The following is a 144,179-nucleotide window of genomic DNA, read 5'->3' on the forward strand; positions in this document are numbered from 1 at the left end:
AGGGGGTTTAGGGTTAGGGTTAGGGTTTTGGTTAGGGTTAGTATTTTTTTTGGTTAAGGGTTAGAGTTTAGGGTTAGTTAGAGTTTAGGGTTAGGGTTTGGGTTAGGGTTAGTAGGGTTTGGTTAAGGGTTAGGGTTAGTATGGTTTGGTTAAGGGTTCGGGTCAGGGTTAGGGTTAGTAGGGTTTGGTTAAGGGTTAGGGTTAGTATGGTTTGGTTAAGGGTTAGGGTTAGGGTTAGAATGGTTTGGTTAAGGGTTAGGGTTAGGGTATGGTTTGGTTAAGGGTTAGGGTTAGGGTTAGTAAATACATGGCTTGGGTTAGTGTGAGGGGCCAACTAATGTTGGAAAAAACGCAAACGCGGTAAAAACGCACTAAAAACGCATACAAATGCATAAAAACGCTGCATTTTTTTCATGCATGAGCATAAAAATGCTTGAAAAAAATGCAGCATTTGTATGCGTTTTTTCCATGGATGGTTAGAATGCCCTTCAAAACCCTTGTGCAAGTATGTTGGCACAGCTGAAAACAGTGTGGCTGATTAGAGAAGCTATAAACCTGAACTTCCTTTGAACTAGTTGAGAATCTGGAGCATTACATTTGTTGGTTCCTTGAAACTCTCAAAATGGCCAGAAAAAAAGATCTTTCATGTGAAACTCGACAGTCTATTCTTGTTCTTAGAAATGAAGGCTATTCCATATGAGAGATTGACAAGAAATTTAAGATTTCCTACAATGGTGTACTACTCCCTTCAGAGGAGAGCACAAACAGGCTCTAACCAGAGTGGAAAGAGAAATGGGATGCCACGCTGCACAACTGAGCAACAAGACAAGTACATTAGAGTCTGTGGTTCGAGAAATCGACGCCTCACAGGTCCTCAACTGGCAGCTTCATTAAATAGTACACGCAAAACGCCAGTGTCAATGTCTACAGTGAAGAGGCGACTCCGGGATGCTGGCCTTCAGGGCAGAGTGGCAAAAAAAAAAAATAATATATCTGAGACTGGCTAATAACAGGAAAAGATTAATATGGGAAAAAGAACACAGACATTGGAGAGAGGAAGATTGGAAAAAAGTGTTATGGACAGACGAATCCAAGTTTGAGGTGTTTGCATCACACAGAAGAACATTTGTGAGACACAGAACAACTGAAAAGATGCTGGAAGAGTGCCTGATGCCATCTGTCAAGCATGGTGGAGGTAATGTGATGGTCTGGGGTTGCTTTGGTGCTGGTAAAGTGGGAGATTTGTACAAGGTAAAAGGGATTCTGAATAAAGAATGCTATCACTCCATTTTGCAACGCCATGCCATACCCATTGGACAGCGCTTGAATGGAGCCAATTTCATCCTACAACAGGTCAATGACCCAAAGCACACCTCCAAATTATGCAAGAACTATTTAGGGAAGAAGCAGGCAGCTGGTATTCTATCCGTAATGGAGTGACCAGCGCAGTCACCAGATCTCAACCCTATTGCGCTGTTGTGGGAGCAGCTTGACCGTATGGTACGCAAAAAGTGCCCATCAAGCCAAACCAACTTGTGGGAGGGGCTTCTGGAAGCATGGGGTGAAATTTCTCCAGATTACCTCAGCAAATTAACTTCTAGAATGCCAAAGGTCTGCAATGCTGTAATTGCTGCAAAGGGAGCATTCTTTGATGAAAGCAAAGTTTGAAGGAGAAAATTATTATTTCAAACAAAAATCTTTTTTTCGAACCTTGTCAATGTCTGGACTAGATTTTAAACTCATTTGGCAACTCATTTGATTAATAAAAGTATGAGTTTTCTGGAAAACACAAAATTGTCTGGGTGACCCCAAACTTTTGAACGGTAGTGTATATTTATATTTCATATGGATCTAGATAGCAGAATAGGTTAAAATTCAATTGTCGGCATCTGTAAAATCATTACAGAACCCAACAGGATATGAGACATGGTTTACATACAGTAAACCATTGAAAAACCCTTTATTTTTTTATATGTCCCTCACTAATAATGTTAGTAGTGTGTGTGTGTGTGTGTGTGTGTGTGTGTGTGTGTGTGTGTGTGTGTGTAAAATTTTGGAGCTGTAGGTGTTAATTTAAAAGATTAATTCACGGAAAAAACTAGCGTGGGCTCCCGCCCAGTTTTCTCTGCCAGAGAGGGTAAGCCAGTGACTGAGGGCAGATAGTAATAGCCCCCCTGGCTAAAAAAAATCTGCCCCCAGCCACCCCAGAAAAGGTGCATCTCTAAGATGAGCCAATTCTTGCACTTACCCGCTTTCTTCCCAGTGCCATGTAGATGTGGCATATGGGGTAATAAGGGGTTAGTGTCACCTTGCTATTGTAAGGTGACATTAAGCCTGGTTAATAATGGAGAGGTGTCAATAAGACACCTTTCCATTATTAATCCACTAGTCAGAAAGGGGTTAAAAAAACACTCACACATTAAGAAAATAGACTTTTAATGAAATAAAAGTCTAAATTTTCTAGATTTTCCATCTTTATTACACTTCCAATCCATTTGAAGCCATTGTTCTCCTGAAAAAAATACAAAATAAAAAAGCAAAATTATCCATACCTGTCCGCCGTACAGTCATGTCCCACACCACAATCCATCTGAAGGGGTTAAATAGTTTACAATCGGGAGCGGTCACCAATGCGACCGGCCCGGCTGTAAACCATGGAGGAATGATAGAGAAGCTGCCTGTGCAGCCTCTCCGCCTGACCGGAGATGAACTGATTAGCGTGAGAAAGTTTCTGAACATTTTCCCACGCTGTCAGTTCACTGCAGGTCAGGCGGGGATTCTACGCAGCCTCAGTGACTACTGCAGACATCAGCGCCTGAGCACCTGCAAGCTAATCCACACATGACTTTGTCAGAATTCAGGGAGGAGGTGCGTATTAGGGAGCAGGAGCAGGGGACTGCAGCCTAGGCAGCGATGGTCCGGAGCCGCGAAGTACCCACCCCGAACTAGGAAGAGCCAGAGTGGTCCCGCGAATTACGGCAGGGAATGCTGAAAACGAGGGCAGAAATCAAGAGCCTGAAGGAAGCCCTTGCTGCTACCATTGAGTCCAGGTCCATATCTCAGGGTAACTTATGGCAAGGAATTAAAGAAGCTTGAGGAGAGATGCGGAGCATCCGAAGATCTTCAGCAGCAGCCCCAAGACTTAATCCCATATCGTGGGGTGAAGAGCGATTGCAGAGGGGATATGCCTCCCGTGAAGGACAGCGATGCAGACAGAAGCATCCACCAGATAGGCGCAGAAGTGAGTGCTTGACGTGTAGAAGAATGGGACACCTGTCAAGAAGTTTCCCTAAGAGAGACAGCCGATGGCGGAGATTCGCTCACCCTTCCGAAGGTTATGCCCATTGGAGGGAGCTCTGCACCTGGAGGAAATGGTATGGTGAGCAGAGGGGAGCCGCACCCAGAGCCAGACAGAGCCATGATGTTGGACGCCGAGAAGAGAAGGAGAAGATGTCGACTGTCTACAGTGAGAAGTCTGCACTGTTCCGTCGCATGGAGGCGAATCAGCTGGAACGCCAAATTGGATCCAATGATCCCGTCTGTGATATTCAACCACAAGGAGGGGAGAAAGTGTCAAGTGTCCCTGAAATGCTCACTCCCATGGTTCCTGACGGTGATAAGGAAGAATCCATTGCCCCGTTCTCTGAAGTGGATAATTCGCCGCCCGCTAGTGCAAATAAAGTACATAGGCCTGAAACTCCAGAGATAGCTGCTCCGTTGAACCTGGATGTACTCCCATCCCCTGTGTCACGTGTCCCGTCCTGTGTGTCACGGCCTGCAGGCTGGTAACTGAAACAACAGGACACGGCACGTGTAATAGCCCAGTGTGATGCGGCCCGCAGGCCGGTAACTAATACAACCAGACAAAGGGGATAGGGAAACATTTACAACGGAGGGCCCTGCAATAGGGAACGGGGAACGTGGAGACCTCCTGCACTCCCCTGAGTCAGTGTCCCTAACGCTCCTAGCATTCCCTATGCCGGTTCCGCACCGGGCGCCACTCAGGAACCTGTAGCCCTGGAACATCCCTTGCTAGGGAGCTGGGTGGCGCAGGCACTGGCCCCACCGCTGCACTAACACCAACATGAGGAAAAGTGACAAACAGGGAAACACTTAGCTTTGGGCTTGTACAGGACTGTGGCTCGCACCCTGTCAGCCACTGCAGCATATGGATTAGGGGCTCAGCAGAAGGTACCGGAGACCTATCACTGCTGCAAGAAGATGAGGCATTGTTGTCTACAGGATCCCACTGGAAAATACACCATGCCTGCCGTTGTCAGCGCTATTGACTTCATAGTCTGAGAAGATACTGACTCTCTAGCCAGAATTCAACAGAACTGCCGTTACTCTATCCATTGCTCTTTATCCCTGAATATCCTTTACAAGCTGTACTGTTTATTCCCCTGTTTAATCCATTACCTCTCTGCGTGGAGTATTCCCTATTAAGTAAAACTGTTAACCCTTGCTGTGCCTCCTGTCCATCACTGCATCCAGCAACCTGCTTACACTATCTTCAATTAGATGCTCATATTATTAGGGTTAGAAATAGTGCTGACTACTGGGTTGCCACTCTGTTAGATCCATGGTACAAGAGTAAATTTAGACAGATGGAAAGTGGTGCGCGCATGCTGAAGTATCCAAACACGTTTGTAGAAAATCTTGTTTTACCCAAGACAGCAGTGAGGTACATAGTGGGCATCCCCATTCCAGGCATCCAACCCCGGGAATGTCAAGGTGTCATTGCAAAAACATTAGCATTAGCAGCAACAGTGTCAATGGCATAAACAATTTCTATGAGTCGTTTCACACATTTTTTAGACCAGCCCGTGCACCAGTAGAACAAAGTACAAGTCTGACACGTTGTGTATGACTGGAGAGGATGGTGCAGGAATATCTGGGGCTCAATATCAATGCTATCAGGGGGCGTTTGGACCATTTTGCATTTTGGTCATTAAAAATGAAAGCGTGGCCTGAGCTCTCCTGTCACGACTTTGCCATGCCCAGCAGCCAGCGTTCTCTCAGAAAGTGTCTTCAGCGCTGTTGGTGGTCTCCTGATGGATAAGAGCATGCGGCTATCCCCTGAAAGTGTAGACCAGCTTACCTTCATCAAAATGAACAAGTAATGGATCTCCAATGACTTTTGCACCCCAGTTGCAGACTGGGCATACTAGACGACGGTGTCGATTTTAGAGTCATGCATTGATCTTGGGTTATGTTATTGCAGTCTGTACCATCTTTGTGGTGTCTTCTGAGCCTGCTGCTGCTACTGCTGCTGATGCTACAAACATTGTGGAGACACCAAGTTGGGTCTCCATCTGGTGGCCTGTAGTGGAAGGTGTGTCATATACCTATCACACTGTTTCTACTCTGTGGAAATTGATGCCACTATAGTGGTGAGTGACATTATTTTTTTGAAATGTGAAGAATTCAAGTTGGGTCTCCATCTGAGGGGTTGCTTGTAGTGGAAGGTTTGTCAGAGGCCTATCATACTGTTTCTACTCTGTGGAAATTGATACCATTATAGTGGTGAATGACAATAGTTTTTTGAAATGTGGAGAATCCAAGTTAGGTCTAATTCATGTGTGTTGCTTGTAGAAGTAGGGCTCCAGACAGGCAAGCCTGCACTTAATTTCACTCAACTACCTGTGTTACTTTCCTTATATTTTTCTGGCTGGGAAAAAAGGAGCTGCATGAGGTATCAGGGCTCCCAACAAAGAAGATTTACACTCCTGCCTTAACCACCAGATCATCATTGAAACTTCAATTCCAAGCTGTAAATGTTGGGCCAGACTCAGATATATCATGCCTGGCCCATGGGTGACTGCTTCTGTGCCATTATAAAATGTTCTACAGTGGGTCAATTGATCAGTCAACAACCTGTGTTACTTTCCTAACATTTTTCTACCAATATTACTGTATGAAACTGATGTTTGTGCCATCTGAATGTGGTTGAAAAAAAAACAATAAACTGAGAGGTGTTGCATGAGGTATTGGGGTGCTCAGTAAAAAGGCTTACACCGCTCCTTTAACCCCCAGGTCCTCATTGAAACTTCAATTTCAAGCTGTAAATGCTGGACTAGTCCCTGACACCTCAGGCATGGCCCATGGCTGACTGTTGCTGTGCCATTTGCAAATTATGGGTCACTTTTCATGGTGTCTGCCCCTAATTTTAGCTGTTTGGGAAGATTTTTGAAACCCCTTAAGGTGTTGTGCATACGTTTGGTTTGGCCTTCCATTGAATCTAATGGGGTTTGGGTACATTTGTCGAACCATTTGGTGAATCAAACAGAACTGAACCTTGAAAGATTAAAACATAATTTAATTTCTTGTTAAGAAGTTAGAAGGGTTAAGATTTGATCAGCAGTTTCTCAATTCTCCCACAAATAGTTACAAAACCAATTTTTGTAGGGACAACATCACATTTGAAGTGACTTTAAGGGGTTTATATGACAGAAAATAGCCAAAATTGACACCATTTTAAAAACTGCACCCCTCAAAGTAAACAAAACCACATTCAAGAAGTTTATTAACCCTTCAGGTGATTCATATAAATTAAAACAATGTTTTTCCCTCAAAAATATTGACATTTTGCATTTTCACAAGGGCAACAGGAGAAAATGGACCATACAATTTGTTTTGCAATTTCTCCTGAGTATGCAGATCCCCAAAATGTGATGGAATACTACTGTTTGGGTGCAAGGCAGGGCGCCCTATATGCCTTAACAGTAAAAACTTTCCTCAAATGACTCCATTTTGGAAAAATATACCCCTCAAGCAACTTGTCTAGAAGTGTGGCAAGCCCTTTGCATTCACAGTTGCTTCACAGAATTTTATAACAATGAGCCAAAAAAATGAAGAAATACATTTGGGCCATACAATTTATTGTGCAGTTTCTCCTGAGTATCCCGATACCCCATGTGTGCTGGAAAACTACTGTATGTGCGCATAGGAAGGAGCGCCAACTAAATTCTGGAGCTCCATTTTGGCTAGAATAGATTTCAGATGTCATGTTGCATTTGAAGATGCCCTGACATGCCCACACTGCATCAACCCCAACTAATGACCCCTATTAGGAAACTGCAACTCTTGAGGAATTCATCTAGGTGTGTAGAGAGAATTTTTAACTTTCAAGCGATTCACAGAATTGTATAACATTAGGCTGAATAAATGGAAATTTATATTTTTTTCCAAAAAAATGATGCTTTGGCCCCAAGTTTTCATGTTCCATTTGAATTACGTATTTCAGAGATTTACATGGAAACCCTGATGAAAGCACTGTGCAGTAGAAATGTGAGCCGAGCCTTACTGCGATCTTTGGTTGGAAGAATAAAAAAATAAACAGCAGGGGAAGAATTGGTTTTATTTTTTTACGTCAATCTTCTTGTGGTATAAGTGATTAGACAACTTTATTCTTCGGGTTGGTGCGATTCCATCTATACCAAATTTATATGTATTTTTTTTGTTTGTCTGCTATTGCACACTAAAAATGCTTTTTTATGCAAAATAAAGTTTTTACATCGCAATATTTTGAGAGTTATAATTTTTCTATATTATAGCCTAAAGAGACAAGATGACATTTTTATTTGTACCTTTTTCAGGCACCTGACATTTTTTGATCGCTTTTTATTTAGATTTTTTGTGAGGCAGAATTAACAAGAACCAGCAATTCAGGATTTTTTTTGGGGGGGGGTATTTATTTTTAAAAAATATTTATACAATCTTTAAAAAAAAAAATTAAAACTTTTTGACTTAGTCACTTTATGGGACTTTCACGTTTTTTAGTGTGATCACTGGTATAATGCACTGCTATGCATCAGCATTGCAATGCATTATACCTGTCGGTGTTGCACTGACTGAAGCCTCTTAGACCATGCTCAAAGCATTGTCTAACAGTCTTGTCATAGCTGGATGACTCCCATGTCGTCATGATGACCTCAGATTGCCATGTCAACGATCGGGCCCCCGCGATAATGTCGCAATGGCGGTGATCAGAAGGGAGACGGAACACCCTCCCTGTCTCTGCCTTCTAAATGCTGCACTCACTATCAATCTTGGCATTTAGGGGGTGAAAATGCCCAGTGTGGGCACCACTCCTGGCAGCAACAGCCGAGGCTCGGCTTTCACTTAAGCCAAGCTCCTGGCCACGATAATACCCTCATGATTGCCATGATGTAAATTTGCATCATTCTAGAGTAACCCCTTCCCGACCAACACATAAACTTATGTCAAATGTCGCAAAGTGGCTAAAGGTCTTGAGAGTGTTATAGAGATGGAAATACTTTTTGTCATTTTTGCAATATTGGGTAAATGTGTGATTTTACTCTTTCAGGTAGTGAAATGTGGGCCTCCCATCCTAATGTTTTACCCTGAAGCCTCCACAGGTTATGATCCCACAATGAATACTAGTGAATATCTTTGTTTTCTAATGAATAACATGTTGGTAATATTGCTCTATAACATTTGAGATATAATAATAATTACTCATACAATTTTTACATTGTGCTAAAGCTAATGGAAACTTGAGTATGAAAATGAGAGAAATAAGAAAGCCTTTTTCAAGTTTTTGGTAGGCTGTGAGATTTATAGATAACTAATATATAAAATCTATTGCTCAGAGTTCTCATCTTGCTCAATTTGTCTTATCTTTCATAAATGTGCATTTTTCTGATGATATGGACAGCTAAAATGAGGGCACTTTCCTTTTATTGCTAAATAACTGTTTAGAGAGAGCAAACTGTAGACAAAGAAATATAGCTAGCCATGATAAGGCCACGAGTCTGTAAAATTTTTCTTTTTGGTTTAATAATGTCAAAATGGTCTTTTCTTTCAATAGTTCATTTACCACCTAATGATGCCAATTCATCCTTTGTCAGAAAAAATGATCTATCATTGCAATTTTCCTTTCATACGCTCTAACAGTTCTCTGACAAAAGTTTCGCTCTGTCTGAATGTACGGATGGCACTTCTTCTCTTCAGGGAAGCACCCAGACCAAATGTCTAAGACAGCTGGACAAAATCTCAAAAGCTTTTAACTGATGCTCTCTGACATTAAGAACTCTGTAACAGGATTACCATGAGGTATGGATGCGGCTTGCTATTAAGAATATGAGAAATGTCACTGGTGTATCAAATCTGGAAAACCCCCACATTCTGTGCTTGTTTCATATTTTACTGAAATGATGAGATCAAATTGAGGGTTTTACTTTCTTCACATTGAGACTAAAAGTCTTTGTTCACCATGGGCATTCGATATGTGTGTTTCAGAGGAATTATTTATAAATATACCTACCTACCGGTTACAACCATGGCCTATAAAGCAAATAAATCAATACACGCTGCTAAAGAGAACAAAGCAATTACCAAAAACCTTCATGGGCTTGTATTGGAATCCAAGAATCTGAGTTTTTATGTTCTCCTTGTGTCTGCGTAATACCATTCCACGCGCCCTAAAACATACCGATCGAGAAATAGAGTTACCTGAAACTGACCCTAATGTGTATGAGATAGGGCATGTAGATTGTGAAACCCTTTAATAACAGAGTCTGATGTGATATTAATTACAGTCAAAATAATTTGTATAAGATTCTTCAGCCCCAAAAAAAACAAAAAATCAAGGACAGCTTAAATTTGTCAGGAACACCGCACTGCACTTGCTCACTGAGCCAGAGTGCGTGTCCTGAGTACAAAGACTGTGCACAAAGATACCTGCGGAGCGGGCAGCAGTGGTGACAATGCATGCTCCAGGACCTGAAGCACGTGACTGCTGGGGGTGTGGCCTAAGCTCCACGGAGCTAGAAGCTGCAGGGAAACTCCTAGAAAGGTAACTACAGGACAATGTTACCAAGGGGCATAGACAGAGACAGAAACCAGATCAAGCCGAGGTCAAAGCACGAGATAGCAATACAGTACCAAAGGATTAGACAGAATAGATAGTCAGGACGTAGCAATAGATCAGAAAACCAGAACGGAAATTAGATAGTACAATAGGGGTAAACTGTAACGAGAAACAATAGCCAAGCCAGGAGGTCAGAACCAGAAAAGACAATGGTACCAAAACGAGAGACGGAGTACAGAGTGAAGGAACAAGCCGGGTCATACACGGGAAGCAAACAAACAACGCAGAGCACACGTACACCAGGGGGGTCAGAGACACCAGAACAGCAGTATAACTGACAGAGAATGCTAGTTTGGAGTGAGTATAAATACACCTCCCAGATCCAAAGAGAGGCAGGCAAAAGTTAACCCTGTGAGAACAGGACATTAACCATGTCCTAACCATGGCAAAAAATTTTCACAGACAATTCAAAAATGTGCCCAATTTTTATGGACTCTTCTGGAATTTCTAAATGGTTGTCAACCCTGACTTGGGCGCTGATGTCAAATTGATGTTTATGTACAGGAAATCCACTGTTTGGCACACAGACCTTATGGGTATGTGAAACAATCAGTATTGTGGCCTGTAAGAGCAGAACTAATTTATGCACTTTAAAAGGTTACCCAACCTTTTAAAATTAATGTCATATCTAGAGATGAATGAAGGAGAAAGAGTTTTCCAGCTCCAAAGTTTGGGTACTCACTGTTTTCCATAGGGTTCGGGTTCTGGAACAAATTTGGGTACAGTTCTGTTACCGAAAAAGACTTTGAACTAAAGTTAAGGTAGGGTACCAGAACCCGAGCTTCCACGGGTTTGCATATCCCTAGTCATATCCTACGGACAAGCCATGAATAGGTCTGTGGGGGTCTGATCATTATTACTTTCCAAAATCAGCACCCCCATGTTTTGTTCACACAGACATCACATCTTCAATTTTTCCAGGAGCCATTAAGTTTTGTCATACAGTATCTACAATGATGATTTATTATAATATCAACAGATCTCAATAACTTATAACAAATCCATTAGATTTCTGGTAAAAATGGATTCACTGGATTAAACAGTTCAGTTTCCATGTTACTCCCTATCAAAAGCAAGTATGAGAGTGGACACTGCTTCAGTTTGCACCTTTGGAAACCTTCTTACAGTAGACGCAACATGGAACCTTCTCCATTTGTACTTAGTGCTGCAGAAAAAAATATTTACAACAGTTAATTATCTTGACAAGTCTATTTTAGGCAATTCTTGGATTTCCCATAAAATAAAAATTATGAATAATTTTCTTTTAGGCCTCTTTGTTAGATCATTCCTAACAAAGAGGCCTATTTTTTTTTAATGTTCTTTGGTAGAATATATACTTCTGACATTTTTGCATATAGAGCTGTGGACAACCGTTTGGGCGTCCTTGAATATTAAAAATGACATCCCGACACTTGCATCATCTTAGTCTGGAGACTGCACACTGAGTGCCACATCTCTTCTGAACTCAGTCACTGGAGTTCTGTTTCTATGGTTCCATGACGCCTTTACTCAGTCACAGTCTTTCTGCACATGCGCACGGAGTGCCCTGTCTTGACATTCCCACCAAGTGATGTCATCTCGTCATTACATCAGAATACCACCAACTTCTCTCATTTTCTAATTGGTTTTCCACTCATTTCTGGGTAGCAGTGTAGTTACCTCCAGCCAGCATGCACTCTTATAGCGATGATTCTCCATGGCGGTGTGCACCACTTTCTGTTATCGTGCAACTATATACTGAATCTATATGCTGTGGCAATCTGGTGAAGATGTTATCATTATATCTTTCACTCACAATGCTTTATTTGTTTACTTACATGCTGTTTTTTCTTGGTACTTCCTTTGAAATCTTTTATAAATCTTTAGGTTTATGATATTCTTTGGAACTTATAGCTACATCATTACTGTATCACTTTAGGTCTTTATATATTGACTAATTCATAACTTATTTTTATAGTATAATACCTGTTAACAAGGTTTTTTTTAATTCTCTTTTTTTTGTTCACATTAGCTTGGAAATGCCAGCCAGCCTTTTATCATTTGTATATTATCTCTCTGATCGAGCACTCCGCTCTTCGCCATGTGGTGGATTTTAATTGCAACAGGGTCCTACCTATCCATAAAATCAGACTTGGAAGAGAGGTATTCACATCTACCCAGGAATTCAGACTTCAGTCTTAGGCCATGTGCACACATTGAGTATTTGGTGAATTTTTTTCCACTATATTTGTAAGCCAAAGCCAGGAGTGGAACGGTCAGAGGAAAAGCATAAGGCCGGGATCACACTACCGTGTGTGATGCGAGAAACTTGCACGAGTCTCTCGCATAAACACGCGGTGCTGCCGCCGGCATTCAGGACCGGAGCTGCGGCTGCATGTATTTCTAAGTTTTTCTATGCACCTGCAGCTCAGGTCCCGAGTGCCGGCAGCAGTGCCGGGTGTTGATGCAAGAGACTCGTGCGAGTTTCTAGCATCACACACAGTAGTGTGATCCCGGCCTAATAGAAACAGTTGCATCACTTCTCAATTTATCATTCACTTCTGGTTTTGGCTTACAAATACTGGGGTAAAAAACTCACCAAATACTGAATGTGTGCATGTGGCCTTGAGAGGTATTCACACTAGACACGTTAAGTCCCAGCAGTTTTGAGACCACCTTGTCGTTGGTTGTTGGGCATGCATGAATTGGCCAAATTATGTGCTAAACATCTCATCTTTTCCTCTCTTCATGTCATATTTGGATAAATCTAAAAATGATCTATTTCAGGCTTCCACCAATGTTTAGGATTGAGAATTTAGGATGGAGAAGAGCGTGACTTTATCATAATAAAAGAGTGACAATTCTAATGTTGGATATAAAGTAATTATCAGAAGATCATTCATACAATCAATGGATATTTCAGCTAATATCAGCATCTGGAGCTCCTATTCTTCCTGCCAAGCACAGGTTTTGTTCCGTAGAAAGTCGCACGTTTTTGTAAATCATTCCCTTTATATAAGCAAAATTGCCTAACTGTTGCTGTCAGCTTTCTTTGGTATATTGAGGACAGGAACCTATTAATCTATTCACAGGACTTTGCCGGCAACTGTAACAAAACAGTATTAAAATATTCTATATACAGAGGAGTGGGCTGCCGTGTGTTTGCTTCGTGACAGATTCATTTCTCAAATTTGACAGCTGCTTCTCATGAAATAGAAGGGTCATTAGTCCAAGTAAAATATTACTTTGGTTTGTTTGTAGCAAATAACTGCTACCACAAAGCGAGACTAAAGTTTATAAATGTCACCTTGTCTAAGTTACAGTGAAAGAACGCAGCGCGCTAACAGCACAATGTACTATCTGAACAGCATGGGATACTCGCTCTGCTTAACCAGTTCAAGACCAGGCCTTTACCTTCCATTCCTGACAAGGCACATTTTCAGGGTTTTTCTAAAGGTGGTTTAACCCCTTCATGAAGGGGATGATTTTCCATTTTTCTCTTTTCCCTCCCCTTCTTCCAAGAGCCATAACTTTTTTTTATTTTTCCTTCCACATAACTTCTATAAGGGCTTTTTTTCTGCAGAAAACCTATGGCAAGCATGCCAGAGGGGATACACAGACCCCTCCCGATGAGCACGTGGGCTCATCTCCTCAACACTAGCACCGCCACCACCCTCCTCAGCCAGCTCGCCATCTCTCTCATCATTGATGCCACGGCCACTTTCCTATACATGCGTGTTGTCCCATCAGACTGCACACGGGCTGAGGAGAGTGGCGGCGCTATTGCTGAGAAGATGGTGTGTGTGCCCACAGGTAGAACTATGATATATGAAGAGACCAGATCAGTTTCATGTGGGGCCATTATACTGTATGGAGTACTATGTGAGGCCTTTATACAATATGGAGCATCATGTGGGGCTATTGTACAATATGGGGCGTCATGTGGAGCCAGTATACAGTATGGAGATTGTGGGGCCATTATACAGTACGGAGATTGTGTGGGGCCATTATACAGTATGGAGACTGTGGGGCTATTATACAGTATGGATAGTATGTGGTGTTATTATACAGTATGTAGAATCATGTAGAGCCATTATACAGTATGGAGCACTATGTGAGGCCATTATACAGTATGGAGCACTATGTGTTGCCCATAATACTGTACGGAGCACTTTGTGAGGCCATTATACTATTATACTATAAGGAGCACTATGTGGTGCTATTATTCAGTACAGAACACGTGTGGCCATTATACTGTTTGGAGCACTATGTGATGCCTATTACACTGAATACTGTATGGTAAGCAATGCAGGGTCCTATTATACTGTATGGAGGACTATGTGGAGCCATTATACTGTATGGAGGACTATGTGGAGCCATTGTACCAAAAGGAGGACTTTATGCGCCTGTTATACTGTATGGAGAGCTTTGTTGGCATTACAGTTGGAGAATCATAAAGTGATGGTGTCACCAATCACCATTCTTTTTTGGGGGCATTGAAGGAGGGGGGTACAGTAGTGTCATCATACTGCCCGTGTGGAGGAAGTTACTGTGGGTGTACCATACTGTGTTTGGGAGCACTTTTGTTGGCATCAGACATAATAACCTGTTTTATTCAAGTTTTTTTATGCCTTTTTTTACACATTTAAATTAAGTCATGTGCTTTTTACTGCTCTTACATAGCATATTATAATATTCCACTTTTATTTCAAAAGTTAATCGTTTTATTTGATAAGGAAAAACTTCCTCAATTGTAGGCACTTTTTCACAAATATCAAGGTTGGTCCATGACTTGGTGCAAGCTTTTAACTTTCGCTCTCTGTGTATTGAAGGTTGTTATCCCTGGCTTAAAGGGTTTGTCTTCATCATGATAAAGGGTTACAATTGCAAAGAGGTTGTAAAAACAATCAACTTTGCAATTTTACTTTTAATTACAAATCCTCTCCATTCTCAAGAACAGACCTCCACTACAATTAGTGGCTAGTATCTTAGGCTTGGAGTGCAGCGCTTACAAGCTCTTGGCTATAGATTCTATAGGGTGCTGTTGTATGAGTTGTTTTTGCAATCTAAAACCTCAGTATTCAGGTTATATTGCAGTATTGGCACTTTGTGATAAATAAGTGGGTTTTGGATTGGAGTTTGGGCAAAGGTTCGCCATCACTGCCCTATACCCATATGTACATTTTGTTTCTGTCTTAGGTTTAATCCATTTTCTGAGACCTGTAAAGTTTTCAACTTTTGAAATATGGGGCTGTATGACTGCTTAGCTTTTGCACCCTGAGCTGATGTTTTTACATACCATTTTGGACTAGATATGATGTTTTAATTGCATTTTAATGCAATGTTGCACTGCCCAAAAAAACATAATTCTGAATTTTTTTATTTTTTTTTCTCTTTACGTCATTTACAGATTGGATTGATTTATTTTATATTTTGATAGATCTGACTTTTACGAACCCAGAAATACCAAATATGTGTATTTTGTATTGCTATATTTTTAATGGGGCAAAATGGTGGAGATTTGAACTTTTGTGTTCTATCTTTTTTCCTATTTTTAAAAATGTTTTAAACTTTTTACTGTATTTAATAGTCCCCTCAGGGGAATGGAAGCTTTGATCGTTTGATTGCTTGTACTATACAAAAGTGATCTACAGTATATCACAAAAGTGAGTACACCCCTCACATTTTTTGTAACTATTTCATTACATCTTTTCATAGGATAGCAAAGATATAATACTTTGACACAATTTTAAAAAGTCAGTATACAGCTTGTACAACAGTGTAAATTTGGTGTGCCCTCTAAATAACTCCACACAGCCATTAATGTCTAAACTTCTGGCAACAAAAGTGAGTACACCCCTAATAGAAAATGACCAAATTATGCCTAATTAGCCATTTTCCCTACTCAGTGTCATTTTACTCATTAGTGTTACAAGGTCTCAGGTGTGAATGGGGAGCAGGTGTGTTAAATTTTGGTGTCGCTCTCACACTCTCTCATATTGGTCACTGGAAATTCAACATGGTTAATTATGGCAAAGAACTCTCTGAGTATCTGAAAAAAAGAATTGTTGCAATACACAAAGATGGCCTAGGCTTTAAGAAGATTGCCAACAACCTGAAACTGCGCTACAACCAAGACCACACAGCGGTTTGACAACATAGGTCCCACTCACAGGGCCGCCAACAGGGCATGACTGCCCTGACTGGCATATGGGGCCCGATCAGCAGAGGGGGCCCGCATCGGGCCCTGTCACTTCTGCCCATCGGGCCCCACTGCCCCGGCGGCAGGTCTCTGCACTGTTTCAGTAGGATGGCTCACTGGACTGTGGGAGGAGGTGAGGACTCGGAGAGCAGTATAAGGGAGCACAAATGCACGCAGGGGGAATGGAACGGCAATGACCTGTGAGACTTCTCAATAATGAGTCATACACTTCTTATGATTGGCTGGTCTGTGTGTGGGGAGGTTGAGCTGGGTACGGTTCTGTCTGTGATAGGAGACAGAGAGTTTGACAGCAGGTGTCATGTGGCAGTCTGCCCATCTGAGGTCACTGGAGAGCGCCGATGGCAGTGATTATGTTACTGTCATTAGTGTCAGAGTGTTACATAACTGCCAGAGGTCAAGGTGACTCTGATTGGGCAGAGGTGACTGTCAGGTGACAGAGGGTGGGGCTACCTGGTCTGTCTGAATAAATACTGAGGTAAGCTTCCAGAAGCTTCAGTCAGCCAGGGGAGCTCACAGTTTAGGAGAGTCTGTCACACAAAGGAAACCCCTCAGAGACTTTGGACAGTGGAAACGGTCATGGGGGGTGACCCTATAGGACATTGGTCACAGGCAGAGATGGCCTGTGAGGACCTGGATTATTGGTGGACTTTGTAATGTGAAACGCCGTGGTGGATTGGCCTAGGGCAGTCACGGCGGATAAAGCCACGAAGTACGCCTGACGGAAAAAAAAGTGTACTATTGAAGGTACCCAGGCCTGTCTGCAGGAGGATAACAGTGTGAAACATCTGTCGTGTTTTGTTCTGGTCATCGTGAGGGCGCCCAATAAAAGCAAACCTGTTGAATACAATTCCTGCCTCTGTCTCGTGCCTGTCGACGTCAAGAAGTGGGTCGCCCCCCATTCCTGTGAGTACAGCACACCTCCGCCGCCTACCAGCCACACCACCTAAATACCACAGCACGCTAACCTCCTCCCCAGCCTGCCACCTGGACCCCTACATTTGGCGTAGTCGGCAGGATCCATTGCCACCAATACAACAACTCCAGCGGCAGGCCTGCCACCAAGGAGCAAAGGCCCCAAGCTGTGTGGGGTGAAGTACTGCTTTGTCTTGTTCCCTGTGGATTACAATTTGGAGAACTGGACTGTGGATTGCTGACTGTTAAAAAATGACTGTGGTGATTTGGGGCCCAAAGCAACAGGCACGGACACTGCTGTTTGCTCTGGATGGCTCGGGGCTTTATAGTATCCGCCCCTGGAGGGAGTGGTGTTCGTTGAAAGAGAACTGCACCCTCATGTTCCAAAATTTGGAAACCTGCCCAGGGAGTTTCCCTGTGGAGCTGTCGGGCCTGAAGGCCGGCCCTGCCGGACGGCGGGGTGAAGACTTATGGCTAAGAATGGAGCGATGGGAAAGTCTGCAGGGAGCAGCGGCGGCTGTAAAGGTGATGGTCCCGCCTGCAGCATTCCAGCCCAACCTGATTTCTACACTCCCAGCATCGGACAGACCACGGGGTCCCAACACTGGCCCTCAGCCTCCCCGCCCGACGCCTTGTGCTGTGATGACGGCTGTTCCGGATGACGGTGTGTCCCCTGCCAGACTGACAGCCGCTGTATCAGCCATGCTCCCAGCCCCAACTGAAACCGGACTTACGGTTGCAATGTCTGCAATACCAGAGAGCACGCCAACGTCGCTGCCAAAGCCGGCTGCAGCCTATACGACACCGGAGCCTGTGGCCACTTCTGCCTCGCCCATGACCTCGACTGCGGCCCGCCCACTGGACTCTGCGGCCTATGCCAGACCCTCCGCTTGGGTGGAGGAGATAATTGCAAAGAAAAAGGCCAGAGAGCGGGAGGTATGGGCACTGCTACATAAGGAAGGAGAGGCCGCCATGACTACCCCTCAATCATATGGGTAGCTTGTACATGCTAACACCACTATGGGTTCATCTGGGACCTCACCACTGGCCTCACCTCAATGTGACCCCCATCGGACATGGATGGGCTCTGCGGGAGGGAGACCCGGTCTCCTATTACAACGAATACTGCTCCTGCGGCTGCTATACGGTAGCGGTCATCACCTACCCTGAGGGGTATGAGCCTCCATAGAAAGAGACAAGGACTCCTGGATCTCGGGCATCAGGGACACTTGAGGCCCAGAGGTATTTTTAGCATCCTAGGGACTTCCCGGCTGTGGAGTTCCCTGCTAATTGGCTAAACATCGGCCGCCAGGAGGTGGCCTGGATAATCCTGCTAAATGAACTGCTAGGGACTGTCGTGCGCCGTTGCACGACCTGGGGACAGTTCGAAATCCTCAATTGGGTAATAAGTGCCCACTCTTGGTGTAGCGGGGATGCAAGCGGGGGAGTGCTCTCCTCAAAGGAAGGGGGAGCACTAGTGTCCTTGTTTGTTAAAAATTTAAAGATGTTACGCTTTATTTAAAAAAAAAAAAAATGCTTTGCATAATGATACTGGTAGATATAGGTAACAAAACTAGTGAGTAATTTAAGCATAGTATGGTACTTAATGTAGAATGTTGCAAAGAAGAGGGAAAATGTTGTACCCATCAAAAAGTAAAGTATGTCGAAGCTATGTGTAATATGTATAGTGAGTTAGAAATGTTATATAAAATGAAAATGTGTATTTAGCAGGTCCTGGGTACGTGGAATATGCCGACCCTATCGATATTAAGCTGAAAGAACGATGGGACAGAGAGAAGGCAAAATGGACCGTGTGCCTGAGCAAGAGAAGTCTGTGTGACACAGGAGATTGTGTGATGCAGAGAGGTCTGTGCGACCGGGAGACTGTGTGACGCAGGGAAGACTGTGTGACAAGAGGTTCTGTGTGACCAAGAGTTGTGTGACACAGAAGTTTGTATGATGCAGAGAGGTCTGTGCGACCAAGAGTTGTGTGACACAGGAGTTTGTGTGACTGAGGGTCTGTGTGACGGAAAGTATGTGTGACTCAGGTGACGACCAGGTTAGGTATTGACACCATGTTCATCCTCGGGACGCAAATTGTCGAGGACGACAATGGGCAAAGGAAGGAAGAATGTGGGGAGGTTGAGCTGGGTACGGTTCTCTCTGTGATAGGAGACAGAGAGTTTGACAGCAGGTGTCATGTGGCAGTCTGCCCATCAGAGGTCACTGGAGAGCGCCGATGGCAGTGATTATGTATGTCATTAGCATCAGAGTGTTACATAACTGCCAGAGGTCAAGGTGACTCTGATTGGGCAGAGGTGACTGTCAGGTGACAGAGGGTGGGGCTACCTGGTCTGTCTGAATACTGAGGTAAGCTTCCAGAAACTTCAGTCAGCCAGGGGAGCTCACAGGTTCGGAGAGTCTGTCACACAAAGGAGACCCCTCAGAGACTTTGGACAGTGGAAACGGTCACGGGGGTGACCCTATAGGAAATTGGTCACAGGCAGAGACGGCCTGTGAGGACCTGGATTATTGGTGGACTGTTATGATTGAGTCACCGAGGAGGAAAAAACAAAACACAAGCTCAGCCCAGAAAAACAGAGAGGTTGGAAACTAGCGGATTGCAGACCCCTAATCCTATCACACAACTAGCAGTAGCCGTGGAGTGTTCCTACGATGATCCTAGACACCTCTTCACAGCCGGAGATCTACATAAGCCTAAAGAGAGAAAAGGGAAAAACTGACTGCCCCAGAGCAGACCCCAAAGCAATAGGCAGCCCCCAACATATAATGATGGTGAAGCAAGATGAAAACACTAACACAGATAGAAAGATAGGTTGAGCAAACGATGGGGCCCAAGCTAACTAAAAAGGACAGGCTAGAAAAGCTGCTGTCTGCAATCCGAGAAAACCCCTGCTAAAAATATTACCAACACAACTGATAAGCAAAAAGGACCCTGAAGTCACTAGACTTCAAACCCTATATCAGCACTCAGAATATTCTGGAAGCAGAGCAAAAGAGAACACTGATCAAGGAAAAAGAATCCAGCACACCCCCAGCCGGGGATGGCTGAACTCCAAAAAACAAGGTAAACAAAACTAATAAGTTCAATAGCAGAGCAAAAACTTATCTTTGGGAAGCAGGAATCAGACTGGTCTCCAAGAATCCAGCAGAGAAATCAGCAGCGACTCAGAAGGGCGTCGGCTGCCTTATATCCAGTCAGAAGTTCCCGTTACCCAATCACCATCCACCTGATCAGGGTGTTTGGTAATCAGCCTCACTACCTTCCTTCACCAGAAGAGGGAGATCCTTGGACACAAAAGATGAATGAACAGATGAGCTCACAACAGTGGACTTTGTAAGGTGAAATGCCGTGGTGGATTGGCCTAGGGCAGCCACGGCGGATAGAGCCACAAAGTACGCCTGGCGGAAAAAAGAGTACAAGTGAAGGTACCCGGGCCTGTCTGCAGGAGGATAACAGTGTGAAACATCTGTCGTGTTTTGTTCTGGTCGTCGTGAGGGCGGCCAATAAAAGCAAACCTGTTGAATACAATTCCTGCCTCTGTCTCGTGCCTGTCGACGTCAAGAAGCGGGTCACCCCCCATTCCTGTGAGTAAAGCACATCTCCGCCGCCTACCAGCCACACCACCTAAATACCACAGCACGCTACCCTCCGCCCCAGCCTGCCACCCGGACCCCTACATGTGCACATGATCAGTGACATCATTAAGGTCCTTCAGTAAGTTGCTGATGTCAGTAAAGTGTAGGAGTCGCTCTCTGACAGTGCAGTGCACAGTCTGTCAGACAGGGTGAGAGGTGACAATGGGCAGGGGCAGGAGACGAGGCAGCCATATTACATAGACGATTTCTACCTGTCTGCTATCAACTTCTGTTGTTGCTGCCGTGTCTACTGTGGGTGAGGAATGCAAAGTGATCTGAGGCTGACTGTGCACAGATATAGGAATACCTTAAATAACTGTGGTCAGTCAGCAGTGAGTGTAAAACACATGGCTCCTACCTGAACTGGCAGTGTTTAACACCTTAATCCCTTCACCCGTGGGCGATTTTCCAATTTTCCTTTTTTGCTCCCCTTCTTCTAAAGCCATACCTTTTTTATTTTTCTGGCCTCATTGCTGTGTGAGGGCTTATTTTTAGCGGGACGAGTTGTACTTTTGAATGACTCCACAGATTCTACCACATAGTGTACGAGAGAACAGGAAAAAAAAATCAATGAAATTGCGAAAAAAGTGCAACTACATAAAAGTTTTTTTGGGTATTTTATTCACCATGTACACTGTATGGTAAATCTGACCTGATAATATGATTCCCCTGGTCAGTGCGAGATCGTAGATACTAAACATGTTTAGGTTTTTTTTTATTTCAGTGGTGAAAAAAAGAGAAGTTTGTCCTCAAAATGACATTTTTATTAATACCATTTTGGGGCAGATGCGATGTTTTGATCGCCTGTTATTGCATTTTATTGCGATGTTGCGGCAACCAAAAAAACTTAACTTTTGCATTTTCATTTTTTTACCTCATTACACCGGATACCAATCAGACTATCTTGTGATATATTTTGATCGGGTGTTTCTGAACATGGCATGTCGTACAGGAGTTAACCTTCTCTGCCTCGTTTTGGGTTCTGTGGGGCTATTTCAGTTTTCTGTGGCCTGTAGACCACTGTCAGTGATAGTTCAAGCTCCCAAGCTAGAGCAGCTGACCCCACGATACCGTGTGTTGTCCTCAGCCTATTTACTCTGATCCCATGACTTCCCTTTCCTGCCAACCTGCATGCCTTAGTGTTCACTCCCTGTGCTTTGACCTCTTGGTATGTGACCCAGCTTGTCTTCTGACCTGTTTTACTGTCTCATGTCTCTGTTATGTCTGTTCCCGTCTGGTTCTGACTTCTGGCTTGTATTTGACTACGTGTATTGCTGTGACCTCTGGTACTTTCTTCCCTCTCGGTTTCTGACTCGGCTCGTCTGACCTCTCTTTCGCCACCAGGTGGCACCTGTGCTGCTGCTCAGTGGTGCTGCGCTGGTGGAGGTTGCGCTGTACTTCACTGTATCACCATTACAACTTTGCTCAAGACAAGCAAACTAAGGACATGGATTATTGTAACCATGCCCTGTGGTCTGATTAGACCAAGATAAACTTATTTGTTTCAGATGGTGTCAAGCGTGTGCGGCAGCGATCAGGTGAGAACTACAAAGACAAGTGTGTCTTGCCTAGAGTCAAGTATGGTGATGGAAGTGTCATAGTTTGGGGCTGCATGAGTGCTTCCAGTTGTGGCGAGGTACAATTCATTGAGGGAACCATGAATGCCAACATATAATGTCACATACTGCAGCAGAGCATGATCTGATCCCTTCGGAAACTGGGCAGAGCAGTATTCCAACATGATAACGACCCCAAACACACCTTCAAGATGAGCATTGCCTTGTTAAAGAAATTGAGGATAAAGGTGCTGGACTGGCCAAGCATGTCTCCAGACCTAAACTCTATTGAGTATCTGTGGGTCATCCTAAATGTAACGAGGAGGAGCGCAAAGCCTCTAACAACCACCAGCTCCATGATGACGTCATGGAGGAGTGGAAGAGGATTCCAGTGGTAACCTGTGAAGATATAGTGAACTCAATGCCCAAGACAGTTAAGGCAGTGTATGAAAATAATGGTAGCCACACAAAATATTGACGCTTTAGGCACAATTTGGCCATTTTCACTTTGGGGTGTACTCACTTTTGCTGCCAACGGTTTAGACATTAATGGCTGTGAGTTGAGTTATTTAGCGGGCACACCAAATTTACACTGTTATATAAGCTGTACATGGACTCATTTACAAAGTGTCATATCTTCAGTGCTGTCTCATGAAATGATATAATCAAATATTTACCAAAATTTGAAGGTTGTACTCACTTTTGTTATATACTGTATGTATAGACAAACATTACACTCTAATAAAAAGCAGCAATAATACTGGCTTTCACAGGTGGATTGTCATGAAAGCAAGGAAATCTTCAGCAACCCTCGCTATCATGGCAACTAGAGTTGAGCGAATTTTGTTTTTTTAGGGTCACGTTTCGTTTCGTGAAACCCGACTTTTCCAAAAGTCGGGTCGAGCAAGATCGTCCGATTATAGGGAAAAGTCGGGGTCGTCTCGAAACACGAAACCCAATGTAAGTCAATGGGGAATTAAAGTCGGCAGTGAGAGGAGGACAGGAAACACACCTACAGTGCCCATTTGAATGCCAAAAGCATCAATTCTTCTTACTTAAGCTTGTCAACCTTAATTAACTTCATAATACAAGTTACGCACTGAAAAATGGGGGTTATTTGGCTACAGTTGTGGGGGGGGAGGGCTGGCTCCAGGTTTTCATGTGCCCTGGGAGAAAGAGCGCCCCTTTAACACATACCACAACTCATCATGCTCCGATACGGCAGAGAAATAGCAGTATAGTACAATGAAAAATACTTCACTTTTTACATCTCATGACGAGGCCCATCTATTTCTCCATACAGAATCATTGGTCCCATATAATGTTTGAAACAGTATATGATGAGCTCCACATAATGCTACAGTATATGTTGGTCCCCATGGATGAAGCTCCACTGTCTTATGGGCCCAAATAATGCTCCAAACATAATGGGCCCCATTTCTAATGCTCTAGTGTATAATGGGCCCTGTAAATGCTGCTCCAGTGTCTGATGTCCACCTTTGGAATGTTCCAGTGTATGGTGGGCCCCATCTATCATTCTCCAGAGTATAGTGCTCCCCAAAAATTGCTGTCCCAACATTGAAAACAATCAAATAAGTCTCCTCGCTAGGGAATCCCTGTACTTGTCTGGACTCCTCGTCGTCCCCATCTTCCCTCTCACTGCACAGTATTTCAACTTTGCAAGTGCTGTGATCCTGAGCAAGCAGGGGGGGGCCCACTCGTTGGCGACGGCACTGGCACAGGGCCCCTGATAGTACGGTGGTGTGTCTGATGGCGGGTGGGCCGAACCTGCACTTTCATCTGCAGCTTCCTCTTTGTCACCGTGTAAGATGGAACTGTATATGGGAAGGGTAACCTGAGTTTCATCAGGGTCAGATTCAGGCCGTGTAGCGTGCGAGGGGAATGTAATGGTCTGGGTCAATGTACCAGCAGATTCATGAGCAGTGGCTGGGCATCAGTGCACTTGTGTCGCCCCCAGGAGTACGGTCGCCACAGTGGCATTACCTTCCTCCTAGGGAGTGTGATGTCATGCTTGGGAGCAACGAACGATCTCTCTAGCAGGTTAACTGATTGGGCGGCGTTATTCCCACGAGTCATGACCCTCCAAACAGCGTTCATGAAGGCAAAGTGTTTGTTTTATGTGGGCAGTATGGTTGCAAAGCTGAATCTTAAAGGAATGTCCAGAAGGGCACCACCAGGAGTGGAGCCTATGGTTAAATTCGACTCCACCTGGGAAACCTCAAACATGCCAGCTACAGAACAGATGCACACATTGCAAGCTTAATTCCGTTAACGAACGAGACTCCATCATGCCCCGCGGTCCGAGTCCGGCTTACTAGAGGGACACGTGAGGCTCTGGCACATGAGATTGGCCACTAACTGGTGTGTCATTCCCTTACATGTCCGTGGCTGCATGTGCGCTACACTGAAAAGGCCAGCGTTTGTCGCGTACAGGTGCAGATAACCCGCTGAACAATGTTAGTGATGGGGATCACTGATTACAATTATTACCCGCGAACAATGATTTCCCAGTAAGTGCAGGTCAACCGCAGTTCCGGAATTAGGCCTAACCGTCATTCCTGAAAAAATGAAAAACTTACGTGTGCAAACCACAGGTGCTGTAGCTTGCTTAACAGCTCGCCAGCCGTTCTCACGCCCAGTATGGATTACACGTGATTGCACAAAGGTGAGAAAGGGTACCGTATCCCCAGATAAGATGTATGGATAGCGTACACATTCAAAATATATGTCTATACATCAGGAGGCAGGCTCAAACGGTGTCAGGCCCAGTATGGATTGCACGTGATTACACAAAGGTTAGAAAGGGTACCGTATCCCCGGATAACATGTATGGATAGCGTACACATTCAAAATATATGTCTATACATCAGGAGGCAGGCTCAGACGGTGTTAGGCCCAGTATGGATTGCACATGATTGCACAAAGGTTAGAAAGGGTACCGTATCCCCAGATAACATGTATGGATAGCGTACACATTCAAAATATATGTCTATACATCAGGAGGCAGGCTCAGACGGTGTTAGGCCTAGTATGGATTGCACGTGATTGCACAAAGGTTAGAAAGGGTACCGTATCCCCGGGTAACATGTATGGATAGCATAGTGTACACATTCAAAATATATGTCTATACATCAGGAGGCAGGCTCAGATGGTGTTAGGCCCAGTATGGATTGCACGTGATTGCACAAAGGTTAGAAAGGGTACCGTATCCCCGGATAACATGTATGGATAGCATAGTGTACACATTCAAAATATATGTCTATACGTCAGGAGGCAGGCTCAGACGGTGTAAGGCCCAGTATGGATTGCACGTGATTGCACAAAGGTTAGAAAGGGTACCGTATCCCCGGATAACATGTATGGATAGCGTACACATTCAAAATATATGTCTATACATCAGGAGGCAGGCTCAGACGGTGTTAGGCCCAGTATGGATTGCACATGATTGCACAAAGGTTAGAAAGGGTACCGTATCCCCGGATAACATGTATGGATAGCGTACACATTCAAAATGTATGTCTATACATCAGGAGGCAGGCTCAGACGGTGTTAGGCCCAGTATGGATTGCACATGATTGCACAAAGGTTAGAAAGGGTAGCGTATCCCCGGATAACATGTATGGATAGCGTACACATTCAAAATATATGTCTATACATCAGGAGGCAGGCTCAAACGGTGTCAGGCACAGTATGGATTTAACGGCCCAGACTACACAGCGGAGGAGCAGGGAGAGGTAAAGATTACAAATGCTGGGGCCCTGCCCAAGCAAGGGGGGCCTACTCGTGGGCGTCGGTACTGGCACTGGGCCCCTCATAGTACGGCGGTGTGTCTGACGGCGGGTGTGCACCACCACCGTCAGAGACACTTGATTGCACTATGAGGGACCCTGTGCCAGTGCCCGCGCCCAAGAGTCGGCCTACCCACCTGTCCAGGGCAACGGCACTCGCACGGTGTCGTGCGCTAGGTGGTGACCCCGGCCATAGGGGGGGGAGGCAGCACAGTTAGGGAGTTTTAGAAAGTGGCATATGTTGATGTTGGACATTCAGCTGATGCAAAAGGTGAAATAGGTCAAGTCCCAGGAAGAGGTGGACCAAAGCAAGCCATTTTTCTGTCACCCTATGTGTCATCAGGGGAAGGTGGGACAAAATCCTTGGAAACCCATGCGTGGTTCATTTTAATGAAGGTTAGATCATCCACATTTTGGGTTGACAGACGGGTCCTTTTTTCTGTCAGGATTGATCCAGCTGCACTGAAGACTCTTTCCGATAGCACACTTGCAGCTGGGCAAGCGAGCTCCTGTAAGGCATATTGTGCCAATTCAGGCCAGGTGTCCAGTTTAGCGGCCCAATAGTCAAAGGGGAATGACCTGTGTGGGAGAACATCGATATGGGAGGAAAAGTAGTTTGTAACCATAGTTGACAAATGCTGTTTCCTGTCACTTTCCATCGATGCAGTATTACCAGTTGTGTGAGCGGTAATTGAAAAATCAGTCCACAACATTGTCATGAAACCCCTGTCTCCAACGCCACTTCTGCTGTGTGCACCACGAACACCTCTGGCAAGCTGCCCCCAGCCCGTACGGCTCGTGTGAGAACCATCACCGCTGCTGTGTGCTGGGAATGCCTCAAGCAACCGATTTACCAGAGTTGCTTGTTTATTAGCCAATATTAGGTCAAGGTTCTCCTGTGGCATGATGTTTTGTAATTTGCCTTTATAGCGTGGATCCAGGATGCTGGCCAACCAGTAGTCGTCATCGTTCATCATTTTGGCAATGCGGGGGTCCCTTTTTAGGATCCGCAAGGCATAATCTGACATGTGGGCCAATGTTCCCGGTGTCAATGATGCACTGCGAGTGCTGGTTGGAGGAGCACTTTCTGGCAAATCCACATCCCTCCAGTCACGCACAAACTCTGTACCAGACCTTGCCACGCCAACATTTTCACTTGCCCCACGAGATGCATCCTCCTCCCCTAAGTAATCATCCCCATCATCCTCCTCCTCCTCCTCCTCCTCTTCTTCCTCCACCTCATCCAGGAGAGGTCCCTGAGCAGACAATGGCTGAATGTCATCAAGGATTCCCTCCTCCTCTTCCTCCTCATCAACATTGGCTGCAGAAGCCTGCTCCTTAAGGTGCGTCAAAGTTTGCATGAGCAGACGCATAAGTGGGATGCTCATGTTTAGGATGGTGTCGTCTGCGCTTACCAGCCGTGTGCATTCCTTAAAACACTGAAGGACTTTACAGAGGTCTTTCAGCTTCGACCACTGCACACCTGTCAACTCCATGTCTGCTCTCAAAGTGCCTGGCCGTGTATCCTCCCACAAATGCATTATGGCCTGCCTCTGCTCGCACAGCCGCTCCACCATGTGCAGGGTGGAGTTCCACCTTGTTGCAATGTCGATAATGAGGCGGTGGTTGGGAAGGTGGCGCAATCGCTGCAGCTTCTGCATACGAATGGAGTGTACAAGCGACCGGCGGATGTGCGCGCACAGTCTTCGCATCTTCTGGAGCAGGGCTGTTAACTCCGGATAATTTTTGAGGAAGCACTGCACCACCAGGTTCAAGGTGTGAGCCAAGCAAGGTATGTGGCTGAGTTTTGAAAGGGCTTTGGCTGCCACAAAATTACGGCCGTTATCACTAACTACCTTGCCTGCCTCAAGATGTACACTGCCCAGCCATGACTCAGTGTGTTGCTTCAAGTACTCGGCCAGCACCTCGGCGGTGTGTCTGTCGCCCAAACACATCATCGGCAACACAGCCTGCTGACGCTTTCCACTAGCTGCTCGATAGGGGGACACCCCGTGTGCAACAGTGGCAGCTGCAGATGGAGTGCTCGTACGACTGCGCTCTGTGGACGAGCTTTCGCTTCTGGAGGAGGAGGAGGAGGAGGAGGGTCGAACGCCTACAGCCAACTGTTTCCTATACCGTGGGCTAGGCAGCACTGTCCCACCACCGCTGTCCCCTGTGGACCCTGCATCCACCACACTAACCCAGTGCGCAGTGATGGACACGTAACTGCCCTGGCCATGCCGACTGGACCATGCATCAGTTGTGAGGTGCACCTTTCCGCTCACTGACTGCTTGAGTGCATGGACAATGCGGTCTTTCACATGATGGTGGAGGGCTGGGATGGCTTTGCGAGAGAAGAAGTGGCGACTGGCTAGGTCATAGCGTGGTACTGCATAGACCATGAGTTCGCGGAAAGCTGCGCTTTCCACCAACCGAAAGGGCATCATCTCAAACGAGATTAGTTTGGCAATGTGGGCGTTCAAACCCAGTGTACGCGCATGAGAGACTGAGTACTTTCTTGACCTACTCATAGTGTCTGGGAGGGTGAGCTGGACTTGAGAGCTGCATATGGTGGAAGTAGCGGTGGACAGGGCGGACTGAGAGAGGGTTGATGATGGTGATGGAGTTGTTGTTCTTTCTGATGGCCTAGAATCAGTCTTTCGTTGATATAAGAGTGGGATTCCCTGACTGCTGTGGCCTTGCAACGACACCTCAACATTTGCTGCTGTGCTAACCGGTGGGCTTACAGTGGGGGAAACAATGTAGCGTTGCTGACTACCTTCGTTGTGATCAGTTGCACATGTGGCACTTGAGGTTTGGTGTTGTGTCCACGCTTGCAAGTGCATGGTGTTTAAATGTCTAAGCATGCAACTGGTATTCAAATTTTTCAGATTTTTCCCTCGGCTAAAGGTCTTTGCGCACTTCTTACAGATAACCTTGGCCTGATCATGAGGATTTTGTTCAAAAAAGTGCCACACTGCACTCTTCCTACTTTGGCAGACATTTTGCGGCCTAGCACGCTGTGATCTTTTGACCCTCTGGACAAGCTGTCCAGCAACTCTTTTGATTTTTGGAACCTGTCTTTGGAGTGCTCCGGGCCTGCCAGATAACAGCTGTTGCGATGTCGATGTCTGCTGTGGATGCTCCTCATCTGAGCTATTGTAAGCAGCACCCTCTTCCCCCAATGGATGCCAATCTGAGTCAACAACTGGGTCATCCATCACCTCCTCTTCAATGTCATGTGCACCTTCCTCTGTGTCACCGTGTATGGTGGTATAGTGTGCGGGAAGGGGCACCTGAGTCTCATCAGGGTCAGAATCTGGCTCTGTACACTGCGAGGACAATGTAGTGCTCTGAGTGAATGTACCAGCAGAATCATCCATCAGCGGCTGTGCATCAGTGCACTCCAATGTCAGATTCATCTTGGCCTGGGTAATTCACCATTTGACTTGATAATCCAGGCATGGTATGTGAAAACAGCTCCATGGAGTAATCAGTAGTATGGCCTGCGTCATCCTTCAATCTTGGTTGGGGTGAAGGACACAAGGAAAGGTGTGGTTCATGAACATGAGCCTCCAATGACGACTCAGTGCTTTTACTTTTTACAACTGAAGAAGAGGAGGCGATAGAGCTGGAGGCTGAGTCAGCAATGTAAGACAAAACTTTTTCCTGATGCTCTGGCTTTAAAAGCGGTTTGCCAACTCCTAGAAAACTAAGCCTTCGAAGCCTTATGGAGCCAGACGATGACGCAGGCTCAACACCTCCTGCATTCGGTCCTATTTTGCTCTTGCCACTACCATCAGATCCAACACCATCATTACCAGCTGCCAACCCCCGCCCAATTCCACGGCCTCTTCCACCAGCCTTCCTCATTTTTGGTAGAAATGTAGACAAGTTCCAACAAACTATATAGTAATGTAAAACAAGGTACAAGGTGTCTATAGGACAGGGGAGATTTTGAATTTCTGCTCACACTAGTGGACACTGGACACTTTTGGATTGTGTGAGGCCCACTGAATATCTGAGCGCTATGTCACAGGCTCGATGGCACAGCTGTGACCAAAGTGACTAGAGGATAAGGGAGATTTTGAATTTCTGCAGACACTTGTGGACACTGGACACTTTTGGATTGTGTGAGGCCCACTGAATATCTGTGCGCTATGTCACAGGCTCGATGGCACAGCTGTGACCAAAGTGACTAGAGGATAAGTGAGATTTTGAATTTCTGCAGACACTGGACACTTTTGGATTGTGTGAGGCCCACTGAATATCTGAGCGCTATGTCACAGGCTCGATGGCACAGCTGTGACCAAAGTGACTAGAGGATAAGTGAGATTTTGAATTTCTGCAGACACTGGACACTTTTGGATTGTGTGAGGCCCACTGAATATCTGAGCGCTATGTCACAGGCTCGATGGCACAGCTGTGACCAAAGTGACTAGAGGATAAGGGAGATTTTGAATTTCTGCAGACACTTGTGGACACTGGACACCTTTGGATTGTGTGAGGCCCACTGAATATCTGAGCGCTATGTCACAGGCTCGATGGCACAGCTGTGACCAAAGTGACTAGAGGATAAGTGAGATTTTGAATTTCTGCAGACACTGGACACTTTTGGATTGTGTGAGGCACACTGAATATCTGAGCGCTATGTCACAGGCTCGATGGCACAGCTGTGACCAAAGTGACTAGAGGATAAGTGAGATTTTGAATTTCTGCAGACACTGGACACTTTTGGATTGTGTGAGGCCCACTGAATATCTGAGCGCTATGTCACAGGCTCGATGGCACAGCTGTGACCAAAGTGACTAGAGGATAAGTGAGACTTTGAATTTCTGCAGACACTGGACACTTTTGGATTGTTTGAGGCCCACTGAATATCTGAGCGCTATGTCACAGGCTCGATGGCACAGCTGTGACCAAAGTGACTAGAGGATAAGGGAGATTTTGAATTTCTGCAGACACTGGACACTTTTGGATTGTGTGAGGCCCACTGAATATCTGAGCGCTATGTCACAGGCTCGATGGCACAGCTGTGACCAAAGTGACTAGAGGATAAGGGAGATTTTGAATTTCTGCAGACACTTGTGGACACTGGACACTTTTGGATTGTGTGAGGCCCACTGAATATCACAGCGCTATGTCACAGGCAGAAATTGGCTAGTGTATCACAAACTACAAGGTGTATGTAGAATTGGGCAGAGTAGGAATCTCCCTAGAGTGCAGGTCTGTAAGAACGGAACATGTCCTCGACTTATTCGCACAAAGTGACACAGATAGCTTCACTGTGGCTGTGATAACAGCCGTTACACGGTACTGTGTGAGGAGCGTACACCGCTGTATGGTGTGAAAAAATGCACGCTCAGTACCTCAGCAGGACAAAAAAAAAAATTGGGATTGCTTTTAAAAAAGCAGTTTGCAGCTCAGTACCTCAGCAGGACAAAAAAAAAAAATTGGGATTGCTTTTAAAAAAGCAGTTTGCAGAGCAGTGGGTAAACAGCAATGCAGCTGTCAGGAAGCCTTAGAAGGCAGCCCAACAACCAACACCACTGATACACCACTATATAGCCTCCCCTTGCACTGCACACACAGTGACTTGTGTGTTGTACAGGCACAATCGCTAGCAGCAGAAGCAGTTTTTTTTTCTTCTTCCCTGCCTAACGCTCTCCCTACAGAATCAGCAGCAACCTCTCCCTATGCTAAGATCGGCAGAAGTAAGATGGCGGTCGGCGTGCACGCCCTTTTATACCCCCTGTGACGCCCACCAAAGCAAGCCAATCACTTGCATGCCCTTCTGAAAGATGTTCGTGACCCGTGCCTATGTCATCACGTTGCCCACAGTGTCCGTGGATCCTGATTGGCTGAAAAAGAGCGCAAAACAAACTTTTGAAACGCGACTTTGGCGCGTAAGTCGCCGACCTCGTGGCCGACCTCATCCTAGGGTCGGGTTTCGTTTCATGAAACCCGACTTTGCCAAAAGTCGGCGACTTTTGAAATTTTCGTTTCGCTCAACTCTAATGGCAACCCATCGGCCCCCTATGATCATTCGTTCTCCTAGGAGCTCTTGATCTCTCCCCACACCCAGCTGGGTCTAGAGGCGGATCTCTGCTTTCTCTATGGGGAGCTAAGCTATGGAAAGCTCAGCAGAATTGCCTTCTAACATAATGGTGAACCTTTTTTGCATTCAATATAAAGGAAGACCTCTCTATCATGATTACAAACCTTGGTATAGAAATGCTGGTACCAATCTCTATATTAAACACTGAGAAAAGTGTGGTGCTTCGTTAAACCTCCTTGGCCCTTATCTGCCTTGTCAGTGCCAATTAGATCTTTAGGTGAAGATCTGGGTAATTGGAGATAGTTTGGTGACATGCTGCCTAACAACCTAATTTAAAGAATGTAAATGCTAGGCAGTTTATCAATCAGTGTAACAGCCAGTTTTATCTTAAATGATTCAGCTGTTTCCTCCATTTATACAAGAATTTTAGAGGTTGGAAATTATTTTCCCAAGTATATGTGTACGTAAGTAGAACAATTACATAGAGATCTCATGAATTAATAAAAATAAATACATGTGGGGGAGCAAAGGGTCCCATTGCCTTACATTAATTACTATAACAATTAAAGACCTGTAGACCTGTACGGCTGTAGAACGCACTCACGGATGTGGTGCAAAAAGGGATAAAAAAAATAGAGATGGAAAAAAGTCCTTTCCAAAAATAAGGCCTGGTGCTATTCAGTGATGTACGTCTGATCAGCAGCTCGGCGGCAGAAGGACACACATGGAGTGGTGCCAAGGGTGGGAGGGGGGAAATAGTTACTGAAAAGCAAAAGTTTTGGAAAACAGCGAGCATGGACGTTGATCGGTGATATGTGTCACTGATTAATGCTAGGCGGCTGCAAGGTGCACGCATGGATGTGATGCAAAGGGAGGGGGGAGAAAATTGGACAGATATGAAAAAAGTCTTGGAAAACATTGAGCACGGTTATTGATCAGTGAAATGCATCACTGATCAGGGCTCAACTGCTGCAGGATGCATGAAAAAGTAAAAAACTACCAAAAAACAAGTGATCAAGTATTGATCAGCGCTCAGCGGCAGAGGTGGGTAGGGGGTTGAGTGGGGATGAGGAAGGAAAAGGGGAGAGAGCAGGATTAGGGTGGATTAGGGAGAGAGCAGGGAGGGATAAGGGAGGAATCAGGGAGGCATCAAGGAGGGATTAGGAACTCTTCTTTCTTCTTTCTTCTGCAGCAGCAGGAGCAGGAACACAGGCAAGCAGCAGCAGCGATCCACAGGGTTCTGTGGTACTGCAAGGCCCAGCGCAGTGCACAGACAAAGTGACTGCACTGTACAAATCTGAAGCTAGACTGAGGATGTACAGGGCGTTCACCTGCAGGTCACAGCGAGCCTGAGCATTCTGATTGGTGCGATCGATGTCATAGTCGATTGCACCAATCAGAGCTGGCCCTGGTGATTTCGTGATTGCCAGACACCAGCCTATGATTGGTGCTCTTGCAGCATCGATCCTAGGCTGTACATCAGTGTTTCAAGCGATTTGATTTCCTGAAACATTGAGAAACGCTGCGATTGACTGTTCAGGTTTGAACAGCCAATCACAGTGATCATACTTGGAGGGGACGCCGCCACCCCCTTCCTGGGACGAAGATGCCATGTTCCTGCCATGATCTCCACTCTGTTTCTGTCTATGTTAATTTGTGTAGAGGTTGTGCTGGGTTTGTGCTGCATCAGTTGTGTTCACTTTTCTTGATTAGTCTTCTACTTAAGCATGCTAGCTCCTTCACTCTGTCAATCGTGCACTTGCTGTTGCCTGTGGAACATTGACCCCTCTGTACTCTGTGCCTGACCCTGCTTGACTTGATTCTCTTCCTGGACTCAGACCCTTTGCTTGTGACCTGACTTTGCTTGTGCCTTCTCCCTGTAAACTGTGTTGTCTCGCTGGCTTTCCTGACCTTGGCTCGTGTATTGGATTTCGTCTCTGACTTGCCTTTGTCATACTGTGCCATTTCCTGGACCTGACCTCGGATTATTTGACCTCCCTTTACTTTCAATAAGTAATACATATTTTTATCTGTCATTGTAATTTTTTTCTTCTCCACTTCTGGGACTAATATTTACTATGGTGACTCGGGTCACAGTTCCCTCTGTGAGAAACAGCAGGAGCAATCATACGATCATCACGAGATTAATCGCGACGGTGGCTTGAATGGCATGATGTACATGTACTGCAGCGGTCGGGAAGTCCTTCATGATCATGATGTACATGTGCTACAAAAATCAAGAAGGGGTTAATGTGCATTGAACGATCTGGAACAGATCGCTCAGCACACATAGACTGCCATTGCTCTTGGCAGCACGAGATTACATATACCATGCGCTGCCAATGATCATCTTTTGTGATAACCAAAATATAATTTCACTTGCTGAATGACTGGTTTGCTCATTCATTGGGTCATTGGCAGCCTGCTTAGACTGCAAGGTTATGGCTAAACGAGCGTCTCTAGGAACGCTCATCCACAATATTCTTGTAGTGTAAATGTATTTTAACTAGCAATTTTGTGCTTCCATATAATGTGGCATCTGGGGGAAGCTGCCCACTTGGAATACCCCCACTTTGCGCCACTGAGATGAATGCATTCCTAATAGACCTAACACTATCAATGGGATGAAACTGAATGGGAGGAGACACAGATTAGATATTAGAAAAAACTTTTTGACAGAGTGATCAATGAGTGGAACAGGCTGCCACGAGAGGTGATGAGTTCTCCTTCAATGGAAGTCTTCAAACAGATGCTGGACAGACATCTGTCTGGGATGATTTAGCGAATCCTGCTTTGAGCAGGGGGTTGGACCAGATGGCCCAGGAGGTCCCTTCCAACTCTACCATTCTATGATTCTATGACTATTGTATAAGCCGATGGGCGCTTTCTTTACTGCCAGACTTAATTACGTGTGATTTACAGAAATGCAATATGATATAATTGGAAACTATGAGGACTTTAAGGGTCTCAGAAAGAAAACATTAGCATGAGCATTAAAAGAAAACTCTGGAATCATTTGGTTTCATTACGCAGAATGAAATCATTTTATTGTTCTACGGAACAAACAGATGGAACCATCAACCACTTTACAACAGGTTTCTCTCTCTTCATTAGGTGTCAGTATTTATGTACCATTGCTTTCTGCCCATTAAGCTCATTAAAAAGAGTGCAATAAATATATTGCTTGCTCTGTGTTTTATGTGTTATGAGGGCTGTCGGGTGACCTCCTTGTATGCAAGGCATGCCCTGACTTAGGTGACCTGCAAAATTCCCTTTGCTATTCTAGCAGGAAATTATATGCTGTCCCGAACCTTATTATACATGATTTATGAAGGCGAAAATCAAGGGGGAGATGTATAAAGCAAAATTGCATTTAATTTTTTTTTTCTAAAACATAACACATAGCGACTCTAAGAACATTCTGAGAATGAAAGCATTTCATCCGCTATTCCAAAGCCTCAGTAATGAAAGACGCATACTATGATTTTAGGTGTATAAATGTTGGTTATTCATCCTTGCGCTGCAGTAACAGCATTTTAATAGAACCCTAGTTTGGGCTCCCAATTCTCATTATATGTTTGACGTAGAAATGACAATACAGTTGGTGAATGCTTAGGTCATTTTCATACAGGAAAGATGTGTATCTTTGTTCCGTATTGTAAGGTATCAACCACTGAGGACTCTCAATTTGGAATAGTTTTTTAGGTAATTTTCATTACATTTTACATTTGCCCTCAAATGCACCCTATCTTATTTCATAAATCAGATACAAAACCCATACCTGGAAATGAAAAGCACTTGTAAAATAGGTCATCATACAAGCTAAGTAAACCAAAACTTATAAAGAATCTAATTCTAACTAGTGATGAGCGAGTATACTCGTTGTTCGGGTTTTCCCGAGCATGCTCGGTTGGTCTCCGAGTATTTTGGCGTGCTCGGAGATTTAGTTTTCGTCGTCTCAGCTCGAGTGATTTGTGACTGCTAGACAGCTTGAATACATGTGTGGATTGTCTGTTTGTTAGGGAATTCCCACATGTATTCAGCCTGTCTACAAGTCACAAATCATGCAGATAAGAGGATGAAAACTAAATCTCCGAGCACGCCAAAATACTCGGAGACCACTCGAGCGTGCTCGGCAAAACCCGAGCAACAATGCTACTTGCCCATCACTAATTCTAACCATTTAAATCAATATACACACTTAATTACAAATGATTTTTATCATCCCAAGGTTGGCATCAGCACCAGAAAAATGTGCCTACAATAAAGGAGTGTTGAGTAGAGATCAGTAGGGTAGACAATGAAGGACCACTGATTTTTCAAGCTTAGTTACACAATGCTCTTTTATCATACATTAATTTTATTATTTTTTCTCCCCATAGGTGATTACTGCTGCCTTTTATAAGGCAGGATCAGTTATGCACTTTTTTGATTCTGCTAATATGTCACCGCATTGTCCAAAGAAACTGGGGCATTTTAAAACATGAGGTGCCGCCAGGGATAAGCGAGTATACTCACCAGGAATCGGTACTCGGCGAGTAATGCGGTACTCGAAGCCTGGCGAGTATTTCACTACTCCCCCCCCCCCCAATTTTCGGCACAGTCCCTGCACAGCCCAGCACAGTCCCGCACAGCCCAGCACAGTCCCCACACAGCCCGGCACAGTCCCGCACAGGCCAGCACAGTCCCCGCACTGCCCAGCACAGTCCCCGCACAACCCTGCACAGTCCCGCACAGGCCAGCACAGTCCCCACACAGCCCGGGACAGTCCCGCACAGGCCAGCACAGTCCCTGCACAGCCCAGTACAGTCCCCGCACAGACCCCGCACAGCCCAGCACAGTACCTGCACAGCCCAGCACAATCACGCACAGTCCCGCACAGCCCGGCATAGTCCCTGCACAGTACTTGCACAGTCCACACAGGCCAGCACAGTCCCTGCACAGCTCGGCACAGTCCCCGCACAGACCCCACACAGCCCAGCACAGTCCCGCACAGTACCTGCACAGCCCAGCACAATCCCGCACAGGCCAGCACAGTCCCACACAGCCCGGCATAGTCCCTGCACAGTACTTGCACAGTCCGCACAGGCCAGCACAGTCCCCACACAGCCCGGCACAGTCCCGCACAGTCCCCACACAGCCCGGCACAGTCCCGCACAGGCCAGCACAGTCCCTGCACTGCCCAGCACAGTCCCCGCACAACCCAGCACAGTCCCACACAGGCCAGCACAGTCCCCACACAGCCCGGCACAGTCCCGCACAGTCCCAGCACAGCCCCGCACAGTACCTGCACAGCCCAGCACAATCCCGCACAGGCCAGCACAGTCCCACACAGCCCGGCATAGTCCCTGCACAGTACTTGCACAGTCCGCACAGGCCAGCACAGTCCCCACACAGCCCAGCACAGTCCCTGCACAGTACCTGCACAGCACAGTCCCCGGACAGTACCTGCACAGTCCCGCACAGGCCAACACAGTCTTCGCCCATTACTCGCATTTCCCATAGACTTGCATTGGACTCGCTACTCGTTGCGAGTACCCGAGTATTAGGAGGTACTCGCAACGAGTACAACGAGTCTGAATACTACACTACTCGCTCATCCCTAAGTGCTGCCACATGGGCTTAAAAAAAACCATTTTATAACCATATCCACAATGTGTTGATTTTATCAGCAGGCTGGAGGACCAAATTTTTTTTTTTACTACATTGATAACTGACTTATTCATAGAGAGGTGGAGGTTCGATACTTGGTACCCCCACGATCAGCTGTTAACAGTCTGGCAAAAGCAGAATGTACACAGTGTAGGTAGCAGAGCACCATCTCTTCATCACACTGTTTATTGGCCGCTCCCGGGTACTGCAGATCTCCTCATTTAAGTACATTGGTTACTTATGGCCACTTCTGGTGCTGATTACAGGTAATTGGTAGGGTCGTTTGGGGTCGGACACTAACCGGTCTTCTATTGATGATGACCTATCAGTAAGCTAGTTCATCAACATCACTGTAGTGGAAAAATCCATTTAAAAGGAAGGTGTCATCAAAAAAATTTTTTTCAGCAATTGAAAAAATGTAAAGAACTAATGTTAACATTTTCTTAAGAAATATTATCATTTGTTTATATGTTAGTAAAATATGAAAAATAATTTAAAAAGTTTGGTATTTCCACTTTTAAACACTAGGGGGAGCAGCTACTGAAACTTGACACAAAAACCTAGTGTACAACTAGCTCACAGTACTGCACTGCAGTAAATATGGGCTGAATTTGCTCACATTTGTGTGATGTCACTCCTCTACTCCACTTCTGGGTGTTTGCTAAGGGATAAGAGAGGATGACATTTAGGATCACAGTGCTGAGCCATTTTGTTGGCAACTGCAAAATTATACTAACAAGTGGACAGTCACTGAGGATGGCAGGCAGCAAGGATTGTGGGAGATATATGGTGGAGGGAGCAGGTTGACAGCAGCACAGAGTATTTCAGGAGAGCTGTGTTAGTCTATGGAGGGGTCACAGAGGGAGGTATATGGTGGAGGGAGCAGGGTGACAGCAGCACAGAGTATCTCAGGAGAGCAGTGTGCTGGTCTATGGGAGGACAGAGTGAGAGATATATGGTGGAAGGAGCAGGGTGAGTAATTCAGGAGTGCAGTGTGTTGGTCTATGGAGGGTCACAGAGGGAGATATATGGTGGAGGGAGCAGGGTGGCAGCTGCAAAGAGTATTTCAGGAGAGCAGTGTGCTGGTCTATGGGAGGTCACAGTGAGAGATATAAGGTGGAAGGAGCAGGGTGACAAGAGCACAGAGTATTTCAGGAGAGCAGTGTGCTGGTTTATGAAATGCTCTGTGCTGCTGTGAGACCTTCTCTAAGGTCAGCAGACTCCTCTCCTGAAATGCTCTGTGCTGCTGTGAGACCTTCTCTAAGATCAGCAGACTCCTCTCCTGAAGTGCTCTGTGCTGCTCTGACACCTCCTACAAGGTCAGCAGATTCTCTCCTAAAATGCTCTGTGCTGCTGTGACATCTCCTACAAGGTCTGCACACTTCTCTCCTGAAATGCTCTGTGCTGCTTTGACACCTCCTACAAAATAGCACGTTCCTCTGCCGAAATGGGGTCACATGGTTGGTTTCTTGCAGCAAAATCTAAATATGTTGGCTTTACAGTAGCCACCTGGCATCATTTATGGTGATCATCACGCAGACCATGGAAATCCCAGTCTATGAAGCTTATGTGATGACATGACTTTGAGACTCAGGTTGAAGCAAAGGTCATGAGGTCGGTGTTGAGCATTGCCACCAAGGAAGGGTCACCTCAGAGGTTTCGTTCTAGATTCGTGCTCTTGTATGGCCTCAGGAAGTGCTGCATCCTGTTCAGGGCAGAGCAGTGTGACGATCTCCCTACTGTGCTCCAAACAGGTTGGCAGTGAGCTGTGAGCACAGCCTGTACGGTAATACTAATTACAGGCTGCGATCACCACTCCCAACTGCAGATACTTAATCCATACCCTCGCTTCCCAGCAGCTTCTCCACGGCAGCTCCTGTCATCACACGCACTGAGCAGTGTGTGCAATGACAAGGGAAAATAAAGCCCACAGCATACGCTGCGGCCTACAACAAAATGGCCATGATCTCCTCACACAGGAGAGGCAGGAGGAGTGACCTCAATGCAAGAGATGCGTTCGGTGTCCGACTGCAGTCTCTTATGCCCATGGCTTCCATAAGTGAGGTGTGCAAGTGTCGTGCCCAGACACTTATGCCCCCACTAATGAAAATGGCAGCCCACAGTGGCAAAAGCAAAAGTTAATAAATAAAAAACTATGAAGTAGTACATTTAATTTTGAATTAAAAATAATTGATTACATAACCAATAATTATTAATGCAAAAATTAAAATCACGGCACCTTCCCTGTAAAGAAGATCTTAAGATAAATATGATATTGTGTCAACCAGGGTTAATGGGTGTGAATGGGTGGACTGCTCATAAAATGCTTCAGAGCTTGACTCTTTTAACATTGACTCTACGGAAACATGAAGGGGAATGAAAGGTAACATGAAGGTACATATATACAGCAATATATATTTTTTAATCAACTTTATCTAATGTATTTGAAAAATAATCATAGAAACCAGACAATCCATTTATAGTTATGATGTTAGAGTACAAACAATACAGACATGTTAAATTCCGACACAGAATAGTGTACTGGTCATCATCAACTAATCCCATTTAATAAGCTACTACACAATGAGTTATTAAGAACAGGTGGTGCACAAATTATTGTGGTTTCCTTAGTGTTCTGACGGCAACAGAAAATGGGGAGGGAGGAATTTTCACACATTAATCCTCCTGGTTGGATTCTGATTTCTTATCATTTCAATCCGTTTCTCCAGCCTTTCAGCCCATTCATTGCGAAGCCTAGAAATAGAAATAATGGTTGTGGTTTAAATATATTTTACATTTCAATCTTAAACAAGCCCTCCTCCCGTCAAAGTTTTTATCCTCTTAATATATTGCAATCACCATATTATATAGCACTGTGTACTTATAATTGCTCATTTGCCCTTTTACTCACTTAATTCTTTGCATTTCTATTGAGTCTATGACATCACTTGATTAAAAACTTTAAAAACTGACTAGCTGACTCCTTCTAATCTCTATGTAGAAACAGGAAATATCTTTTCCCTGCATGAGTCAGCATTAGAACTACAATTCTACATCACTGCAAAATCCCTGGCTGAAGGAGGAGCAGACCAGCTGGGTCAGGAGGGGGATGATGCGTGCAGGTCCCTTTTTCTCTTTTTTTATCACATTCAGCAAAGTGGACCCCAAATGCTTGCAGGATATTATCATTAAAGGACTAGTCGTCTTGTGCCATGTAGTCCTTTCTCACTTTGTAACTCCACCCCCACCATTGATTGGAAGCTTTCTGCTTATGCACAGTGTTCACAGAAAGCTGTCAGTCATTTGCATGGGGTTATACACAGCTCATTGCTAGATCTGCAGATTAAAAATGGATTTTATCAATACTGCAGCATGCATACTTTTCGATTAGGCGGGCTGGCCAATACACTCTCAATGCCTCCCAGTGTGATTACCCCTCATGTGAAACCAGACGTGTTTGGGCTTGGCTGCAACCCGAAAAATATAGTGCAAAAAAAATACAAAAATAGTGAGGTATTAGCTGATATTTTGGCCAAAATACGTAAGCTTGTAATCTGAGCCAAGGGTCTCCACACTTAGGAGTCCCTACCCTAATCTAATCAGCAAAGCTACTAAAGAAGACTCAAAGTCTCCAAAAATTCAATTTAAACAGCAGACAAAAAGGCAGCAACACTTACCTGAACAGATAATAGAGCAAATGCACTACAGGGTGCAGCCAGCCCATAAAGCAAGATGTTAGCAACACAGGTGCAAAATACCAGATTAACAGCCACTCTCCACCTACCCATTCCTGGAGGGGGTGACTGCCCAAGTATACAAATGCACAATAAAGGCCTGCATAGGGTGTTGTTCACACAAGCATTTAGGATTTAGAACACCACAAGGGCCCATACATCAGACCAACATGTGGACACGGGTGGAGTGTATGGTGTAGGGGGGACGCAGGTCGAAATTTTGCATCGGGTCCCATCAAACTCTAGTTAAGCCACTAGTATTTGGTAAGTTTTTGATGTTGCAGATTTTCTGCAGCCTTTCTGCTCCTATTCGGTAAATCAGGTTACTTTTTTCATTGAGTTTTGGGTGAGTTTTTTTATACAAGTGTCATTATTGTGTTTTTATATGCAAATATCCTTTTCAGAGAGGAAAAGAAGAACTCTAGTGCCACCTATTCGCACCTATCGATCCCAAAATTCAATATCACCCCCCCCAACAAGCATTGCCACATGCCACAGCGTTTTTGTCTTTTTGGTATCTCATATTTTACATAAAGCTGCTTTGTTTTTTATGCTTTGTTATTAGAGATGAGCGAGTTTGCCTTTTTTAGGGTCGAGTCGGGTTTCATGAAACCCGACTTTCTCAAAAGTCGAGTCGAACAAAATCGGCCGACTATCTGGAAAAATCGAAGGTCCGACTGAAACACGAAACCCAATGCAAGTCAATGGGGAAGCAAAGTCGGCAGGGAGTGGAGGACAGTAAACACACCTACATGCCGGACCGCTTCTTTAAAGTGCGTGAAAATAATAATAATAATCTTTAATAATAATCTTTATTTTTATATAGCGCTAACATATTCCGCAGCGCTTTACAGTTTGCACACATTATCATCACTGTCCCCGATGGGGCTCACAACCTAAATTCCCTAACAGTATGTCTTTGGAATGTGGGAGGAAACCGGAGTACCCGGAGGAAACCCACACAAACACGGGGAGAACATACAAACTCCTTGCAGATGTTGTCCTTGGTGGGATTCGAACCCAGGACCACTGAGCCACTGTGCTGCCCTCTAACTCTCTCTCCCCCCCGGACGCTGCACATGTCATCTCGTTGCCCACAGTGTATGTCCTTGCTCAGTGGCTGAAAAAAGTCACGTGCAAGTATTCTGGGAAATCCGACTTTGGCGCTCGTTTTGCCTACCGCATGGCTGACTTGACGCTGTGGTCGGCTTTCGGTCGGCGAAACCCGACTTTGCCATAAGCCGGCGACTTATGGATCTGGCCAATCTGTTTCGCTCAACTCTATTTGTTATATTTGGTTTTGACAAAACTTTATTGAAACAGTCATGTGTGGATTACCATATATACGTTTCTTAGCATTCGGAAATGCACTAAAACCACATGTGTATTTCACAGGCAGATTTTCTGCATTTATTGCAATTTTATGGGAAAAAGCTGCCCATAAAAGTCAGTGTACCTAGAAAAGGAATTTGGCTTGTTATTGACTTACAAACGCTCTGCAGGTCAGGTTACAATGAAAAAAAAATTGCACAGTCAGCATGAGATTTCTAGAGAACCAATCTTCTTTGCTAGAACTATAAGGCGCTGCATATTTTTGCATAGCGAAATTATGCAGCGTCAAAAACTCATCTGAGGAACTTAACTTTGCAGTCCAATAGCTCATCATATTGCACAATTCCACCTGCTTTGGAGGTAGAGGTGGATCCCATTACCTTTTGGACCCTGTTTGACTGCACAGGTTGCACCAATTGTATGTCCGCCCCTGCTCTGGACCTGAACCAGTTAATTTTTCTTATATCCAAGACCTGTCGAGATAAATATTCCAATTATATCACAGTGGAGCACTCTTGAGAAATGTGGTTAGTAAGCATTCTTTGTTTTGACATTATTTCCAGTCCTGTGGTTTCTTTAATTAGGAGTATCTCTGGCACCTGGCACTAATAACATATAAAGAAATGGATGAGGCGTTTTATTCTACTTTTATTTAGAATTTAATGTAAAAAATACATAACCAATATTGCATCATACATGCTTTGGCAGTATTATAATAGTCTCTAACACATAGAGATGCCCTGACCCATGAAACAATAGTGACGCTATTCTGTGCAGTTCTTCTAATGATTACTAGCAAGGAAAATTAATGGAGAAAACACTTGCTTTTGTTCTGTTTAATCTGCTGTCAAAAATTCATCATATTGAATATTAGTCAGGATTAAACCAGAATAAGAAGGCCTGGCGTGTCTGACGTCCACCTAGAAAACTTCAAACAAGCTAGCTTGTCTGTCATTAATTATTTTTGTTTGTTCTGTCTCGGCCACAGCAAAAAAAGGTAATCTATACTTAGCAGAAACCATTTCCATTTGACTAAAATGAAACGAGACACTTTTTTTATAGTCCCAAATGTGTTAACTAATCATGGAGTTAATTAGAATTATTTCGCCATGCAGTTGGAAAATATGCTTAGCCAACAAATGTATTTCCGTTTTAAGCAATTCATATTTAGTATCAGATATTGTTTTCCTCACACACCTGAACTTCACGCAAGGTCTCTAACAAAGGAAAAAGTCTGTACAGTCATGAGCCATGGCCCAAAGTGTTGGCACCCTTTATATTGTTAAAGAAAATGATGTATTTCTCCCAGAAAATTATTGCAATTACACATGTTTTGTTAGACGCATGTTCATTTCCTTTTGTGTGTTTTGGAATAACACAAAAAAACAGAAAAAAAGACAAATTGAACATAATGTCACACAAAACTGCAAAAAATGGGCCGGACAAAATTGTTGGCTCCCTTTAACTTAGTATTTGGTTGCACATCCTTTGGAATAAATAACGGCAATCTATCACTTCCTATAACCATCAACAAGCTTCTTACACCTCTCAACTGGAATTTTGGACCTCACTTTTTTTTGCAAACTGCTCCAGGTCTCTCGTATTTGAAAGGGGCCTTCTCCCAGCAGCAACTTTAAGATCTCTCCACAAGTATTTAATGGGATTTAGATCTGGCCACTTCAGAATTTTCAAGCGCTTTGTTTCCATGGATGTCTGCGTGCTTCTTGAAGTATATTTGGGGTCAATGTCCTTCTGAAAAACCCATGACCTAGGCTGTAAACCCAGCTATCTGACAATAGGCACTAGATTGTGATTCAAAATCCTTTGGTAATCTTCAGATTTCATGATGCCTTGCACACAGTCAAAGCACCCAGTGCTGGAGGCAGTAAAGCAACCCTAAAACAGCTTCATACCTTCAGCATATTTAATTGTAGGTATTGTGTTCTTTTTTTTATAGGCATCATTCCATTTTCAGTAAATAGTAGAATGATATTCTTAACCAAACAGCTCTATCTTGGTCTCATTTGTCTACAAGATGCTTTCCTATAAGGATTTTGGCTTACTCACATGAATTTTGGGAAACTGCAATCCAGCTTTTTTATGTCTCTGTGTCAGCAGTGGGGTCCTTCTGGGTCTCCTGCCATAGCATTTAATTAAATTCAAATGTAATTCGCACTGACACTGATGGGCCCTGACCCTGCAGGACAGCTTTAATCTCTTTGGAAAATTATTAGGACTGTGCCATGACTGTTGCCATGTGTCCCAGAATCATGGGCTCCTTCCCTGTCCCTAATGCAAGGGGCACCTTAGCTCACCCTCTTCTCCTGATTACTTCTGATGGTGAAGATGCTGGGACCACATACCTTGCCTTAGCTCCCGAATCCAACTTCAGTTGGTACCCTTCGCTCACCAAGGGAAGAGGGGAGTAGTAGCATTCCGGAGTAAGAAGGTAATACGAACAGAGATAACAAAAAATACCAGGTGAAGTTCTTCTAATCTGCAGGAGTAGGAGAAATCAGACTCTGTGGTCTTCTGGCTCCTCTTTGTCACGGTAAACCCGTAACAGTACCCCTTTTCTACAATCTTGGCTATTTGAAATTCCAAATTTGCATGTGCAATGACTAGGGATGGCGATAGCGGTGATGATACCGAGGATGCAACATAGTTTTTGAGTAGAGATCAATGAAACACATTATGAATACTAAAAAAAGCAAGGCGAAATGCTACAGGATTGATGACGGTCACAATCTTATGAATCAATGACCCAGTTTATAAGAGGGAACATTCAACTTAATGTTCCTTGAGGACAACCACACCAAGTCACCAACACACAGGTCTGGACTGACCGGACATCTCCGATCAGCCACACTCTTATATTTGGACCCCATCATCCTCAAATTATCAATAACTCCTTGCCACACAGACATAATTGATGATGAAAATCGTTCTTCTTCAGGTTTCCAGCAGATTAATTCATATTAAAGGAGCAGAACTGAGCGTGTGTAGGGTTGGTGGGGGGCGAGCTGGGGGGGTGGTCCCTCTTCTTACCGCGCAGAGACGAGACAGAGAAGATGGAGGCAGGTACTGGGTACAACAGGTCCAAGTTTATTTCTGCACGCCATCCGTCTGACGGCCCTCGCAACACATCGCCATATCGCTCTCTCTCGTACCTCCGCATCCAGAGCCGCTTCACGACACAGCACAGAACCTCACTCATGGCCCTCTATATCCAGAGCCGCCTCACACACCGTGTTTCTCGCCGGGGACGTATATATACGTCCTGTCCTTTCTCCTTACCTGACGTAGTTACAGCTTCCGACACTGTGGCTGCCCTAAGCCAAATCACCAACAGTCCGTTCACTGGTCAGACGTCGTACTCTACACGGTGTGCCTATTCCCTTTTAACTCGTCTCTGTTGCGGTGTACCTGTCAGGACCACCCCCCTGTTGTTCTCTCTCCTCAGTCCCCCTGGTCTGGATTCACCTCACAGCGCACAGACTGTAGCAGTCCTCCTGTCACTGGAGCTCCCCCTGGGGACTGGAACTTTCTGGAACCCTCCCTCAGTATTTATAGCTAAACCGGTTCCTTGAAACTGTCACTGTCACCACGCCCCCCATGACCAACGGTTTCTAAAGCCCTAAGCTGATGTCAAGTCCTTTGCTCACACTCCTCCCTGCCATCTAATGGTCAACCCAAGGTACTGCACGTCCACTACACTTTCCTAGCTGTTTCCCTACTGTAATAACTGACACCTACCTACACTGTGCAAACCTTTCCTTCTTCACTCTGACTAGTCCGTCCGTCCGTCAGGTCACCTTCCCTACACGTGAAACCTGAATGTCCCCAAAAATGCGGACTTACCAGTAGACTCATGACAAGGATAATTTACTGCAAAATCAGCTAGAGGTAAGTAGGTAAACCAATTCTCCTGATCCTCTGACACAAAACACCTAAGATAGGTCTCAAGATTCTGGTTAACCTGTTCAGTTTGCACAATAGACTGCAGGTGAAATGACAGGAGGATCCCCAAACGAGTGCAAAATGCCCTCCAAAACTTGAAAATAAACTGCATCCAAGATACAGATGAAAATTTTAGCCAAGGTCTTGGCGTTAGGTAAAGCGGGTAGTGCAATAAAACGTGACATCTTACTGAATCTGTCCACCACCACCAAAATTACAGTATTACCTGCCGACATGGATAGATAGTGATAGAATCAACCGTAAGGTCTACTAGGAATCACCAATGGTTGGAAAAACCCAGACAGACAACTATGAGAGGTTTTTGAACAGGGACAGACACTGCAGGTGGAAATATACTCACAGCCATATACTCAAAGACATCCTGATGTACCCCTGACCACCAAAAACACCAAGTAAGAAAAGAAGATCTGTGGTTGCTTTATTATCAGGATATCAGGCCAAGACCGAATCATGATGTTCACTAAAACCTCTCAGATGGAGATTCACAGGTACAAACAGTTTACCTAATGAACAGGCAGCAGGGGCATCCCCCTGAGCATCATCAACCTATTTTTCAAGATCGGAGCATATAGATGCAATAACAACCCCCTTTGTAGTATAGGAACAGGTTCACAATTATTTCCACTCCAATGTCATAATTTCTCTCCACAGATGACTTTTTTTTTTAGAAAAATATACACATGGATGCAGTTTACCAGGAGCACCCTGTGACAATACAGCCTCCACCCCCACTTCTGAGTTGTTAACTTCTACAATAAAAGGCTGAGTGATGTCAGGCTGTATGAGAATCAGTGCAGATGCAAAAACACTCCTTCAAGGTATCAAATTCCCCCCTGGCCGGACTGGACCACTTGGAAAAGTCTGTCCCTTTCCTGGTTATATCTGTCAGCGATTTAGCTACTACTAGTGTTGAGCATTCCGATACCGCAAGTATCGGGTATCGGCCGATATTAGCGGTATCGGAATTCCGATACTTAATTCCGATACTTTTTTCATATCGGATTCCGGGATCGGAATCGGAATAGGAAGTTCCCATCATGCTATGAGCCTGCTTGCTTTGATTAAGCCAATGGGAATCCTCCGAAGTGTGGGCACATCCTGTTAGGCATGTAGGCATGTTAACTATTGGCATGGCTGTGATTGGCTGCCGAAATGATGTCATGATGCACTATAAAAGCCACCGCAGCCGCCATTTCTGGTCACTCTGCTGTGAATTCAGTTAGGGACAGGCTGCTGTAGAAGACTGTGAGGGACAGTTAGAAATAGCGATTCCACCAAACATCTAGTGCTTTACCCAGGCTACATAAACCACCACTGTAGCCTTCTTTGCCCTAGCAGCAGTGTTCACAGCTGTCTGCAAGGGCTGTGTGAGTGCAGCTCACGCTGTGGAGTGGGTCCTGCAGCCACGTCAGGCTGTAGGCCACCCAGTGTGATCACTGCTGCCTCATACATCTTTTATTTTTTGAGCTGCATTTTTTACATAATTTCAATCTAGTGTGCTTCCATCCGTATCCATATACGTTGGTTGCAAACACTAGTAGTAGACAGCGGAGCCTTTCTGCAGCCTTTCAGTGCTAGTGTCCACTTTGCTGCACTGTTCACGGCTGTCTGAGAGGTCTATGACTGTGTGTGAGTGCAGCTCACGCTGAGTAGTGTGTCCTGCAGCTACGTCTGGCTGTAGGACGCTCAGCGTGCGTCACTGCCTCACACATATTTTTATTTGAGTGCAGCTCATTTTTTCTTCTATTAGTGTGCATCCATCCGTCTCCATCTACGGTGGTTGCAAACACTATATAGGAGTACACAGCGGAGCCTTTCTGCAGCCTGTCAGTGCCAGTGCCCACTTAGCTGCACTGTTGACGGCTGTCTGAGAGGTCTCTGACTGTGTGTGAGTGCAGCTCACGCTGAGTAGAGTGTCCTGCAGCTACGTCTGGTTGTAGGACGCTCAACGTGCGTCACTGCCTCACACATATTTGTCTCTGAGTGCAGCTCATTTTTTCTTCTCCTATTAGTGTGCATCCATCCGTATCCATCAACATTGGTTGGTTGCAAACACTATATAGGAGTAGATAGAGGAGCCTTTTTTCTGGCTTGTGCCCTGCCGGCGCAGCCAGATTAGTATTACCCAATTTTTTTGGAGCCTCATCTTTTGCATTGTAGGTTACCTGCCTGCATTGTAATAGCTCCAAAAAGTTGGTGATACTATCAGTTTCAATTCTTTGTTCTCATACTTTGAGTTTGTTTCAAACAAAGAAACCACATAAAAAGTTAACCAAACACTACATTTTGAACTTGTGTAGGCCACATCAGCTCCTATTAAAGTCTAGTCCACACACACACACTTCATAAAATTAGTGTTTCTTGTACCTGTAACCAGCTGTTCAGGAATAAGCACACTAAGGCCCCCCTTTGTACTTTTTTGCCTATCTTAAGCAGTCTTGCAAGATGAAGAAGGCAGGGAGTAAGGCGCGGGGGCGTGGGCGTGGGCGTGGAGTTTCAGCAGGGAGAGGACGTGGGGATTCTGCAGGGAGAGGACGTGGGGATTCTACAGGTAGAGGACGTGGGGATTCTGGGCCTGCTGCGGGCACCAGTGGATCAGCATCCCCCAGTTTTAGCAGGCAACAGTCCTTTATGCGCAGCTTTGTAGGACCTCAACGTACCCCACTGCTGCGGGAGGAACAAATTGAAGCCGTTGTCGGATGGATGGCAGCTAACGCATCGACTTCAATTACTTCCGCATCCTCTCAGGGTCAGAGCACCGAAGAGCAACCATCTGTCTCTTCACCACCTGCCAAAGTGCCCAGGCAGTCAGAGAGACATGGACAGGAGCCATCACAGTCTCTACTTCTGTTCTCGGAATCTGTTGGCTTGGAAAGAGGGGGCCAGCCAAGCAGCATTCCTGAATGTGAAGAAGAGGGAGTATGCAGTGATGCGCAACTTCTTTGTCCCTCTGAATCTGAAGAGGCGAGTGGGCCAGTGCCTATGGTCAGCACACCTCAGTACGCATCAGATGATGACGAGACTCAGTTGCCACTTTCTGGTGCGTACGGTGCTGGCGAGACAACCCCGGAGAAGCAGCTGTTTGAAGAGGGGAGGGAAGATGATGAGGTCCTTGACCCATCATGGCGTGAGCAACAGGAAGGTGGTGGGAGCAGCTCGGAGGAAGAGATTCCCCTACCGGCCAAAACAGGAGGCAGAGGGAGGGGGAAGACTTGGTTGCCTGTACCCTCCACTTCGGCACCCGTTAGGAGCATTCCTCCTTCCAAAGGCAAACCGGGCGCTCACAAGAGTTGCAGTGCGTGGTCCTTTTTTGACACAGTTGCAGATGACATTTGCTTTGTCAAATGCAAGCTGTGTCATCAGAGAGTCAAAAGAGGGAGAAATGTCAGCAACCTCAATACCACAAATATGTGGAAACATGTGCGCACCAAGCACGAGTTGGAGTTGCAGAGACACCCTGAAGACGTAGGCCAACGTACAGCACCACCTACCACCTCTTCAGTTCGTGTTGGGCCCTCTTCCTCCAGCTCACACACTGCTGGTTCGGCTTCCTCACAGGATCGCCAAGGAAGAACCTCTGCCACTGTTGTCCGGAGACCCTGTCAGATTCCACCCATAACAGCACGTTCCCATCCATCACAGCCATCGGTAGCACAGGCATGGGATAAAAGGCGCCCTTACTCGGCAAACCATCCCCGAGCACAGTCTCTGAATGCTGGCATTGCCAAACTTCTGGCAGTTGAAATGCTGTCATTCAGGCTGGTGGACACTGACACCTTCCGGGACTTAATGGCATTGGCAGTCCCCCAATACAACGTGCCCAGCCGCTTTTATTTCAGCAGGCGAGCCGTCCCTGCCCTGCAGAAACATGTTGAGGGCAAAATAAAACATGCGCTACTAAACGCCGTTAGTAGCAAGGTCCACCTGACCACCGATGCGTGGACCAGTAACCATGGACAGGGACGATACCTTTCCCTCACTGCCCACTGGGTCAATGTTGTGGAGCCGGGTACGGATCTGGAGAGTGGCGCTGTACGTGTTCTTCCAACGCCACGGATTGCAGGACTCCAGTCTGTACACATAGACTCCTCCTCCTACTCAAGTTCCTCAGAAACAGCAGAGCAGGAGCCTGTTACGACCGATATGAGCACAGCCGTGGCCAAACGTCAACAGGCTGTACTCAAATTAATTTCTTTGGGGAATCGAAGCCACACAGCGCAGGAGCTCTGGAATGCTATCAAGCTGGAGAGCGATGTGTGGTTTGGGCCAGCGAATCTCCAGCCGGGCTTGGTAGTGTGTGACAATGGCCGAAATCTGGTGGCAGCTCTTGGCCTAGGCAACCTCACACACATCCCATGTCTGGCACATGTTCTTAACTTGGTCGTGCAGAGCTTTCTGAGGGACTATCCGGATCTTGCTGCACTGTTGCACAAGGTCCGCATAGAGTGCGCTCACTTGCGACGTTCCAGCACGGCAAGATCGCGCCTCGCTGCTCTGCAGCGACGATTTGGCCTTCCGGAACATCGCATCATATGTGACCTACCCACCCGGTGGAATTCAACGTTACATATGTTGGAGCGGTTGTGTGAGCAGCAGGCAGCAGTCATGGAGTACCAGCTGCATCAGGCGCAAACAAGTCGCACTGTGCGCCGTTCACACTTCAGCACCATTGAGTGGGCCTCTATGAAGGACATCTGCCTCGTTTTGCGTGCCTTCGATGAATCCACGCGGATGGCGAGTGCAGACGATGCACTAGTCAGCATGACTGTCCCCCTTATCTGCCTGCTTCAACAAACACTGCAAGCACTAAGGGATGAGGTTTCAGAAGAGGTGGAGGATGAGGAGTCCCAAATGCCATCTGCTTCTGGACAGTCTGCGCTACGTGTTTCCTCACAAAAGCCTAGGCAGGGGACACTTTGTGAGGAGGATGAGGAGGAGTCGATGGAGGAGGAAGACATCTCTCCAGAGGAGGGAGGTACACAAACCTCTACTCAGTATGTACAGCGAGGGTGGGGTGATGCAGAGCAGGTCGAGGTCACGCCTCAAACAGGGGACAGCGGTTCTTTGGCAGTTGGGAGTCTGCAGCACATGGTTGATTTCATGCTGCAGTGCCTGAGAAACGACCGCCGCATCGCCCACATTCTCGTCTCGGCTGATTATTGGGTGTACACCCTCCTAGATCCTCGCTACCGGGACAGCGTACAAAGGCTCATACCAACGTTGAACCGGGAGCGTAAAATGCGGGAGTACGAAGAGTCACTGGTGCAGTCCATAATGTTTTCCATTCCACCCGACAGCATTGTTGCTAGTGCTTTACAAAGCAGCTCTGTGCGTCGAGGCAGTGGAGGAAACTCTGCACAAAGAGGGAGCAGAGGCAGTGCCGCAGCACAAGGCAAGACCACTATGGCCCAAATGTGGCAAAGTTTTGTGTGTCCACCACAATTGTCTACACCATCAGCGACGCCTCGAGTCAGCAGGAGGCAACGCTTCCGTCAGATGGTGTCAGACTACATGTCTTGCCCTGTCGCTGTACTCCCAGATGGCTCTTCCCCCTTCAAGTTTTGGGTCTCTAAGCTGGATACATGGCCAGAGCTTAGCCAGTATGCATTGGAGGTGCTGGCTTGCCCTGCTGCCAGTGTATTATCGGAACGTGTCTTTAGTGCCGCAGGTGGTGTACTAACAGACCGTCGCACGCGACTATCTTCCGATAATGTTGACCGGCTGACTTTTCTGAAAATGAACAAGGCCTGGATCTCCAAAGACTTTGCCATTCCTCTTACAGACTAAATTAGTGGTTGGCAACTGTATCCAGGTCTGCTGGTGTGTTCATTTTTCTACCACCTGAACTATAATCCCTGTGCTTCAACACAGCCAGTTGTCGCTCAGATGTGTCGTCTGCACAGAGAAACACACTAGCTCCTGTGTTACTGGGGTTCAGTAATGCCAGCTGATCCCCTGCTGTGTGGACGGCAGAGTCACCAGCTCCATCAACATTCAAACCACTACTGATTTTTAACCGTGCCCAACTTAGGTCTCTGGCTCCACTGTCTCTACTATTTCCCCTGACCTCCAACCCCGCCATCTACATCTCTGAAGTGGCGTCAGCACAATCTACACTTGTTCCTGTGTTCCTGTGGCTCAGTCCCATCAGTTTATCCCCTGATGTGTGTCCGGCAAGGTCTCCTGCTCTGTCCACATTCCCATAACCAGTAGTGGGAATGAGGACAGAGCTGGCGAACTTGCCGGACAAACATCAGGGGATCAACTGATGGGACTGAGCACCAGTAACACAGGAACAAGTGTAGATTGTGCTGACGCCACTTCAGAGATGTAGCTGGCGGGGTTGGAGGCCAGGGTAAATAGTAGAGACAGTGGAGCCAGAGACCTAAGTGGAGCATGGTTAGAATCAGTAGTAGTCCACAACCTCCATAAAAACCGATGCTCATTGGCCTCTGCATGCGGCATGCGTAATCCTGGGCTCCAACAGCGTCAGTTGGTGTTCAGAAGTGTCGTCTCCACAGAGCCAAACACATTCGTTCAAGTGTTAGTGGGGTTCAGCACTGCCAGCTGTTCCCCTGCTGTGGAGATGGCAAGTCTCCTGCTGCATTCACCTGCCAAAATCCAGTAGGCCCCAGCCTGCTCCTCGCCTAATCCTGGGCTCCAACAGCGTCAGTTGGTGTTCAGAAGTGTCGTCTCCACAGAGCCAAACACATTCGTTCAAGTGTTAGTGGGGTTCAGCACTGCCAGCTGTTCCCCTGCTGTGGAGATGGCAAGTCTCCTGCTGCATTCACCTGCCAAAATCCAGTAGGCCCCAGCCTGCTCCTCGCCTAATCCTGGGCTCCAACAGCGTCAGTTGGTGTTCAGAAGTGTCGTCTCCACAGAGCCAAACACATTCGTTCAAGTGTTAGTGGGGTTCAGCACTGCCAGCTGTTCCCCTGCTGTGGAGATGGCAAGTCTCCTGCTGCATTCACCTGCCAAAATCCAGTAGGCCCCAGCCTGCTCCTCGCCTAATCCTGGGCTCCAACAGCGTCAGTTGGTGTTCAGAAGTGTCGTCTCCACAGAGCCAAACACATTCGTTCAAGTGTTAGTGGGGTTCAGCACTGCCAGCTGTTCCCCTGCTGTGGAGATGGCAAGTCTCCTGCTGCATTCACCTGCCAAAATCCAGTAGGCCCCAGCCTGCTCCTCGCCTAATCCTGGGCTCCAACAACGTCAGTTGGTGTTCAGAAGTGTCGTCTCCACAGAGCCAAACACATTCGTTCAAGTGTTAGTGGGGTTCAGCACTGCCAGCTGTTCCCCTGCTGTGGAGATGGCAAGTCTCCTGCTGCATTCACCTGCCAAAATCCAGTAGGCCCCAGCCTGCTCCTCGCCTAATCCTGGGCTCCAACAGCGTCAGTTGGTGTTCAGAAGTGTCGTCTCCACAGAGCCAAACACATTCGTTCAAGTGTTAGTGGGGTTCAGCACTGCCAGCTGTTCCCCTGCTGTGGAGATGGCAAGTCTCCTGCTGCATTCACCTGCCAAAATCCAGTAGGCCCCAGCCTGCTCCTCGCCTAATCCTGGGCTCCAACAGCGTCAGTTGGTGTTCAGAAGTGTCGTCTCCACAGAGCCAAACACATTCGTTCAAGTGTTAGTGGGGTTCAGCACTGCCAGCTGTTCCCCTGCTGTGGAGATGGCAAGTCTCCTGCTGCATTCACCTGCCAAAATCCAGTAGGCCCCAGCCTGCTCCTCGCCTAATCCTGGGCTCCAACAGCGTCAGTTGGTGTTCAGAAGTGTCGTCTCCACAGAGCCAAACACATTCGTTCAAGTGTTAGTGGGGTTCAGCACTGCCAGCTGTTCCCCTGCTGTGGAGATGGCAAGTCTCCTGCTGCATTCACCTGCCAAAATCCAGTAGGCCCCAGCCTGCTCCTCGCCTAATCCTGGGCTCCAACAACGTCAGTTGGTGTTCAGAAGTGTCGTCTCCACAGAGCCAAACACATTCGTTCAAGTGTTAGTGGGGTTCAGCACTGCCAGCTGTTCCCCTGCTGTGGAGATGGCAAGTCTCCTGCTGCATTCACCTGCCAAAATCCAGTAGGCCCCAGCCTGCTCCTCGCCTAATCCTGGGCTCCAACAACGTCAGTTGGTGTTCAGAAGTGTCGTCTCCACAGAGCCAAACACATTCGTTCAAGTGTTAGTGGGGTTCAGCACTGCCAGCTGTTCCCCTGCTGTGGAGATGGCAGTCTCTCCTGCTGTCTCCGCATTACAAAGACAGTAGGCCTCTGCCTACACCCTCCTATTTCCTGGGCTTCAACACAGCCAGTTGTAGTTCGGAAGTGCCGTCCACACGGAAAGAGATACTTGCTCCCGTGTCTCAGTGGGGTTCAGTAACGTCAGCTGATCCCCTGCTGTGTGGATGGCAGTCTCTCCTGCTGTAAACTCATTCAAAATACAGTAGGCCTCTGCCTACACCCTCCTATTTCCTGGGCTTCAACACAGCCAGTTGTAGTTCGGAAGTGCCGTCCACACGGAAAGAGACACTTGCTCCCGTGTCTCAGTGGGGTTCAGTAACGTCAGCTGATCCCCTGCTGTGTGGATGGCAGTCTCTCCTGCTGTAAACTCATTCAAAATACAGTAGGCCTCTGCCTACACCCTCCTATTTCCTGGGCTTCAACACAGCCAGTTGTAGTTCGGAAGTGCCGTCCACACGGAAAGAGATACTTGCTCCCGTGTCTCAGTGGGGTTCAGTAACGTCAGCTGATCCCCTGCTGTGTGGATGGCAGTCTCTCCTGCTGTAAACTCATTCAAAATACAGTAGGCCTCTGCCTACACCCTCCTATTTCCTGGGCTTCAACACAGCCAGTTGTAGTTCGGAAGTGCCGTCCACACGGAAAGAGACACTTGCTCCCGTGTCTCAGTGGGGTTCAGTAACGTCAGCTGATCCCCTGCTGTGTGGATGGCAGTCTCTCCTGCTGTCACCTCATTCAAAATACAGTAGGCCTCTGCCTACACCCTCCTATTTCCTGGGCTTCAACACAGCCAGTTGTAGTTCGGAAGTGCCGTCCACACGGAAAGAGACACTTGCTCCCGTGTCTCAGTGGGGTTCAGTAACGTCAGCTGATCCCCTGCTGTGTGGATGGCAGTCTCTCCTGCTGTCACCTCATTCAAAATACAGTAGGCCTCTGCCTACACCCTCCTATTTCCTGGGCTTCAACACAGCCAGTTGTAGTTCGGAAGTGCCGTCCACACGGAAAGAGACACTTGCTCCCGTGTCTCAGTGGGGTTCAGTAACGTCAGCTGATCCCCTGCTGTGTGGATGGCAGTCTCTCCTGCTGTAAACTCATTCAAAATACAGTAGGCCTCTGCCTACACCCTCCTATTTCCTGGGCTTCAACACAGCCAGTTGTAGTTCGGAAGTGCCGTCCACACGGAAAGAGATACTTGCTCCCGTGTCTCAGTGGGGTTCAGTAACGTCAGCTGATCCCCTGCTGTGTGGATGGCAGTCTCTCCTGCTGTAAACTCATTCAAAATACAGTAGGCCTCTGCCTACACCCTCCTATTTCCTGGGCTTCAACACAGCCAGTTGTAGTTCGGAAGTGCCGTCCACACGGAAAGAGACACTTGCTCCCGTGTCTCAGTGGGGTTCAGTAACGTCAGCTGATCCCCTGCTGTGTGGATGGCAGTCTCTCCTGCTGTCACCTCATTCAAAATACAGTAGGCCTCTGCCTACACCCTCCTATTTCCTGGGCTTCAACACAGCCAGTTGTAGTTCGGAAGTGCCGTCCACACGGAAAGAGACACTTGCTCCCGTGTCTCAGTGGGGTTCAGTAACGTCAGCTGATCCCCTGCTGTGTGGATGGCAGTCTCTCCTGCTGTCACCTCATTCAAAATACAGTAGGCCTCTGCCTACACCCTCCTATTTCCTGGGCTTCAACACAGCCAGTTGTAGTTCGGAAGTGCCGTCCACACGGAAAGAGACACTTGCTCCCGTGTCTCAGTGGGGTTCAGTAACGTCAGCTGATCCCCTGCTGTGTGGATGGCAGTCTCTCCTGCTGTAAACTCATTCAAAATACAGTAGGCCTCTGCCTACACCCTCCTATTTCCTGGGCTTCAACACAGCCAGTTGTAGTTCGGAAGTGCCGTCCACACGGAAAGAGATACTTGCTCCCGTGTCTCAGTGGGGTTCAGTAACGTCAGCTGATCCCCTGCTGTGTGGATGGCAGTCTCTCCTGCTGTAAACTCATTCAAAATACAGTAGGCCTCTGCCTACACCCTCCTATTTCCTGGGCTTCAACACAGCCAGTTGTAGTTCGGAAGTGCCGTCCACACGGAAAGAGATACTTGCTCCCGTGTCTCAGTGGGGTTCAGTAACGTCAGCTGATCCCCTGCTGTGTGGATGGCAGTCTCTCCTGCTGTAAACTCATTCAAAATTCAGTAGGCCTCTGCGTACACCCTCCTATTTCCTGGGCTTCAACACAGCCAGTTGTAGTTCGGAAGTGCCGTCCACACGGAAAGAGATACTTGCTCCCGTGTCTCAGTGGGGTTCAGTAATGTCAGCTGATCCCCTGCTGTGTGGATGGCAGTCTCTCCTGCTGTCACCTCATTCAAAATACAGTAGGCCTCTGCCTACACCCTCCTATTTCCTGGGCTTCAACACAGCCAGTTGTAGTTCGGAAGTGCCGTCCACACGGAAAGAGACACTTGCTCCCGTGTCTCAGTGGGGTTCAGTAACGTCAGCTGATCCCCTGCTGTGTGGATGGCAGTCTCTCCTGCTGTAAACTCATTCAAAATACAGTAGGCCTCTGCCTACACCCTCCTATTTCCTGGGCTTCAACACAGCCAGTTGTAGTTCGGAAGTGCCGTCCACACGGAAAGAGATACTTGCTCCCGTGTCTCAGTGGGGTTCAGTAACGTCAGCTGATCCCCTGCTGTGTGGATGGCAGTCTCTCCTGCTGTAAACTCATTCAAAATACAGTAGGCCTCTGCCTACACCCTCCTATTTCCTGGGCTTCAACACAGCCAGTTGTAGTTCGGAAGTGCCGTCCACACGGAAAGAGACACTTGCTCCCGTGTCTCAGTGGGGTTCAGTAATGTCAGCTGATCCCCTGCTGTGTGGATGGCAAAGTCTCCTGCTGCCTACACAGTCGTACCACTACTGATTTTTAACCGTGCTCCAATTAGGCCTGTGGCTACACTGTCTCTCGTATTTCCCCTGTCCTCCAACCCCGCCAGTTACAGCTCCGAAGTGGCGTCTGCACAATCCACACTTGTTCCTGTGTTACAGGTGTTCAGTCCGGTCAGTTAATCCCCTGATGTGTGTCCGGCAATGTCGCCTGCTCTGTCCACATTCCCATTATCGGAATGTGGACAGAGCAGGCGACATTGCCGGACACACATCAGGGGATTAACTGACCGGACTGAACACCTGTAACACAGGAACAAGTGTGGATTGTGCAGACGCCACTTCGGAGCTGTAACTGGCGGGGTTGGAGGACAGGGGAAATACGAAAATCAGTGAAGCCACAGGCCTAAGTGGAGCTTGGTTCAAATTAGTAGTCTACAACCGATCTTAAAATTTCTTCAATGCAGCCTAAGCCTGCTCCGTGCTTGTCCCTGGGCTTCAACACAGCCAGTTGTTGCTCGGAAGTGCCGTCTTCACAGAGTAAAACACTAGCTCCTGTGTTTGTGGGGTTCAGTAACGTCAGCTGTTCCCCTGCTGTTTTGATGGCAATCTGTCCTGCTGCCTCCCAATTGACAGCACATCAGGCCTCAGCCTGCTAAGTGCTTGTCCTGGGCTCCAACATCGCCAGTTGCTGCTCATAACTGACTTTGGCACGGGTACTCCCTCCTGCCCAGCTTGGTTCCAGCCCTGCCTGCTGTTTCCGGGAAGTGTCAATGTCAGTTTGCCACCCCAAGTTGCCATGTCGTGTTGCGGTTGGGTTAGCCGAGGCTAGGGTGCCAGCAGTTTAGGTGCTTCCTATGTGGACTGCGGGTTCTGGTAAGAAAGGTTTGTTCCATAGTGCCAGTAGGACAAGCACCCCCTGTAGGACTGTGTGATTCGGTAACTGCGGCCAGCTTGCGGCATGCCAACTTTGCTTTTCAGGGGTAACTTCTGATACCCCTCCGGGTTCCAGCACCGTCAGCTGGTTCTCATCAGAGCCTTTGGCCTAGGTGCCTCCATCTCGGTATCCGAGTTCCGGCAACGTCTGCTGGTCCTTGGTAGTGCTTTGTAGCACAGGTACCTCCTGCTTAGTAACCGGGTTCCAGCACCGTCAGCTGGTCCTCGGTTGTGCCATTGGCTCTTATTCCTTCTGCTGCCCCTCCGGGTGCCAGCACTGTCAGCTGGTCCTCGCTATTTCCATTTGCTCTTGCAGCTTATGCTACCCCTCCGGGTTCCAGCACCATCAGCTGGTTCTCGTCAGAGCCTTTGGCCTAGGTGCCTCCATCTCGGTATCCGAGTTCCGGCAACGTCTGCTGGTCCTTGGTAGTGCTTTGTAGCACAGGTACCTCCTGCTTAGTAACCGGGTTCCAGCACCGTCAGCTGGTCCTCGGTTGTGCCATTGGCTCTTATTCCTTCTGCTGCCCCTCCGGGTGCCAGCACTGTCAGCTGGTCCTCGCTATTTCCATTTGCTCTTGCAGCTTATGCTACCCCTCCGGGTTCCAGCACCGTCAGCTGGTTCTCGTCAGAGCCTTTGGCCTAGGTGCCTCCATCTCGGTATCCGAGTTCCGGCAACGTCTGCTGGTCCTTGGTAGTGCTTTGTAGCACAGGTACCTCCTGCTTAGTAACCGGGTTCCAGCACCGTCAGCTGGTCCTCGGTTGTGCCATTGGCTCTTATTCCTTCTGCTGCCCCTCCGGGTGCCAGCACTGTCAGCTGGTCCTCGCTATTTCCATTTGCTCTTGCAGCTTATGCTACCCCTCCGGGTTCCAGCACCGTCAGCTGGTTCTCGTCAGAGCCTTTGGCCTAGGTGCCTCCATCTCGGTATCCGAGTTCCGGCAACGTCTGCTGGTCCTTGGTAGTGCTTTGTAGCACAGGTACCTCCTGCTTAGTAACCGGGTTCCAGCACCGTCAGCTGGTCCTCGGTTGTGCCATTGGCTCTTATTCCTTCTGCTGCCCCTCCGGGTGCCAGCACTGTCAGCTGGTCCTCGCTATTTCCATTTGCTCTTGCAGCTTATGCTACCCCTCCGGGTTCCAGCACCGTCAGCTGGTTCTCGTCAGAGCCTTTGGCCTAGGTGCCTCCATCTCGGTATCCGAGTTCCGGCAACGTCTGCTGGTCCTTGGTAGTGCTTTGTAGCACAGGTACCTCCTGCTTAGTAACCGGGTTCCAGCACCGTCAGCTGGTCCTCGGTTGTGCCATTGGCTCTTATTCCTTCTGCTGCCCCTCCGGGTGCCAGCACTGTCAGCTGGTCCTCGCTATTTCCATTTGCTCTTGCAGCTTATGCTACCCCTCCGGGTTCCAGCACCGTCAGCTGGTTCTCGTCAGAGCCTTTGGCCTAGGTGCCTCCATCTCGGTATCCGAGTTCCGGCAACGTCTGCTGGTCCTTGGTAGTGCTTTGTAGCACAGGTACCTCCTGCTTAGTAACCGGGTTCCAGCACCGTCAGCTGGTCCTCGGTAGTGCCATTGGCTCTTGTTCCTTCTGCTGCCCCTCCGGGTGCCAGTACCGTCAGCTGGTTCAAGAGGACAAAGAACAGGAAGACAACCACCAAGATGCAGAACAACAAGAGAGAGAAGACAAAGAAGCATAAAAAAAACAAAGCAGAAGAACATTAAGCATAAGACTAATACTCTGAGCAAATGATATTATCTTATTTATAAGCAGAAGAAGACTAAGCAGTGTATGGGGGTGAGTCCGTTCCTCCTCGTGGTGCCCCTGGAAAAGGCCTGCTTCTGCAGGCCAAACTGAACGCGGACAAATCCTGTTGTAAATCTTTTGTGACAGGCAGAACGGAAGGTGTAAACTTCTAACTTTTCTAGATAACAACTACAGGAATGCCTGACACAAACAAGAATATGATGAAGAAGAATAGGAAGAAGATGAAGAAGCTGAATATGTAGAATAATAATTGTTGAATAAGAAGAATATGAAGAATGGAAGAAGAAGAAGAGGAAGAGGAAGAGGAAGAGGAAGAGGAAGAGGAAGAGGAAGAGGAAGAGGAAGAGGAAGAGGAAGAGGAAGAGGAAGGTAAAAAAAGGAAGAAGAAGAAGAAGAAGGTAAAAAAAGGAAGAAGAAGAAGAAGAAGGTAAAAAAAGGAAGTAGAAGAAGAAGAAGAAGAAGAAGAAGAAGAAGAAGAAGAAGGTAAAAAAAGGAAGTAGAAGAAGAAGAAGAAGAAGAAGAAGAAGAAGAAGAAGAAGAAGAAGAAGAAGAAGAAGAAGAAGAAGAAGAAGGTAAAAAAAGGAAGTAGAAGAAGAAGAAGAAGGTAAAAAAAGGAAGTAGAAGAAGAAGAAGAAGAAGAAGAAGAAGGTAAAAAAAGGAAGTAGAAGAAGAAGACATACATGTCTGGCAAAATATAAATGAGGCTAACATAGTCAATATCTTTGTAACTCCTAACATCTTTAAAAAAAAAAGTTTAATTCCTGCTATTCCATTTGATTGGGCTAAACCTCTATGGCTTTAATGTCTCCTCCACCTCCCACAATACATTCTACATTATTCTTAGTTGTTTTTCTTCATGTAGAATTAACCTACAAGGAAAGAAAGGGTTTTTTTTAATTCCGATATTTTGGCCCCATTGACTTGCATTGGTTCCCGGTATCGGAATCGGCGTTACCGATACTTTTTTTAAAGATCGGCCGATCCATTCCGATCCGATATTTTCAAGTATCGGCTGGTATCGCTCAACTCTAGCTACTACCAAAAAGTTTTTTGATGAACTTACGGTAGTAATTGGCGAAACCCGAAAACCTTAGTAACGCCTTCAAATCGTCAGGACGATCCCAATCCAGTACCGCCCAGACTTTCGCCGGATCCATGCGAAAACCAGTGGACGATAAAACACATTATAGAAAAGGGATCTCTCCAACCGAGAACATACATTTCTCTGGTTTGACTAATAATTTATTGTGTCTGAATACCTGCAGCAGAAGCATTTGTCAACCCTAATGGCATCACAAGGTTCTCATAGTGGCATATTGAAAGCTGTTCTCCATTCATCCCCCTCTTTAATGTAAATGAGATTATACGCCCCCTAAGATCCAATTTAGAAAAATATTTTGCTCCTATAATCTTATTAAAGATGTTAAGGATGAGAGGGAGCGTATACGGATCCCGGACTGTGATCTGATAGAGTTTGCGGAAATCTAGGCAGCCTTTCTTCTTTACAAAGAAAAACCTTGCCGAAAAGGGGGATGAAGATGCTCTGATATGACCTTTTGCCAAAATTCTGTGATATTGTCTGTCATAGCCTGCTTCTCTGGACCAGAGATATTATATAGTCTGCTCTTTGGCAGCTTGGCCCCAGGGACTAGATTTATCGTGTAGTCATAAGGACTATGGGGAGGAAGTTCTTGGCACCCTTGCTCTGTGAACACATACCCATAGTCTGATGTATTTAAGCACAGACTGGGTATCCACCCTTGCAAGCTGGTTACCCTAGCAGTGTCCTTGACATACTCACCCAACTTTACCACCCTGTAAGTTTGACAATCTACCACAGGGTTGTGCAAAGTGAGCCAAGGAAGTCCAAGAACCAGAGGAGAGGGCAGTCCCTCTTGCACATTCAGTAAGTCAATACCTTCTCAATGCATGACCCCTACCTGTAGATGTAACCTCTTGACAGCTTGAGTAAAATACCCCTGTCTCAAGGGTGCAGAGTCGATGAGATAAGGGGTATAGGTCTGGACAGTGTATGTGGTTTGAGGCCCTGGACAAACTTAAACCCTGCCCCACTGTCCAGAAAGGCAGAAATAACCACCTTATTTTTGCCCAAATGTATTTCAGTAGGCAGAAAGAATTGCATCCTACCCACAGAAGAGATATGTACACCCGGATTTCTATTCTTCCCACAACTAGTGCTCCTTAGTTTTCCAGCGACTGTTTACAGTGAGATAGGGATGGACACATGCCCATGAAATGGCCCATTCTATGGCAGTAAAAACGTACTCTTCCTTTGCGCCAAACAACAGACTGTATTTCAGAACAAGTTGCCCCACCCAACTGCATGGGTTCCTCAGATGACTCAGACCAGGTTTCCCTTTGCCTAGGACCTCCCGCACACTTGAATTTCTGTTTTTGACTCTGGTGAAGACAGCGATCCATCCGGATAGCTAGAGACATGGCCGCCTCAAGGGAAACTGGATTCTCATACAAGGCTAAGGCATCCTTCACTGTTGTGAGTTCATTTTTCCCTTCACCATTGAGGTCTGATGAACTCCCTCCTCTGGTGAAGGAAGGAAGTGAGGCTGATTACCAAACACCTGGGCAGCTAGATGATGACTGGGTGGCTGGAATTGAGGACTGGATATAAGGCTGTCGGCGCCCTTCTTCCTGGCTGGTGATTTTCCTGCTGGATTCTTGGAGACCAGTCTGATTCCTGCATCTCAAAGCGAAGTTTTTCTGCTCTTCTTTGTACTCTTCAGTTTTGTTTTTGTTTTGCCTTGTTTTTTGGGAGTTCTGCCATCCCCGGCCGGGGGTGAGCTGAACTCCATTTTTGTCTCTGATCTGTTGATATTTTGCTCTGTCTTCAGAATATACCTGAGTGCTGATATAGTCTTTTGAAGCCTAGTGACTTCAGGGCCTGTTTTTCCTATCAGTCGGTTGGCTCATTTTGATGGGGTTTTTGCGGATGGCAGACAGCAGCTTTCCTATCCTGTCCTATGTAGTTAGCTTGGGCCCCATCATTTGCTCAACCTATCTTTCTATCTGTGTTAGTGTTTTCATCTTGCTTCACCGTCATTATATGTTGGGGGCTGCCTATTGCTTTGGGGTCTGCTCTGGGGCAGTTTAGTTTTTCCCCTTTCTGTCTTTAGACTATATAGTTCTCCGGCTGTGATCGAGGGGGCTAGGGAACCGTAGGAACCCCCCACGGCTACTGCTAGTTGTTGTGGATTGGTTCAGGGGTCTGCTATCCGATAGCTGCCAACCTCTCTGGTTTTTCTGGACTTAGCTGGTATTTTGTTTTTTCCTCCTTCGGTGACTCATCATAACACTTCACCATAATTGATAGCCCTTCACAGAACTGGCTACGGAGGGTCATATCCACTTAGTGTCAGTGGACCACCACTAAGGCTTCTCCGATGGCCAGTCTCCCTGATGAAGCTGAGTAGTGTTTACTCAAGAGACGTGGTTTTACCATGGTGGTCATCAAAAATAGAGAGAAACCCATGCTGTTTCTTTTTTTATATAGCATAGACGCCAGCTGATGAATACTCCCATCAGCCGCACCTTCTCTTGGTGTTATTAACTGCAGCAGGCGTAGGCTGATGGGAATAGTACTCTCGCATCAGCGACGCCTCTGTAACAGGTGGTAAACTTTTTACTGCAGGTTACAACTGTTGACTTTTTTGAACAACAGTGTTTTTCAGGAGGGCCAGGACAGAATGCAGCAGTAATAAATCACTAATAAGCCACAAATTCTCTCTTATTACTTAATGAAAGTACATCTGTATAGTAGCCACGCATGCTAAGTCTAATCTGATTTGATAGGCAGCAATCAACTATTCCTAATAACGAGCAGATAATTGTCTCTTGGTCACTCATTTAGATCTCTGCAGAGCAGATACTGCTTCTTCTTCATAGGTGCATGGTGCTCCCGTCTTCTTGACCACAGAGGGAGCCTCCTGAAAACATGCTACAGGAGCTACAGTATGTCAGTATTCCCTAGCGACGAAAGAGGAGCTGGCATAGTAAACAGAAGACAGGGCTCATGAAGCCAAATAAGCAGATGGCGGAGGTCCTGGAAGCCTTTTCTTGTGAAATGAGGAATGGGAACTTCCAGGGGTATGCAAGCCTTGATTTGGCTATGATGGACCATCTTTTATTGTCGAGTGTCCTTTCTAGTAATTCTGTACGCTTCCACCCCTGGAAGCGGGATACTGGTGATGGCGTAAGGGCAGGAATCCCATTGGTCATCCACCTCATGGGAACAGTGGTTGTAAGGGTTTGTCCTTAGCCCTCTGATTGAAATCGTCCTCCTGCCTTTGGAATTAATTCAGTCTTCTACAATTTTGTTAGCTTATTGCAGACATCTTTGGTGGTCTGCAACCCAATCTATCTGTGGGAGGGGATCCTGGCCATCTTGGGTAGAACATCAGCATTGATGTGGAACGGCCTGCTCAGTATATCTCTGCTCAAGGGCTCCAAGTTTGGCAGTCTGTAACCAGAACAATGGGTTGTTGTCAGTGAAGGCGATGAAGAGGTTGCAGCCAAGTAGTGCTTAAATTTGTCAGTGACAGCGCACACTAATGAAAGGTATTCCGACTTAAATGACCTGTAATTTTGATCATTTTCCTCAGTTGGCCCAAGGTATCTGCTGGCTTAAAGGGTATAACTCTTCTTCATCATCTTGAACCTGGGCTAGCACTGCACCTAGTACCATGTGGCTGGCACCTGTAGACGGGTGGAATGGGACATTGTAGTCTGGATAGACAAGGACCAGAACTTCGGTTAACTTCATCTTAAGTTCTAGGAAGGACTGTTCTAGTTCTGGGGTCCACTGAATTAATGGGATTTTGAATAACTTCTGACCCAGTTGTCCTTTTAGGAGCTTTTGTAAGGGGGCAGCAATCCTGGGAAATTTCTTGATGAATCTTCTATAGTAGATGGCAAATTCGTGGAAACTGCGGACTTCTGTAATGGTGGTTGAGGTAGGCCAGGATTTTACTAGGGCAACCTTCTCGGGATTTGAAATAACTCCTTCTGCACTAACTACATACCCTAGGTACTGGACCTTGGGGTTTAGTAGATAGCACTTGGATGGTTTCAATTTCAGGCCAAGCTTGGCTAGGACTTCAAAGACCTCAGAAAGATGCTGGTTATGTTCTTTGTATGTTTTGGAGTACATTATTATGTCATCTAAGTACAAAATATCACAGCTTCTCCAAAATTGTACAAATTCCCCTCCGCACAAAAAAAGTCTCCTGTAGGTCTTTTATGACCTCTTTAGGGGTCAATTTATGTAACAAAGATATAGAGCAACCTTTAAAGAGTGTGAAAAAATCTATTAAAAAAGGGGTATTCACTTGACAATAATAATATGAAGAATTAATTCAAAATTTATTTGGTGTGAAATTTGTAAAGTGTAATATAAAATATATATTTATAAAAAAGCGCCAAAAACAGCTTTTTATTAATTTCTTGATTAAAAATTCAATTAAACCCAAATAAAACATGGAATCACACAGCCATATCAGTTAAAAGTTTAATAAATTAAAGCTTTTGAAATGCAAAGAGGCAAAAACAAACTAAAAGATGTTTGATCAATCAGGGGATTTTACCAAAATAGTAGGATGTCCATGGTATATGGGATAACTTTCTGATTGCTGTGGGGTCAAAAGATGAAACTCACAGTGATCCCAAGAATGGAGCTCTATAGCACCGAAAGGAGTAGAGGTCAAGCATGTCCATCACGGCTCAATTTATTTTCTTAAAAGCCAAGTGCTGCACCTGTCTATCTCTGGCAATCCCATAGATAAATAATGGAATGGAGATGTGCAAACTTTAACTCAATGTCATTCTGCAGAACCCTATTTTCAGGATCACAAGCTGGTCCCAGTCGTGAAACTCCCAGCAAATAATAATGGTTGTTTAAAACAGACCAAACGCAACACTAAACGACTGTCAATTGTTAAAAATTTACCGATAGTCAGTAATTTACCAAACTCTTTACAAAGCAGACTGCTATTAACCTGCAGATATGGGGTTAATCTGCATGTTAATAATGTTCTGAACCTGCCCGATGCCTGCATTGAGAGCCTTACTGCCGGGAGGAAATGAACTTTATTCCTCCAAGGAGCCTAGAGCTTTCAGTCACTGTAACCGTACACTGACAGCCAGCTCTAATATTACAGTATATTATATTAGCAAGTGCTCTTTCTTATTTAGGAGCATACTTAAAGGGATTCTGTCACCTCATTTTTCACATATAATTTGCAGCCACCGCCATTAGGGGCTTATCTACAGCATTCTGTAATGCTGTAGATATGCCCCTGATGTAACCTGAAAGATAAGAAAAACAAGTTAGATTATACTCACCCAAGGGCGGTCCTGTGCAGTCCAGGTTCAATGGGTGTCGCAGGTCCGGGTCCGGCGCCTCCCATCTTCATGCATTGATGTCTTCTTCCTTGCTTCTGTCACAGCTCCTGCGCAGGCATAATTCTCTGCCCTGTTGAGGGCAGGGCAAAGTACTGCAGTGTGAAGATGCCGGGAAAGGTCAGAGAGGCCTGGCGCCTAAGCACTGCAGTACTTTACTCTGCCCTCAACAGGGCAAATCAGTACGCCTGCGCAGGAGCCGCGACGGAAGAGAACGTCATCGCATGAAGATGGGAGGCGCCGGACCCAGACCTGTGACACCCATTGGACCGGACCGCCCCCAAGGTGAGTATAATATAACTTGTTTTTCTTATCTTTCATGTTACAACGGGGCCCTTATCTACAGCATTATAGAATGCTGTAGATATGTCCCTAATGGCTTATATGCAAAAAATGAGGTGACAGATTCTTATTAGTAATAAGTAATTGGAAAATAACCTTAATTACACTTTTGCATTAACCATAATTGTTTTTATATCATGATCTATTGTATACTGTATATAAATATTACACTTTTTTTAATTTTTAACTTTGGCCACTAAGTCTAATATTTTTGTTCTGTGGATATCATTTATCACTCATCATCTCGTAATCACACAGGCAGGAATATAACATCAAAATAGCAACTATTCTTTCTCGGATGATGACTGAGGTATGCGCCATACCAGAGGGAATAGACATCTTGTGGGCAGTGGCTGTGAACAAACCCGGTTGGTCAGAGGCCCGCCGACACCAGCAGAAACTTCAACTGGATGTGCATCCTTGAACGCACATCCAGCTGAAGTGTAGTGAACCACATAGATCGATCAGGTCCATTAGTAGAAATACACGCTGATGGCCAATGAGAGGCCAAAAGCTGACATTGGCGTGCACGTGGCCGGGGACGCTTGGAAGTGACGTTATGCGCTCCCGTCACACACTAAAGTCAGCTGCTAGCTTCAGAAGAGCAAAGGGAAGGTATTTATTTATTTTTTATTTTTGAATCAGTGAGAACACTGTGGCTATACTACTACATGGATGACTATGGGCTGTGCATTATACTACCTGGATGGGTATGGGCTTTGCATTATACAACATGGCTGACAATGGACTGTGCATTATACTACATGTATGACTATTAGTTGTGTATTATACTACATTGATGATTTGTGCATTATACTTTGTGGATCACTATGGAGTGTATATTTTACTTTATGGAGGACTATGAGCTGTGCATTATACTTTATGGAGGACTATGGGATGTGCAGTATACTATAGGTAGGATTATGGGCTGTGTGTTATATTATATGGAGAACTATGGGGAGTGCATTATGCTTCTGCTATGGGGCCCCATGACTTCTATCAATCTAGATTGTGAGCTCCATCGGGGACAGAGATGATAATGTGTGCAAAACTGTAAAGCGCTGTGGAATATATTAGCGCTATATAAAAATAAAGATTATTATTAATATTCTATGTATGCCCCTGGTGAGTGTAATGATTTATTTTTTTCTATACATTAAAGAACAGCAGCAAAAAGGGGGACGTATAGCAGGATGGGGCCAATATGAGGGACATATATACCAGCCTCATTTGATTTGTCATGACTAATGATACATGTGCCACAGCCCTGGTATGGGGCCAATCCATTCACTGTTATCCACCCCCACGCAGTGTCCAAAGCCGATTGAATAACCACAGATAACAGGTCTCGGGGATAACAGCTGCTTTACTTCAGCAGAGCGGGGAGATATAACATGGAGTTATGGTAACAGTTCACGCGGGGAATCCACAGCCAATACAGATCAGCATTGGATTCTGGCACAGAATTGTGGTTCTGGAGCTTTAAGAACCTTTATTAGTTAGGAGCAGTACTTGCAGATAATTATAAGAAACTCAAAGTCTCTTGGTGGCATAAATGCAGAAGAGGGAATATATGGCAATATTTACAGACCTGAAATCCCGTATTCATTTTCTCAGCTGGTCACGGTACGTGCAGAAATATACTTGAAGTAAATAACGGATAATTTGCGGTGAGGCGGCGGACCCTCAAATTCCTCAACACAGAGCAATAGGTTCTTCTCTACACATTTAGTGAGACCTAATCCTGTAGAAACACGCCTTAAACCAGACAGCAGGGATCCAGGGTTAAAATAAAGGTTAAAAGTCTTCAGCCATCTTGGCTGTAGAAGTCTTGAGATGAAGAGAAGGATAAACCTTCAGGCTTGGAGCCTGGATGGAGGTCAGGAGACCCCTCACATGAGGTCTGCTCTGGGTTACATCCTGAACTCCTCAGGGAACTTTCCAGAACCCTGTCTTGTCCCCACAGAGACTAGAGGTAGCTCCTCCCATTGAACCTTGGTGACAGGGTCACCTTCCAATAGGATAACTCTCAATTCTTGTGTCAGACTTCACATTGTGAGATTAATATATAAATCATGAATATATGAGATTAGTGAGTAATGGATTCATTTAAACCATATAACAGTAAGATATAACTTAGGGGTGAATTGAGGTGTACAGAAGCTACTACAGTCCAGGGTTACTTAAAGGGACATACCCAGTCTGGACCGGGTCACTGCACATGAACAGGTTCTAGCACAGCATTTCCCAAGTGAATGTGTGGCAAATAGAGGCTGTGAATATTTGGCAGTTTATGTGTGTAAAATATGGCATGACACCGTTATGGAAATTCAAATAAGTGATAAGAATGTACGAGGTTGCAAGGTATGGTACAGCTTTAATACGTCTGTAATCCAGGAGTTTGATCAGTGGATCAGGTGGTTAAAAAATGTATAAAAATGTTTAAAAATCTCTGGGTTTGGGAGTGAGTCATCCTTCTTACCTGGGTGCATTGACTTACCATGCTTGACTGACGTTTTTCATCTCTCACATCACTCTTTAATTCTGTATAAGCTGGCTCCATTTATGTAAACCCGAATCTCTTGGCTCAGTAGCAGCAGCTACTGGTGTAGTGTAACGTGTGAAATATTTAAGAGAGGACTAGATGCTTAAAATAAACATTACAGCCATGGTAATTAGGCTAAACTACAGACCCTGCTTAACACATTCTATGAATATCACGATGCAAATTGAATATCAACCTGTTAATCCTCATTTTGAAGTGGGATAGGATATTCCATAGATAACACTAATGAGACAAAAGGCCCAGTGAGATCACTGGATATTTATTACAAGCTTGTGTATCATCCCAAACATGTAGCTCTGAAAGCAGATGATCAAAGACACTCGGTTACAGTTACTTATGCTAAAGTGAGATCAGCACTTCCCCCATGGGGAAAAACAAACCTCTCAAGCTTCAGCAACCTTTATATTTTACTAGATAGTGGCCCGATTCTAACGCATCGGGTATTCTAGAATATGTCACCCCATTATTGCCCCATAAGCTGGGGCCACCGCCATCAGGGGCTTATCTACAGCATTCTGTAATGCTGTAGATAAGACCCCGATGAAACCTGAAAAATAAGAAAAACACGTTAAATTATACTCACCGGGGGGCAGGTACGGTGGGTGTCGCCGTCCCGTCCGGCGCCTCCTATCTTCATACGATGGTGTCCTCCTCCTTGCTTCTCCCTCGGCTCCTGCGTACTCGTACTTTATCTGTCCTGTTGAGGGCAGAGTAAAGTACTGCAATGCCCAGGCGCCGGGAAAGGTCAGAGAGGTCCGGCGTGTGCCCGCTGCAGTACTCTGCTCTGCCTTCAACAGAGCTGATAAAGTACGCGTGCGCAGGAGCCGAGGGAGAAGCAAGGAGGAGCACGTCATCTTATGAAGATGGGAGGCGCCGGATGGGTTGGCAACACATATTGGACCGGACCGAACACCGGGGTGAGTATAATCTAACTATTTTTTCTTATCTTTCAGGTTTCATCGGGGGTGGGCAGGCAGCGGTGGGATCTGGCGGCGATCTGGCGGGCAATTGGCGGCCGGACTGTGCCTGTCGCTGATTGGTCGCGACCAATCAGCGACGCTGGATTTCCGTTACAGACAGACAGAATTAGACGATTATATAGTAGATATGTTTTTAATGGATGTAGAGAGACAGTTCAGGAAGGTTTCTTCCATATTTTCCATAATAATACATAATATTTTGTCACAATAAGGTAGCATGCAAAGTGGAGCTTCAACAAACAATTTACACATGTATCCAAGGTAGTGCGTCAGCACAAAATGACTGTTCAAACCACGTGTAGCACCTTGTAAGGCCTGTTTCACACGTCAGTGTCTTTGGTACGTGTAGTGATAGTTTTCTCACAAAACAGAGACACTGACACACGTAGACCGGTCTATATACATGTCAGCGTGTTTTTACGGACCGTGTGTCCGTGTGCAAAACATGCTGACATGTCCGTTTTTGAGTGACAGCATGGATCACACGGACCCATACAAGTCAATGGGTCAGGGTAAACACGTACCACACACGGATGGCGTCCGTGTGCTGTCCGTGTGCCATCTGTGTACGTTTTAAAAGTCATAGGGTTGACATTGAAATATATTGTTTCAATATACGGACAGCACATGGATCACACATGGATGCCACACGAATGTGACAAATTGACACACGGACACGGATATCTCCAGTACCATTTTTTCCGGTACTGGAAATATCAGGACGTGTGAATCCGGTCTAAGATACATAGTCCTATTAAAAATCTTACCTTTAGACCACATTCACACAGTCAGTATTTGGTCAGTAATTCACATCAGTATTTGTAAGTTAAAGCCAGGAGTTGGTGATAAATACAAAAGTAGTTATGTGTTTCTATTAGAGTTGAGCGATACCGTCCGATACTTCAAAATATCGGATCGGAATGGATCGGCCGATCTTTAAAAAAAGTATCGGTATCGCCGATGCCGATACCGGAAGTCCCATTCAAGTCTATGAGACTTCCGGTATCGGAATTGGAAAAACCCTTTCCTGCCCTTGTACAGCCTCTCGGGGGTCTGTACGGGCCTGCCGGGGGTCTCTGCCGGCCTGCCGGGGGTCTGTGCCGGCCTGCCGGTGGGCTGTGCGGACTGCCCGGGGTCTGTGCACCCTCTGGGGGTCTGTACCGGCCTGCCGGGGGGCTGTGCCGGCCTGCCGGGGGGCTGTGCTGATGTCCGGGGGTCTGTGCAGGCATCGTCCGATGGGACTACAAGTCCCATCTGGCGATGCCTGCTACCATGACAGTGATTGACACATTAGCCAATGATGGGACAGTAGTAGTCCCATCATCCGGCTAATGTGTTAAATGTAAAAAAAAAAAAAAAAAAAAAAATACTACATACATACTACATGCTACATACATACTACATATATACTACATGCATGCTACATGCTACGTACATACTACATACATACTACATATATACTACATGCATGCTACATACATGCTACATGCTACATACATACTACATACATACTACATGCTACATACATACTACATACATGCATCATACATACTACATACTACATATATGCATCATACATACTACATGCTACATACATACTACATACATACTACATATATACTACATGTATGCTACATACATACTGCATGCATGCTACATACATACTACATGCATGCTACATACATGCTACATACATACTACATGCTACATACATACTACATACATACTACATGCATGCTACATACATACTACATGCTACATATATACTACATACATACTACATGCATGCTACATACATACTACATGCTACATGCATGCTACATACATACTACATGCATGCTACATACATACTACATGCTACATACATACTACATACATACTACATGCATGCTACATACAATACATTCATACAATACATACATAGACATACAGTACATATAACATAGAGTAACATACTTACCAATACTTGTCACATTGTTCCCCGAAGCCATTGTCGTCTACGGAATAAATATTAACATAACAAACCACAAAAATACTCACCCATGATCCGAAGCAGTCCACGAGTGTGTCCCACGACGATCTTGGGTAGAGAACTGCAGCATCAGCTGATGCTGCCGCTCTCTACAGGCTGCAGGAATCCAATGACGGAAGGTAGGTATCCTTCCGCACTGTATTCCTCCGCCACTTAAAAAAAAAAAAGTCCCTAGTCTCACTTTATGGTAAAAGCTGTGTGGGAAATTCCCACACAGCTTTTACCATAAAGTGAGACTAGGGACTTTTTTTTTTTAAGTGGCGGAGGAATACAGTGCGGAAGGATACCTACCTTCCGTCATTGGATTCCTGCAGCCCGTAGAGAGCGGCAGCATCAGCTGATGCTGCCGTTCTCTACCCAAGATCGTCGTGGGACACACTCGTGGACTGCTTCGGATCATGGGTGAGTATTTTTGTGGTTTGTTATGTTAATATTTATTCCGTAGACGACAATGGCTTCGGGGAACAATGTGACAAGTATTGGTAAGTATGTTACTCTATGTTATATGTACTGTATGTCTATGTATGTATTGTATGAATGTATTGTATGTAGCATGCATGTAGTATGTATGTAGTATGTATGTAGCATGTAGTATGTATGTAGCATGCATGTAGTATGTATGTAGCATGCATGTAGCATGTAGTATGTATGTAGCATGTAGTATGTATGTAGCATGCATGTAGTATGTATGTAGCATGCATGTAGTATGTATGTAGCATGTATGTAGTATGTATGTAGCATGTATGTAGCATGCATGTAGTATGTATGTAGCATGTAGTATGTATGTAGCATGCATGTAGTATGTATGTAGCATGCATGTAGTATATATGTGGTATGTATGTAGCATGTATGTAGTATGTATGTAGTATTTTTTTTTAAACATTTAACACATTAGCCGGATGATGGGACTACTACTGTCCCATCATTGGCTAATGTGTCAATCACTGTCATGGTAGCAGGCATCGCCAGATGGGACTTGTAGTCCCATCGGACGATGCTTGCACAGACCCTCGGACATCAGCACAGCCCCCCGGCAGGCCGGTACAGACCCCCACAGGGTGCACAGACCACCGGCAGGCCGCCACAGCCCCCCGGCAGGCCGGTACAGACCCCGGGCAGTCCACACAGCCCCCCGGCAGGCCGGCACAGCCCCCCGGCAGGCCGGCAGAGACCCCCGGAAGGCCCGAAATGACGGCGCATCATGATGCGCACACACCGCGCATCATGATGACGTCATTTCGGCTGTCAATCAACTTTGAACTTCCGATTCCGATGCCGATGCCCGATATTGAAAAAATATCGGATGTCGGTATCGGAATTCCGATACAGCAAGTATCGGCCGATACCCGATACTTGCGGTATCGGAATGCTCAACACTAGTTTCTATTATACTTTTCCTCAGATTGTTTCTCACCAGGTTTTAGCCTACAAATACTGATGGATAATAGTAACCAAATACATAATGTGTGAACACGGCCTTAGGCTAGTTTCACACTTGCTTTTTTTTGCAGCGCGTTTTTCCCGCAAAAAAACGCATTGAAAAAACGCATACATAAGCATACAACTGCTGCGTTTTTTTCAAGCATTTTTATGAGCATGCATGAAAAAAACGCAGCGTTTTTATGCGTTTGTATGCGTTTTTAGTGCGTTTTTACCGCGTTTGCGTTTTTTTCCAACATTTTTAGGTGGCCCCTCACACTACCCAAACCATGACTTTACTAACCCTAACCCTGACCCTAACCCTAACCCTAACCCTGACCCTAACCCTTAACCAAATCATACTTAACCCTAACCCAAACCCTAAACCCTAACTAACCCTAACCCTAACCCTAACCCTGACCCTAACCCTAACCCTAACCCTGACCCTAACCCTTAACAAAACCATACTTAACCCTAACCCTAACCCTGACCCTAACCCTAACCCTAACCCTGACCCTAACCCTTAACAAAACCATACTTAACCCTAATCCTGACCCTAACCCTGACCCTAATACTTAACCCTAACCCTGACCCTAACCCTAACCCTGACCCTGACCCTAACCCTAACCCTGACCCTAACCCTTAACAAAACCATACTTAACCCTAATCCTGACCCTAACCCTGACCCTAATCCTTAACAAAACCATACTTAACCCTAACCCTGACCCTAACCCTGACCCTAACCCTAACCCTAACCCTAACCCTGACCCTAACCCTTAACAAAACCATACTTAACCCTAATCCTGACCCTAACCCTGACCCTAACCCTTAACCAAACCATACTTAACCCTAACCCTGACCCAAACCCCAACCCTAACCCTGACCCTGACCCTAACCCTAACCCTAAACCCCCTTAACTAACCCTAACTCTAACCCAAACCCCTAAATTCCATGGTTAAAAAAAAAAACGAATATGCAAAAAAACGCATACATGAGCATGCCAGTGCGCACATATGCGCATCCATAGGCTATAATGGCCATTTTTAGCGCAAAACGTGCGCATATGTGCGCATGCGCTTTTTTGCAGGGCCAAAAAATGCAACATGCTGCGTCTGGAAAATACCAACGCACACCCCAAAAAAACGCAGCGCATGAAAATCGCATACATGCGCTTACCAGCGCGCAGGTATGCGCACCCATGTTAAATATAGGGGAAAAAACGCATGCGCAGGTATGCGTTTTTTTCCAGCGCTAAAAAACGCAAATGTGAAACCAGCCTTAGACTCCAAATCCATTGCTATATTTTCCAGAAATCCTTCTTTATTTAAACATGGTAATGAAGTCCTCAGTGCACTTTGGGCATGGTCAAGCAGTTCAGTGCGCTTTCCTTTGCATTTGTTTTGCACCTACCTCTGCCCCCTGTTCCCTGATTGACAGCTTTGGCTTTACTGGAGCCATAATAGTGTGTAGATATATATCAGATACTAATTAAAAAAATATATTTTTTTTTATTTTTTGATGGTAGATTTTTTTTATGCAAATGATTATGGAGGATGACCATCTTGCTGGAGCGTCTGCTAAAGGGGTTGTCCGTAGTTGGGCTAAAAGTCTGCAGTCACTCTATGCCACTGCTGATTTGTGAATCCTCCCATCACACACACGGATGGGCACCTTGATTAGTGGGCGCATCCACAAGTATGTGATTTCCATACAGTCATTCAAGTGATGATTAGATGGCAGCAGGCTCACTCAATGCAAGTGTATTGAACAAGACAAGAAACAGTCTAATCGGAATGTGGCTGGTAGTATGCAAAGTGCAAACTTGCTGTCACATAACAGCCCACTCATGATGCCATCACCGGAGAATCCTCACAGCTCACAATGTAATGTGAGGATTCACAAGTCTGGAGTCCCATAGAGTAACTGCAGACTTGTACTCTAAGGACAGACAAACCATTTAACGGTGTTCAGAGATACAGGTGCTTCTCACAAAATTAGAATATCATCAAAAAGTTAATTTATTTCAGTTCTTCAATACAAAAAGTGAAACTCATACTACTCATCTACTAGGAAATTTTAGGGCACTTTATCCTTCCCTCTGCCATCCAGCTTTTTGGTGATGGAAATTTCATTGCCCAGCAGGATTTGACACCTGTCCAAACTGCCAAAAGTACCTATACCTGGTTTAAAATCAACAGTATCACTGGGCTTGATTGGCCAGCAAACTCGCCTGACCTTAACCCCATAGAGAATCTATAGGGTATTGTCAAGAGGAAGATGAGAGACAGCAGACTCAACAATGCAGATGAGCTGAAAGCTGCAATCAAAGTGTGGTAATGGCAGGTACGCGGGATGCAGTGACGAGACACGAGACGGATTAAACTTTAGGCAGTAACTTTTATAGATAGATGTCAGCAGGGCTATCCTAAGCAACCAAAAAAAATAACAGCAATTGTCCTCGCAGCAGGGACCAAATACAAGAAAACACTGCTTATGAGAAAACGACTGCTTCGGCAACGGCCGGTCACTTTAGGGCCACGGTATGGCCGACTACGGGTCCTTAGTTATTATGTGTCAATTAGCCGTCCTGACGTCCCTCGGCGTGTCGTTCGGTGGTGTTCCGGTGTTGCAGAGGCTGAGCCCAGCCGCTGAGGATCCGGCGTAGTCTCAGGCCCTAGAAGAGTTCCTTGGTGTAATGTCCCCTCCAGCGGAGGCAGCGGGATACCACCTGGGAGTGGGAGAGTGGAGGCCGCAGCTCCCGGACAGGGGAGGGCAGCGGCGGTGCTGAGTGGCGGTTGGTAGGCCACCAGCGCAGCCAGTGGCTGCACTAGGGGACCCGTGGAGGGCGACGACTCGGCCCCTACCGTGGACTAGAGTTGGGCGGTGGCAGCTGCGAGTGGCAGTGGACAAGCCATGGATGGGAGTGAAGTGGCAATGGACGTGGGTGGCTGCAGGCAGGCCACAGCCGCGGACTGGAGTGAGGTGACCACAGCTGCGGGTGGCTGCGGGCAGGCCACAGCCACGAGCTGAAGCGAGGCGGCAACGGCCATGCATGGCAGCTGGCAGGCCACAGCCACAGACTGCAGTGAGACGGCAACAGCGGAGAAGCGGTGGTCTTTTGTCGTTCGGCTTGGCGCCGTCTCTCTGCTGTCCACCAAGAGTCTCCCTTCTGTTGCTGCCCTCCTCTCTGGTTACTGCTGGAGGCTCTGGCTCCCGGGCATCCCCACGGTCTCCTGCTCCTTCTCTCCCATTCTGACTCACCCTGACTGGCATTCCCCACTCCTTTTATATAGGCTCCTCCCCCAACTGTCTTGGAAGTCTCAGCGATCTGTCCCCTAATTCTGCTCCCCGGAAACAGACCCCCTAAGAACCTAGATGACGGTCCCCTTGGTTTCAACCCGGACACTCCGTGGGGGCCTCTCCTCCTACAAAAGCAATCTGGGCTGCCATAACACCTCAGCAGTGCCACAGGCTGATCGCATCCATGCCACTCCGCATTGATAAAGTAATTGATACAAAAGGATCCCCGACCAAGTATTGAGCGCATTTACTGAACATACATTTCAGTAGGCCAACATTTCAGATTTTAAAATAATTTTCAAGCTGGTGTTATAAAGTATTCTAATTTACTGAGCTTACTGAAACAGACTAAGGGACCTTTTTAAACAATTAGGAAGCCTTTGCAGGTGCTTTTGTTAGTTATTCTAATTTACTGAGATAATGACTGTTTTTTTCTAAAAACAAAGTCTTATAATAATTGTTGCAGCATGTAAATACGAAAAAAGATCTTTACTATTTTGGGTATGTTCACGTGAAGTTTTTTTGAGGCTGTCAAAATAAGTTTTCTCTAGGGGAAACCACTTCAAGAAATTTTTACAGGCTATGTGCCCACTTAGATTTTTGGGAGAGGTTTTGGAAAAGAAACTAAGCGGAAACTCTCCAAATCCTCCTCAAAAGGGCAAAACTTCTGAAATATATGTAGTTTCCTCTCAGTTTCTGATCCAAAAACTCAGCAAAAAGACTCCATGTGCACATACCATTGGGGAGTTTTGAAGGAGATTTTCTTTTCCTGAAGCATTTAGTAAAGCAGTTTTGTGCCAATGTGCCACCCCAGAGTCTGGTTGTCCCAGTGACATTACCTCCCTCTAATGGGTAAAGTCATGTTTGGAGGCAGAAAGGGACCCCCATGCCAGGCAGCATAGATTAAAAATCACAATTCCTCTGCATGTCAGGGAGATGCCTTATAAATTCTGGCCAGCAGAGGGGGTTGGTGAGTCAGCTAGAAATCAGCTGAGGGAGTTGTCATGGAAACGGAGCAGCTGTGAGCTGTGAGAAAAGATGACAGTTTAACCCCTTCACGACCTTTGACGCCACGTAGGCATCATGAAAAGTCGTGCCAGAACGACCCATGACGCCTATGTGGCGTCATGACTTTAAAGCCCCCCCTGCTGGTCGGGTGACCTAGGTCACTGAAAGGTCACTCGACCCGCAGATACAGTGGGCTTTGCTCTTCACCACAGGGGGCGTGGCTTCACCCCCACGTGGCTACGATCGCTCCGATTGGCTGTTAAAAGTGAAACAGCCAATCAGAGCGATAGTAATATTTCATCAATGAAAATTGATGAAATATTACAATCCAGCCATGGCCGATGCTGCAGTAGCATCGGACATGGCTGGAGACCGTGATCCGACCCCCCCACCGGCTCACGGGGCTGATTGGCCCCCGATACAGACTGACGGCGGCAATGTGCCGCCGCCGTCATCATCGGCTCCCCTCGCCCTTCTCTGTGCTCCCCTCACCTTCCGACCCCCCCGGTACCTCCGATGTCCCCCCTCCGCCTCCCGGTGTCCTGCGGTCCCGGACCATGGATGCCGCCATCTTGAAAATGGCGGGCACATGCGCAGTCCGCTCGCCGGCTGCAATTTCCCTTCATTCTATTATGATCACTGTGATAAACTCTCACAGTGATCAAAATAGAATGAAAAGTAAATAAACCCCTCGTTTATCACCCCCCATAGGCAGGATCAACTAATAAAATAAAGAAATTATTTTTATTTTTCCATTAGGGTTAGGGTTAGGGTTGGAAAGAGGGTTAGGGTTGGAAAGAGGGTTAGGGTTGGAAAGAGGGTTAGGGTTAGGGTTGGAAAGAGGGTTAGGGTTGGAAAGAGGGTTAGGGTTGGAATTAGGGTTAGGGTTGGAAAGAGTGTTAGGGTTGGAAATAGGGTTAGGGTTGGAATTAGGGTTAGGATTGGAATTAGGGTTAGGGTTGGAATTAGGGTTAGAGATGGAATTAGGGTTAGAGTGGAATTAGGGTTAGGGTTAGAACTAGGGTTAGGGTTGGAATTAGGGTTAGGGTTGGAATTAGGGTTGGGTTGGAATTAGGATTACGGATAGGGTTAGGGGTGTGTTGGGGTTAGGGTTATGGTTAGGGTTGGGATTAGGGTTAGGGATGTGTTGGGGTTAGGGTTGGAGTTAGAATTATGGGGTTTCCACTGTTTAGGCACATTAGGGGGTCTCTAAACGCGACATGGTGCAACCATTGATACCAGCCAATTTTGCGTTCAAAAAGTCAAACGGTGCTCCCTCCTTTCCAAGCCCCGACGTGTGCCCAAACAGTGGTTTACCCCAACATATGGGATATCAGCGTACTCAGGAAAAATTGCATAACAACTTTGGTGGTCTAATTTCTCCTGTTACCCTTGGGAAAATAAAAAATTGGGGGCTAAAAAATTATTTTTTTGGAAAAGAAATGATTTTTTTATTTTCATGTCTCTGCGTTATAAACGTCTGTGAAGCACTTGGGGGTTCCAAGTGCTCACCAGACATCTAGATAAGCTCCTTGGAAGGTCTAGTTTCCAAAATGGGGTCACTTGTGGGGGTTTCTACTGTTTAGGCACATCAGGGGCTCTGCAAACGTAACGACGATCGCAGACCTTTCCATCATAGTCTGCATTTCAAAATGTCACTACTTCCATTCTCAGCCCTTACGTGCGCGCAAACAATGGTTCCTCCCCACATATGGGGTATCAGCGTACTCAGGACAAACTGGACAACAACTTTTGGGGTCCAATTTCTCCTGTTACCCTTGGGAAAATAAAAATTTGCGAGCTAAAAAATCATTTTTTGAGGAAAAAAAAAGATTTTTTATTTTCACAGCTTTGCGTTATAAACTTCTGTGAAGCACTTGGGGGTTCAAGGTGCTCACCACACATCTAGATAAGTTCCTTGGGGGGTCTAATTTCCAAAATGGGGTCACTTGTGGGGGGGTTCCACAGTTTAGGCACACCAGGGGCTCTGCAAATGCAACATGATGCCCGCAGACCATTCCATCAAAGTCAGCATTTCATAATGCCACTACTTCCCTTCCGAGCCATGACGTGTGCCCAAACAGTGGTCCCCACCCACATATGGGGTATCAGCGTACTCAGGACAAACTGGACAACAACTTTTGGGGTCCAATTTATCCTGTTACCCTTGTGAAAAAAAAATTGTGAGCTAAAAAACTTTTTTTTTTTTAGGAAAAAAAATGATTTTTTATTTTCACGGCTCTATGTTATAAACTTCTGTGAAGCACTTGGGGGGGTTCAAGGTCCTCGCCATACATCTAGATTAGTTCCTTGGGGGGTCTAGTTTCCAAAATGGGGTCACTTGTGGGGGGTTTTCACAGTTTAGGTACATCAGGGGCTCTGCAAATGTAACATGACGCCCGCAGACCATTTCATCAAAGTCAGCATTTCATAATGTCACTACTTCCCTTCCGAGCCCCGACGTGTGCCCAAACAGTGGTCCCCACCCACATATGGGGTATCAGCGTACTCAGAACAAACTGGACAACAACTTTTGGGGTCCAATTTATCCTGTTACCCTTGTGGAAAAAAAATTGCTGGCTAAAAATCATTTTTTTTAGCAAAAAAAATGATTTTTTGTTTTCACGGCTCTGCGTTATAAACTTCTGTGAAGCACTTGGGGGTTCAAAGTGCTCACCACACATCTAGATAAGTTCCATGGGGGGTCTAGTTTCCAAAATGGGGTCATTTGTGGGGAGTTTCCACAGTTTAGGTACATCAGGGGCTCTGCAAATGTATCATGATGCCTGCAGACCATTCCATCAAAGTCTGCATTCCAAAACGTCACTACTTTCCTTCCGAGCCCGACGTGTGCCCAAACAGTGGCCCCCACCCACATATGGGGTACCAGCGTACTAAGGACAAACTGGACAACAACTTTTGGGGTCCAGTTTCTCCTGGTACCCTTGTGAAAATAAAAAATTGTGCACTAAGAAATAATTTTTTGAGTTAAAAAAAATATTTTTTATTTTCACGGCACTGCGTTATAAACTTTTGCGAAGCACTTGGGGGTTCTAAGTGCTCACTATGCTTCTCGAAAAGTTCCTTAGGGGGTCTAGTTTCCAAAATGGGGTTATTTGTGGGGGAGCTCCAATGTTTAGGCACACAGGGGCTCTCCAAACACGACATGGTGTCTGCTAACGATTAGAGGTAATTTTAATTTCAAAAAGTCAAATGGCGCCCCTTCCCTTCTGAGCCCTGCCGTGCGCCCAAACAGTGGTTCCCCCCACATATGGGGTATCGATGTACTCAGAACACATTGCACAACAACTTTTGTGGTCCAATTTCTCCTGTTAGCATTGCAAAAATAAAAAATGGCGTGCTGAAAAATCATTTTTGAGGAAAAAAAATGATTTTTTATTTTCACTGCTCTGCGTTATAAACTTCTGTGAAGCACCTGGAGGTTCAAAGTGCTCACCACACATCTAGATAAGATCCATAAGGGGTCTAGTTTCCAAAATGGGGTCACTTGTGGGGGTTTTCACTGTTTAGGCACACAGGGGCTCTTCAAACGCGAAATGGTGTCCGATAACGATTGGAGCTAATTTTCCATTCAAAAAGTCAAATAGCGCTCCTTCACTTATGGACCCTGTCGTGCACCCAAACAGTAGTTTATGGCGACATATGAGGTATCGATGTATTCAGGAGAAATTGCCCAACAAATTTTAGGATCCATTTTATCCTGTTGCCCATGTGAAAATGAAAAAACTGAGGCTAAAAGAAAATTTTTGTGAAAAAAAAAAAGTACTTTTTTTTTTACCGATCAATTTGTGAAGCACCTGGGGGTTCAAAAGTGATCACTATGCATGTAGATAAGTTCCTTGGTGGGTCTAGTTTCCAAAATGGGGTCACTTGTGGGGGAGCTCCAATGTTTAGGCACACAGGGGCTCTCCAAACGCGACATGGTGTCCGCTAAATATTCCAGCATGTTTTCCATTCAAAAGTCAAATGGCGCTCCTTCCCTTCTGAGCCCTGCCGTGCTCCCAAACAGTGGTTTATGACCAAATATGAGGTATCGGTGTACTCAGGAGAAATTGCCCAACAAATTTTAGGATCAATTTTATCCTGTTGCCCATGTGAAAATGAAAAAAATGATGCTAAAAGAAAATTTTTCTTGTAAAAATTAAAATGTCCATTTTTTCTTTCCACGTTGCTTTAGTTCCTGCGAAACACCTGAAGGGTTAATAATCTTCTAGAATGTAGTTTTGAGAAGCTTGAGGGGTGCAGTTTTTAGAATGGTGTCACTTTTGGGTATTTTCTGCCATATAGACCCCTCAAAGTGACTTCAAATGTGAGGTGGTCCCTAAAAAAAATGGTTTTGTAAATTTTGTTGTAAAAATGAGAAATCGCTGGTCAACTTTTAACCCTTATAACTTCCTAACAAAAAAAAAAATTGTTTGCAAAATTGTGCTGATGTAAAGTAGACATGTGGGAAATGTTATTTAGTAACCACTTTGTGTCACATAACTCTGTGGTTTAACAGAATAAAAATTCAAAATGTGAAAATTGCGAAATTTTCTAAATTTTTACCAAATTTCTGATTTTTTCACAACTAAACGCAAAAATTATTGACCTAAATTTACCACTAACATGAAGCCCAATATGTCACGAAAAAACATTCTCAGAATCGCTAGGATCCGTTGAAGTGTTCCTGAGTTATTACCTCATAAAGGGATACTGGTCAGAATTGCAAAAATGGCCAGGTCATTAAGGTCAAAATAGGCTGGGTCATGAAGGGGTTAAACGTGAGGACGTGAGGTAAAGAGATCTTTTTGGAAGATCCTGTGAGATGAAGACAGGGAGATGATCTGTGAAGAAGGAATAGGACAAGAGCAGAGACTGAGAGACTCTGGGGAAGCTAAAATACTGCATATAGCAGACCCCTGAGTGAAGCGCTAATAGAAGAAAAGGGACATCAGAGTCTTAGGCTGACAGGAGCTGTACGCCCTTATAGCCTAATCTGAAAGTACAGGGGATTGTAAATTCCTGTGCACATTGAACACATTGAACACCTGAGGGCACGTCAGCGGATAAGGAGCCCGGGGCTGATGGTGAAAAGAACGGTACCCGTGGAATAGGCTCACGCTGACAGCCGTACAGGTTAGTGAAACCAGCGGAGACCCACACACAAAGCACAGAAAGGAAGGTCCTAAATCCCCACTTGGCAAGGTGGATCCCCTGGATGCCTCCAGGCGAGCCGGACTCATTCCATCACCTGTATGTAATTATAGAAGGATAGGGAAAATGAAGGGAGGTCAGCTCACCAGTCTCGGTTGCGATCCATAATCCTCCTGCGCACGGAGTCACCTTGATCAGGGGTGTTGACTGAAGCAAAATAAAGGATGGAATCTCCAGCGCTGGACTTCAGTTAAAAATACATCATTTATTGTAAATTCTTAAAATCGAACAGAAAAAAGTGTGGATAAGGACATACAGGCAGATGGGGTCTCTGGTGGTCTCCGCGGGGCGCTCCACTATGTGCAAACAATGTCTTTTTAATGCATGTTGCACTGCTGAAACCACCTGATAACTGTATCAGAAAATGCTCAAAATGGTAAGCATACGGATTTCTATGGAAAAATGACTTGCTGTTCAAGTTTTTTAAGATTCCTTAACCATTTTAAGGCCCCGTCACATCAGCGAGATCGCTGTGTGACGGGGATCAGCGACTGGCCCCTCTGCCGGTTATCGCTGGTCGTGCTTGAGCGGCCTGGGCCGTTTTTCCATCGCTTGTCTCCCGCTGCCCAGCGTGCATCGCTGCGTGTGGCAGTGAGAGACCAGCGATCAGCAACACTGGACGCTGGTTGCTAATGTAAACGTCGGGTATCCAGGAGCCACGGCTTCTAGATACCCGCTGCTTACCTTGGAAACTGGCGTACACGCTGGTTTCCAAGGTAAACGTTGGGTATCCAGGAGTTGCGCGGCTCCTAGATACCCGATGTTTACCTTGGAAACCAGCATGTACGCCGGTTTCCAAGGTAAACAGCGGCTATCCAGGAGTCGTGCGGCTCCTGGATACCCGATGTTTACATTAGAAACCAGCATCCAGCATCGCTGGTCCTGATCGCTAGGGCTGTCTAACGATGTCCCAGCAATCCCATCATGTCGGATCGTTGGTGGGATCGCTGGGACATCGTTTAGTGTGATGGGGCCTTTAGGTTACTAAAAATGCCAAGTGATTAAAAGAAGTGACTTGTCCACTATTTTGGCAGTTTTTGCTCAAAAGAAGCTCTGTACTTTACAATGCAAGTCAATGTGAAAGCTCCTAAGACGCCCAGACATTTGATTGTTGCCATAGGTTTTGCCATAGGTTTTTGGAACCTGAAATGTCTAAAAGACATTCAAAAGCCTAAACATTTGCAAAGTAAGTAATTTTGAAATAGAAATGCTTATGTTTATTCATTTCAATTTCTTTTCATAGGTTTCTGCAGTAAAATCAGTCTAAAAAATATGTTGTGTGAACATAGCCATTGAGCGAAAACTCAGTTTTCCATTCCAAAAGCTCAGCAAAAAAGGCTGTATTAAGAAACTGTAAAAGGGTGTGTTCAAACTGAGTTTATTTTGTAGAAATTTCAGAGCAAAACTCTCCACCTCTCCAATCAAGGGTATGTGCATGCTACATTTTTATTACTACTCCTACTATGCAAATCCACTTCAGTGAAAAGCCAGCACCCATTTTCATGAAGTCATATCGCTGATGGTTTTGCCATTGATATTATGGTGGCTAGGCTGCTGCCATCTATTTACTATTTTCTCAATTGTATAGAACGGACAGCTTCTAAACTCAGCTACCCAACGCATGAAGGATTACTTCTTTTATCCGTCTCACGGTTTCTGAAGCCTGAAGCAGGTCAAAGAGGTAAAAAAAAGACTGAACATGTAACTTTTAAATTGCTGTATATTATGCTAAATTTGTGGCACTTCTCAGGCAGATTCCGGGCAGAATCGGTTGAAGAAAATGTATTAAGCAACGCCATGCCCACTGTATGTTCGTGCCCACTAGATAACCACGCTCTCGCTCCATACACTTGTATGGAGTGAGGCCACACCCACTAGACGGTTTCTTTCCGGAAGTATATATATCGCTTACATCACCACCGTTCTTGGCTCAGAAACTGGTGAATCTTCACAGCGCACAATTCGTGTGCGAGGGGAATCCAAAGGTCTGCAGTTACACTGAGTGACTGTAGACTTTTCATTTTAGACCTGACAACTAGTGATGGGTGAGTAGCGTCGTTGCTTGGGTCTCCTCGAGCATGCTCGGGTGATCTCCGAGTATTTTGGCGTGCTCGGAGTTCTAGTTTTCGTCATCTCAGCTGCATGATTTGTGGCTGCTAGAAAAGCTGAATACATGTGGGAATGTAATCAGCCTGTCTCGCAGTCACAAAATCATGCAGCTGAGACAACGAAAACTAAATCTCCAAGCACACCAAAATACTCGGAGACCACCCAAGCATGATCGGGGAAAACCGAGCAACGAGTATACATTTTGTGAGGTAAAATATTGTTTTAAAACAGTCAGTGAAATATTTTATCTCACAAAATGAATCCTCTGTGATACCCTGCTGTAATATCAGTATTATCTTTTGCTTCCTCCCCTTCCCAGGAGATGTGGTATGCTCCATACACAGTCAGACACAGACAATTTTTAAAATGAACTTTTGTTTGTGGGAAAACCCCTTTAATGTGACCGGCTTCCTCTGCTGTAGACATGTCACGCATCTGCCACCGGGATCAGCCGAATGATTCACTGCGCCTGTGTGGAATTCGCGCAGGCGCAGTAAATCAGACCGCCGCCATCTTTGTGCAGACAGATAGCGGCTGTCACATTAAAACTGTGTGTGTGCTCCTCCTGTACAGAAATGGCGGTGGTCAGTGAATCATTCGGCTAATCCCGGCGGCGGCGTGTTCGCAACGGTGTTTCGCTGATGGTACTGCGCAAAAAGCTGCGTATGGCGTATACAGTGTGTGTGGTGCGTACGGCACATGGGTGTCCTATTATGGCGGTTGGTGAACTTCCACCACTTGGAATTCTGGAATCCGGACACATCTGGACAGAACAGCATGTGAAGACATTACAAGGTAATTATATATTAGATTCCACTGTAATATGAGAGAAATTATGTACTGTGGAGTCCTTAATTGGTGAAACTCTCACATTTTGATATTTGTAGAAAGTTGATATATGGATAAGGAATGGATTATAATTGCTTTCAGCTACTATTATCAAGAATCTTACTCCAAAGCTTAAGTTTCCTTGTTTTTTTGGAGAATTTTTGATACTGCACATTTTTTCAATACAAAAAAATGTATCGTCTTACAGCTCCAGCAAAGTAGATGAGAATTACAGAAATCTCATGCCAACTATCCTTTTTATTTTCTGCAGCATAAACTGATCTTTGTTGCATGTTTCAAATTGGCAACGTCAATTTCTCTTGCAGATACTTTGAGTTTCATGTATGGATTTTTCCCTTAGAATTACATTAGATGCAGAAAATTCACAGGTAAGACGTGTATGTAGTCTGCACATGAGTGTATCAATAACGTTTTGTCAAAGCCAAATACCAGGAAATATCAAAAAACAAAACAGCTTTATTTAAAACATGTCACTCCTTGAAAAAACAAAAAATGCTGCATCAAAAGGCGATAAAAACACATACTGGCACATGGCGAGGTGAGATACTAGCATTAGGGACCATCCCGATTGAGTACACCTTGTCATGATAAGGCTGGTTTCACATTAGCGCTTTTTAAGCGCACGCACGGCCGGGGGTAGCTCCGCCCCCGAGCCGGCTTTCTGCCCGGCGTGCCCGCCCCTTGCTTGTAGCGCCGCCTCCTAGCGCACAGCGGCGCCTGCGATCGGCGCACCCTATCTTTAGCATAGGGTGCGCAGATCGTGCGCAGGCCGTGCGCTAGTTGCGCTTTGACCTGCGCTGCGCACTTTTGACGGTGCGCCGTGCGCGCCAAAATCCGAAAAGTTTGATTTTGGTGCGCACGGCGCACCGTCAAAAGTGCGCAGCGCAGGTCAAAGCGCAACTAGCGCACGGCCTGCGCACGATCTGCGCACCCTATGCTAAAGATAGGGTGCGCCGATCGCAGGCGCCGCTGTGCGCTAGGAGGCGGCGCTACAAGCAAGGGGCGGGCACGCCGGGCAGAGAGCCGGCTCGGGGGCGGAGCTACCCCCGGCCGTGCGTGCGCTTAAAAAGCGCTAATGTGAAACCAGCCTTAGTTGTCTTTCATGCTTTCATAATCAAAATGATGCTAAGTTGCTAACTAAATACCCTATGTTTTTTACATGTAACGCTACTATTTAATTACGTAATGCAGAGTATCTATCCATTGTTTTTATTCTAGTTTGTGATTGTCTGCTAGAGGCCATAGTGTGCGTGTGAACCTACACATTGCACTTAAATCAATAGGTGTGATGGCCCACTTTCCCGATGGGCTTTTCTGCAATGGCATTGACAACCCTTACCATCAAGACTTAATCAAGGGGTTATCAAGAATTTTTTTTTAATATGGGCTGTTGGAAAGCAGGAGATAAAGTTCTAGATGGGAGGTATGTGTCAATGAGAGTTGAGTGAATATCTTCAGTTCCCCACTTTTTTGGCAAGCTATAGCACTTAACAAGTAAGGCTACTTTCACATTAGCGTCGGCCGATGTACGTCGCGATACGTCATTTTGGCAAAAAAACGCATCCTGCGCTTTTTCTCCATAGACTTGCATTAGCGTCGCATTGCGACATATGACCACACGTCACATCCGTCGTGTTTTGGCGGCCGCGACGCACACAAAAACGTTACATGTAACTTTTTTCGTGCGTTGTGTCCGCCATTTTCGACCGCGCATGCGTGGCCGAAACTCCATCCCCTCCTCCCTGGACATTACAATGGGGCAGCGGATGCGTTGAAAAACTGCATCCGCTGCCCCCATTGTGCAAAACTTTTACAACGTGCGACGGTACGTCGGGATGACGCAGTGCGACGTCCGTCGGCCGACGCTAGTGTGAAAGTAGCCTAAGCTACAGCGGGAACCAGCTGCGTGTGTCGTGGCTGTGTCACAGTCACAGCACATGCTTGGAGTGCCCAACACACAGGCTCTCCATGCATATGCTGTGACTGTGACACAGCTGTGACACATGCAGCTGCGGTGGTGATCATCTGATCAGGCAGCACAATCCAGGAAGCCCGGTTCCCACTGTAGCTTGCCAAAAAAGTGGGGAACTGAAGATATTAGCTTAACTCTAGTGTCAATGAAATGGCTAGCCTCAGTGATCTAAGTAAAGGAGGTGACCATTGCCCATGGTGATTATCCTAGTTATTGATCAGTTTAGAGAATTTATGTGGCTTCAAGAATACAATTTCTCCTACTTAGTGCTAAAAAAAAAAATCTACATGTTTAGGTTCCACATACATCATTTGTAAATCTTGGATACCAAGGGACATTTTTGCTCAGCAGATTGTAATAAATTTTGTTAGGTACAATCAAGGGTTCAATTTTACCTTTTGTTTATGATGTTTCGAGATATATGCATCAAAATTTTTCATTTTCAAATTCCATCTACTATACATGATAAAACATGTTACCAGTATGGGCACACCAAAATTGCATTGAGTGACTGCGACTCTCTAGAAGGCAATGTAACCTCTCTATTGTTTACCAGATTCAGGTTTGTGTATTTCGCACTGTCAGTGCATGGTATTGCAGTTCAGCCCCATTCATCTTGCCTACAGTAACAGGAACAGCCTCTACAGATGACTCTGCAGTGCAGATAATAGATTCTGCAGTGCTCGCCTGTGAATAAGCCTGAGCTGCAATACCAGGTAAGGCTGGTTTCACATTAGCGCTTTTTAAGCGCACGCACGGCCGGGGGTAGCTCCGCCCCCGAGCCGGCTCTCTGCCCGGCGTGCCCGCCCCTTGCTTGTAGCGCCGCCTCCTAGCGCACAGCGGCGCCTGCGATCGGCGCACCCTATCTTTAGCATAGGGTGCGCAGATCGTGCGCAGGCCATGCGCTAGTTGCGCTTTGACCTGCGCTGCGCACTTTTGACGGTGCGCCGTGCGCGCCAAAATCCGAAAAGTTTGATTTTGGCGCGCACGGCGCACCGTCAAAAGTGCGCAGCGCAGGTCAAAGCGCAACTAGCGCACGGCCTGCGCACGATCTGCGCACCCTATGCTAAAGATAGGGTGCGCCGATCGCAGGCGCCGCTGTGCGCTAGGAGGCGGTGCTACAAGCAAGGGGCGGGCACGCCGGGCAGAGAGTCGGCTCGGGGGCGGAGCTACCCCCGGCCGTGCGTGCGCTTAAAAAGCGCTAATGTGAAACCAGCCTAAAGCTGCTAACAAAAGGGTATGGTTATGCATGGTAGATGAAAAATGATAGGCTAGCAATTTTGCAGCATCAGAAAACCCTTTTAATAAAAGTATATTTTGCTGTTTTGTGCATGCATCATCTATCTAGACCTATGTGTAGTGGCATTTAAAGAGAATCTGTCACCAGCTTTTTGCTATGTTATCTGAGAGCAACATAATGTAAGTAAAGAGACCCTGATTCAAACAATATATCAATTAGCTTACTGGGTGCAGTATTTGTCATACAATTAAAGTTTTTAGATGTAGCATGTAGCAGAGCTGAGAAAGCTGCACACACCCACACCACAGCTCTCTATGTACATTGTCTATAGACAGAGAGCTGCTTATCAGAGGAGGGGATGTGATTGGACAAGGGCTTATGTGCACTCTGGATAGGGCAATAATATTCTCTTGTTGATAAAATCCTCATTGCATGGAAACAACAGCACACATCCAAATAAGTGACACATCCCTGAAATCAGTGTCTCAGCCCCTACATCATGTCACCCTCATATTACACAGCAAAAACCTGCTGACATGTTCCCTTTGATGGTTTCAGAGAAAACTACAAGTGTTATCTCATTCTTTCTAGCATTCTTCTCATCACTGTGGGCAAAGGCATAACCATAATGGATGTAATTGCATTCGATCCCTGGAATCTAAGGGCTCGCTTAAGGGCATGTCACACTAAGAGATATCGCTAGCAATATCGCTATAACTAGTGACGTTATAGCGATATTGCTAGCGATATCGCTGTGTCTGATACTTACCAGCGATCCGCTCCCCCGCTGGTTATCGCTGATCGCGCGAGAACATCCAGGACTGTTTCTCGTCGTCAGCTTCCTGCGGCGCTTCCTGTGGAGAGACGAGCGACGAGCATGGAGCCGGGCGGGAGGACGCAGGATTACCTGGTGTGACAGGTAAGTAGCGACCCCCGTCCCCAGCGATGTTGCTGGTGAGATCTGCCTGTGTGGCAGCTCACTAGCGACCACTTAGCCATGTACCAGCGATCTGACCGCGTCATATCGCTGGTCGGGATCGCTGGTACATCGCTAAGTGTGACAGTACCTTTACTCTGGCGTATATATAGGACAAATGCTATCAGAGAAAAAAGCGGATTGCACTCTGACCAATATTATTCAGTAAAGCTGTGCAGATCTGCATATTTTTCTCAGCTGTATTCTGCATGAGAAAAGGATTGCAGCAAGCTGTTATTTCACAACTAAATCGAACAATGCGAGAAAAGAAATCGCATGCCACTTGGAACATCAGAGCGGCATTCGATTTTTATACATAAATTACAGTTCTGTAGCATAGGAAACTGTAAATGGTCCTGTAAATAATTAATAACTGCTAAAAAAAATCAATTGTACATAGATGACAGAAAAAAATCGCTCCACTATCCTGGATGAGAATGGGACCGATTAGCTATGCGCTAGTGTGAGTGTAACCTAAGGCTAAGTCCCCATGAAGATTATTTATTTGGAAGTTGCATCAAAATAAAAGATTATTATTATTAAAATGAAATGGATTCATAGAAATCTCCTGCCCACAGTGCTACTTTTCTAGGCAGCATAAACTGACCTACGGCGCATTTTTGGCATCTGCAACATGTCAATTTCTCTTGCTATAAATATGCATTTTATTATTTTATTTGAAGATTTTCCCCATGGATTTGAATAAGATGAGTAAAGTCAACAAGCAAAAAAACGCAAATGCAGAAATGCACTAAATACATGCGTAATTCGCAAATAACTTTATCAATAAAGTTTTATCAACGCTAAAGAAGGGGAAATATCCAAAACAAGGCAATTTTAAGCATCTGAAAAAAATGCGATAAAAAAGCACCAAAAATTAAATGAAGAAAAAGCAATTTAGTTTAGCTAATAGGTTCAAAAATGCCTCAGGAAATCTGCAACATAAAAATGCACCAGATAATCAGGAGAACTTAGCCTACGGCCGGGGTCAGACTTGCAAGTACAATGCCAGAAACTCGCGCGAGTCTCTGGCATCAATACCCGACACTGCGGCCGGCACTCCGGACCGGAGTGTGCAGCTGCATGTATTTCTATGCAGCTGAACGCTCCGGTCCCGAGTGCCTGTGGCAGTGCTGGGTATTGATGCGAGAGAGCCTCGCGAGTTTCTTGCATTGTACTTGCAAGTGTGACTCCGGCCTAAGGCATACAATACAGACCTGTGATAGTTGGGGGTCCTGTTTGAGATTTTGGTCCACTTCCTATGGACAAAGCATGTTGATATTATTTGCATACAACATAATATTCTGACCCTTTTAAGCTGCATTATTTTGACCAAAATCACAGTTTTCATATCTATTTCAGTGTATGAGAGGAAGAAAGAGAAAACAAAGGGTCACAAACTAGACTATCAAGAGACTGGATGGTTGGCTCAGTGGTTAGCACTGGCGACCTGGGTTCAAATCCCACCTAGTAAAACATCAGGGAGGAGTTTGTATCTTCTCCCAACGTTTGTGTAGGTTTCCTCCGGGTTTTCCCATTTCTTCTTACTCTCTAAAGACTGATAGGGAATCTAGATTGCGAGCCCCAAAGGGGACAGTGATAATGTCTACAATGTGCTGTGGGAATTAATGGCGCATTATACCGTGAGTAGAATAAAAAAGAATGAGCTGCAGGCCTGCCTCACTGAACTTGCAGGTAAAGAGAAAACATGAACTTAAAGAAACAATACAGATTATTTGTCCATTTTGTCAGTCGCACATACCTTTTTAGAGCACTCCTTTGCTGCCTAGCTGCTTCAATTTGTCGCGCTTCATTTTGCTTTTGAATTCTTTCTTCCCAAGCATTTTTAAGTTCACAAGTTTCCAATGCAAATATTTCTACACGTATATACTGGTTGTTCATATTCTGGGAAAAAAATAAGTGCATCATTGTGAAAATCTCCACATTAGACTAGAACTTATGTTCAGTCACCTATAGACGAAAGCGATTCAGCTGTAAATGACAAGTTACATGAGCTAAGCCAAAAGCGAGAGAAATGTATCTCCTGCTTGCTGGGAACGGTCGGGAAATATTTTATCTCATGCAACAGAAGGCAGAAGACGGGCATTATCTCTGTACAATTTCAGCTTTGTTTGAGAAGTCTTGCATCATTACTTGCACAGGTGGTTTCTTACAAACTCCACCGGCTTTGTAAATTATACACTCTTTAGGAAAATCTGCTGTTTTGCATATAAATATGTTTGCTTTCAGAACAGAAAGACAAGATAGATTAAAAGAAATAGACAGTCTTTTTTGTTTGCATTTTGTCACTTTATGCCGACAATGTCAGAAAAATGGATATGGTTCTCAATGTCATAATATTTCAGTAGTAGTGATGAGAGAGTATACTCGTTGCTCGGGTTTCCCCGAGTATACTCGTTGCTCGGGTTTCCCCGAGTATACTCGCTGCTCGGGTGTCCTCCGAATATTTTGGCGTGCTCGGAGATTTAGTTTTTGTCGTCTCAGCTGCATGATTTGAGACTGTTAGACAGCTTGAAAACATGTGTGGATTTCCTGTTTGTTAGGGAATTCCCTCGTGTATTCAGCCTGTCTACAAGTCACAAATCATGCAGATAAGGCGATGGAAACTAAATCTCCGAGCACGCCAAAATACTCGGAGGACACCCGCCAAGATACTCGGAGGACACCCGAGCAACGAGTATACTCGCTCATCACTATTCAGTATGTCTCTCGAATCGGTTGCCATCAAAAGTATTCAATCTCCATTGCAAATTAGGTTTATTAGCTCAATTTTCAAACTTTCTGCTACTTTCAATAAATCAATTAAGCAAAAACAATTTTAATAGCTCAGCACAACTAATATGCAAGTGGTTTCTCCAGCTTCAACTCAAAATGCAATTATTAATGATTATCGCAGCCTCAGAATTATTCATCCCTGTTTGACAACCATGTTTGCGACTTAGTAAAGCATCCTTGGCTGTAACGACCTGCTGCAAACACAATGCATAGCCTTCTCATCATCAGCGTTCCTGCAGAATCTTAGCCAATGGGGACTTTGTACTTCTGATTGCATTTGTTGGATAATGGATCTGTTTTCAACATACATTCTGTTTCTCTGTTCTCAGGAAGGAATAGAGTAACAGAATTCAAAAATGCAGATAAAGCCTGAATTGTTTAGGAAATGACCTATCAATATCTCTATGGGGTATGGTTAACAAAGTGAAGAAACTAAACACAGTAAAGTGCAAACGTGCTAATGGATTCTTTAGTATTGTGTCTTCCAGCTGTGCCAAAAGTAGATCTCATGAAAAGAAGTCCTACTTTTATATATCAATACATACAATAGACCACGGGTCTCAAACACATGGTCTGGGGAGCCTCATGCAACCCCTGAGACTGTTATATGTGGCCTGTGGTTCACCAGAGCTCCAGAGAAGTCCTTGGGACAGCAAACAGCAGGCCAAAGGAGGAACGCATTGGTGCTCCTTAGTGTAAGATGACCAACCGTACGATGAACAGTGAAAAAAAGAAATACAATAATGTAACTTTCTATTAGGCCGGAGTCACACTACCGTAGAATACGGACGAGTGCTATGCGAGAAAACATTGCATCGCACTCAGTCCAGTGTTAATCTATGGGGCAGCTCACGTTACCGTTTATTTTCTCGGGCGTATTCAGTGTGCGAGTAAAATTGCAGCATGCTGCAATTGTCACCGAGACTTGGCCAAGACTCGCCAATGCACACCTATGGGTGAGAGAAAAAAATCACACAGCTCTCGGACCATGCGGATTTCTAAGCAATAAATTTTGTATTTATTTTCAGAAAATGAGAAATGGTCAAAATAACAAAAAAATGCAGTGCTTGCAGACTTCAAATAAAGCTAAGAAAACAAGTTCATAATCATTTAGAAACAACAATACGAATGCTTTAACTCATGAAGAATTCAGAAATCAATGGAATAACCGTGATTTTTAATCACAGCTTTCATGTGTCTTGGCATGCTTTCTACCAGTCTTTCACACTGCTTTTGGGTGACCTTATGCCACTCCTGGTACAAAAATGTAAGCAGTTCTTCCTTGTTTGATGGCTTGTGACTATCCATCTTCTCTTTTTACATTCCAGAGGTTTTCAATGGCATTCAGGTCTGGAGATTGGGCTGGCCATGACAGGGATTTGATGTGGTGGTCCTTCATCAACACATTGATTGACCTAGCTGAGTGGAATGGCACAATGTCCTGCGGGTAAAAAACAGTCCTCAGTGTTGGGGAACATGGCCTGAGCACAAGGAATCAACTTTTTTCCAGGATAACCTTGTATGCGGCTTGATTCATACATCCTTCGCAAACCTGCCCAATTCCAGCCTTGCTGAAGCATCCCCAGATCAACACCAATCCTCCACCAAATTTCACAGTGGGTGCAAGACACTGTGGCTTGTACACCTCTCCAGGTCTCTGTCTAACCATTAGACGACCAAGTGTTGGGCAAAGCTGAAAATTAGACTCATCAGAGACTACCTTACTTCAGTCCTTTATGGTCCAATCCTTATAGTCTTTGGCAAACTTCAGCCTGACTCATTTTGCATCTTATTGATGAAATGCTTTTTTCTACCTTTACATGACTTGAGCCCTGCCTCTAGGAGCCTGTTACGAACTGTTCTTGCCATGCATTTCACCCCAGCTGGTCTGCTGCTTGACCTTATTGTAATGGACTGCCTTCTTAGAAATTTTAAGGATGGAGGCAACATGACGCTCACTGTATCCCTCTGCTAGTAAAGCCTGAATTGAGCCCTTCTTTTCCTCACTCGAGACTTTTCTTTTCAACTCCTTTGGCATGGTTAAAAGTTATTTTTTAATTCCTATTACTTTTGGGATATTACTAACACTTGTTTTGCCATCCAGCTTGTCCTATTGCAAGAGGATTGTGAACACCACAGCAGGGTTTTTTATACTTTCCTTCATTAAATATGATTTAGTTCAGGTGATCACCTAATCAGAAGCACATTAACCCCATCCCCCTAAAGCCACGTTAAGACAGTGCAGATTCTCCCGCGGATAGGCAGCGGATTTGCCGCTGCAGATCCGCTGCAGATCCGCAAGTCATGTACAGTACAATGTTAGGCAATGGAAATTAAAAACTGCTGTGCACATGCTGTGGAAAAATCCATGCGGATTAGCTGCGGGTTTATTTTCACAGCTTGTCAATTCTGTGGGCGGATCTGCAACGTTTCTGCACCCATTGACTTGCATTGATCCGCAGCAAAACCGCAGGTCTCAATAAGGTCTGTGGCTTTGCTGCAGATGAAATGCTGCAGATCAGGAGGGGGGAAGAGTGTAGGCAGAGTGTAGGCGGTGACTGTGTGCTTGTCTGTGTGTGGGTGGTGACTGGGTGTGTATGTGTGTGCGGGCTATGTGTGTGTGCGGGAGTCTGCGGGGCTCATCGGGCTGTCCGGGGGTCTCTGCGGGGAGTTACCAGAGCTGTGCGGGGATAATCGGGCGGGTGGGGGTCTGTGTGGGGGTCATCGGGCTGTCGGGGGGTCTGGCGGGGTCTTGCAGGGGGGCTTCCATGGGTCATCGGTCTGTCCGGCAGGGGGCTGCGGGGCTGTATGTGTGTGTGTGTGTGTATGTGTATGCCTGCTACCCTGACAGTGAGTGACACATTAGCCAATGATGGGATTTTTAGTCCCCAATTTTTTATTTTCCCAAGGGTAACAGGAGAAATTGGACTCCAAAAGTTGTTGTGCAATTTGTCCTGAGTACGCTGATACCCCATATGTGGGGGTAAACCACTGTTTGGGCACATGGCAGAGCTTGGAAGGGAAGGAGCACCGTTTGACTTTTTCAAAGCAGAATTGGCTGGAATTGATATCAGATGCCTTGTTGCATTTGGAGAGCCCCTGATGTGCCTGAACAGTGGAAACCCCCCCAAATCTAAAACCAACCCTAATCTCAACCCTAATCCTAGCCCTAACCCTAATGGGAAAATGGAAATAAATACTTTTTTTAATTTTATTATTTTTCCCTAACTAAGGGGGTGATAAAGGGAGTTTGATTTACTATTTATAGCGGGTTTTTATGTTTGGCAGCTGTCACACGCTAAAAGATGCTTTTTATTGCAAAAAATTTTTATTTACATAGTAACATAGTTAGTAAGGCCGAAAAAAGACATTAGTCCATGCAGTTCAGCCTATAAAATTCTGTCAGAATAAATCCCCAGATCTACGTCTTTCTAAAGAACCTAACAATAACTGTAAGATACAATATTGTTACGCTCCAGGAAGACATCCAGGCCTCTCTTGAACCCTTCGACTGAGTTCGCCATCACCACCTCCTCAGGCAGGGAATTCCAGATTCTCACTGCCCTAACAGTAAAAAATCCTCTTCTATGTTGGTGGAAAAATCTTTTCTCCTCCAGACGCAGAGAATGCCCCCTTGTGACCGTCACCTTCCTTGGTATAAACAGATCCTCGGAGAGATATTTGTATTGTCCCCTTATATACTTAAACATGGTTATTAGATCGCCCCTCAGTCATCTTTTTTCTAGACTAAATAATCCTAATTTTGCTAATCTCTCTGGGTATTGTAGTTCCCCCATCCCCTGTATTAATTTTGTTGCCCTCCTTTGTACCCACTCTAGTTCCATTATATCCTTCCTGAGCACCGGTGCCCAAAACTGTACACAGTACTGCATGTGCGGTCTAACCAGAGATTTGTACAGAGGCAGTATAACGCTCTCATCATGTGTATCCAGACCTCTTTTAATGCACTCCATGATCCTGTTTTCCTTGGCAGCCGCTGCCTGGCACTGGCTGCTCCAGGTAAGTTTATCATTAACTAGGATCCCCAAGTCCTTCTCCATGTCAGATTTACCCAGTGGTTTACCGTTCAGTGTGTAATGGTGATATTGATTCCTTCTTCCCATGTGTATAACCTTACATTTATCATTGTTAAACTGCATCTGCCACCTTTCGGCCCAAGTTCCCAACTTATCCAGATCCATCTGTAGCAGAATACTATCTTCTTTTGTATTGACTGCTTTACATAGTTTTGTATCATCTGCAAATATCGATATTTTACTGTGCAAACCTTCTACCAGATCGTTAATAAATATGTTGAAGATAATAGGTCCCAACACCGACCCCTGTGGTACCCCACTGGTCACAGCGACCCAGTTAGAGAATATACCATTTATAACCACCCTCTGCTTTCTATCACTAAGCCAGTTACTTACCCATTTACACACATTTTCCCCCCAGACCCAGCATTCTCGTTTTGTGTACCAACCTCTTGTGTGGCATGGTATCAAACGCTTTGGAAAAATCAAGATATACCACATCCAATGACTCACCTTGGTCCAGTCTATAGCTTACCTCTTCATAAAAACTGATTGGATTGGTTTCACAGGAACGATTCCTCATAAACCCATGCTGATATGGCGTTAAACAGTTATTCTCATTGAGATAATCCAGAATAACATCCCTCAGAAACCCTTCAAATATTTTACCAACAATACAGGTTGGACTTACTGGCCTATAATTTCCAGGTTCACTTTTAGAGCCCTTTTTGAATATTGGTACCACATTTGCTATGCGCCAGTCCTGTGGAACCGATCCAGTCGCTATAGAGTCTCTAAATATAAGAAATATTGGTTTGTCTATTACATTACTTAGTTCTCTTAGTACTCGTGGGTGTATGCCATCCGGACCCGGAGATTTATCTATTTTAATCTTATTTAGCCGGTTTTGCACATCTTCTTGGGTTAGATTAATGACCCTTAATATAGGGTTTTCTTTGTCTCTCGGCATTTCACCTAGCATTTCATTTTCCACCGTGAATACCGTGGAGAAGAAGGTGTTTAATATATTAGCTTTTTCCTCATCATCTACAACCATACTTTCCTCACAATTTTTTAATGGACCTACACTTTCACTTTTGATTCTTTTACTATTGATATAGTTGAAGAACAGCTTGGGATTAGTTTTACCCTCCTTAGCAATGTGCTTCTCGGTTTCATTTTTGGCAGCTTTAATTATTTTTTTAGATAAAGAATTTTTCTCCTTATAGTTTTCTAGAGCTTCAACGGTGCCATCCTGCTTTAGTAGTTTAAATGCTCTCTTTTTACTGTTAATTGCCCCTCTTACTTTTTTGTTTAGCCACATTGGGTTTTTCCTATTTCTTGTCCTTTTATTCCCACCAGGTATAAACCGCTTACAGTGCCTATTAAGAATGTTCTTAAACATTTCCCATTTATTTTCTGTATTCTTATTTCTGAGGACATTGTCCCAGTCAACCAGATTAAGGGCATCTCTAAGCTGGTCAAACTTTGCCTTCCTAAAGTTCAGTGATTTTGTGACTCCCTGACATGTCCCCCTAGCGAAAGACAAGTGAAACTGTACAATATTGTGGTCGCTATTTCCTGGATGCTCAACAACCTGCAGATTTGTTATTCTGTCAGGTCTGTTAGATAGTATTAGGTCTAAAAGTGCTGCTCCTCTGGTTGGATTCTGCACCAATTGTGAAAGATAATTATTCTTGGCTATTAGCAGAAACCTGTTGCCTTTATGGGTTTCGCAGCTCTCTGTTTCCCAGCTAATATCCGGGTAGTTAAAGTCCCACATAACAAGGACCTCATTATGGGTTGCAGCTTCATCTATCTGCCTTAGTAGTAAACTTTCCTTGATTTCTGTTATATTTGGGGGTTTGTAACAGACACCCTCCATGTATTTCGACCCATATGGACTCGACATCCTCATTCCCTTCACTAATATCTTCCCTTAAAGTGGACTTTAGACAAGACTTTACATAAAGACAAACCTCTCCTCCACTCCAATTTTTACAATCCTTTCTAAACAGACTGTAACCCTGTAAGTTACCTGTCCAGTCATAGCTTTCATCTAACCAAGTCTCCAACAATCGGAGGATTCTTTAGACTCCAGCTGAGGGCTGCAGGATTTAGACCTTTATCCGATGGGAGTACTGGCAGGACACTCTGGATCTTTGCTCTCTCCGGCAATACTGGTGTCTCCGTGGGGTCCCCCACACTCTGCAACTTAGGGGAATCAAGATCCACACTGCTCTGTTTCTCATAACCAGCAGCAGCAGCCACGTTTTCTCTCCTCTCTCTCTTTACTTTCACTTTCTCCTCAGCGTCCTCCCCCAAGTCCCTCCTCCCTTCTTCTATCATCTCACTGGAACAAGGATCCCTGGGAGTTGTAGTCTTCTGCCACTCAGGAGAAAAACGATTAGTGTCTGTAGGTCCCTGTTTAATAGCCACTGCAAAACTCTTCTTAGAGTCTGTAAGCTCCAGTATTCCGGTAGATACTCTAACAGTTCCCTGTGCATGTGTTACATTCATTTTCCTTGATATATAGTATCACATACATGCATTTGCCCTTGTGATATTGGTGTGCTGCTATTTTTATATATTCTTTTTTACTTTGCCACAAGTGCTTTTGTTCCCAAATTCTTCCAGGGCTTATTATTGTGTGTCCATCTTGAGCACTGACTTTGTGTTGATTTTTGTTACCCATGACAGTGTAATTGTTTTTCACTGGACAGTGGATTATACATATATATATATATATATATATATATATATATATATATATATATATATATATATAGTCATATGTTAAAGTTTGGGCACCCCTATTAATGTTAACCTTTTTTCTTTATAACAATTTTGGTTTTTGCAACAGCTATTTCAGTTTCATATATCTAATAGCTGATGGACTCAGTTATATTTCTGGATTCAAATGAGGTTTATTGTACTAACAGAAAATGTGGAATCTGCATTTAAACAAAATTTGACCGTTGCAAAAGTATGGGCACCCTTATCATTTTCTTGATTTGAACACTCCTAACTACTTTTTTACTGACTTCCTGAAGCACTAAATTGGTTTTGTAACCTCATTGAGCTTCGAACTTCATAGCCAGGTGTATCAAATCATGAGAAAAGGTATTTAAGGTGGCCACTTGCAAGTAGTTCTCCTATTTGATTCTCCTATGAAGAGTGGCATCATGGGCTCCTCAAAACAACTCTCAAATGATCTGAAAACAAAGATTATTCAACATAGCTTTTCAGGGGAAGGATACAAAAAGTTGTCTCAGAGATTTAACCTGTCAGTTTCCACTGTGAGGAACATAGTAAGGAAATGGAAGAACACAGGTGCAGTTCTTGTTAAGCCCAGAAGTGGCAGGCCAAGAAAAATATCAGAAAGGCAGAGAAGAAGAATGGTGAGAACAGTCAAGGACAATCCACAGACCACCTCCAAAGACCTGCAGCATTATCTTGCTGCAGATGGTGTCACTGTGCATCGGTCAACACTTTGCACAAGGAGAAGCTGTATGGGAGAGTGATGCAAAAGAAGCCGTTTCTGCAAGCACGCCACAAACAGAGTCGCCTAAGGTATGCAAATGCACATTTGGACAAGCCAGTTACATTTTGGAAGAAGGTCCTGTGGACTGATGAAACAAAGATTGAGTTGTTTGGTCATACAAAAAGGCGTTATGCATGGAGGCTAAAAAACACATAATTCCAAGAAAAACACTTGCTACCCACAGTAAAATTTGGTGGAGGTTCCATCATGCTTTGGGGCTGTGTGACCAATGCCGGCACCGGGAATCTTGTTAAAGTTGAGGGTCGCATGGATTTAACTCAGTATCAGCAGATTCTTGACAATAATGTGCAAGAATCAGTGACAAAGTTGAAGTTACGCAGGGGATGGATATTTCAGCAAGACAATGATCAAAAACACCGCTCCAAATCTACTCAGGCATTCATGCAGGGGAACAATTACAATGTTCTGGAATGGCCATCCCAGTCCCCAGACCTGAATATCATTGAACATCTGTGGGATGATTTGAAGCGGGCTGTCCATGCTCGGCGACCATCAAACTTAACTGAACTGGAATTGTTTTGTAAACAGGAATGGTCACAAATACCTTCATCCAGGATCCAGGAACTCATTAATAGCTACAGGAAGCGACTAGAGGCTGTTATTTTTGCAAAAGGAGGATCTATGAAATATTAATGTCACTTTTATGTTGAGGTGCCCATACTTTTGCACCAGTCAAATTTTGTTTAAATGCAGATTGCACATTTTCTGTTAGTACAATAAACCTCATTTGAATCCAGAAATATAACTGAGTCCACCAGTTATTAGATATATGAAACTGAAATAGCTGTTGCAAAAAACAAAATTGTTCTAAAGAAAAAAGGTTAACATTAATAGGGGTGCCCAAACTTTAACATATGACTGTATATATATATATATATATATATATATATATATATATATATATATATATATATATGTGTATATATATATATATATAGGCATCATCAGGGTGCACATGCGATATGGATAGGGTGCAGCATGCCATATTGTGACATATTGTTCTTTTCATGGGGTTCTTGTCCCAGTGAATATATCTTGTGGATTCCACACTTTGTATATTCTGGGAATTTTTATGCCACAGAGAGTGCCATTTATCTAGCCTTCTATGTTTGACACCTGTATAAGATTAATTGAGGCTAGATACTATCATATATCTGACTACATGTGACCATATTGCATTTTGTTTCAACCAACATATGGTTTATTCATGCATACTTTTGCCTGCAAAGGGTGTGGAAGCAGGGTTTATATGGGTTGTTAGATTGTTTTTAGATGTTTTTATTAATGTTGTCAATAAATCTTTTTCCCTTTTGTTATGTATTGGTAGTGTGCATTTCATATAGTGGTTTTGCTTTTTCACTCCTTGTTGGTCACTGTTCATGATTACTGATCTGCACCCCCGTATTAGCTTATTGAGTCATTAGCTGTGCACCAAAAATATATAACTATAGATCGCTGATCTGATACTTTGCATAGCACTGTGTCAGATCAGCAGGTTTTCTCAGCGCCTGCAATCAGCAGGCACTGAGAAAGCCGCCTCCCTGCAGGACCCGGAAGGCCCCCACGGACATCTTGAATCTGGAGGCCTGCAGGTAGGAGGCCCTCGGAACAATGCGAGCACATCGCGTTGTTCCGAGGGGCTCAGGGAAGCACGCAGGGAGCCTCCTCCCTGCGCAATTCTTCCCTATGCCCCATGGTAGACTGCGATCATGTTTGATCGCAGTATGCCAGGGGTTAATGTGCCGGTAGCGGTCCGTGACCGCTCCTGGCACATAGTGCCAGGTGTCAGCTGTGATAATCAGCTGACACCCGGCCGCGATCAGCTGCGCTCCCCCTGTGAGCACAGCTGATCGCTATGGCGTACTATCCCGTCCATGGGCTTACGGGCCCAGGGCACCTGGACGGGGTAGTACGTCAGATGTCAGAAAGGGGTTAAGTAGAATGAGATGTACTCCGGTTGGAATTCAACTGACACTGGAATGGAATGGTTGTCAGACATGTAGAGAAGCTGATTTTTATTAAACTGTGCAGTAGTCTCTTAATTTTTGCCAGAGCTGTATATATGTGTGTGTGTCGCTGACATACTGTATATATACATCTATGCTATGTGTATATATCTATTCTATCCTATTATAACTTGTCCCTCTGTGATTATCCTGTACGCGGCAAATGAATTGCTGGCTTTTAACCCCTTTCTGACATTGGACGTAATGATCCGTCGAAGTGACCTGGCACAATTTGACCATTGATGGATCATTACGTCATCACGATCGGCTGTGCTCATGGGGGTGCGCAGCGGATTGTGGCCGAGTGTCAGCTGATTCTCACAGCTGACACACGGCACTAGGTGCCATGAGCGGTCACAGACCGCTCCCGACACGTTAACCCCAGAAGTACTGCGATCAAACAAGATCGCAGCATTCTGGGAGCCAGCCCCTCTGCCTTTGGATCGTTGCCATGGTGAGCAGATGTTGTCATGACGACATCCAGGTCACCAGAGTTAGGAAACTTGTTGATCTTGTACAGTTCATGATCAGCAAGTCTCCCTGTGAGTGCAGCACTGACAGCTTCTATTGCATGCAGATGCTGCTTCATCTGCATGCTATAGAAGCGATCAGCCTGCAAAAGATTATTGTCCCATAGTGGAACAAAGTGTAAAAGTTAGGAAAAAGTTAAAAAAAATGTAAATAATTGTAAAAACATTTTAAAAAATAATAATAATAATAAATCAATATATATTCTATCACTAAATAAAAAAATGTAAACAAAGTACGCATTTTTGGTATCGCCGCATCCGCAACAACCCGACCTATAAAACTAACTCCTTTAGCGAACACCATTAAAAAAGGGCAAAAAACAATACTTTATCATACCACCGCCGAACAAAAAGTAGAATAACGCGCGATCAAAAAGATGGATATAAATAAACATGGTACAGCTGAAAATATCATCTTGTCCTACAAAAACGAGAAACGAGCCACACGACACAGCTCCATCAGTGGCAAAATAAAAAAGTTATAGCTCTCAGTATAAAGCAATGCAAAAATGGTTATTTTTTCTATAAAATAGTTTTTATTATATAAAAGCGCCAAAACAAAAAAAATATAAGGGTGTGTGCACACGGTGCGGATTCTTCTGCAATTCTGCAGCAGATTTGGCACTGCAAGTGATGTACAGTACCATTTAAGGTTATGTAAAACTAAAACCGCTGTGCACATGCTGCGGATTTTTCCGCGCAGATTTGGTGCGGATGTAAAACTGCAGCCTGTCACTTCTTTTGTGCAGTTCTGCTGCAGTTTTACATCTGCTCCATTATAGAAATCTGCAGGTGGAAAACTGCAGGGGAAATCTGCACAAAAACTGCACTAAATCTGCAGGTAAAACGCAGGTCATTTTACCTGCGGGTAAGTGCACATGTAGTTTTTAGGTTGTGCGGATTTTGTTGAAAAACCCGCAGGTAAATCTGCAGGATAAAGTCCTGCGGTTTATCTGCGGATTAGCCTGCAGTTTTGCCCTGTGGTTTCACACCTCATAATGGATAAGGTGTGAAACCGCAGCGAAAATCCGCACAAAGAATTGACATGCTGCGGATTGTAACCCGCAGCAAAACTGCGCGGAAAAATCTGCAGCATGTGCACAGCGTTTTTCAGTTTACCATTGAAAACAAAGGTACTGTACAACACACCTAAATCTGCTGCGGACCCGCAGGACCAAAACCACTGCAGATCCACAGCAGAATCCGCACCGTGTGCACAAAGCCTGCAGATGTAGCAAAATCTGAGCGGAAAATTCCACAGCAGAATCGGCAACGTGTGCACACACCCTAAATGAGCCATCGCTGTAATCGTACTGACCCAAAAATAAAACTGCCTTCTCAATTTTACCACATGCGAAGGGGTATAAACCCCCCCCCCAAAAAAAAAAAGAAATTCATGAATTGCTGGTTTTTGCTCATTCTGTCTCCCAAAAATCGGAATAGAAAGTGATCAAAAAATGTCATGTGCCCAAAAATGGTACCAATAAAAACGTCAGCTAATTCCTGCAAAAATCAAGATGTCACATGACTATGTGGGCCAAAATATGGAAAAATTATAGCTCTCAAAGTGCGGTGATACAAAAACTATTTTTTGCAATAAAAAGCATTTTTTAACTTGTGACAGCATCCAAACATAAAAACCTGCTATAAGACCTCTTTCACACGTCCTGGTATTTCCGGTACCGGAAATGTCTGTGTCCATGTGTGTAATACTTGCGGCACACATGTGGCATGCATGTGCCCCATCAGTACCACAATGACAAGTGCCAGGGAAGAAGTGTTACAGTAAACGCTGTTCCCCAGTGCCAGGTGCTGGGATCTTGCACATACGCTGTCGTCTTGACGACATGACTGTGCTTGCGTTCCACTGGGTCATACGGGTGCAGGACTGATACTGCGCATGTGCCGCACACGGATTTGACATAGGTCTATATTCAACTGTTCATTTACTTGTTCAAAGATATCACCTGCATATATATCTCCCCATTGGTTGGCCGTGTCTTTGTATGCTTTTCCCCTCTCCCAAACACACGCCTCCTGAGGAAGTTACATAACGAAACATGCATCGGGGCGTTTGCCTTTGTGTTATTCTTGGGTGGCTATCTATATACATTTTCCATCACTACAGCTTCTCCTTCAATGTAAGTTTTCTTATTGTTTCCTACTGCTATTTTTTGCATGCCTTAATAGCAGCTTTTTTGTACTATATGCACTTTCATTGGCAGTAACATTCTATGTGAGCTATATATTTTTTGGACTTGTGATAGAACCTGTGTTGGGCATAATATATGTGTCTTGGCCTCCCTTGATTTGCATATGGTTGTTGCAGCCTCTGGAATTTTATTTTATTCCATACATATGGCATTTTAATTATGTATTTAATAAAATATTTTTTATGGTACTTATATTCCTCTTTTTGTGTGGTGTTTTCATACTGATTATGAGTTCAAGTACATCTATTAATATTTTGGGGTATTTTGTTTGTTGCTTACCCTGGAAATGTTGCTTTTTAAGCTTGTGGAGAAGGAACCTTTCCATAACCTCATGTCGGCAGCCATCAACTGGAACTCAGTCCCCAGCCACCACTATTTCTCCCAGTGTGCCATTCCTGTCTTACACAAGCATGTGTCCCATAAAATCAGCCATTGCCTTACCAACACTATAACTGAGAAGGTCCACTTTACCATGGACACCTGAACAAGTACTTGTGGGCATGGATGCTACATTTCTCTGAAGTCACTCTGGGTGAACATTGTGGAAGCCGGGACCTAGTCGGAATCTGGGACAGAACATGTGCTACTGACACCAAGAATTTCATGCCCTGGTTAAATCAGAGTTGCCCCCATTTTTAACAGCAGTTCCTGCACCTCCTCACCCTCCATCTTACAAATGTCAACATCAGTCACAATCTGAAAGTACTGCAGCGCTGCCTCGTCCAAGTGGCAACAAGCTCTGCTGAAGCTAATCTGCTTAAACGACAATGCGCACACCGCCGCAGATTTGTTGACAGGTCTAACAATCTAGACTGATCTGTGGCTCTTGCCCCTGAACCTATAACCATGCATGGTCATGTGTGATAGTGACCATATCCTGGTGGCAGCACTGAAGCTTGGCAATGTCACACATGTACCATGATTAGCTCATGTGCTTAACTTAATGGTTCAGCAGTTTCTCAAAACCTGCCCAGATCTGCCTAAGCTACTTGTGAAAGTACACTGTGTATGTGCCCATTTCCGCAAGTCAGCTATAGCCCTGTCAGTGCTGCAGCAGTGTTGCAACTTCCAGTTCAGCGACTGGTGCTTGATGTCACTGTGGGTTGAAACTCAACATTACATGGGCAGCACACTGGTTCAGTATTTAGCACTGCAGCCTTGCAGTGCTGGAGTCCTGGGTTCAAATCCCACCAAAGACAACATCTGCAAGGAGTTTGTATGTTCTTCCCGTGTTTGCGTGGGTTTCCTCCCACATTCCAAAGACATATGGATAGGGATTCTAGATTGTGAGCCACATCGCGGAAAACGATGCTAATGCGTGCAAAACTGTAAAGCGCTGCGGAATATGTTAGCACTATATAAAAATAAAGATTATTATTATTACATATGTTGGCAAGGCTTTGTGAGCAGCAAAGGGCAGTAGTTGAATATCAGCTACACAATGCACGTCAGTATTCCGGTCAGCCTTTTGGACATAACAGCTCATGAGTGGGCATGGATGTCTGACATCTGTGTGGTTCTCTAAAACATTGAAGACTTAACCAAGATGGTGAGCAACGATGGTGCCATAATCAGCATAGCCATCCCGCTTTTCTGTCTACTGCAACGCTCGTTACTCACAATTAAAGAGGAGGCTTTGCAGGCGGTGCAAGTTGAGATGGAGCAAGAAACTATACTGGATGATGCTACACAGCCCAGCTCATCTCATCTTCTCAACGTGAATTGAGTGATGATGAGGAGGAACAGAATTGGTTGCCTGCACAACAGATGGTAGTACCCACACCACTTCTATTTTGTCTGTTCAGCGTGGATGGCCTGGAAACGAGGTGGAGAGGGAACACAAGAAGGTCAACATGGACAGTGGTCCTCTTGGTGGGCACAGGGAAGTCTTCGCTGTTGGCAGTCTGGCACACATGACTGAGTTTATGTTCCGCTGCCTTTCCTGTGACCCTCGCATTGTACGCATTTTAGCCAAAACTAATTACTGGTTAGTCCCCCTTCTAGACCCATGCTACAAGAAGAACTTTACATCTCTTTTTCCCATGGCAGAGAAGTCTAATAAAATTTTTGCAGTACCAGAAGGCTCTAGCTGAACATGACTGATTCATGTGTTTTTCTGGTGTTTTGTACTCAGAAATTCAGCAAAGCATGCAAAATTAACTGATTTAATGTGTCCATTCTAAGTGACAGCACATGTGAAAAAGACTTGGGTATACTAATAGATCACAGACTGAATATGAGTCAACAGTGTGATGCAGCAGCAAAAAAGGCAAATGCAATTCTAGGATGTATTAACAGAAGCATACAGTCTAGATCACGTGAAGTCATTATTTCCCTCTACTCCTCTTTGGTCAGACCTCATCTGGAATATTGTGTCCAGTTTTGGGCACCACATTTTAAAAAGGACATCAACAAACTGGAGCAAGTTCAGAAAAGAGCGACCAGAATGGTGACCGGTCTGCAAACCCTGTCTTATGAGGAAAGGTTGCAGGATTTGGGAATGTTTAGTTTGCAAAAGAGAAGACTGAGAGGAGACTTAATAGCTGTCTACAAATATCTAAAGGGCTGTCACATTGTAGAAGGATCAACTTTATTCTCATTTGCACAAGGAAAGACTAGAAGCAATGGGATGAAACTGAAGGGGAGGAGACACAGATTAGATATTAGAAAAAACTTTTTGACAGTTAGAGTGATCAATGAGTGGAACAGGCTGCCACGAGAAGTGGTGAGTTCTCCTTCAATGGAAGTCTTCAAACAGAGGCTGGACAGACATCTGACTGGGATGATTTAGCGAATCCTGCTTTGAGCAGGGGGTTGGACCAGATGGCCCAGGAGGTCCCTTCCAACTCTACGATTCTATGATTTCTATGATTTCTATGATTCACAATTTCTCTCCATCATCTGTAGGTGGTACAGATGGGATACTTTACGCTACTAGAGCTGGAATTACCGCTTCTGATCTCTTGAGTGCTTTGTTTCCATCTATTTCTGGGTGCTTCTTTAAGCATGTTTGGGGTCATTGTCTTGCTGGAAGACCTAGGATGCAAACCCTGCTATCAGACCCCAGGAACTACATTGCAACCCAAAATCCTTTGGAAATCTTCAGATTTCTTGATGCCTTGCACACAGTCAAGGCAACCGGGGCCAGAGGCAGCAAAACAACACCTACATTTCTTTGAACCTTCACCATATTTGACTGTAACTACTGTATTTTTATTTTTATGCCTCATTCCATTTACAGTAAACAGTAGAATTTGTTTTACCAAAAAACTCTATCTTGGTCTCATCCATCTACAAAATGCCTGCAGGTCTTCTAAAAATAGTGGGGGCTGCCTGTTGTTCATCTATAACTTATGAGGTGTTGTTTGGTTAGTAGTGCCTCTTGCTTAATGGTGTTGCAGCCTCTTTGTCCTTCAGAAAAGGTATGTACTGTATATACTGACAGATCATGTGACACTTAGATTGCACACAGGTGGACTTCCTTTTACTAATAATGTGACTTATGAAGATAATTGCTTGCACTAGAAATTTTCTTGCGGCTTCATAGCAAAAGGGGTGAATACGTATGCACATGCCAATTTTTAGCTATTTGATCCCTTAAAATTATGCCTATATTTTTCTCACTTCACATCTCCAACTTAGACTACTTAGTGTTGATGCATGATATACAAATCAGATTGATTACCAAAATATTTAAACACAGGTTGTAATGTAATAAAATAGGTAAAAAGCCAAGTGGTGAATACTTTTGCAAGCCACTGCACTTTAGTATGGCGTATGTACAGTGGTTGCCATGATGTGAAAGCACCTCTATTAAATTAAAAAGTTATAAAGCAGTATATATTTTGGAAGAAGTGCTACGTTTTCACATTAATCCTCTAATTATGAAACGAAAAAAAAGTAAATGTGATTTCCATCCATGAAGCATAAAAATTCCAACTCTGCCATTGTAATTTATCGTCAACTAACATGTGCCAACTCACTTCACTCAAGCATTTGCTTTGGCAGCATATCTTATTGATCAAAGTCAGGAAATATGAAAAAGCTTCTTAAGATGAATTCATATAGAAGAATATTTTTCCAATTTAAACGTACTTTACATGTTGTTTACATATATTGAGAATATGGAATTTTCAGAGTGAATCTCTAATGTTTGCTTTAACAAGATACCTTTCTAGTTGTGCTTTAAACTAGGTAAAAAATGTTTAATGCTGTCATTAGCTGTTCTGAACTGTAGAGAAAAGTTTTGCAGTTTCAAACAGTGAGAAAAAAAAACAAATAATAGAAACCTGGCTAGATGATACTGCAAGCTTTAACGTAACACTCTAGCTATAGCATATTTTAGTGATGAGAAAGGCCACCAGTGTAACCAAAAGCTGTTTGAAAGGAAGAATGGGCTAAATTTTCTGCAATATGATGTGCAGCACTAGTCAACAATTATCATAAATGTTTAAATACAGTCGTTGCTACTCAAGGAGGTGTAGCTAACACTAGAGAAGACAGAGAAAGGTTTCAGAAACATCTATATAATCTTGAACAATTGGCAGCGACTAATAGAATGATATTTATGAGAAATGCAAGATTTTACATCTAGGCAAGAAAATGAAAAATACATCTACAGAATGGGAGGAATAGAATTAAGTAACAGCACGTGTGAAAAATACTTGGGTACACTAATAGATCACAGACTGCACATGAGTCAACAGTGTGATGCTGCAGCAAAAAAGGCAAAGGATATATTAAGAGAAGCATAGGTTCTAAATAATGTGTCCTGTTCTGGGCACCACATAATAAAAAAGACATTGAAAAACTGGAGCAAGTTCAGAGAAGAGCTATCAGGATGGTGAGCAGACTGCAAATTATGTCCTATGAGGAATGGTGAAAGGATCTGGGAATGTTTAGCTTGAAAAAAAGAAGGCTGAGAGAATACTTATTAGCTGTCCACAAATATCTGAAGGGATGTCACGGTGTAGAGGGATCATGCTTATTCTCATTTGCACATAGAAACACGAGAAGCAATGGAATGAAACTGAAAGGAAGTGGATATACTGTAGATTAGATATTAGGAAAAACTTTTTGACAGTGAGAATGATCAATGAGTGGAATAGACTGACATGAGAGGTGGTGAGTTCTCATTCAATGGAAGTCTTGAAGCAGGGGCTGGACAGACATCTGACTGAGATAGTTTATTGATTCCTGCATTGAGCAGAGGGTTGGACACCATGACCCTTGAGGTTCCTTCCAACTCTTATATTCTATGATTTTATGAAGGGGTTTAAAATGCTGAAGGCAAAGGTTCACATAGTTTTGACATTGACAATGATAGTGGATCATTTTCTTCAATAAAAGAGCGCTAAAGTCCAATATTTTGGATTACTTTATTTGATTTGGTTCTCTTTATCTACTTTTAGTATTTGTGTAAAAATCCTATGTAGTTTTTGGTCAAATTTATGCAGAAATATGGAAACTTTTAAACGCGTCACAAACTTTCAAGCACTGTTGTATAAGCGAGGACATAATAGCATGGACGCACTTGACAATATATTACATTTACATGATAATGGATAAAACAAAACAGGTGTATTTAGGAAAACCACTCCTTCCAACAAATTATTACATGCTATCTCCTCTCTTCCAATAAGGCACTTTGAAGGTGTAGGGAAGGTGACCTGACGGACGGACTTGTCAGAATAGAGAAAGGAAGGTTTGCACAGTTTAGACAGGTGTCAGTTACTACAGTGGGGAAACAGCTGAGAAAGTGTAGTGGACGTGCAGTACCTTGGGTTGACCATTAGAGGGCAGGGAGCAGTGTGAGCAAAGGACTTGACATCAGCTTAGGGCTTAGGAAACCGTTGGTCATGGGGGCGGAGTTACAGGGAACCGGGAATGATATAAATTTGACAGGAGGGTTCCAGAAAGTTCCAGTCCCCAGCTCCAGTGACAGGATGACTACGGCAGTTTGTGCACTGTGAGGAAAACAAACCAGGGGGACTGAGGAGAGAGAAAGTCAGGGGGTGGTCCTGACACAAGAGTACCGCAGTATAGACGAGGCACTGAGGTAAAGCATACCGTATTGAGAGAGACGACTGATCAGTAAAAGTACTGTTGGTTTACGGGCCTAAGGCGGCCACAGTGACGGATCTGACAGGAGCGTCGAAGAGTAAAGAGGGGGACGGTGCGTATATGTACGCCCCCGGTGTAAATTACGGTGTGCGGGAAATGGCCCTGGAAACGGAGGGCCGATAAGTGAAGTGAATTGCAGTGCGGATAAGGATTCCTCAGGTAATTAAAACTATAACATGCCATGTGCGATTTCATGCCACACATTAGACTTGATTTATTGTCCAAATTGTCGGTGCAATTTACAATTCAAAGGTCTCTCATAAGGGAACTGCGAAGAAGGAGAAAACATGGATTGGGCACCCTGGCCATAAAGGATGCAAATGAAGTAGCATATTAGACACAATAGAAAGCTCAAAACTTATCATAACAGTGGTGATGAGAGGAATAGACAGCATGCCAATCAAGATAGGTACCATACAAAAAATTTATTTATTGTAAAAATAGGCTGACATACATAATATCAAAATTAAAATCGGTCACACAGCAAAAAACATAGGCGTTTGTGGCTGCAGGTCCAAAACAAGTAACAGGTTAGGGCAACCATGAATTTTCAAAAGATAAGAAAGGAGGTCATATATATCACTGTCACCTACTCAAATAGTTTCTATTACCTAGAACATTAATGAATCAGGGACTATATAAAGTACCAGTGCATATATATCATATAATTAGGAAATCCCAGATACAGTATATCAATATATGAACACCCACTTTACTGGATCAGGCAATATGTCGAATCAGTGTGGTATAGATAATTGTTCACAAACTATGAGTGAAATGAACTATTAAAGATCAAAATTGGACATGTTTAGCAAGAGTCATCTTTCCCATATTTTAAACTGTTTGGATCAGCTGTGTCAGCCTCCCCACTGCGAGTTTCGCGTGGGCTTCCTTGGGGGGCTGTAACAGCCTTTTTTTCTATTAATAAACTTTTTGTACGGTACCTATTTTGTGAACTTTAACTCCATGTTCATCTTGGCCATGTATTCGAGGAGTCTGGCCATGACAAATGCAATTAACAGTGAAGAGCAAAAGGGTGATAATGTTTTGAACTTTTGACTTTCTGGCTCCATATCTCAATATCCACTTGACCGTGAGACTACCATCATTTTATAGAAAATCATTTTGGATATCTCATACTTAAATTTACAATAATTTAGCATATGATTAGTTATGAAAATTCTTGTCATGTCACTGCATTGACTTCATGACACGCAGAGTAACATATTATAAAAGGAGCTAAGTGCTCATATAACTATGGGACTATTACTGGGAATCAGTCATTTGTGGGAATCCAAAGAATGTGCGCCGCCACCGACGCACGTTGACCGCACCTTGAGAAAGAGGTGAAACGTGCGTCGGTGGTGGCACTGCACGTGTCCTGACCTGACTAATATGGGTAAGCACTATTTTGCGCTGGGTGGTGGGGACCATAGCTAGGATGTGCACCTTCTTTTGATTCCCACAAATGACTGATTCCCAGTAATAGTCCCATAGTTATGAGCGCTTAGCTCCTTTTATAATATGTTACTCTGAGTGTCATGACATTGGCAGCTTAATTTACCTGATCCTTTTGTACATAATCTGTGATGTTAATGTTATTTTCATAATACCTATAACTACCATTAGGGGTCATTTTGAGCTTCATTCAAAAGTACTGACTCTGGAGTAAAAATAACTTTTTTGTTGCCAACAAATTAAAGAACATTTATTTTAGCTTAGTAGGAACAGTGTTAAGATCAAGTACAGCATGCATTTTCCTTTTACATGGTCATAGCATGCGGTGTCCAACAGTTAACACAAACAGTACTTTCTTCCACTTTCCCAGTGCATTTTCCACAAACTGGTTTGTTACAGCTTGCGCAAGTTTTAGTTGTTTTGTTTTCGTTGCATCTTCCAACTCCACATTTTCGACGCTTGCGGATTTCTTGTCCTTTTGTTTGTGGTTCAGACATTGCGGATGATGGGCCACTTCTTCTGACTCATTTTCAGGTAAATTCTGAAGACATTTGGAAATTTCATCACTTGTCAGACCCCTCTGCTTACTCATGCTTCAAATATACGTCACAAAAAGGGACATGTAAGATCACAGAATTAATAAAATGACACTGTACAAACATGCAGAGTTGTAGCTTCAACTGTAATGTTTGCTACTGAAGTGCAGACAGAAATCGCTACAAGAGACATGGATCAAACATGTTCAGTCAAGTTTAGACAAAACAAAATGCTGAATCATCCCTGATATGCAAAGATACAATTACACTCTACAACTAGGGAGAAGCACTGTGATTTTCTGTACTCTGTAATATTAGGTGACTTGCCTACTACTACTTTTCTGTATGGGGTCAAATTGACCCCTTCAGTACTTATAGGTATGAATTGTAAAATCCGGGCCCCTGAAAAAGTTACAATTCATTTTTGTGTCCTAAAATATACACTACCATGAATAAATAAAAGTCACAAAATGTCAGAACTCATTTGTTAAAATTTTAGATATTATAGGAAAAAGAAATAGCAAAAGGGTCATAATGACCCCTCAAGGTAGTTCTAGTGTTAAATGGTCAATAAAAAAAGTTTTACATTTTCTAGTGATGTTGGACTTAGTACTCCTTTTTCTTTTGGTGTTGTAACGTTCCCAAAGTTGGTGCGTACTGGTCGACTCACTTGGGTATGCATACAGCTTTTTCTTCAATTCTACCCCATAAGTGTTTAATTGGGTTGAGGTCTGGAGACTGTAGGGGCCATTCCAGCACCTCTACTTCATGGTCACTGAAGCATTTCTTCGTCAATCTCCACGTATGCTTTGTGTTATTGTCCTCCTAGAACACTATGTCGTCCTTTTCATGCCCATAATACTTGAGTGTATAAAGTAACTCATCTTGTAGGATATTTGCCTATAGTCCAGCATTGAGTCCTTTGTGAAACAACCTCATGTCATCTTGCTACCTCCACCAAACTTGACTTTTCCGTCAATTTCTCAATCCATTAGCCCATTTCTCCCTTGTTTCTTTCAGACCCATTTTACCTATCAGAGCCTAGTCTACTGGCTTTCATGTTATCACTCCAAATCACCCATTTCAAATCTTTAAATATCCACTTTTCATACTTGTTTGCAAACTTGAACCGACGCTTCTTCTGACAATATTGAAGTTGAGGCTTCTTCACCTTGTTTCGGGCCACCATTCTAGACTTGTGTAACATGCATTGCAGGGTGCTTGAATCTACATCTGTGATCTCAATATTATTAAGCATATGAGCCACCTCCATTGCCATGTTTGTCAGGCCAGAACTGATAGACCTTGGGATGAACCAAGTTGTTGACTCCGATATTTTGCTTGGATGTCCACCTTTTGGCTTCTGAATGGAAGGACGGACTTCATTTCATATTCTTCCATCTTTCATGGTGCCCACATGATACAGTTTGGCAATTTTCTTGGCCAAGAGACCGCTATCAGTGAGCTGGATAATACTGTTTCTCTTTCCTTGGGAAATTGTCTTCATGGCTGCTGCTTGGTTCGAACCAATCAAGTTTCACTTGTGAATCAACCTAATACAGTAATACACTGAACTATTAGGGAATGTGAGAACAGGTTGTATTTTGTAGTATTCAGGAAGAAAAATATTTTTCCACCACCAGGAGCAAAACAGTAACAATGCAGTGACATAACAAGAATTTGCATAACTAATCATATGCTAAATAGCTGCAAGTCAAATTTATGTATGAGATAGGCAAGATGATTGTTTATAAAATGATGGTAGTCTCATGATCAAAGCAGAAGTGACTGGTGAGATATGGCGCTTGAACGTCAACAGTTCAAAACATTGTTACGCTTTTGCTCTTTACGGTATATATAATGTTTCTAGTTTGGAAGATAGTGATTAAAACTGGAAGAGGATAGTAAATACAATTTCCTCTAGAAACATCAAATAAAAATATTCATATTGCACTATTCCTGTAATATGGGTCTGCTGCTAATGTTTTTATAGACTATCTGGTCTAACAATGAGTGTTTCCTCATTAATCGAATGATTGTTATTATTTGCATCTAGTCTTATTCTGTTTTAATACCATGGTTTTTTCTTTTATGGTCAGTCCTGAAGAGATGTTTATTCTTATATTCCTTAGCTACAAAATACCATTGGCTACTACAGGAAGAGACAAACATTGGGATCATTAAAAAAAATAAGAAAATAGGATGAAAGGGGAAGTAATAAACACAAAGAGGGAAGACTAGTACAAAAGGAAGCAGATCTTCAGTTACTTTTTGCTATGTGTTCACAAATGTTGCATAGGGTATAGCATGTTATTTGTGGGTGATGGGGCACATGCTTTTTAAATGTGCAGTTATGAGGATATTTTAATGGGGACGGAAGATGTAGGGGTTATGTAGGATTGATCTGGTTTCAATTTTAGAATTTTGTGTGAATATTGGAATACACATTTAGTAAATGTCATAAAGAGACACCCTATATTTATTAGTAACATATTAGTACCAAAATATTGGGATATTTATTGGTAATGTATACTGGGACATTATTTTTTAGCATGACAAAACTAGATATAAGCTATATTATTCAAACTGTCCTGAACCAGGGTCCAGTCCAGTCCTGTGTGGCAACTAGTCTTCATTCATGGGCAGGGTAACACCTGCCCAGCATCCTGGGTGCCTCTTGCGCTTACTGTGCCTTGCAATGGAATGACTTGAGTCCTGGTAAGATCAAATCTTGGATTTTTAAATTCTAAAGGTACCGTGTATGGTGGGCTCAGGATGCTGGGAGTTGAACTGAAGACTGTCTGCCACATACCACCTGACTGGATACTGGATTATTGCAGCACAAATCGATTTGCTCATCTATAGACACATACATAAGTATTATTTAATGTGGCTTTCTTGCATATTGTTATACACAGTTGTGACAAATGTTAGAATATGTATTACCTATAGATATATATATATATATATATATATATATATATATAATTATGGTAATATACATATACAGTTGAAACTAGAAGTTTACATACAGTATATATAAAGACACATGTGAATGTTTTTCTCAATGTCTGACATGAAATCAGAATAAACATTTCCTTTCTAGGTCAATTAAGATTATCATAATTATTAATATTTGCCAAATGCCAGAATAATGAAAGAGAGAGAATGTTTTAAGGCATTTTTTATTACTTACTGCAAAGTCAAAACTTTACATACACTATGTCATGATCCAGACCGGGGTATGAGTCCTGTTTTCCCTTTTTCCCGGTCTGGTCATGAAGGGGTTAACCTTTCTCAGCCTCAGTCTGAATTCAGGTTTGCTATTTATCGCCGTTGCTTCCTGCAGATGATGTCAGTTATATTTTTATTTAGGGCTGCTGTAGCTGACTCTGATTGCTCTGATTAGTCCTGCTGTGTTTGCTTTCTGAACCCATGTCTCTGTTTCCCCTATTCTCGTCCTGACTCTGTGTTCCCCGTTAGTGTGCTGACTCTCTGGTTCTGACTTGTCTTGTATCCTGACCTGCTTCTGTCTTTTGTATTTTGACTCATTCGCTCCTGACCATTACTAAACCTCTGGCTTGTCCCTGTCTCTGAGTTTGCTTATTCCTTTGGTACTGCACTATAGTCTAGGCTTTGACCAAGCTTGTTTGACTACTCTGCTGCCACCTGTGATAGTCTTGCTGCTGCACTGTAGGCCAGTTCTGTTTAGGCGCAGTCCTGCTTCCACTCTACTGCCACCTTGTGGAATATGTACCTACCTCTATCGCAGCAGCACGATATTATAACTGACCAGAAGCAGCTATTTTTTTTCTCTGCTTTGCTTTCTATGGACCCGCTCCACTGGATAGTTCAAATGGATAGTCTAAAACAAATGATGCTGGGTCTGTCTGTGAAACATAGGGCCTTGGTCTCATCTCATAACCACCTGCAAAGGGAACTTTCTGACTCGGTAAAATCTTTGCAGGGATTTCCTTCACAGTCTGTCTGCAAGCACTCTAACACTGTTGATATCTCATTCCACTCTCCTGAATCTACAGTCAGACTCCCAGACACTGTCTCCGGGGAAAAGGAGAGGTTCCGTACATTCAAGGAGAGTTGAAAGCTATTTTTTTCTCTTAGACCCTGATCTTCTTGGAGATGAGATTCAGCGGGTGGGGATAATCACTTCCTTACTGCGGGAGGGACCTCTGTCGTTTTACCTGCTTCTGCCCCTGAATGTGTGTCTGTGGACAGATTCTTTGAGGTCTTAGGACTTATTTTTGATGAGCCTGACCAGGTCAGAGTGGCAGAGGACACAATCATGAGTCTCTTTCAGGGGAAGCTCTCAGCTGAATGGTATTGCTCTGAGTTGGGTCGATGGTCCACTGAGGTATCCTGGGATGACTCTGCGTTGAGATGTCAGTTCAGGAGAGGACTGTTGGATCACCTGAAGGATGCTCTGGCTCTCCATCCACCACTCAGCTCATTGGAGGAGGCTATGACTCAGTCCATCGTTATGGATCGGAGGCTAAGGAAGACAGGTGTTACACAGTGATAAGTTACGTTACTCCCTGCTAATCCTGTTGTTGTGCCACCGTCTGAACCTCTGGAGGTGGGGGGCCAAGGAGAAGGAGATGATACGGCAACATGAAGGAAAGCAGTGTTTTTACTGCAGAGATCCCAGACATTGGAAAAAGGATTGCTTCTCCTGCCCATCGTCTAACAATTGGCTGCGTCTGTGTGATTATCTTGGAGGTCACCAAGACACTCAGGTACCTTTTTCTTCATTTTCAAAAGTATTGTATTTCAAAAATTTTGTTGCAAGTGGAACTTAGTTGTAGGAGTTGATGCACGCCAACTCCTGCTTTCGTGGACTGCGGGTCGTCCATGAACTTTAAAACTCATGAAAGGACTTTAAGAGAGCTTTTTGAGTCCAAATATCAGAAAAACCTTTATCAAAACAGTGCCTAAAGACAAATATAGATAAAAAGTTTTTGTCTTTATTGAAAATTACAAATAATAATACAAAGTAAAAAAATAGTAAACGTACTCAGGAACAGGCCGGCAGCAATATAACCATACAAGCAATGGTGGGCACAACTGGAGCAGACATATCAATTGCCTGTTTGCAAAACAACAAGCAAAAAATATAGCTAAAATGCATTGTGCAACCCCTAATCATCAATAATATATTATTATAGAACATGTCCGCATAAGTAATAGAAGCAATGCAGAGGAGACAAGTGACAATAATATCAAAAACCATGAAGCTAATAGATCATATAGTGTATCACTTAATGTGCTCACTAAATAATAATCTGAAAGTGCAGGTCAGCATATAAGTTATAAAAGTAACCACCCCATACAATGCTTACCCATGACAATGCCCAGCCAAAGCGCAGGTGCCCCGACTCACGTTTCACTGTGGCTTCCTCCGGGTCAGTGCTCATTGTGTTCCCAGCGCCGTCTTTAAATATACCGCCCTGATTTCTGACAACCAATGAGCGCCGCATAATAGTCAGATTTCTAACTGCGTCACATGACTGTGTGCAGGCTAGACATCCGGAACATAACGTCATATCCGGCATCAGGAGGCAGTGGATGGAGAAACTAGTGTTCCATCCATCACACATAATACATGCCCCCTAATGATGTCATCTGTGGCGCATGCTAGAGGACAGCTGTTGGCACACGCTACCCGCGGTGAAGAGGGAAAATACCCCATCTTGCAATATGAGGCACTCAAAACACCATGGGCAATAAAAAGGGCACAGAATACCAATGAAAAAAATTACATACACAAAAAGCCACACATATACAGAGTGCAAAATAAGAAAAATCTATTATTAAGTAACCACACATTATAATGTTTTATCCTTGCTGACTCCATAATGTCGATTTAGTGCTTGCTTTATCCATTGACACTATCAACTCAGAATCCAAGGGGAATGTTCCATCACTGAATCCAAGGTTGTCAGACAGATGAAGACTCAATATGGCGATTTTTTTTTTATATATAAAGACACAAAGGGCGAAAGTTAAATGCCGAGATGACATCCGCTGCTTAAAAATAAAAGAAACACAAAACACACATATTAAAATAATGATTTTAAAATGATCCCGAAACATATGAACTACATTGAAAAAAGGGCCAAGAGCACGACATGCATCACAAAAATGATGAAAAACTCAATTTTTCATTAAGACCCAAAGGGGTCATGGTGTTCAACCTAATAATCCACTTACACTCAAGCTGCGCCAGCCTGTGATCACCCCCTCTAATTCCACTATGTACTCGGTCAATGCCTCGTATCTTGAGGAGATCAGCATCGCAGGCATGGCGCAGCCTGAAGAGGCGGGGAATCGTCTTCAGGGACGCCACATCAACCACTGTTTGGGCTGCCTTAGTGTCCCTGACCTGTTCTCTGACATGAACACGTAGTTCTCTGGATGTTAACCCTACATATATCAACTTGCAGGGACATGTTGCATAATAAACAACAAAATCACTGCTACATGAGATATATTCTCTAATTTGGAAAGTCTTTGTTTAAGTTTGGTTTAAGAAGGTTTAAGCATACTCACAGATTCGGATTCTTTACTATAAGAGCAGTGAGACTATGGAACTCTCTGCCATATGATGTTGTAATGATTCCCTACTAAAATTTAAGAAGGGCCTGGATGCCTTTCTTGAAAAGTATAATATTACAGGTTATATACACTAGTCTCCTTGATATTGCGTTCATCCAGGGAGCTAGTCCGATTGCCGTATGTGGAGTCGGGAAGGAATTTTTTTACCCAATGTGAAGCTTACTGTTTGCCACATGGGTTTTTTTTTTGCCTTCCTCTGGATCAACATGTTAGGGCAAGTTAGGATAGGATATGGGTTGAACTAGAGGGACTTAAAGTCTTCCTTCAATCTTAATAACTGTTACTATGTTACTACAGTATGTTTGTACCATCAGATGTACAGAAATCTTTAGCATGTTCCAAATTACAACATGCCAGGCAGGACCCACATGGAAAGCAGCTCTGACATGGTTTCCCAGTATTACAAGGGAAAGATGGCCTAGCCACATAGTGGCTTTTAACCAGCATATCCCGCAAATTACTGCTTCTTCTTGCTGTCATCAATGGTCTCACGGGGAGTAGTTCACCCAAAACAGGTTCAGTTCGAAGAACAGGCCAGTGTTTATTAATAATATGGCGAATAATATTCCACCTATTATTATAGGTAGAAATGAATTGAATCTGGTTTGACTCATTCTTAGATCCACCTGAGCCGGACAGGAGCTGGCCACGGCTAGTCGTCTTTGCCCGAAAATATTCTTGTTTAACACAACGTTTGCAGTAACCACACATGTAGAATCTATCCCGAAGGTCCAGTGCCTGTTTCTCAAAACACTCCTCCGTGGAACAGAGGCGTCTGATCCGCAGAAACTGTTCTGTCGGGATATCCCTTACCGTGGATGGCGTGTGGGCGGAAAAGGCATGTAGGACGGCATTCACCGACGTCTCCTTCAGGAAGACGTCAGTTTGTACCCTCCCATCATTGTCCACAAGAATCTGGATATCTAAAAAATCAATCTGTTTATGAAATTTAAATGTAAGTTTAATGTTATAAATATTGATATTCAAATAATTAATAAAACTACAGAGGTCGTCACTAGAGCTTTGCCAGATGATCAAAAGATCATCAATATAACGGTACCATGCTTGTACTGGGGTTGCGGCACATGCGCCGTCGCCAAAAACCTGCCTCTTCCCAAATCCAATAAAGAGGCTAGCGTACGACGGCGCACATGCCACGCCCATAGTGGTACCACGCCTCTGATGAAAAAAGCGATCCTTAAAAGTAAAAAGTTATAAGTTAAAATAAACCTTAATAACTCAAGAACCAAAAGTTGAAGAGTGCTATCCAGATTACTCGTGCTTAGATAAAATTCAGCTGCTCTCAAGCCATCCTGATGTGCAATGCATGTATAAAGGGACTCAACGTCAGCCGTGACCAGCCACATTTCCCGTTCCAATACCAAATCATCCAATCTCCGGAGGATGTCGGTAGTGTCTCTGACGTAGGAGGGGAGCGCCTCAACCAAAGGATGCAAGTAATAATCAATGAATTTACAGATGGGATCACAAAGCCCTCCTACATCAGAGACAATAGGATGCCCAGGAGGAACCAATGGATCCTTATGTATTTTATGTAATAAATATAAAGTTGGCACCACCGGAGACTGGATAAATAAACCATCAAAAACTTTTTTGGTGATCACTCCCTGTGAGAGTGCCATATCCAAAATCAGAAACAGCTCTTTCTGAAACGAAGAAGCAGGATTAAAGGACAGCATTTCATATGCCTCATTATTTTTAAGGTGAGAAAAAGCCTCACGCTCATACATCTTAGTAGGCCATACCACCACGTTTCCCCTTTGTCCGCAGATTTAAAAAAAACACCGGTTAATGACCTTAATTCAGACAAAGCCCTTCTCTGAGCCACTGATAAATTATGTGTTCTACTAGTAGGAATGGTTCTGAGATCCAGCATAGCCAATCTACAGAAGATCTATTTTTCTTCATTTTCAAAAGTATTGTATTTCAAAAAGTGCAAGTGGAACTTAGTTGTGGGAGTTGTTGCACGCCCACTCCTGGTTTCGTGGACTGCGGGTTGTCCATCCATGAACTTTATAGGCTCTAACTTCGTGACCAAGTGTAAGTTAGGGACAGTTAGGCTGGAGACTCTGATTCATATTGTTGCAATTGACAAAACGCTAAGAATGTCATCAAATTTGTCTCAGAGGAGTTTCTCTTTAAAGTGGGTTCCTTGCACCAGGAACGTACTTCATGTTTTGTTCTGGACAATCTGCCTGTGGGACTGGTATTGGGGTTCCCCTGGTTACAGTTACATAATCCTGTGATAGACTGGGAATCTCAGGATATTGTTAAATGGGGTCCTAATTGTAGTAGAAATTGCCTTACTACTGTACTTGTGTCATCCGTTAATCTGGAAGGTATTCCGGAGTACCTGAAGGATTTTGAGGATGTTTTTTCCTAAAAGGAGGCCGAGGTCTTACTACCACACCGCCCTTTTGATTGTACTATCAATCTGATTCCGGGTGCTAAATAGACCAAGGCTCGTCTGTACAACCTGCAAAAGACAAAATAAGCAAAAACCCTGCTGTAACTAAATAAGTAAAAGCAAAAGTGCATCTAAATAATACAGAATTTTTAGTAATACTGTTTTTGATCAAAAGTAGCATGAAAGCCATCCCACCACGACACGGTAACTCTGTTCGGGATAGTCCTACACTGTCTAATATTAAAAACCTTGCCTTGTGTCAAAAGTTGACCTCAATGTGTGAACAAGGGCAGACAAAAGGACTGGGTCCCAAACAGTAGACACCAGTCTGGGGAAGCCTTATATACAATTTCCAGCTCAGGAGAGGGAGGCCACACCCCAGCTTGCACAGAATGCAAAAATACAAAGAAAACACACAAAAATTGAGCTTGGTTTGAGTTGATACACATGCAGCATATAAATGCATGTTGACATTGGCCATAAAACATAAAACCTGCAAAAGACAAAATAAGCCTGTACAAAGTTAAAAGGGGTACTGTCTGGTACACAAGTCCTGATCACTCCAAATATCAAAAAAGAGTTCTTTGTGCAGACGGATGCCTCTGAGATAGGGCTCGGGGCCATGCTGTCTCAAGAGGTTAACGGGGAAGAGCATCCCGTTAGTTTCCTAAGCCGGAAGCTTACCCCAGCTGAAACCAGGTACAGTATTTTGGAGAGAGAGTGCCTGGCCATCAAGTGGGCACTGGAGTCATTGCGCTGCTATTTGCTGGGGAGAACATTTCGGTTGGTGACAGATCATTCCCCTCTTACGTGGATAAGTCAAGCTAAGGAGAGGAATGCCCGAGTCACCAGGTGGTTCCTATCCCTGCAAAATTTTAAATTTTCAGTAGAACATTGGGCAGACAGACTACAGGGGAATGCAGATGCCCTGTCCAGAGTTCACTTTATGTCATGTGTCCACCCCCTTAGGGTTGAACATAGGAGAGAGGTATGTGGTACAGTAAAGGGTGTTTTACTGGATGGGAAATACATTTCTCCCAGCAGGTTAATGTTTGGCCGGGTTTTTCCCTGAAGACAGGACCTGCAATGTTATCATGGTCACGTGATCAGCCCATGTTATGTTTACCTCACTTGTAGGAGGGGTTATGGGCTATGTACTGGAGGTTGGTGTTTGGCACATGGTGAGTGTGTCTGGAAGTTACAGGAACTTGGCTGGACTTAGCTTGAACTTGTATACAGGATCCCCGTGCTGCAGGACTATAGCAGCAAGACTCAACAACTCTGGGAATGGCACCTGGCAGAAGCCGTGGACCTGGCAGCCACTTAGTTAAGCCCGTCCCGTGCAAGTGGTGAGTCTGGGACCAGTGGTTCTCCAAGCTGGAGTATATTTATGTTTTTCCTTACTTTCTGTTAACCTGCTGTTTGCAACGTGACATTAAACCACTGAAATTGGACTTTAAGCCTGTGTGTTGCCTCATTACTTCCTGTGTTGTTGCCTGTTTTCCCTTTTTACTGGTCTGATCATGAAGGGATTAACCTATCTTAGCCTCAGTCTTGATTCAGGTTTGCTATTTATCACCGCTGCTTCCTGCACGCGATGTCAGTTAGAGTTTTGCTTAGGGCTACTGTAGCTGACTCTGATTGCTCTGATTAGTCCTGTTTTATTTGCTTTCTGAACCTGTGTCTCTGTTTTCCCTTATTCCCATCATGACTCTATGTTCCCCATTAGTGTGCTGATTCTCTGATTCTGATTTGGCTTGTATCCTGACCTGCTTCTGTCTTTTGTACTTTGGCTCATCCACTTCTGATCGTTACTGACCCTCTGGCTTGTCCCTGACTCTGAGTTTGCTTTTTCCTTTGGTACTGCACTATAGTCTAGGTTTTGATCCAGCTTGTTTGACTACTCTGCTGCCACCTGTGGTTGTCTTCCTGCTGCATTGCAGGCCAGCTCTGGTTAGGTGCAGTCCTGCTTCCACACTACTGCCGTCTTGTGGAATCTGCACATACCTGCTTCGCAGCAGTATGATACACTTAGTGTGCTCACGTTGCAAATTTGCTTTTGTAAATTCTTTTGATTTTGCCTCTCTTGGCAGAAAACGCTGTTGAAATTCCGTGTGATTTTCATGCGTTTTTAATGCGGATTTTCATGCGTTTTTTAATGTGGATTTGTATGCGTTTTTGTAAGCTAAAGATATATTATTTAACAAAAAAAGAATTGTGATGTCATTTCCTTGTCCAACCTCTACTTTTTCATGCTCCATTGAAGACCATAATATCATTGCATACATGTTCAAATATAATGTTTACACACACAAAATAAATATATGTGAATGAATATATATATATATATATATATATATATACTGTATATATTTACAGTCATATGTAAAAGTTTGGGCACCCCTATTAATGTTTTTTCTTTATAACAATTTTGGTTTTTGCAACAGCTATTTCAGTTTCATATATCTAATAACTGATGGACTCAGTTATATTTCTGGATTCAAATGAGGTTTATTGTACTAACAGAAAATGTGCAATCTGCATTTAAACAAAATTTGACCGGTGCAAAAGTATGGGCACCCTTATCATTTTCTTGATTTGAACACTCCTAACTACTTTTTACTGACTTCCTGAAGCACTAAATTGGTTTTGTAACCTCATTGAGCTTTGAACTTCATAGCCAGGTGTATCAAATCATGAGAAAAGGTATTTAAAGTGGCCACTTGCAAGTAGTTCTCCTATTTGATTCTCCTATGAAGAGTGGCATCATGGGCTCCTCAAAACAACTCTCAAATGATCTGAAAACAAAGATTATTCAACATAGCTTTTCAGGGGAAGGATACAAAAAGTTGTCTCAGAGATTTAACCTGTCAGTTTCCACTGTGAGGAACATAGTAAGGAAATGGAAGAACACAGGTACAGTTCTTGTTAAGCCCAGAAGTGAAAGGCAAAGAAAAATATCAGAAAGGCAGAGAAGAAGAATGGTGAGAACAGTCAAGGACAATCCACAGACCACCTCCAAAGACCTGCAGCATCATCTTGCTGCAGATGGTGTCACTGTGCATCGGTCAACAATACAGCGCATGCATAACGCCTTTTTGTATGACCAAACAACTCAATCTTTGTTTCATCAGTCCACAGGACCTTCTTCCAAAATGTAACTGGCTTGTCCAAATGTGCTTTTGCATACCTCAGGTGACTCTGTTTGTGGCGTGCTTGCAGAAACGGCTTCTTTCGCATCACTCTCCCATACAGCTTCTCCTTGTGTAAAGTGCGCTGTATTGTTGACCGATGCACAGTGACACCATCTGCAGCAAGATGATGCTGCAGGTCTTTGGAGGTGGTCTGTGGATTGTCCTTGACTGTTCTCAGCATTCTTCTTCTCTGCCTTTCTGATATTTTTCTTGGCCTGCCACTTCTGGGCTTAACAAGAACTGTACCTGTGTTCTTCCATTTCCTTACTATGTTCCTCACAGTGGAAACTGACTGGTTAAATCTCTGAGACAACTTTTTGTATCCTTCCCCTGAAAAGCTATGTTGAATAATCTTTGTTTTCAGATCATTTGAGAGTTGTTTTGAGGAGCCCATGATGCCACTCTTCATAGGAGAATCAAATAGGAGAACTACTTGCAAGTGGCCACTTTAAATACCTTTTCTCATGATTTGATACACCTGGCTATGAAGTTCAAAGCTCAATGAGGTTACAAAACCAATTTAGTGCTTCAGGAAGTCAGTAAAAAGTAGTTAGGAGTGTTCAAATCAAGAAAATGATAAGGGTGCCCATACTTTTGCACCGGTCAAATTTTGTTTAAATGCAGATTGCACATTTTCTGTTAGTACAATAAACCTCATTTGAATCCAGAAATATAACTGAGTCCATCAGTTATTAGATATATGAAACTGAAATAGCTGTTGCAAAAACCAAAATTGCTATTAAGAAAAAAGGTTAACATTAATAGGGGTGCCCAAACTTTTACATATGACTGTGTATATATATATCTATGTGTCAGCCAGACACCCTCATTAATAAAATGGTACATAAAGAGTTAAATAAAATATCTGTTTATGTTTCAAAACATTTTTTTTTTAAATTGAGTGGGCTCAAGCGTAATTTTTATAACCAGCAGAGGGAAAGCCAACGGCTATGGGCTGATGTTAATTTTCTGGGAAGGAGCCAATAGCCATAAAGGTTCCTAGGCTATTAATATCAGCTCACAGATGTTTGATTAGCCTTTACTGGCTAGTCTACAGGGGAACCCCAGAAAAAAATTGACATGAGGTCCCCCTATAAAATCGAACCAGCAAAAGGCTAGGCAGACAGCTGTGGGCTGATAATAATAGCCTTGGAAGGAGTCATGTTTATTGACACCCCCCCAAGCCACAAACATAAGCTCTCATCTTATAGATCCACCAGTTCTGGCAGTTAACCTCGCTCTTCCCACTTGCCCTCTAGCGGTGGCAAGTGGGATAATATTTGTGGAGTTGATGTCACCTTTGTATTGTCTGGTGACATCAAGCCCATGGATTAGTAATGGAGAAGCGTCAATAAGTCACCTATCCATTACTAATCCTATAGATATATGATAAAGACACAGCCAGAATAAAATCCTTCAATTGAAATAATGACACAGACTGATTTATTGAATCTTTGTTTACCATACAATACATACTGCATCTCCTAATCCCCTAATCCCCTACTCACTTGATCTCCTCCAACAAAAATAAAATAATAAACCAACATAAATACTCCCTGTCTGACGTAGTTGATTTACCTAGTGTACCATGATGATCTCATGTGTAGAACAGTCACATCAGGATATGTGACTGCTCTACCCGGCCTTTGGTGATACACTGACAGGAGATAATCGCACCTGCAGTGCATCACTGAGAGTTCACCGGAGTTCATGGTCTGACTTTACCGCACTGCTGCGTGAGAATTTTCTGACACAGCGGTGCCACAAGTGACAGCTCAAACTCCAGTGATTACTCATGGCGGCACAGTGATACACTGTGGGAGGATCACCTCCTGTCAGTGTATCACCGAAGGTCGGGCAGATGTGGCTGTTCTACTTGTGAGATCGTCGTGGGACACTCGTTATTTTTAAATATTGATCCTTCTTCAGGCAGTACAGGCCTAATCTAATTCATATACGGCTAGACTATCGGATCATCATATCTTTTGAGAGTGTTGTGAGCGCAATATATATATATATATATATATATATATATATATATATATATATATATATATATATATATATATATATATGTATGTATATATATATATATATATATATAAAGAATACCAAATACATATCAATTATTGATAGATCTCAGGAGTGACTACATATATTCCCAGCAGAAAAAAATGCTATACATACAGGTGGCATGGTGGCTCAGTGGTTAGCACAGCAGCCTTGCAGCGCTGCGGTCCTGGGTACAATTCCCAACAAGGACAACATTTCCAAGGAATTTGTATGTTCTCCCCGTGCTTTCGTGGGTTTCTCCCGAGTACTCCGATTTCCTCCCACATTCCAAAGACATATTGATAGGGAATTTAGATAGTGAGCCCACTTGCTGGACAGTGCCAATAATGTCTGTAAAGTGTTGTGAAATTAATGGCGCTATATAAATGAGCAAAATAAGTAAATAAACTACTGTATAGTAGAAGAAAATAGGAGAATGTCTTCTTCATGGTTCAGATGACTAGAAAGACTGTCCATTTCTTTTTTCAGTCTATTATTTATACTCATGGAAATTGAATGAAGTTTTTGCATCATTGCCTCCTCCGCCAAGCAGATTGTGACAATGAAAGTCTTCATTAGAGTGTGAAATATTACTTTAGAAAGCACCTGATTGTCCGGTTAATGGGAAAAAATGATGTTTTTATATTTACTTGGTGTTCCATAATTATATTCGGCAGCATGTGGTCGATTTCCCAGATTTTGAATAGACATAGTATTGTTACTGCTCCTCACTGTTTATGAAACTTCAAAAACAATAAAAGTAAAACTTAGCACCAGCTCACCCTAGCTTACATAAATCTAAAACAAAATTATTATAGACAACATTCACTTGGATGTAATAAGAGTTTATGAGAGAGCCTTCTGTTTTGTGTCAAAGGTGAGTTTCAATTTCTTAAAAGAAAAGCATTTTTAATATAATCTAATACAGTCTTGGAAGAAAACATACAACCTGACCATTTATGCAATCTTATAATTTAAAGCTTTAAGCTGGCAAATGCTTGAGAATGACCACATCATTTCCTCCCATCTCCATAATAAATATACACGCTAATATCTAGGAAACCTTGAGTACAAAACGGGCTTCTACTCTCAGGATTGAAATAGCCAATTTGTCTAAGGTGCTCCCTGGCAGGGGCATATTGGCCCACGTATCGTTGGTTATTTGGACCTTGTCACTGATGGCATTGGCAAGTGCACACCTTATTTTGTCAGTAACTAGAGCTGAGCGAACTTGTTCAGAACACATTCTGAAAAATTCAGCACGAAAATTGCACATTCATATTCGGTAAATCATCGAGTTTCCATTAATGCTTTTGTTTGATGTAGGGAGGGGTTGGTGAGAGGTCAGAGTAGTGGTGGACTGTGTATATATTTTTATTAACTTAATGTGTGCAGATTCCGGCAGCCAATAAGGGAGCAGAAACTATCCACAACGTCCAGACACAAGGGCTTCTGTCATTGGCTGTCGAAGTCACATGCCCCTCTTCACAGAAAAAGCGGTTATGTTTTTGCGCCATTTTGTCGCTGTAAAAGTGCAGAAATACAAGTAGTCAGATAGTTAAGATAGATATTATCCTAAAATTGACTTACCAGCATCAAAATCATTTGTGCTAATAGTATGGGCCAGTCAAGATTTCCGAATCTAAATCCTTTCTGCTAATAGTCTGCGCCAAACACCAGGCCACATTTTAGAATCTAAATCATTTGTGCTAATAGTGTGGTCGAGCCAGGAGTCCACATTTCAGAATCTAAATCTTTTCTGCTAATAGTGTGGGCCAGACACCAGGCCACATTACAGAACATAAATTCTCTCTGCTAACAGAGTGGGCCAGTTACCAGGCCACATTTGGTAATTTAACTCCTTCATGACCTCCGACGTACTAGTACTGTGGAGATCGCTTCCCTCCCTTTGATGTGGGCTCCGGCAGTGAGCCCACATCTTTCCCGGCACATATCAGCTGTTTTGAACAGCTGACATGTGCCTGTAATAGCCGTGAGTGGAATCACGATCCATCTGCAGCTATTAACCTGTTAAATGCCGCTGTCAAACTTTGACAGCAGCATTTAAAGCACACTTCCAGCCACCGGGCTGGAAATCTGCCCACCGGTCGGATGGCATGACAATCAGAGGTCTCCTGGAGATTTCTATGGTTGTCACTGCCGGATTGCTATGAGCGCCACTCAGTGGTCGGCGCTCATAGCAAGTGAGTAATTCTGCTACATAGAGGCGATCTGATCATCGCCTCGATGTAGCAAAGCCGATCAGGTTATGGCAGCTTCTAGTCTCCCATGGAGACTATTGAAGCATGTCAAAAGTGTAAAAATGCTTTTAAAAATATTAAAAATATAAAAAAACTAAAGTTGAAATCACCCCTCTTTCGCCCCATTCAAAATAAAAGAAAACAAATCAAACACATACACATGCTTTGAGAATCGCCCGATCTATCGATAAAAAAATTAACTTGATCGCTAAATGGCGCAGCGAGAAAAATAGTCAAAATGCCAGGATTTAGGTTTTTTTGGATGCCGCGACATTGCATTAAACTGCAATAATGGGCAATCAAAAGATCGTATCTGCACCAAAATGTTATCATTAAAAATGTTAGCTCGCCGCACAAAAAATAAGCCCTCACCCAACTAGAGATCACAAAAAGTGGAGATGCTACGGGTATTGGAATATGGCGCAATTTTTTTTAACAAACTTTGGATTTTTTTTACCACTTAAATAAAAAAGAACTTAGACATGTTTGGTGTCTATGAACTTGAAATGACCTGGAGAATCATAATGGCAGGTCAGTTTTAGCATTTAGTGAATCTAGTAAAAAAGCCAAAGAAAAAACAAGTGTGGGATTGCACTTTTTTTGCAACTTCACCGCTCTTGGAATTTTTTCCCGTTTTCTAGTACGCGACATGGTAAAAGCAATGCTGTTGTTCATAAGTACATCTCATTCTGAAAAAAAACAAGCCATCATATGGCCATATTGATGGAAAAATGAAAAAGTAATGGCTCTGGGAAGAAGGGAAGTGAAAAACGGAAACGCAAAAATGAAAAAGGGCGAGGTCTTGGAGGGGTTAAATAGTTTGTGCTAATAGTGTGGGCCATACACCAGGCCACATTTCAGAAGCTAAATCGTTTGTGCTAATAGTGTGGTCCAGGGAGGAGTCCACATTTCCAAATCTAAATCCTTTCTGCTACTAGTGTGGTCCAGACACAAGGCCACATTTCGGAAGCTAAATTCTTTCTGCTATTAGTGTAGTCCAGACCCACTAACTCAGGAAATAAATACCAATTGTTAATTTAGTAACTGGTGACTGTTCTGGACCTAGGGGGTTGTGAAACAACTGATTAAAAAAGGGGAAGGGTATATGCAAAATGAGTGTGAAAAAGTAAGGTCATGGTGGAAGGGAAAATAGGTTTGGTGTTCAAGGTGAACGTGGGTTGGGTGGTAATGTTACTTAAAACTCTACTTAACAAACATGGTCTCATCCTATCCAAAGACAACTGACAACATTGGTTACTGGAAAAGCTACTCAACTCCCTTTCCTTAGCTAACACACAGCGGTATGCCTTGTAGATCATGGCCAGAAATAGCATGTCCATGCAGAATCCAGGCCTTTGTCACCAGACATCAACTGCCAGGGATGGAAGTTTTCCTAATGAGACTCAGATACCTGAGGCGCACATGGACTGTACTGTGCTGTCAGTTCAGGAAGTGGATGAGGGTGACCCTCTGGCCGAGTAGTGGGAGAACAGAAAGGATGATGATCAGGCTGTAGAATCCACTTGCTGTGAACACAGAGGCACCCAGCTGAGTAGCTGAGAAAAGGGGGTGAAGGAGGAGGAAGACGAGGAAGTAGTGACTTGCTGCACAGACACTGAGTGATGCAACAACGACAAGCACTGGACCCTCAGCCACAACTCTGGCTGTGGCCAGGAGCGATCGCGGGTGTGCAGTTCGCATAGATAGCAAGGTTTTTCTATCCTGGGCCTTTTTTTGAGACTGCAAAGGATGACCCAACTCATGTTATCTGCCAATTTTGCAAAGAATGACTCAGTAGAAGCAAAAATTGCAACAATTTGACCAGAATGCCTGCACTTACTTTCAGTCAACTACCTGTGTTGCTATCCTTAAATGTTTGCAACAATTGTAGTCTACCAAGCTGTTATTTGTGCCATCTGAGGGTGGCTGAGCAAAAAAACAAAGTTTGAGCTTTTGTATGAGGTATCAGGGCTCCTAGCACAGGAGGCTTACACTGGTCCCTTACCCACCTCATCTTAATTTGCCCTTAAATTCAAAGCTATAAATGCTGGTCCAGACCTTTATACCTCATGCATACCATGACTGACTGCTGCTCTGCCATTATCAAATTTCTATTGTGGGTCAATTGATGTCACTTTTCCTGGTGTCTGCCCCTAATTTGAGCTGTTTTGGCAGCTTTTCGACCCCTCCTGAAACTGTCCGGATGTTCGCCAATACAAACTGAGCCAAATCTTGAAAGGTTTGCTCATCTCTATCAGTAACGTGTGTAGGGCAGGGATGGCACCCCTGGAAGAGTAGTGGTGGCTGGGAAGAATGTATTGGGGTACAGCCATCATCATCAGTTTTTTTAAACTGTTCGTCTCCATCAGCCGGAATGTCAGCATTTCAAAGTCTAGAAATTTTAAAATGTTATCATTCAGGACCATGGCTCGTGGTTGGGTGGGGAGGGTTTCTCCTCTTTCTCTCAAAGGTTTGCAGGATGGAAAGCTGAACACATCTAGGAGACATGTTGAGATGCTTGGTGACACTGGTGGTGGTGGTGCTGTCACATCCTCTCTTTGCGGGGTATCCCTGTTTATCGTGAGTGGGAGGAAGAGGCCAAGACCGCACCAGGAGAGGGAACAGGAGAAGGCTCAGATGTGTAATGCTTTTTAAGGTGTGTACTCCACTGCACCTCGTGCTTGAAATTCAGATGCCTCATCACGCAGGTGGAGCTCAGGTTCAGAAGATTTATGCCTTACTTCAGGCTGTAACGGCACAGCATGCAAATCAAAGGTCGCTTGTCGTCCGCACAATCCGTGAAGATATGCCACACCAGGGAGCTCTTTTGAGCTTGCTTTGGTGTGCTGATTTCAGCAGTGCTGTGGGCAGTAGCAGCTGTTATATTGGCTAAAGGTCTCCCGCTGTGCCTTTACACCTTGCTCCCTCTTTGCTGTGGTTCTGTGGCAGGGTGGCCACCTCCTCTTTCTCCAAACTGCGTACGTCACTAGGATGGCCTTTGGTCCATGTGTGGTCTACGACCTAATCATCCCCTGCATCATCTTCAACCCACTCCTCACCCCCGTCCTCCATGCTGGTCTGCACACTGCAGAAAAACACTGCAGTTGGCAACTGTGCTTTGTCATCCTCTGAGATGTACTGCGGTGGTCCACTGACTGTGTGCACTAGCCCTCCCATTCCCATGTATTCATCCTTCAACCTAACAAATGGTTGGGCATCAGTGCACTCAGTGTTAACCACTTCACGGGTACAGCCAGGTGAATGACCCATGGAACCCCAGCCAGCGGAGTCATCCAAAAGCAGATGAGACTGCTGAATGACCTGGGGCTCAGACTGCTAGGCTGTTTTGCAAGGGGGTGAGGTGGAAGCCGGATGACCATGGTCCTCAGGTGACATCTTTACACTTTCTGCTGTGGACCGGGTGGTAGAAAGGAACTGGAAGTACTCTCAGCAATCCAATCTAACACCTTTTCAACATCTTGTGAACTCACCATTTGTGTTACGGTAGTCGGCTCTTCGAAGTGATGTAAAACATCCTGTTGCCTGTGCGCACCAGAGGAACGTGTTCAACTTGGGCTTGTAGCAGTCACACAATGATCATGTCCTCTCCCTGCAGCAGCTACACCACCAGCAACGGCTAGACCAGCTTTACATGTGCACGTCCCTTATTTGATGGAAGTAGATTTGTTGGCACACTACTTGCACAGAAATGGCGGCTGAGTAGATTCATTTTTTAGGCACAGTACTCAAAAATAATTCTACTCTGCAACCATCTTTTTCTTAATCACACTACTCATATACAATGGCTTGCAAAAGTATTCAGTTTTGCTACCTCACAGCCTGGTATTTCAATTTTTTAATGTTTGCATCAGTTCATATAAAGAACATGCCTACTTCTTTTTATTGTGAAGCAAACAAGTAGGACAAAATAACTGAAAACTTCAGTATGCATACTATTCACCCCCCTTCAAGTTAGTACTTTGTAAAACCTCTTTTTTGTGGCCATTGCAGTTGTAAGTAGCTTTGGATTAGTCTTTATGAGCTTTCCATATCCTGCCACTGTGATTTTTGCCCATTCCTCAAGGCAAAATTGCTCTAGCTCTTTCAAGTTAGATGGTTTCCTCTGGTGGACAGCAATCTTGAAGTCTGACCGCAGTCTCAAATCACTGTGAGACTGGAACAGGTTTTGCTTAAACATATCCTTGTATTTGGTACTATCTATTTTCCCTCAACTCGGGCCATTTTCCCAGTACCTGGTGCCAGAAAACATCTCCACAGCATGATGCTGCCACCACCAGGCTTCACTGTGGGGATGGTGTTCTTGGTGTTCTTTGGTGTGGCACCAGACATAGCATTTACTTTGGTGGCCAAAAAGTTCAATTTTGATCTGACCCCAACTCCCCTTCTCCATACATTTGGGGAGTCTTCCGCATGTTTTTTGGCAAACTCAAAATGAGCCTTACAGTTTTTGTGTTTAAGTAAATTCTTTTTTCTGCCCACTCTTTCTTAAAGGCCACCTCTATGGAGTGTGCAGCTTATTGTGTTCATATGGACAAATACTCTAGTCTTTACTTGGGAACTCTGCAGATCTTTGAAGATTACTTTTGGTGTCTGTGCTGCCTTTTTGATTTATGCCCTCCTTGCCTGGGCTGAGAGTTATGTTGGACTGTCCTCACTTGTGCTCTATGTTGTGGTACCATGTTCTTTTCATTTGATGCTGATGGCTTTGATGGTGCTCCGGGGGATCACCAGAGAACCTTTTAATTTTTATAACCCAACTCTAACTTCAACTTTTCAACAACTTTGTCCTTGAATTGTCTGAAGATCTCCTTGGTCTACATGGCATTGTTTGGATAGTGGTGCCTCTTGCTTAAAGAGGTTGTCCACTACTAGGAGAACCCCTTCTTAAACTAAACATTTGGCCCTGATAAAATCACAAAGTCTATACTCACCTTCCGTGCCAGCACTGTTCCCTCGGAGTTGGCACTTGCTCTCCCCGAGTCTGTGATGCGGTGTTAAGACATGTGATGTGAAAAGACACGGCAGCAGAGCAGATTAATTATTTTTTGCACACTACTGACATATACACAGCAGTAGAGTAAAATTATTCTTTTTGCCCACAAATGGCAAAGTGATGGCTGCAGAGTAGAATTATTTTTTAGACACACTACTCACAAAATGCAGCTTCAGGATAGATTTATTTTTTGAACCAAAAATGGCAAAGACATGGCTGCAGAGTAGAAATAAATATTAGGCACATTACTCGTACATTCATCAGCTGCAGAGTACACAGAGGCTTTTTGGAACAGTACTCCCACAGGCAGATGTGCAGAGTACACAAAGGCTTAAAGGCTCAGTACGCCACAGTCAGGGGTGCAAAGTACATACAGAGGCTAAAAGGCACAGTACTCCAACAGATAAGGGTACAGAATACAAACAGAGGAATTTTGGCAAAGTACTCCCACAGACATGGGTGCAGAGTACAGAAAGCGGCTTTTTGGCACAGTACTCCAACTAACAGGTTCAGAGTACACAAAGAGGAGTTTTTGCAGAGTGCTCAGTCAAATTCTGTCAGTCACTCCAGCTGTATTCTGCTCAACACTAATCAGAGCATAATGACGGCAGCACTCGGGATCCGGTATTTTAGATTGTGATGGCTCAGGAAGTGCCCACAGCCTAAAAGCTTGTTTTATTTGCTGCACTACAGCCTTTCAACAAACTTTAATGAGCATCTGAACCAGAACAGCAAACTGGGCATCCTGTTAAAACTCCATGTGTGGGATTTGGTACTGAACACAATGTGTCTGGTACGAGCATCGAACATTACAGTTCAGATGCGCTTGTCCCTACCCACAGAATGATTCTGCAACTACCATGTTTTAATGTCGGGATGGTCATCTTGGGGTGATGAGCTGTGTTGGTTTGGCACCAGACAGAACATTTAATTTTGGCCTCATTTGACCACAACACCTTCCTCCATACATTTGGGGAATCTCCCACATGTCTTTTGGCAAGCTCAAAAGAAGCCTTACAGTTTTTCTGTGTAAGAAAAGGGTTCTGTTGCCCACTCTTCTATGAAGGCCACCTTTATGGAGTGTATGGCTTATTGTGGTCATATGGACAGTTACTTCAGTCTCTATATCAGACCTGGCACCACCATGCTCGTCACAGTCTACTCTGGAATGAGGCAGTGTAGGGAGAGTTGCTGCTGAGCTAGGGAGAGATTTGCTTGTGTCTTAGGCCTCTTTCACACTTCAGTCTTTTGACGTCAGTTGAATTCCCCCCTTTTTTGAAAAAAACAGACCCATTTATTTTAGAGAAATCCATTGTTTTCTCATAGACTTGCATTAGGGATGGATTGCAGTGGATGGCCGTCTGTTGCATGTGTCATTTGATGGATCCGTCGTAATTTCAGCATCCTTTGTCTGGATACAGCAGACATAATAATGTTTTTTATACAAAGTGTTCTCAAAATTCTGCCAGTTCTGGCCTCCATTTAAATTTTGTTGCAGTGTGTTAGTGAAGTTATTGACACCAGTTTGCTGTGTTAAAAATAGAAACCTACAGGCCAGGTATTTAAAACTGTGGTTTGTCTGTCACACGGATCACATATAAAAAGTGAGCTCAAAAAGCATTGACCCCCCCTAGAAGAAGCTGGATGCGAAACGTGTGTTGGGGTGAGGAGGGACGCTGAGGCTTTTGTGTGGCTGCAATCTCCACCTCTATACCTGCTGTCCTGGTAATATGTACTTTTTATTTTTATTGTATATATAATATTGATCTAATTTGGCATCCTGAAGCATTGTGCAGTTATTTTATTTCTATGGCAGTCACTGGACCTTTATCTTATTGTCCAGAGGTACTTAATATTAGTGTTTGATTTGTCGAATGTTCAGCAAGCAGTTCTGATACTTTATTTTTATGATTTTATGTTATGTTTTAACAAAATTGTAAATAAAGCATTGTAATTTTTACTTTCTGGATCTCTTCATTCAGCAACTTGAGATATGTTAGTCCGATCAGCTTGGTTTATCTGTTGTGAAGTGCCAGCCTTCTTTACTATTGGACTCCTTGTGTAATAAGTCCATTTAAATTTTGCTGCAGTGTGTTAGAGAAGTTATTGACACCAGTTTGCTTTAAAAATTGCTACCTATAGGCCAGCTATTTAAAACTGTGGTTTATCCGTCACACGGATTACATATAAGTTCGCTACAAATTCAGTCAATTGTAGTGAACATGGAAAATATTGTCCTCCATTTAAAATGGCAAGGCGTGTGGCCAGGGACGGGGAACTGGACATGATGGTGATGGTGCATGCAGAGCTGAGGCCGTGGGCAAGCTGAAATTGTGCCACAACAAACACCCACATCTTCTCACCTGACCTTCCTATCCCAATTACTAGGGGACCGCAGCACACCACTATTGAACCAAGAGTAGTGTCAAAAGGTTGTTGGTTGGATAGCGAATAAGGAGGAGGAGAAGGTGCATGAGCTGTACACTGTGGAAGCAACCCTGACTGACGTAGGGCCCGCAATCCTTGTTGTCTGGAGGATGTGTTCCATCCCAAGGTCCGACTGGGTCCCAGCTTCCACTGTTGTGAGCTCATTTTCGGGTTTGCCTCTGGCTTCTGATGAGGGTTATGGAGCTGGCTGTGTTGACAGAGGAGTAGTGAGTTCTCTATCTGGACTCCCTCTGTTGAAGGGAGGTAATGAAGCTGATCTAAATGGCAGAGACCGGCCACCTGAGGAAGAGGACTGCGATTGGACATCAGGAGTTTCTGATTGGATTTAAGGCAGCCGACTCCCTAGTTTCTTGCTGGTGATTTTTCCTGACAGTGGCTTCTGGTTTCCAGTTTGGTTCCTGCCTTCCTAAAGCTAAGTTTTCTCTGCTATTGTTCATATGAGTTTTTGTCTGGTTTACTTAGTTTTTGTGTTCAACCAGCCCTGGCTGGGACTGGGCTGAATCCCCATTTTGTCTCTAATCAGTTGATCTCTTTTGCTCTGTCTTCAGAATATACCTGAGTGCTGATATAGTGATTTGAAGTCTAGCGACTTCAGGGCCTTTTTCTATCAGACGTGTTGGACATTCTTTTTGGCAGGTTTTTTTGCGTGATTGCAGACAGCAGCTTTTCTTTCCTGTCCTTTCTAGTTAGCGAGGGCCCCATCGTTTGCTCAGCCTATCTTTCTACCTGTGCCTGTGTTTTCATCTTGTTTCACCGACAATACATGTTGGGGGCTGTCTATTGCTTTGGGGTCTGCTCTGGGGCAGTTTAGATTTTCCCTTTCTTTCTTTAGGCTTATTTAGTTCTCCGGCCGTGATGAGGCGTCTAGGACCACCATAGGCATGCTCCACAGCTACTGCTAGTTGTTGTGGATAGGATCAGGGGTCTGCAATCCGCTAGTTACCAACCTCTCCGGTTTTCTGGGCTTAGCTTGCTTTTTGTTTTTTCCTCCTCGGTGACTCATTCATAACAGAATCACCAGCCATACCGCAGATTCTAGGGTACTCAAAGGCAGGAGAGAATTGTAAAAAAAAAGTGTCAGAATTTTTTTTTATATGTATATTTTCTCCTCTTTTTCTCTGGGGCCGTAGGAGGATTTTTTTTTTTTCTTTTTCTCCTTGATGGAGATTAAGCAATTGTCTGATTGTGTGGAGCAGCTCGCTGCTGAAGTGCGGGGAATTTCTGCCTATTTCACTCATTCACATGCTGTTGAACCAAGGATCCCTGCTCCTGATGTGTTTTCTGGGGATCGGTCTAAATTTTTTAATTTTAAGAATAATTGTAAATTATTTCTTGCCTTGAAGCCTAATTCATCGGGGAGCTCTGCACAGCAGGTTAAAATTGTCATCTCCTTGCTGCGCGGCGTTCCCCAGGATTTGGTGTTTTCTTTGACACCTGAAGATCCTGTTTTGACTAATGTGGATGCATTTTTTCAAGCCTTGGGGTTGTTATATGATGAACCTAATGTTATTGATCAAGCTGAGAGAGCCCTATGGGCATTGATCCAGGGTCAGGATCCTGCAGAGTTATACTGTCAGAAATTCCGAAAGTGGGCGGTCCTTACTACATGGAATGATAGTGCATTGGCAGCTCTCTTTCGGAAGGGTTTGTCGGAGACTTGAAAAGATACTATGGTGGGATTTCCTGTTCCCTCTGGTCTTGACGATTCTATGTCATTAGCCTTTCAAGTTGATTGGCGTTTACGTGAACGCAAGACTACACGGGAGGCGCTGCCACATTTTGAACAAATGTCTGAACCTATGAAATGTGATGGAGTTTTGTCTAGGGAGCAACGTCAGGAGTTTAGAAGGCGTAATAAGCTGTGTTTTTTCTGTGGAGATGCCTCTCATGTTATTTCTGTCTGCCCTAAACGAGGGAAACGTTTTGCACACACATTTGCTGTGGGTGGTGTACAACCTAAGTTTCTTTTGGCAATTACTCTGATCTGCTCCTTATCCACATTTTCCACGAAGGCTTTTGTGGATTCAGGAGCGGTCTTGAATCTAATGGACTTGGATTTTGCTAAACGTTGTGGTTTCCTATGACACCTCTGCGGACGCCTATTCCTTTGAGGGTTATTGATGCTACTCCTTTGGCGAAGAATAAATCTCAGTTTTGGACCCAGGTAATTTACATGATACCATTGTTCTGAGTTTTCCCTGGTTGCAATTCCATAATCCGGTTTTATATTGGAAATCTGTGTCTGTGGTGAGTTGGGGTTGTGGGTGTGCTCTTGGTGACACTCCTGTTTTCTCCACCTCTCCCCAGTCGCTTGATGTTCCTGACTATTTGGCTGATTTTTATGATGTATTTAGTGAGAGCAAGTCTGCATCTTTGCCTCCTCATAGGAGTTATGACTGTGCAATTGAGTTGAGACCTGGGTGTAAAATTCCCAAGGGTCGACTTTTCAATTTATCTGTACCCGAACACGAGGCTATGCAATCTTATATTAAGGAGTCGTTGGAAAAGGGTCATATTAGACCATCTTCTTCACCCTTAGGTGCTGGGGTATTTTTCGTGGCCAACAAGGATGGTTCATTAAGGCCTTGTATTAACTATCGTTCCCTCAACAAAATTACGGTTACATTTCAATATCCGTTACCCCTGATTTTTTATTTATTCTCCAGAGTTAAAGGTGCTTGCTGGTTTACTAAGCTTGACCTCAGGGGGGCGTATAATCTTATTCGCATCAAGCATGGGGATGAATGGAAGACGGCGTTTAATACTCCGGAGGGACATTTTGAGTACCTGGTGATGCCTTTTGGGCTCACTAATGTCCCTTCTGTCTTCCAATCCTTCATGAATGATATTTTCCGGGACTTTGTGGCTAAGTTTATGATCATCTATCTGGATGATATTTTGATCTTTTCCAGAGATTGGGATTCTCATGTGGAACATGTTCGGACTGTGTTCCGGATTTTGAGGGAGAATTCCTTGCATGTTAAGGGATCGAAGTGCCTTTTTGGTGTACAGAGGATTTCATTTTTGGGATTTATTTTGTCTCCATCAACTATTGAAATGGACCCGGCCAAGGTACAGGCCATTTATGATTGGGTTCAACCCACTTCTTTGAAGGCTCTCCAGAAGTTTTTGGGTTTTGCTAATTCTTATCGTAAATTTATAGCTAATTTTTCTGGTATTGCTAAACCACTGACTGATTTAACTAAGAAGGGTGCTGATGTGCTGAATTGGTCTTCAGAGGCTGTTTCGGCCTTTCAGGAGCTGAAGCGGAGGTTCACTTCTGCTCCGGTTTTGCGGCAACCTGATGTCTCACTTCCTTTTCAGGTGGAGGTAGACGCTTCAGAGATTGGTGCAGGAGCTGTTTTGTCCCAAAAAGATCCTGTGACATCTAAAATGAATCCCTGTGCCTTCTTTTCCCGAAAGTTCTCTCCATCTGAACGCAACTATGATGTGGGGAATCGGGAATTGTTAGCCATGAAATGGGCATTTGAGGAGTGGAGACATTGGTTGGAGGGAGCTAGACATTAAGTTGTGGTCCTCACTGACCACAAGAACTTGATTTACCTTGAGTCGGCCAAACGCTTGAATCCTAGACAGGCTAGGTGGGCCTTGTTTTTTACTCGTTTTGATTTTGTGGTCTCCTTTCTTCCAGGCACTAAGAATGTTGAGGCAGACGCCCTTTCTAGGAGTTTCTTTGCTGATTCTCCTATTGTGACCAAGCCTACTACCATCCTAGGTGAGGGGGTAGTTCTTTCTGCCATCTCGCCCGATTTGAGATGTGCTCTGGAAGAATTCCAGGAGGACAAACCTGAGCGTTGTCCTATGGGAAAATTGTATGTTCCTGACCAGTGGAGGAAGAGAGTGATGTCTGAAGTTCATTGCTCTGCATTGGCTGGTCATCCAGGTATTTTTGGTACCAGAGATTTGATGAGTCAGTCTTTTTGATGGCCCGCCTTATCTCATGATGTCAGTAATTTTGTGCAGTCCTGTGGGACTTGTTCCCGGTCTGAACCCTGTTCTTGCTCTAGTGGGTTGTTGATGCCCTTGCCGGTGCCTAAGAGGCCATGGACCCATATTTCAATGGATTTTATTTCTGATCTTCCTGTCTCTCAGAGAATGACTGTTATCTGGGTGATTTGTGATAGATTCTCTAAGATGGTCCATCTTGTACCACTCCCAAAGTAGCCATCTTCCTCAGAGTTGGTACCCTTGTTTTTACAACAGGGGGTTCGGTTGCATGGGATTCCTGAGAACATTGTATCGGACAGAGGAGTTCAGTTTGTTTCCAGATTCTGGAAAGCCTTTTGTTCCAAGCTGGGAATTCAGTTGTCCTTCTCCTCTGCGTTTCACCCTCAGATCAATGGGCATGAGATGTTTTATATCTGCTGATCCGGATGATTGGGTTTCCTTTTTGCCCTTGGCCGAATTCGCTTTAAATAATAGAGCTAGTTCTGCCACCTTGATGTCGCCCTTTTTCTGTAACTGGGTTTCATCCTCGATTTTCTTCAGGGCAAGTGGAATCTTCAGCCTGCCCAGGTGTTGACACTGTGGTAGAGAGAATGCAGCAGATTTGGGACCAAGTAGTGGATAAGTTGTCTCTCTCCCAGGAAAAGGCCCAGTGGTTTTCTAACCGGCATAGGACCATTGGTCCCCGGTTTAAAGTGGGTGATATGGTTTGGTTGTCATCAAAGAATATCTCTATAAAGGTGGCTTCTCCAAAGTTGAAGCCAAGATTTATTGGACCTTACAAGATTTTGGAGATTCTTAATCCGGTTTCTTTTCGATTGGCTCTTCCTGTTACATTTAAGATCCATAACGTGTTTCATAAGTCGCTGTTGAAGAGATATGTTGAGCCAGTAGTTCCTATGGCTGCACCTCCTGACCCTGTAATGGTTGAAGGTAATGTGGAATATGAGGTAGAGAAAATACTGGATTCTCGTCTGGCTAGACGGAGACTCCAGTATTTGGTCAAGTGGAAGGGTTATGGCCAGGAGGACAATTCTTGGGTCTCTGCCTCTGATATTCATGCCGATAGATTGGTTCATGCTTTTCATCGGGTCCATCCTGATCGGCCCGGTGGCGTGGATGAGGGTTCGGTGACCCCTCCTCAAGGGGGGGTACTGTTGTGAGCTCATTTTCGGGTTTGCCTCTGGCTTCTGATGAGGGTTATGGAGCTGGCTGTGCTGACAGAGGAGTAGTGAGTTCTCTGTCTGGACTCCCTCTGTTGGTGAAGGGAGGTAATGAAGCTGATCTAAATGGCAGAGACCGGCCACCTGAGGAAGAGGACTGAGATTGGACATCAGGAGTTTCTGACAGGATTTAAGGCAGCCGACTCCCTAGTTTCTTGCTGGTGATTTTTCCTGACTGTGGCTTCTGGTTTCCAGTTTGGTTCCTGCCTTCCTAAAGCTAAGTTTTCTCTGCTATTGTTCATATGAGTTTTTGTCTGGTTTACTTAGTTTTTGTGTTCAACCAGCCCTGGCTGGGACTGTTCTGAATCCCCATTTTGTCTCTGATCAGTTGATTTCTTTTGCTCTGTCTTCAGAATATACCTGAGTGCTGATATAGTGATTTGAAGTCTAGCGACTTCAGGGCCTTTTCTATCAGACGTGTTGGACATTCTTTTTGGCAGGGTTTTTTGCGTGATTGCAGACAGCGGCTTTTCTTTCCTGTCCTTTCTAGTTAGTGAGGGCCCCATCATTTGCTCAGCCTATCTTTCTACCTGTGTCTGTGTTTTCATCTTGTTTCACCGACAATACATGTTGGGGGCTGTCTATTGCTTTGGGGTCTGCTCTGGGGCAGTTTAGATTTTCCCTTTCTTTCTTTAGGCTTATTGTCATGCCGCGCTCACCAGGAGGCGGGGCTTCGGTCC

The 144,179-nt window shown here is 44.3% G+C and overlaps 1 protein-coding gene across 1 annotated transcript; it reads right to left on the bottom strand.

Annotated features, from left to right (window-relative positions):
* Window positions 1–40,147: 40,147 nt before the first annotated feature.
* On the bottom strand, window positions 40,148–93,010 carry LOC141089041 (protein FAM240B-like). The gene is made up of 2 exons (XM_073575310.1): window positions 92,779–93,010; window positions 40,148–40,498 (listed from the first exon to the last, which is right to left on the bottom strand). Exons 1-2 carry the CDS (start codon window positions 92,943–92,945, stop codon window positions 40,414–40,416), a joined length of 252 nt encoding a protein of 83 aa, XP_073431411.1. The 5' UTR covers window positions 92,946–93,010; the 3' UTR covers window positions 40,148–40,413.
* Between the last annotated feature and the right edge of the window lie 51,169 nt (window positions 93,011–144,179).

Source organism: Dendrobates tinctorius, unplaced genomic scaffold (assembly GCF_039654945.1).
Source record: "Dendrobates tinctorius isolate UK_male_01 unplaced genomic scaffold, ASM3965494v1 ptg000044l, whole genome shotgun sequence".
NCBI lineage: Eukaryota > Metazoa > Chordata > Amphibia > Anura > Dendrobatidae > Dendrobates > Dendrobates tinctorius.

Coding starts and splice junctions, on each gene's coding strand:
- LOC141089041 (XM_073575310.1), bottom strand. CDS start 92,945: ATGATGCACTTATTTTTTTCCCAGAATATGAACAACCAGTATATACGT. Junction 40,499..92,778: donor CAAAGGAGTGCTCTAAAAAG/GTATGTGCGACT, acceptor TTCTATTTCTAG/GCTTCGCAATGAATGGGCTG.